At 42.3% G+C, this 129,944-nt stretch overlaps 2 protein-coding genes and 1 pseudogene across 5 annotated transcripts; all 3 read right to left on the reverse strand.

Annotated features, from left to right (window-relative positions):
• Nucleotides 1–10,560: 10,560 nt before the first annotated feature.
• LOC115177461 (mitotic checkpoint serine/threonine-protein kinase BUB1 pseudogene) lies at nucleotides 10,561–11,558 on the reverse strand (annotated as a pseudogene).
• A 26,693-nt stretch (nucleotides 11,559–38,251) lies between these two features.
• LOC115177462 (transcription elongation factor A protein 3) lies at nucleotides 38,252–63,988 on the reverse strand. 4 transcript variants are annotated; one of them, XM_029738260.1, is made up of 15 exons: nucleotides 63,768–63,988; nucleotides 55,419–55,481; nucleotides 55,058–55,163; nucleotides 54,844–54,952; nucleotides 53,995–54,126; nucleotides 50,571–50,657; nucleotides 46,882–46,938; nucleotides 46,435–46,545; nucleotides 40,990–41,064; nucleotides 40,751–40,878; nucleotides 40,465–40,521; nucleotides 40,120–40,274; nucleotides 39,810–39,956; nucleotides 39,377–39,448; nucleotides 38,252–39,226 (listed from the first exon to the last, which is right to left on the reverse strand). In XM_029738260.1, the coding sequence occupies exons 1-15, from the start codon at nucleotides 63,834–63,836 to the stop codon at nucleotides 39,218–39,220; spliced, it is 1,377 nt and encodes a 458-aa protein (XP_029594120.1). In that variant the 5' UTR covers nucleotides 63,837–63,988; the 3' UTR covers nucleotides 38,252–39,217. The 4 variants fall into 4 exon arrangements, with proteins under 4 accessions (XP_029594120.1, XP_029594121.1, XP_029594122.1 ...); XM_029738261.1 differs by lacking the exon at nucleotides 53,995–54,126; XM_029738262.1 differs by lacking the exons at nucleotides 50,571–50,657; nucleotides 53,995–54,126.
• Nucleotides 63,989–79,348: 15,360 nt separating this feature from the next.
• On the reverse strand, nucleotides 79,349–98,591 carry LOC115177463 (terminal nucleotidyltransferase 5A). Its single transcript, XM_029738264.1, has 2 exons — nucleotides 97,969–98,591; nucleotides 79,349–81,493 (listed from the first exon to the last, which is right to left on the reverse strand). The coding sequence occupies exons 1-2, from the start codon at nucleotides 98,119–98,121 to the stop codon at nucleotides 80,462–80,464; spliced, it is 1,185 nt and encodes a 394-aa protein (XP_029594124.1). The 5' UTR covers nucleotides 98,122–98,591; the 3' UTR covers nucleotides 79,349–80,461.
• Nucleotides 98,592–129,944: the final 31,353 nt, after the last annotated feature.

Consider the following 129,944-nt stretch of genomic DNA (forward strand, 5'->3'; position numbering starts at 1 on the left):
TTCGGCTGTTTACCTAATTGCAGATTCCCGGTCGGAATATTATCGCTTTTTTACGACAAAAATGGCATAAAAATTGATTTTAAACAGCGGTTGACATGCTTCGAAGTACGGTAATGAAATATTTAGAAATCTTTTGTCACGTTATGCGCCATGCGCGCGACCCTTATTTACCATTGGGATAGTGTCTAGAACGCACGAACAAAACGTCGCTGATGGAACATAACTATGGATTATTTTGGACCAAACCTACATTTGTTATTGAAGTAGAAGTCCTGGGAGTGCATTCTGATGAAGAACATCAAAGGTAATCAAACTTTTCTAATAGTAAATCTGATTTTGGTGAAGGCTAAACTGGGTGGGTGTCTAAATAGCTAGCCCTGTGATGCCGGGCTATCTACTGAGAATATTGTAAAATGTGCTTTCACCGAAAAGCTATTTTAAAATCGGACATATCGAGTGCATAGAGGAGTTCTGTATCTATAATTCTTAAAATAATTGTTATGTTTTTTGTGAACGTTTATCGTGAGTAATTTAGTAAATTCACCGGACGTTTGCGGGGGTATGCTAGTTCTGAACGTCACATGCTAATGTAAAAAAGCTGGTTTTTGATATAAATATGAACTTGATTGAACAAATCATGCATGCATTGTATAACATAATGTCCTAGTGTTGTCATCTGATGAAGATCATCAAAGGTTAGTGCTGCATTTAGCTGTCTTCTGGGTTTTTGTGACATTATATGCTTTATATGCTAGCTTGGGTGTCTGATTATTTCTGGCTGGGTACTCTGCTGACATAATCTAATGTTTTGCTTTCGCTGTAAAGCCTTTTTGAAATCGGACAGTGTGGTTAGATTAACGAGAGTCTTGTCTTTAAAATGCTGTAAAATAGTCATATGTTTGAAAAATTGAAGTTTTCGGATTTTAGAGGAATTTGTATTTCGCGCCACGCCCATCATTGGATATTGGAGCAGGTGTTCCGCTAGCGGAACATCTAGATGTAAGAGGTTTTAATCGCTACCATTGTGTCACTGAGTTGTCATAATGCTGCAGCAAATCTACATTATCCCAGGGGCGTTGGCAGACACAATGTAAGTAACATAATTAATGTCCCTCTAACTGCCCTGAATGCCTCTGTTGATCCTACAGCTATTGTATGCAGTAATCATGAACCTATGATCAGAGTTATTATAATGTTAGCACTAATGCAGTGTGCCCTAGTAAGAGGTCCACTGTGTGCAGCTCACCCTGCACTATCAGCTCAAACATAAGTAACATGAGCATGTCTACTTCTGCTAAGCTTCCCAGTAAAGCAATGAAAACAAGCAAGCAACCAAAAAAGTGCTAAAAATAGCCCCCATTTAACAAATATATAGCCTAAGAAACAAGGTTAATGAAATCAATAACATGCTATTAACAGACGACATTCATATTCTGACTCTACATTCATATTCTGCTACCCAAGATTAGTCAAGCCCCCTTTACTGGCTCAAATAGCTGACTAATCAGGCTGTTTGCAACCCTTAGTAAACTTTTGGAAAAAATGGTGTTTGACCAGTTACAATGCTATTTTACAGTAAACAAATCGATCCTGCTCCAGAGTACAGGCCTCGGTGTAACGCTCATTCCTTTGACGATAAATGTGAATCCGACCATCACCCCTGGTGAGACAAAACCGCGACTCGTCAGTGAAGAGCACTTTTTGCCAATCCTGCCCGGTACAGCGATGGTGGGTTTGTGTCCATAGTCGACATTGTTGCCGGTGATGTCTAGTGAGGACCTGCCTTACAACAGGCCTACAAGCTCTCAGTCCAGCCTCTCTCCGCCTATTGCGGACAGTCTGAGCACTGATGGAGGGATTGTGCGTTCCTGGTGTAACTCGGGCAGTTGTTGTTGCCATCCTGTACCTGTCCCGCAGGTGTGATGTTCGGATGTACCGATCCTGTGCAGGTGTTGTTACAGGTGGTCTGCCACTGCGATGGCGATCAGCTCTCCGTCGTGTCTCCCTGTAGCGCTGTCTTAGGCGTCTCACAGTACGGACATTGCAACTGGCCACATCTGCAGTCCTCATGCCTCCTTGCAGCATGCCGAAGGCACGTTCAAGGGACCCTGGGCATCTTTCTTTTGGTGTTTTTCAGAGTCAGTAAAAAGGCCTCTTTAGTGTCCTAAGTTTTCATAACTGTGACCTTAATTGCCTACCATCTGTAAGCTGTTAGTGTCTTAACGACCGTTCCACAGGTGCATGTATATTAATTGTTTATGGTTCATTGAACAAGCATGGGAAACAGTGTTTAAACCCTTTTACAATGAAGATCTATGAAGTTATTTGCATTTTTACGAATTATCTTTGAAAGACAGGATCCTGAAAAAGGGATGTTTCTTTTTTTGTTGAGTTTATATACTAGGCGGTGTCAGAAGAAGGCCCAACTTTTTTTCAAAGGCTCCAGTCACCCAAGTCATTGACTGTTCTCTCTGCTACCACACGGGAAGCGGTACCGGAGCGCCAAGTCTTGGACCAAAAGGCTCCTTAACAGCTTCTACCCCCAAGCCATAAGACTGCTGAACAATTAATCAAATGGCCACCCGGACTATTTACATTACATTAACAGTTTATTTAGTAAATATTTTCTTAACTCTTTCTTGAACTGCGTTGTTGGTTAAAGGCTTGTAAGTTAGCATTTCTCGGTAAGGCTGTTGTATTCAGTGCATGTGACAAATACATTTTAATTGGATTGTGTCATCGTCGCGTGTGTAGGTGACAAGGAAGTCAGGCACAGGAGAAACCAACTTGGTATAACTGGAGTTGTTTAATAAATAATAAACAAACACGAACTCCAAAACCAAAGTACATAAACAATAACATGGGTAAAAATACCCGTAGCTCACCAATACAAAAATACACGAAAATCAATAACAAACAAAACAATCTCGGACAAGGACATGAGGGAAAACAGAGGGTTAAATACACAACATGTAATGAATGGGATTGGAAACAGGTGTGTAGGAAAACAAGACAAAACCAATGGAAAATGAAAAATGGATCAGTGATGGCTAGAAGACCGGTGACGTCGATCACCGAGCACCACCTGAACAAGGAGGGGCATCAACTTCGGCAGAAGTCGTGACAGATTGGCTGTGGAAATTTTCCAAGTTGAGGTGACTAAACTGCTTGGAGTAACCCTGGATTGTAAACTGTCATGGTCAAAACATGTTGACACAACAGTAGCTAAAATGGGGAGAAGTCTGTCCATAATAAAGCACTGCTCTGCCTTCTTAACAACACTATCAACAAGGCAGGTCCTACAGGCTCTAGATTTGTCGCACCTGGACTACTGTTCATTTGTGTGGTCAGCTGCCACAAAGAGGGACTTAGGAACATTTTCATTGGCTCAGAACAGGGCAGCACGTCTGTCCCTTAAGTGTATACGGAGAGCTAACATTAATAATATGCATGTCAATCTTTCATGGCTCAAAGTGGAGAGATTGACTTCATCACTACTTGTTTTTGTAAAAAGTGTTGACAAGCTGAATGAACCGAGCTGTCTGTTTAAACTACTAGCACACAGCTTGGACACCCATGCATACCCCACAAGACAGGCCACCAGAGGTCTCTTCACAAGCCCCAATACCAGAACAGACCATAGGAGGCGCACAGTACTACATGGAGCCATGACTAGATGGAACTCTATTCCACATCTGGTAATTGTTGCAAGCAGTAGAATCAGATCTAAAAAACAGATTTAAAAAAATACACCTTATGGAACAGCGGGGACTGTGAAAAGACACATGAATACGCATACACACGCTAGTACATGCACTCTACACACACGTGCATTGTAATATTGTTGTATGGTGGTATTATAAATGTTTTATTGTAGATATGTAGTGGTGTCTAATGTTAAATGATGTACTGTTTTACGTGCTTTAATAAGTTTGGACCCCAGAAAGAGTAATGGGTATGTATCCCTAACAAATACAAATGCAAATAATCCAATGCTTCCCACAATTGTCAAGTTGGCTGGATGTCTTTGAGTGGTGGACCATTCTTGATACACACGGGAAACTGTTGAGCAGTTCTTTACCAACTCAAACCGGTGTGCCTGGCACCTACTACCATATCCATTCAAAGGCACTAACATTTTTTGTCTTGCCCATTCACCCTCTGAATGGCACACTTACACAATCCATGTCTTCAATGCTTAAAAATCCTTCTTTAACCTGTCTCCTCCCTACACAGATTGAAGTGGATTTAACAGGTGACATCAATAAGGGTTCATAGCTTTCACCTTGATTCACCTGGTCAGTCTATGTCATGAAAAGAGCAGGTGTTCTAATGTTTTGTACTCTGTGTATATTCTGGACTCAGACATCGCTCGTTCTGATATTTTTTAATATCTTTCTTTTTACTTTTTGGATTATGTGTGTATTGTTAGGCATTACTCCACTATTGGAACTAGAAACACAAGCATTTCACTGCACCTGCAATAAAATCTTCAAATCTATGTACGCGGCCAATAAACTTTGATTTGATTTTTGATTTGATTTGTTTGTGATTAAAACAATCTTTTGAACTCTTCACCATGTGACCTTTTTAAAGACCCCTGTCTTTAAGACAACAGTCATCAGTTAAGCCGAAAGCCGATAATAGGCCTGCATGATAAACAGAAGCTCCAAATGCTACTTCTTGGATTTGTTCCTTCAATACGTGAGCGGCCCCTAAAATCAATGGATATGTTTTTTCTAAATATATTTTTATTGTCCTGGAGCATACCCTTCAATCACTTTTTATTTTTGTCTGAGGATTAACATTAGAATTTCAGAAAAAAAAGTATTGTGGACAAGCTTTGTGCTAGAAAATTAAACACAATGCCCCTGGAGAAATTGGTTTCTGAAAAGCTCCAAAAATAAATGTGTTTTTAACCTTGACAGCAAAAGTGCCATTTAATCTTTGAAGGGGATGAAGCAGGAAAGCGAAGAGCAAAAGGCTAAGCTAGGGCAGAGTCAATAAAAAATAAAGGTCAGAGAATACTATTTTTGGAAGCTAAAACTGCAGGTAGAAGAAAGTAGCTCGAAAGCAGCTAAAGAGAGCTTGTGAAAAATGTAGCATGAGTGAAATAATTGTAACTGTGTGAGCAGAGTGCCGTCAGGAGAAAAATATGCTTTTCTCTAATCCGCTGTCATTTTATCCTTCTGCCACAAGTTTGGGCGGCTTTTTTCCCTTTTTCGTCATCTGAAAACTGTAATATGTCACACTTTTAGGAAAAGGGAATTTACCGTTGTCTGGTTGGTCTAAACAGTGAGCTGAGTAATGTTCGCTGTGCACACCCCAGAGGAGAATCCGTCATGATTAGTCGCCACAGCCAGTCTGATTGCAGTCATCACTCATCTACCCAATGGAAACCTTGGGATGCATTAATTAACCACCCCTAAACATATCATGCACATAGCAACAGACAGGGATGTTTTTGGTTTGTTTATCTGCTTTGTTTGAGGTGGAGGGGTCGGGTGGTGATGATGTTCATGTTGGTATGTCACAATTACCTTCATACAGTATAGCCATCTATCTGAGGCAATTGCGAGTTTAGGATGATGATATAAGAAATGAAGCACTACACTGACTAGATACAATGCTAGGAAAAGGAGGTGGATGCTGATACAATGTCTGCATTCCAATTGGTTTTAATGTCCACCTTACCTTGTCTTGATGTAGATGGCCATGGTTTATATAAGTTAGGTGGTATTGTGAACATCTGTTCTGTTAGGAACCGATAGCATTGTATATGAAATAACAGTACATTATGCACAGTACATTCAGCTTTCTTTGCCTACCTGTATATTGGTTTCTAAGAAGTGTTGCTATGTTTAATACCTTTCAAGGTCAAAGAAATACAGATTCTTTTGGGGAGATTTTCCATTACTTGCATTGGGCAAAGCCAGCATCTGTGTTTGCAGATTGTGCTGAATTTGAGGAGGACTGTGGTGGCTTAGTAAACAAATGCTGAGGTTCAAACAGCTAGGTGTTGGCTGCATGGCTGCCAGTTTGAGGTGTCTCTGGAGAATTAGCCTTCTGTTGGTTGTCACAACAGATCCCTGTCCAACAATCGCTGGACACGCAATGCCACATACAGTGAGGGAAAAAAGTATTTGATCCCCTGCTGATTTTGTACGTTTGCCCACTGACAAAGAAATGATCAGTCTATAATTTTAATGGTAGGTTTATTTGAACAGTGAGAGACAGAATAACACCAAAAAAATCCAGAAAAACGCATGTCAAAAATGTTATAAATTGATTTGCATTTTAATGAGGGAAATAAGTATTTGACCCCCTCTCAATCAGAAAGATTTCTTGCTCCCAGGTGTCTTCTATACAGGAAACGAGCTGAGATTAGGAGCACACTCTTAAAACCTGTTGGGGCTAGGGGGCAGTATTTACACGGCCGGATAAAAAACGTACCCGATTTAAACTGGTTACTACTCTTGCCCAGAAACGAGAATATGCGTATAATTAGTAGATTTGGATAGAAACCACTCTGAAGTTTCTAAAACTGTTTGAATGATGTCTGTGAGTATAACAGAACTCATATGGCAGGCAAAAGCCTGATACAAATGTAACCAGGAAGTGGGAAATCTGGTGCTTGTAGTCTTTTCAAGTCATTGCCTATCAAACACACAGTGACTTAGGGTTCATTTTGCACTTCCTAAGGCTTCCACTAATGTCAACAGTCTTTGGAAAGTTGTTTGAGGCGTCTATGATGAACAGAGAGCGAACAAAGGAAGTTGGAAGTTGTTGACTCAGGAAAGCACAAGAGTTCATTGGCGCGTGTTCACGTGAGGAGGTAGCTATGTTCCAAAACGTTTTTCAAGACATCGGAATCGTCTGGTTGGAATATTATTGAAGTTCTAAGTTAAAAAGGCCCTAAAGATTGATGCTATACAACGTTTGACATGTTTGAACGAACGTAAATATAACTTTTTTTGACTTTTCGTCGTGACATTTTGGCCGCGTTTCCTACACTTGGAGTAGCTTACTGAACGCGCTAACAACAAGGAGCAATTTGGACATAAATTATGGACTTTATCAAACAAAACAACATTTATTGTGGACCTGGGATTCCTGGAAGTGCCTTCTGATGAAGATCATCAAAGGTAAGTGAATATTTCTAATGCTATTTATGATTTTAGATTTTACTCCAAAATGGCGGGTATCTGTATTGCCTGCTGTTGTTTTCTGAGCGCAGTACTCAGATTATTGCAAAGTGTGCTTTCCCCGTGAAGCTTTTTTTAAATCTGTCACAGCGGTTGCATAAAGGAGATGTTCATCTATAATTCTTTGAATAACAGTTTAATATTTTATCAACGTTTATGATGAGTATTTTTGTAAATTGTTGTGCTGATCCACCGTTAGTATTGGAGGCAAAATATTTTCTGAACATCACGCGGCAATTTAAAATGCAGTTTTTGGATATAAATATAAACTTGATCGAACAAAAAAATGCATGTATTGTGTAACATGATGTCCTAGGAGTGTCATCTGATGAAGATCGTCAAAGGTTAGTGCATAATGTTAGCTGAATTTCTGGTATTTGTGACGCCTGTCCTTGCTAGGAAAATGGCTGTGTGGTTTTTCTTGTGTTGGAACTGTCCTAACATAATCTAACTTTATGTTTTCGCCGTAAAGCCATTTTGAAATCGGACAATGTGGTTACATTAAGGAGACATGTATCTTTAAAATGGTGTAAAATAGCCATGTGTTTGAAAACTTTGAATGATGACATTTTTGTGTTTTGAATTTGGCACTCTGATTTTTCACTGGCTGTTGCGTCCCACCTGCCCAAGAGAGGTTAAAGGGAGTGCTCCTAATCTCAGCTTGTTACCTGTATAAAAGACACCTGTCCACAGAAGCAATCAATCAATCAGATTCCAAACTCTCCACCATGGCCAAGACCAAAGAGCTCTCCAAGGATGTCAGGGACAAGATTGTAGACCTACACAAGGCTGGAATGGGCCATCGCCAAGCAGCCATCGCCAAGCAGCTTGGTGAGAAGGTGACACCAGTTGGTGCGATTATTCGCAAATGGAAGAAACACAAAGAACTGTCAATCTCCCTTGGCCTGGGGCTCCATGCAAGATCTCACCTCGTGGAGTTGCAATGATCATGAGAATGGTGAGGAATCAGCCCAGAACTACACGGGAGGATCTTGTCAATGATCTCAAGGCAGCTGGGACCATAGTCACCAAGAAAACAATTGGTAACACACTTCGCCGTGAAGGACTGAAATCCTGCAGCGCCCGCAAGGTCCCCCTGCTCAAGAAAGCACATATACATGCCCGTCTGAAGTTTGCCAATGAACATCTGAATGATTCAGAGGACAACTGGGTGACAGTGTTGTGGTCAGATGAGACCAAAATGGAGCTCTTTGGCATCAACTCAACTCGCCATGTTTGGAGAAGGAGGAATGCTGCCTATGACCCCAAGAACACCATCCACACCGTCAAACATGGAGGTGGAAACATTATGCTTTGGGGGTGTTTTTCTGCTAAGGGGACAGGACAACTTCACCACATCAAAGGGACGATGTACGGGGCCACGTACTGTCAAATCTTGGGTGAGAACCTCCTTCCCTCAGCCAGGGCATTGAAAATGGGTCGTGGATGGGTATTCCAGCATGACAATGACCCAAAACACACGGCCAAGGCAACAAAGGAGTGGCTCAAGAAGAAGCACATTAAGGTCCTGGAGTGGCCTAGCCAGTCTCCAGACCTTCATCCCATAGAAAATCTGTGGAGGGAGCTGAAGGTTCGAGTTGCCAAACGTCAGCCTCAAAACCTTAATGACTTGGAGAAGATCTGCAAAGAGGAGTGGGACAAAATCCCTCCTGAGATGTGTGCAAACTTTTCAACCCTACTGGCCATTCAGATAAACAAGAATAGTTGATTTCTCTCTATACAGTGACTGAAACCTTTACAAACTGTCCATTTAAGTTTGTCAAGCTTGTGGACACTAACATATGCACTATGCATTTCAATCCACCCCATAAATCATAGGCATTGATTGATGCTATACATTATGTTCATTCAAAAGAGTGGTATATTGAGCTGATGTTGACAGCTTGATGCAGGAGAATGAAGATCCGCAGAGAACAAGGTCTGAAGGGTTATAGGGTCATTACTAGAGACTTGTGATCACTCTGGTCATTACTCTAACCAATCTCACTCATCAGCATAAAACAGTTATATTTATTATCGTGGTATTAGAATGGCTTCAATATATTTTAGATAACTGCTTTATATCCTTTCCCATAAAGAACAATGTTAAATTTACACGTTGGGCTTCCAAGGGAGAATGAGGGTGTCAATTTATTAGAAAATAATTTTTATGTTGCTTGAAATGAACCAAATCTCGCTCATCACCTCATTGTTACATTGTTTTCATTGAGTTAATTGGATTTTGCATTTTAACGTCTTGTTTTTTTTTACATCTCAGTCACAGATAGACCATAGGGGACTAATTGTATACTGATGAAAAATGTAAATGCAACATGTAAAGTGTTGCTCCCATGTTTCATGAGCTGAAATAAAAGATCCCAGAAATGTTCCATACGCACAAAAAGCTTATTTCTCTAAAATGTTGTGCACAAATTTGTTTACATCCCTCTCAGTGAGCATTTCTTCTTTGCCAAGACAATCCATCCACCTGACAGGTGTGGCATATCAAGCACCTTGTGCTGGGGACAATAAAAGGCCACTCTAGAATGTGCAGTTTTGTCACACAACACAATGCCACAGATGTCTCAAGTTTTGAGAGAGTGTGCAATTGGCATGATGACTGCAAGAATGTCCACCAGAGCTGTAGCCAGACAATTTAATGCTAATTTCTTTACCATAAGCCACCTCCAATGTTGTTTTAGAGAATTTGACAGTAAGTCCAACCATCCTCACAACCGCAGACCACATGTAACCACGCCAGCCCAAGACTTCCACATCTGGCTTCTTCACCTGCGGGATCGTCTGAGACCAGTCACCCAGACATTTACATATTTACATTTTAGTCATTTAGCAGACACTCTTATCCAGAGCGACTTACAGTAGTGAATGCATACATTTCATACAATTTCATACATTATTTTTTTTTTCCTGTGCTGGCCCCCCATGGGAATCGAACCCACAACCCTGGTGTTGCAAACACCATGCTCTACCAACTGCTCTACCACCTCCCACTATCTCCGTGCCGTCCTGCTCTCTAACACCTGGATAACCAGGCGGGTCTTCAGCGATGGCAGCTTGTTGCTGTAGTTCTGTTGGAGCACAGTGCTCAGTCTACTGCGCAGGCTGCGCAGGCAGGGCAGGGAGCTACAGTCAGGTACATTCAGCAGAGTGTGGAAGAACTCTGTCCACAGATCACTGTGGGGATTTCTTCTAAATACTGCATTTGTCTTCCACACGCTACCCTCCTGTGTCACTTGCATGTATGTTCCAAAAATCATGCAGTACACCGTTCCAGCTATCCCAAAGTAGTCCGTCTGGTAGTTCCATGGTCTCCCACTCTGCATCTCTGTACACTTGGCAGTGAAAGCCGTGCCCTCTGGGAACAGAGTCATGTCAATGCTCTGACCCAGGTCAATTAGGGAGAGGCCATGATCCAGATTATCTTGGTCAAAAGACTTGTTCTCCAGGAACCTCTCTCCCAGCAGGAAGTTGTCTGGTTTGATGTCAGCGTGAACGATGTGGATATTGTGCAGCTGTTCCACCATGTGCAGGATGCAGACAGTGAAGTAGATCACCAGAGGCTGGGGAATCACCTTGTCACTAAGGTTCTTGTACAGGTTTACAGCATTCAATAGGGTGCCACAGTTGTAGAGCTCGCCCAATAGCACGCTACCGTTCTGGAAGAGGTGTGCAGAGTGGATGTTATTAAAGAGGTGGCGCACGCTGGGCTGCAGCCGGGCATTCAGCTGAGAGTTGATGTAAAACTCCCACGGATTGGCTGGTTTCTGCACCTTTAAAATCATCTTCTCTGAGGTGTTGAGGTCAGTTGCCTGGTAGACTGTGGCAAAGGCACCCTGTCCGAGTACACAGTCAACCCGCAAGGAGCCTTTACCCATCTTGATGGTCATCTTGGGTGCGATGCTGGGGACTTTGCACTGCCAGGTGATGAAGTTAGGCTGTGAGGTGAGTGGCGTGGACAGCTTGGAGAGCAGGGAGGAAATCAGCTCCTCATCCCAGGGGTCGGAGACCAGCTCTACAGCCGCTGCCCCTTGACCTGCTGGACTCATGGGCACATCCATGTTCACCTTTGAACCTTGGTCTGGGCTCATAAGAATATCCATGCCATTCCTCACCTCTGGAGCTGGGCTCATAGGAATATCCATTCTGAACTTTGATGACGACTGGAATGGACTCATGGTCACATCCGAGCCAAATTTAGGTGGTTCTGGACTTACGGGGATGTCCATGGTCTCCAGAGGGATGCCGACTGTTCTCTGACGGGCACTCATGAAGGCATCCAAGTCAGGTTCAACCACAACCTCTGGGCTTTTGACCACTAACCAGTCTGACTTGGGTGCAGACAGCCGATGAAACTGTGGGTTTGCACAAACTATCAGAAACCTTCCCAGAGAAGCTCATCTGCGCACTCGTTGTCCTCACCAGGGTCTTGACCTGACTGCAGTTTGGCGTTGTAATTGACTTCAGTGGGCAAATATTCACCTTCGATGGTCACAGGCATGCTGGAAAGTGTGCTATTCACAGATTAAGCCCGTTTTCAACTGTACCGGGCAGATGGCATCATGTGGGCTTGCGGTTTGCTGATGTCAACGTTGTGAACAGAGTGCCCCATGATGGGTGGTGGGGTTATAGTATGGGCAGGCATACGTTACGGGCAACGAATACAATTGCATTTTATTGATGGCAATTTCAATGCACAGAGATACTGTGACGAGATTCTGAGGCCCATTGTCGTGCCATTCATCTGCCGCTATCACCTCATGTTTCAGCATGGGCCCATGTCGCAACAATCTGTAAACAATTCCTAGAAGCTGAAAATGTCTCAGTTCTTCCATACCCTGCATACACACCAGACATGTCACCCATTGAGCATGCTGGGATGCTCTGGCTCCACGTGTACAACAGTGTGTTCCAGTTCCCGCCAATATCCAGAAACTTCGGACAGTCATTGAAGAGGAGTGGGACAACATTCCACAGGGTACAATCAACAGCCTGATCAACTCTATGCAAAGGAGATGTGTCGCGCTGCATGGGGCAAACGGTGGTCACACCAGATACTGACTGGTTTTCTCATCCACATGCCTACCTTTAAAAAAAGGTATCTGTGACCAACAGATGCATATCTGTATTCCCAGTCATGTGAAATCCATAGACCAATAGATTTGAATTTATATCAATTGACTGATTTCCTTGTATGAACTGTAACTGAGTAAAATCTTCGAAATTGTTGCATGTTGCGTTTATATATTTTTTCAGTGTATATGGGTATGGCTGTAGTATGGCTGGTCTGGAGGATGTTAGTATTTCATGTTTGTTATTGAATACGTGAGAGAGCGGCCATTTCCATCCACCCTATTTCCTGTGTGTCCTTTGTCAAATCATTGATTCTGCAGGACCTGTGAAAGTAAATGACTGAGTCACTCATTATGGATGGAGAGAATAAAGAGTGAGAGGAGTGAACAGATAATCTTCCATTCCCTGTTAAAGCCTGTTTTTATGCATCATGCAGCAAGCAGCCTGATTCATTTTGGACCTCCATGCAATAAATTGAAATCCTATTTAAGTGTAATACAGAATCTTGTCTGTTTGCTTCTCTCTTATTTCATAAAGACCAATCTCACTCTCTCCGCAAACAATTATTTATCTGCAGACTGTGGGTGGGGAACATTACCGACAAACAAGAGCTAGGAGTGCTTTTAAACACAAGGCTATAGTTTCTCTTTCCTCTGGATGTTTCTTACATACACAACTGCTAATAACTCATTCTTTTGATAACGTTACACTGTTATCTGCCTCCTCGCACAGTTTGTTACAAGAGACCATTTTATTTCCCCCTGTTTTGATTGGGGGGGGGGGGGATTGGGTGTAGACACAGGGACCTGTTTCCTACCTCAGAGAACACTTCTTCATCTGATGCACCGTGACTCTATGTTAAACAAGGCAGGCTAAAGATAGAGGGAAGCGTTCTCCCTTTTGGTCAGCTACTAAGTGTATGTTTCTTTATGCTCTTGTTTCAGCTTTGGACCCTACCTTGTACTGGATTTATTTTGTCGGGCGAAAGAAAACACGTTTAGGGACAATGCAAAAGAAAAGGAACCACAACCAATTTCATGCCTCCCGCCTGTGTTAGGGTGTTTTGGACCGGTCAAATAATGTTGATGCGGGGGGATTCACACAGCAGAGAGAGAACAGATCGGAATCCCTTCCGCTGTAATCTCCTCATTACAGCAGAAGAACCCATTTGGAGAAGATCTCAAAGGACATTTCAATTACATTCCAGCGTCTCAATGCTATTTGTTTTGGTTGCTCTCACACACTTCATTGTTTTTTGATTAGCCAACAGTTGCCAGTTGTTACAGTGGGGACTAGCAGGATTAGGGCTGTAAGTCGTTATTACTCAGTATATTACAGACGGGCCTGTCAAAACAGCCGAGTCACACAGAGGGAGCGGAGTGGGGACATTATTTGTGTGGAGTAAACTGACCGTGTCCCCAAAGAAGAATGCAGCCAGCAATAAGAAATGGAACTCTAATTTGTGTTCTGCTACAGTCTGCCCTTTACAACAATGACTGTAGGATGGGAGCTCTGACAACAGAATAATTAAGAAAATATTGCCATTCTGAAACAAGCACCTGTAACATGTCTAGCTTTTTCTTCATTTAATTAGCTCCAGTAGAATCAACTGGCATTAAACAATTGTATTTGGTTAATTGTCACTGCCTTTTGCTTGCAAGAAAATATCCCTCTCAGTATCCATCTTTGTTTCATTTCAGACATCTTAGGTTAATTAGAAGATTGTTTGTCAGTTCCATTGGAAGATGCTTGAAATCCAAGTAAATCTTGTAATACCTTAATTGTTTTACCATTAGTTCTAAATTCTTAGGCATTGTCTCATATTTTTATGTATCATTTATCCTGTTAATGAGTACTACACACAGGGCTTTATTTTAACAAACCTTAGCGTTGGCGGGAGCATTATAGGTTCTAGGTTGGGGGGGTGTCCGAAATATTTTAGCTATTTTCACAACCGGAATTATGGGCGCAGTAGCTGGCGGTGGCGCAAAATGGCTGGATTTTGATAAATAAGCAAGTTGTGTGTTTTGAGGGATCAGGAAAAGAGGGTAGGCTATCAGCTGATCATTGATGTTTATGACTGATGTAAATCTGGTAGTTAGATAGCTTGATCATTGTTTTACTGATTGTGATTTATAATGCTCTAAACTTCATATAATAATATTCATAATATCCTAACTCATGATATATTGGTGGCTGGCAGCGCAAGCGAGCTTATGTTAGACAGGTAAATTGCCGAACCTGGCGTTAAGGCCGGAAATTGCCTGGTTGGCAGGTTTAACCTGACAAAATTGCAAACTAACGTGTGTTTGATACTTGCGCCTCCTAGCGTCAGGCGAAAATAGAGCCCACAGTCTCCCACATCGCAATGGCAAAAGGTTTAGCTCCTTTAAATAGTGACATTTAGTTTTGCAACAGTGAGTTGTCTCAGTCTAGCACTTGATTAGTTTCTTGATTTCCATATGGCTGAGTTTTCTCCTTCTACACAGTTTTGTTCTAACAGGCAGAGTAGACTGCTAAGATTCAGTAATACGGGGACAGTGTAATGAAAGTTAATTACTCAAGGAGCCTAAGTCACAGAGAAAGTGATTACAACAGTTTTACTGACACAGCAAAGCAGAGTATTATTGAAATAGTGGTAAGACATAATAGAAAAGGACACTTCCACACACTCACCCGAGAGGATGAAAGCAGCACAGGGCAGGTTAGGGGTTAAGTGCCTTACTCAAGGGCACAACGGCAATATGTAGCTTTGGTTGCCTGCTCACTCCCGCCAGAGACAGGAGAGCTGTAAGATGTGAGCACTGTGTCATGTCCGGCTCTACGGGCGTAATGGAAGGCAGATCATGAAGAAGGACCAATAATGGAGAGATCATCAGTAATGCCATGGACCAGACAAAACAGCAAATGAAGTGAAAGCCTAGTTCCTTTCTGCTCTTTCCATAGACCACATTTGAAGAGTGGATGAGGAGGAGTGAGGGTGACCTTCAGAATGGATGCACAACAAGGCCCTGTCCAAACCTAACATTCAGGCTCTTCCTGTTTTGGTGACGAGGGGCTGTTAGTCATTGTTGTCATCCGCTGGTGGTTCTGTATGACGGCAGAGCCATAGACCTTGTCCTGCGCAGAGCGAGGTTTACGTAGCTTACCGTCAAGGACACTAACAGTGAATCATAACTAGCTGAAGTACAAAAGAACAGTGGTGGTGTGTGTGTTTCTGTTTGACAGACAAAGAGAGAGAGAGAGAGAATGGGAGAAAGAAGAACGATGGAATGCGAGAAGTGTACATTATTCATTTACCATGGAGATTTGTATTCTTACAAATACTGTTTCATCAATGTTTATGAGCACATATGAATATGCTGTGTTATGAATAAACTCTCATCTGGGTATCTTGTTAAACATGTTTGTCTCTGGACACACTCTTCCTACAATCTAAGTACACATAAATATTGAAGCCTATATTTTGCTGGAGGTATAGTGGGGCTGAAAGTCTTTTTTGACTGAGAAGCCCAGTAGTGCATCTGAAGTCCTTCTTCAAGTATCCAAGTTTGAAGATACTGAGAGGACGACTCTGTATCCAACCCATCCCTCTCCTGGCGGCCTGGAGGCAATGATTCATTACCTATGATAGTAAAGGATTAGGGTAACTTGATTAAACACATATTATCCTCAGCAAATGTTTACCTGAGATACCCCCCCCCTCTCTCTAACACACACACACACACAATGCAGACTAGCCAGTCTTTTCTTCATCATCCAAGGACTTCACGACCAATCATATTTGATCAGAGATTGGAATGGTACATGGCTTTTACACAGTTCTCTCTGCCACACTCCCCCACACTCTCTGGCTCACTAACTATCCAACTGACGTAACTCTCCTCATTGGTATTAATCATCATCCCAGATGAGGCTTCTGTGGGGTAGCTGGGTGTCTGTGGTAATGTGTGTTGACACCGCTGGATTTTGGTAGGTGTCACAAAGGTGTGAAAGGAGATGGAATGGAAACTGGACTAGATCGTACTAAAAAGGAGCAGCCTTGCCCACTGACTCATACAGTACACGTACACAAACACATACAAGCACACAAACAAGCACACACACACACAGACACACACACACATACAACTAAACAGACAGTTAGGCGCTGTTACACGCATGAGAGGACACAAAATATGTGCCTATTATAACACTGCAGAGATGCGCAAACCAGAGTTAAAGGCATACTTCGGGATTCTGGCCTTTATCTACTTCCCCAGAGTCAGATGAACTTGTGGATACCATGTTTATGTCTCTGTGTGCAGTTTGAAGGAAGTTGCTAACTAGCATTTGCGCAATGAGCAGATACTATAGACTTCCAGTCATTGTGCCAACGCTACAGTAGTTAGCATTAGCTCACAAAACTACCTCTAATTTCCTTCATATTGGACGTGGAGACATACAAATGGTATCGACGAGTTCATCTGACTCTGAGAAAGTAGAAAAGGGCCATGCTGTTTAGAGTGGCAGTGGATCGCCAACACACGCGTTACCCTGCTGTGAAAGAGAAACCTGCTGAAAAGTGTACAAATGGACTCTGCTCTGTCCACTGAAAAATCCCCAAGCGATTCGTTAACTATTTCCTCTCTCCAAGGATTGGAACATGTCCAGAGATTCTGTCCAAAGATCCTTTCCAAGAGTATGGTGTCTTTAGGTAGTCACAGTGCTGTAAGGGCTCTATTCAATCAATATGGCTGAAGTTCAGCATGTGTAGGTCTGTAAATGTAAGCTTCCGATGCCTATTACCACCCTCATCCAACCAGACTTGGGTCTCGATTAAACATTTCAGCGTTATAGCACGATTGAAATCTAAAGGCAATGTTTCCACATCCACGGAAAATGCATTCATGGTAAACGCTGCATATGTTGGCACAATTGGAAATTAACTTTAAATGTAAATCGCACTATAGAACAGAACTTACAGCCATACGGATTGAATGAAGCTTTAGATCTGGTTGGATAAGGTTGGTGAGAGACAACGGACATCGATACTGCTAAGCACTAGAGAAGGATGGAGGTGTGGTGTCAGTGTCTCCATGGCCTGGCAGGAGAGTGAGCAGAGCAGGTCTGTAATGAGGAGAGTCCACAAGGTGCCAACACCTCACTGAACACATCGACCCAGAGCTCTGCTGGAGAGGCAACTGGGAGAGGAAGAGTGCGAGATGGGGAGGATGGAAAAAGAAAGATGGCGAGGAGAAAGACCACACATTTTTTTATACCAGGTAAGTTGACTCAGAACACATTCTCATTTACAGCAACAACCTGGGGAATAGTTTCAGGGGATAGGAGGGGGATGAATGAGACAATTGTAAACTGGGGATGATTAGGTGGCCAGGTTGTGAATTTAGCCAGGACACCAGGGTTAACACCCCTACTCTTACAATAAGTGCAATGGGATCTTTAATGACCTCAGAGAGTCAGGACACCCATTTAACATCCCATCCAATAGACAGCACCCTACACAGGGCAGTGTCACCAATCACAGCCCTGGGGCATTGGGATATTTTTTTTTAGACCTACTGGCCCTCCAACACCACTTCCAGCAGCATCTGGTCTCCCATCCAGGGACTGACCAGGACCAACCCTGCTTAGCTTCAGAAGCAAGCCAGCAGTGGGATGCAGGGTGGTATGCTGCTGGCACCAGACATATGGTGGCTCATCAAACTGGAGGTGGTATGTTTGGGAGTAGGGGGGTAGTGGGGGTGATAGAGGAAATCAGTGCTTGAAATAGGTTATTAACCACTCCATGAGTTCTTAAGAAGTATAATGGACCTTATAGAAAAGTTTGCTTGGCCATTAAACGTATGAGGACAGACAGCAAAGAGCTTGGTAGAATTTGTTTTTTGAGTGCAAGACAATTTAGCCAACAACATTGTCATCATACATTATACTATAGACACAACCAAAATGCTTAATTAATTAGCTACATCTTGTGAGAGTGTGAGACCATTTGTGAGACAATGGTTCACATAGATCGTGAATAAAGAGGTACAGGTATGTTGCTATGAACTTTACTCTGTCACCAATCCAATTACTACAGGAACAAACACAGTTAAAGCTCCTCCAGTGTGTTCTCCTTAATTATCTTCATTGCGATGGGTCCTGCACTGTCAAACACACAGCATCACCCAAATGCATTACAGAGATACCAGCACAGTGTTGACATTTAATTAATTGTGTCCTCTATGTGTTTCTGTAAAAGTAAACCCATTCTAACTCCTCTCCTTTTCCTTTTCCTTAGCTCCGCAAAGAGCCAATGTGAATAAGTATAATATACTTAATCAAATCCTTAGTGCAGAAAATAATTTTTTCAATTATTTAAATATTCTGCACTAAAGATTTGAATAACTAAAACAACTATCTAGCCCTTCTTCAAAGTCTATTCCTGGGAATGCAGGTGCCCACACCCTGTGTGTGGCTGATTGAGCTGGCCCTAGGTGTGAATAAAGAGAAGGATTGGGCCCCCGGTGTGTGGGACAGAGTACCATGTCTCTCTTCTCACTCCTATCATTGAGTGAAACCAAAGTAATGAGAGAAGGAGTTGGAGCGAGGCACTGCCTGGGCTGACTGGGCACGAGAAACCAGGCAGACAGTGCTAGCAGCATGGAAGGACACCAAGAAGGTGGTGGAGTAGAAACACGTGGGAGAGAGCTAGACGGAGAGAAAGAGCTCTGTAGGAAGTGGTTGTAAGCCGTGGGGAGAGAATGAGAAAATCTATTTAATGACTTTTCATTGAGTGCAAAATCCCAGGAGGGTCTGATTCTGCTCATGTTTGGGGCCTCCGTCCCTGACTTTTTATTATGTCCTTTGATGACAGCGCCAGTGTTAGTTGTGGTGCTGAAAGCACCCATGCTGACATTTGAGCCCACCTACCCAAAGGCCACAGCGCCTTTCAAGTGGAACAATGGTTTCTCTATTACTGTAGCCCAGGCAATTAACTGCACAGCCATGGAGAAGGTACCCCACTATGTCCCACTCGGACCAAGTTGCACAAAGAGGAAAGCTCAGTTTTCTGAGTCTTCAGAGAGTATCGCCAGGCCTGCTAATGCCAATTTAGAAAGGTCAATCCCTTAGCTCAATGGCCACCCTCTGATCCCAAATGTAATTCTCTAGTACTGATACTCAGATCAAATTGTTCTCCCATGGAATAGCCTCTGTCTGCAGCTCGCTCTCTGTCTTCCAGTAGGCTAAGTTCTCAAACACTGCCTTTGTCCCTGATCAAGCATTAGCTGTCTTCAATACTTCAACCAGTTATTATGAAAACTTCTGAATTGAGAATATGGGATCTGGTCCAGACAAGATCAGTATGCCAATTAGAACGTCTCCAAAGCTGCCCTATACGCCTGTTAGGATGGAGTGAGTGTACAGGCCTAATGAATGCCATAACGGAGGAGCTACTGTGCCGAGGACCTTGGTGACAGGAAGCTATGGAGGAGCAAAGTGGCTTATAGGATGGGTATTAACACCTAATGGACAGCCCATACCAGGTTCCAAGAAGCCTCAATGTCAATATTAGAGCTTAATAGACGTCATTGGTGGCAATATGAGACATTCATAGCAAGATTAGCATGAAGAAAAGCATTGTACATTGGAGAAAATGACCAATTGCAGCCCAGGCTTCCTATTTTTCATTAAACACAAATAGAGTAGGAGGGTGGGCGGTCTATGGACCAGTAGCCTCAATAAGCCCTTATGGGGAGAAAGGGTACCATTAGCCACCGCTGGGATGACGTCAAAGCATTAATGCCCCTGGGGGAAGCAGCCCAACCCTGGGGGCACAGCAGCCTTCACTTAGTCAGACTCCTGTTTCTCCTGCCAAGGTTTATTCGCAATAGAGAAAGGGAAGAGGAAGCAGCCATGTTTCACTGATGTCACAGTACTGTAGCTGTAATCCCCCTTCAAACATATCTGCCTCCCTCTCTGTCTGGAAACAGCACCCCACTAACGTCATCTGATCTCTGATCTCTATTGTTGAGAGAGGATGTGGAGGAGGAAGTAGCAGCAGTAGCAGTATTGTCACCACACCATAGTCGCCACTGCAGCCCATCTCATATAGGGATGACTGTGACACCCCATACTGTGATGGCACTTAATTTTGAGTCATCACTTCCACATTAAAGAGAGAGTTAGCCTTCCTCTTGGCATACTGTGAATAGACACACCAGGAGACCAGGGCAGTGTGGGAACGCAGGAACCTCCCAGATGGATGATGTATTTTAATGGCGCTCACTAATGAGCGGTTGGTTATGATGTGACGGAGGATGGAGAGCAGACAGATGGAGAGCAGACAGCCTTTCATCGTGTATGACACCCTGTTTGTGTAATGGGAGAGGCGGAGACATTTCTACACGCATTGAGGCCAATTTGAAGTCATTGAAAGGGAAAGGGAAAGAAGCCCACTTGCTTATGATTAAACTAATTATTGGATAGTGTTAGGATCATGTTTCTTGCAGTATTCGTCTGGACATTTCTTTGAATCCTGATGCGGGAAGCAACAAAAAGCAAACTTGAATCTATCTGCTTGTGTCATGTGTCATCAAAGCGTGATCGCATTGAATTTTTATTTATTTAGTATTATTTAACCTTTATTTAACTAGCCGTGTCAGGTAAGAACACATTCTAATTTACAATTAAAAATATATATTATTTCACCTTTATTTAACCAGGTAGGCCAGTTGAGAACAAGTTCTCATTTACAACTGCGACCTGGCCAAGATAAAGCAAAGCAGTGCGACACAAACAACAACACAGAGTTACACATGGAATAAACAAACATTACACATGGAATAAAAAAAATAACACAATAGAAAAAATCTATATACAATGTGTGCAAATGAGGTAAGATTAGGGATGTAAGGCAATAAATAGGCAGTAGTAGCGAAGTAATTACAATTTAGCAATTAAACACTGGAGTGATAGAAGTGCAGAAATGAATGTGCAAGTAGAGATACTGGGAAGCAAAGGAGTAAAAAAATAAATAACAATATGGGGATGAGGTAGTTGGATGGGCTTTTTACAGATGGGCTATAAGGTGCAATGATCTGTGAGCTGCTCTGACAGCAGATGTTTAAAGTTAGTGAGGGAGATATGAGTCTCCAGCTTCACTGATTTTTGCAATTCGTTCCAGTCATTGGCAGCAGAGAACTGGAAGGAAAGGCGGCCAAAGGGCGTATAGGCTTTGGGGTGACCAGTGAAATATACCTGGTTTTGGTGACAAAACGGATGCACTGTGATAGACTGCATCCAATTTGCTGAGTAGAGTGTTGTAGGATATGTTGTAAAAAAAGGCAGGCAGGTGGGCAGGTGCGGGCAGCGATCGGTTGAAGAGCATGCATTTAGTTTTGGGCCTAGCACGAGGCTAGTTCCAGGCTCACTGGTGCTTGTGTCACGACTTCCGCCGAAGTCGGTCCCTGTCCTTGTTCGGGCGGTGTTCGGCGGTCAACGTCACCGGCCTTCTAGCCATCGCCGATCCACTTTTCATTTTCCATTTGTTTTGTCTTTGTTTTACACACCTGGTTTCAATTCCCCAATTACATGTTCATTATTTAACCCTCTGTTTTCCTCATGGTTTTTGTGCGTGATTGTTTTATGTATGTTCGGTCCGTTATTGTGGGCTCGGTATTACGACATGTTGGAATATTTGAGTAAAGTTACTTGTGTTACTCATCACTGCTGTCCTGCGCCTGACTCCTCTGCACCAGCTACACCCAGACCATTACAGAATCACGTACCAAAAAAAATGGAGTCAGCAGTAGCAGACAACCCCCTGTGGCGGTCAAGGAGCGCATCCAGCAGCATGCGACCATTTTGCAACGTCTCGGCACCACCATGGATCGCGTGCTGCAGACGATGTACCGATGGGAGACAGGAGGAGTTCTTCCAGTGCCTCCACCGGCACCACTACAACAGGCACCACTGTTCACCCCTCCTTCACCTGGTCCCAGTGGGATTCGGCTCGCGGTCCCGAGGGAGTATGATGGGACGGCTGCCGGATGCCAGGGGTTCCTACTCCAGCTGGAACTCTACCTGGAGACCGGCCACCCGGCTCCTTCGGGATGTGAGAGCATGTCCGCCCTCGTCTCCTGTCTCTCAGGGAAAGCCCTGGAGTGGGCCAACGCTGTATTGGGGGAAGAAGAAGCAGTGTTGGACCATTACGCGGAGTTCACCTGCCGCTTTTGGGCAGTTTTCGACCACCCGCCTGAGGGTAGAGCGGCGGGTGAACGTCTGTTCCACCTGAGGCAGGGGACGAGGAGCGCACAGGAGTTCGCCTTGGACTTCCGGACCCTGGCTCCCAGCGCTGGATGGAACGACAGGGCCCTGATCAATCACTACCGGTGCAGTCTGCGCGAGGACGTCCGTCGGGAGTTGGCCTGCAGGGACACCACTCTCACGTTTGACCAGCTGGTGGACCTGTCCATCCGGCTGGATAACCTGCTGGCTACCCGTGGACATCCAGATCGGGGCCTGTCAGTTCCATCCCCCAGCACCACCGCTCCGACGCCCATGGAGCTGGGAGGTGCTGCGCTTAGGGCAACCGGAGGAGGGGCCGTTCCCTGTACCATCTGTGGCCGCAGAGGACACACTGCTGGTCGGTGCTGGGGAGGTTCCTCTGGGAGTCGAGGCAGCAGGCAGGGCACTCTTGTGTCACCCCAGGTGAGTCGGCACCAGGCTCACTCAGAGCCCCCTGTTGCTCACATGTTTTTGTTTACACATTTTCCTGAGTTTTCCCCGCATTCCCAGCATAAGGCGCTCGTAGAATCAGGCGCACCTGGGAATTTTATTGACAGAGCATTTGCCCATAGTTCAGGGATCCCCATTGTTCCTGTGGATATGCCCTTTCCTGTGCTCGCCCTAGATAGTCTACCATTAGGGTCAGGGCTAATTAGGGAGACCACCGCTCCACTGGGCATGGTTACGCAGGAGGGTCACAAGGAGAGAATTAGTTTTTTCCTTATTGATTCTCCTGCGTTTCCCGTGGTGCTGGGCCTACCCTGTTTGGCCTGTCATGACCCCACTATTTCGTGGCAACAGAGGGCTCTCAAGGGGTGGTCACAAAAGTGCTCAGGGAGGTGTTTAGGGGTTTCCGTTGGTGCTACTACGGTGGAAAGTCCATACCAGGTCTCCACCGTGCGCATCTCCTCTGAATATGCCGATTTGGCTCTCGCCTTCTGTAAGAAGAGGGCGACTCAATTACCACCCCATCGACGGGGGGATTGTGCGATAAATCTCCTGGTAGATGCAGCACTTCCCAGGAGTCACGTGTATCCCCTGTCACAGGAGGAGACGGCACCTATGGAAACATATGTCTCCGAATCCCTGGGGCAGGGGTACATTCGGCCCTCCACTTCACCTGCCTCCTCGAGTTTCTTTTTTTGTGAAGAAGAAGGATGGAGGTCTGCGCCCGTGCATTGACTATCGAGGTATCAATCAAATCACTGTGAGGTACAGCTACCAGCTGCCTCTCATAGCCAGTGCGATAGAGTCAATTCACGGGGCGCGCTTCTTCACAAAATTGATTCTCAGGAGCGCTTACAACCTGGTGCGTATCCGGGAGGGGGACGAGTGGAAGACGGCATTTAGTACCACCTCAGGGCACTATGAGTACCTCGTCATGCCGTACGGGTTGATGAATGCTCCATCAGTCTTCCAGGCCTTTATAGATGAGATTTTCCGGGACCTGCACGGGCAGGGTGCAGTGGTGTATATCGACGACATTTTGATATACTCCGCTACATGAGCCGAGCATGTGTCCCTTGGTCGACTGTTAGAGCATGACCTGTACGTCAAGGCTGAGAAATGTCTGTTCTTCCAACAGTCCGTCTCTTGCCTAGGGTACCGTATTTACACTTCAGGTGTGGAGAGGGAGAGTGACTGCATTTCAGCCATGTGTAATTGGCCGAATCCCACCACGGTAAAGGAAGTGCAGCGGTTTCTAGGGTTTGCCAACTACTACTGGAGATTTATCCGGGGCTTTGGTCAGGTAGCGGCTCCCATTACCTCACTGCTGAAGGGGGGACCGGTGCGACTGCAGTGGTTGGTTGAGGCGGACAAGGCTTTTGGTCACCTGAGGGCTCTGTTTACCTTGGCTCCCGTGCTGGCTCATCCGGATCCCTCTTTGGTGTTCATAGTGGAGGTGGACGTGTCCGAGGCTGGGATAGGAGCGGTGCTCTCTCAGCGCTCTTGTACGCCACCAAAGCTCTGCCCCTGTGCTTTCTTTTCGAAGAAGCTCAGCCCGCGGAGCGAAACTAGGATGTTGGGGCCCAGGAGCTGTTGGCTGTTGTCAAGGCTCTGAAGGCGTGGAGACATTGGCTTGAGGGGGCTAAACACCCTTTTCTCATCTGGACTGACCACCGCAATCTGGAGTACATCCGGGCGGCGAGGAGACTGAACCCTCGCAAGGCAAGGTGGGCCATGTTCTTTACCCGTTTTGTTTCACCCCGTCCTACAGACCAGGTTCCCAGAACGCTAAAGCAGACGCACTGTCCCGGATGTATGACACAGAGGAGCAGTCCATAGATCACACTCCCATACTTCCGGCCTCTAGCCTGGTGGCACCAGTGGTGTGGGAGCTGGAACGCGGACATCGAGTGGGCGTTACGTACAGAGCCCACTCCCCTCCAGTGTCCAGCTGGGTGTCTGTACGTTCCGTCTGCTGTCCGCAACCGTTTGATCTATTGGGCCCACATGTCACCCTCCTCTGGTCATCCTGGCATCGGTCAGACAGTGCGCTGTCTTAGTGGGAAGTACTGGTGGTCCACCTTGGCCAAGGACGTGAGGGTTTATGTTTCCTCCTGCTCGGTGTGCGCCCAGTGCAAGGCCCCTAGGCACCTGCCCAGAGGGAAGTTACAGCCCTTACTCATTCCACAACGGCCATGGTCGCACCTATCGGTGGACTTCCTCACGGATCTTCCTCCCTCACAGGGTAACACCATGATCCTGGTCGTTGTGGATCGGTTCTCTAAGTCCTGCCATCTCCTTCCTTTGCCCAGTCTCCCTACGGCCCTACAGACTGCGGAGGACCTGTTTACACACGTCTTCCGGCACTACGGGGTGCCTGAGGATATAGTGTCTGATCGAGGTCCCCAGTTCACGTCAAGGGTCTGGAGGGCATTCATGGAATGTCTGGGGGTCTCGGTCAGCCTTACCTCGGGTTTTCACCCCGAGAGTAACAGGCAGGTGGAGAGAGTTAACCAGGATGTGGGTAGGTTTCTGCGGTCTTATTGCCAGGACCGGCCGAGGGACTGGGCCGGGGGAGTTCATCCCCTGGGCAGAGATGGCCCAAAACTCGCTCCGCCACTCCTCCACTAACCTCTCCCCCTTCCAGTGCGTACTGGGGTATCAGCCGGTTCTGGCACCTTGGCATCAGAGCCAGATCGAGGTTCCTGCGGTGGATGAATTGTGCGTGATTGTTTTATGTATGTTCGGTCCGTTATTGTGGGCTCGGTATTACGACATGTTATTGGAATATTTGAGTAAAGTTACTTGTGTTACTCATCTCTGCTGTCCTGTGCCTGACTCCTCTGCACCAGCTACACCCAGACCACTACAGCTTGCTTCGGGACAGAGAGGTTAGCCAGGGAGCAGCCACTAGCACTGAGATGCAGAGCCTTAGACCGCTGCGCCACTCGGGAGCCCAATATCCTGGATAACCACTGGTAGAGCAATTTTAAATCTAAATCAGGTTACATCAGTTATATATACTGAATAAAAATATAAAAGCAACATGCAACAATTTCAAAGATTTTACTGAGTTACAGATCAGATAAGGACATCTGTCAATTGAAATCCATTAGGCCCAAATCTATAGATTTCACATGACTGACAATACAGATATGCATCTGTTGGTCACAGATACCTTGCAAAATGTTAGGAGCGTGGAGTAACCAGTTAATATCTGGTGTGACCACCATTTGCCTCATACAGTGTGACACATCTTCACATAGAGTTGATCAGGCTGTTGATTGTGGCCTGTGGAATGTTGTCCTACTCCTCTTCAATGGCTTTGCGAAGCTACTGGATATTGGCGGGAACTGGAATACACTGTCGTACATGTCGATCCAGAGCATCCCAAACATGCTCAATGGGTGGGCATGTCTAGTGAGTATGCAGGCCATGGAAGAACTGGGACATTTTCAGCTTCCAGGAATTGTGTACAGATCCTTGCAACATGTGGCCGTGCATTATCATGCTAAAACATAAAGTCATGGCGGCGGATGAATGGCACAAAAATGGGCCTGACCATACCATAACCCCACCGCCACCATGGGGCACTCAGTTCACAATAATGACATCAGCAAAATTCTCGCCCACACGACAACATAGGTTTGTGAGGCCGGTTGGACTTACTGCCAAATTCTCTAAAACAACGTTGGAGGCGGCTTATGGTAGAGAAATGAACATTAAGTTCTCTGGCAACAGCTCTGGTGGACATTCCTGCAGTAAGCATTTCAATTGCATGCTCCATGAAAACTTGAGACATATGTAGCATTGTGTTGTGTTACAAAACTGCACATTTTAGGGGGGGGCTTTTATTGTCCTCAGCACAAGGTGCACCTGTGTAATGATCATGCTGTTTAATCAGCTTCTTGATATACCTCACCTTTCAGGTGGATGGATTATCTTGATCTTGGCAATGGAGAAATGCTCACTAACAGGGATGTAAACAAATTTGTGCACAACATTTGAGAGAAATAAGCTTTTTGTGTATGGACAATTTCTAGGATCTGATATTTCAGTTCATTAAACATGGGACCAACACTTTACATGCTGCGTAGAGCAGTAGAGCAGAGGACGTCTCATAGTAATGGCTGGAACTGAGTAAATGGAATGGCATCAACCACATGGAAACCACGTGTTTGATGTGTTTGATACCATTCCAGTGACTCCATTCCAGCCATTAGTACTATCTGAGAGCAGCCTCCACTGCTCTCAGATAGTACTTTATATTGCTAGCACAGAATATGAGATCTGGGTACAGACACATAGGACAGAATTTAATTTAACCAGTACCTGGGCTTGAGGAGACAATGAATATGATAAGATCTCCTCTGACGCCCAGGATCCTTCCATTCAAAGTCCCATTAACCAGCTCTGCAAACGTCATTACTGCCATTACGCACGGTATGTACTTCCAAAAAAGTTCTAAATAAAAATAAAATCAATGATATGTTGTGATACTGTACTGCTGCTGGATCAGCTGACCTGTGCCTAACAGTATAGAGTGATTTTATTGGAGGTGCCGAAGGTGGATTTGGAGCATGGGCACATGGTAAAAAACAATAGCTCATTTTTATTTAGACCTTTTTTGGAAGTAATACCATGCGTAACGGCAGTAATGACGATAGTTGCTCTGCAACTGGTGAGTACCAAAAGTATTTTGACATTATAATGTATGCAGAGCTGGTTAATGGGACTTTGAATTTAAGGATCCTGTGATTCAGATGAGATCTCATCATCTTCATCGTCTCTTCAAGCCCAGGTACTGGTTTAGGGCAGACTCAGAGTGGTTAGGGGACAGCGATTTAGACAGAGTGGTTGGAATATGGAGAGAGGGCACAGACAGTGTTTAGGGGTGTCACACCCTGATCTGTTTCACCTGTCTTTGTGCTTGTCTCCACACTCCTCCAGGTGTCACCCATCTTCCCCATTATCCCCAGTGTATTTATACCTGTGTTCACTGTTTGTCTGTTTCCAGTTCATTTTGTTCGTCAAGCCTACCAGCATTTTCCCCTTGCTCCTGTCTGTTTCTAGTTTTCCCGATTTTGACCATTCTGCCTTCCCTGAGCCTGCCTGCCATTCTGTACCTTGTCACACCACACTGGATTATTGACCTCGGTCTTCCCTGACCCTGAGACTGCCTGCCGTTCTGTTCCTTTTGGACTCTGATTTGGATTACTGACCTCTGCCTGCCCTTGACCTGTCCTTTTGCCTACCCCCTGTTCTAGTAATACACTTTTGTTACTTCTACACTGTCTGCATCTGGGTCTTCCCTAAAATGTGTTAAGGGGTTAAACAATTAGGTTGCAGACTTGCTTAGGGAATATATAAGGGATAGATAGTTATACTGTTTTTACACCAAACCAAACTGTTGGCTCGGCTCGGTTCAGCTCAATAGTGTGAAAAGCCCTTCAAGGAACAGGGATTAACAGTCCTTGTGTGTTTCTTGTCCTTGATGCATGTTTACTTTCATATGTGATATTGCTACATTTAAAGTCAACATCTGTTCAATTTATCTATGAGTAAAGCCCAAAGGAAATGATGTTGCCTGTCCTTCTTTCTTCTTCTTTTCCCCACGCCTGTCCCTTACCTGTTCTATTTATCTTATTATTAATCCTCTGTTGTCTTTCCTCCTGCTTGAGTTCTCCTCTCTTTCTCCCTCAACATAAATGAGAGATTAGCCCATCTGCAGGGTGGATATTGTAGTCTTCAGATGAATCAATCATCAGTCAAATGTATTTATAAAGCCAGACATCTGCCGATGTCACAAAGCACTATACAGAAACCCAGCCTAAAACCCCAAACAGCAAGCTGTGCTGATGTAGAAGCCTGGGATCCTGATTTACAATCTTAGTATTCTAAAAAAAATCGAATTATTTTTTAATTATTATACATTTACATAAGGATCTGAATCATAGTTCATCTGGGAGCTCACTACTTTTACTGCAGATAGGGATGTACAGTATTTCCCTATCTTACCTCCACAGTGTTTATATAGAAATGTTATTTTCAAGATCAAAATGTCTGTAATAGGAAATAACAAAGAACTTCCTGCGACAAATGTGTCATTTTGAGCCCTACTTAGCTTGCCCCTGCAAGCTCTGGATGCCTTATGTGATACTTCTATGTTGTTAAAGTAAACACCCTAACTTCTCTTAGTGAAATCTCTCCAACTTTACATGATGAGATTTACAAATTTTGTGCAAAGAGATTGTGTCTCAGATGCCGGAAATGGTGAACAGTTCAGAGAACGATATTCCTCCAGCATTTGACAGCACTTGACAGTAAATGCATTTCATGTCAACTCAAGCGCACTGGCAAAGACATTCACCAACTCAGTTCAGTAGCAGACAGTCTGCTCAATGGGATCACAAATTCAGACCAGGTATAGGCATCAGCCATTCTCTTTCTCTGCCATGCATCCTTTAAACATCTGTTTCTTAGCAGTGAAACTTTCCTAACCAGAGAGCTCTTTCATTAAACATGCCCATTAATAAACAATGATTTTACACTCACTCATAGGCTGATAAATGAAAGCTGAAAACTGATATTAAAATATTATTCTAAATAGTAAAAGTTTAAGGGTTGTGGAACGATAAAGTACATTTTCTAGTTCTCTTTTGGAAGGTCCTTGATAAAGTATTAGGCAGAACCAAGTAAGCCTATGAGAGATGCGGTACTCAAAGTTTCAAGAGCATGGTTCATGGTAATTTTTGGGTTTGATAAAGACATCTTAATAACAATTCAATAATGATGAGACGGGAGACAGGAATCAGTTCAACAATTTATCTACAACGTGCTCATCTCAACACACATAACCCGCATGATGCTCTGTGGCAGAGTCTGTCTACAAGTCCAAGTGTCTAGGTGCCCGTCTATCTCTCGTAGGGTAACGACGGTCGACCTAGCTCTCAACAACAATGTCTAGACTTTGGAGTTGACACAGGTGTAAGCATGTGAGTTACCTGTGTCACAGTCTCATAACACATTTGTGTGGGTGCGGCTGAGTCTGTGTCCTGAGAAGGTGAAGGTGACTGAGGCCCTAGGTGTTGACTGCTGGGTCAGTGTTTGACCTAGTAACAGTTCTGGACCACTCACGACTGGTGGTTCTTTCAGTGTGACTTTACTCAACAGTAACTGATTTATGTACCTTTTCCAGATGATGTCCTCTGCCGTGTGGACAGTGTAGGACAGGACCAGCCTGAGCAATGACTGTAGCAGCAACCCACTTTGGTCCTTTGAGGTACTTCCTAGCTAAGATCTTTTCTCCAGGATTGAAAGCTCTGTCCTTTGCTCTCAGTTCACAATATTTGACTTGATTCTCCTGTTGACGTCTCCTTTGCATTCTGCAGTTTGAGTAGGTCTAAACTTGTGTGTAGCTCTCTCTTCATGATTAGGGATACAGGCGAAGCCTTGGTGGTTTTGTGTGGTGTGTTCCTGTAGGATAGCAGGAAGCTGTTCAAGCATTGGTGCAGTGTCCCTTATTAACTCCGAGATGCTTTTAAGGCATGTTTCATGGTCTGTACAAACCTCTCCACTAGCCCGTTGGTAGATGGATGATATGGTGCAGACCTGTGTTTGTATGCCATTCACCTGTAGGAACGTGGCCATTTCTTGGGACACTAGCTGCAGTCTTCTCTGCAGTAATAGACCTCATAATGGCAACCTCAAGCCATTTGCTATGAGCATCCACAACCACGAGAAACATTCTGTCTTCAAATAGACCTGTGAAGTTGACTTGTATACGTTGCCACACCTCCTCCAGCCAATCTCACGGATGAAGAGGTGGAAGTTGACGTACGTTGTGAACCTTCAGACATGAGGAACGTGTTTTCTCCAATCCAGGCCACCAGAAGTAGGTTTGTACAATTTCCTTAACACAAACCCTCCCACAATGACCTGAGTGTAGCTATTGCAACACTTCTTTTCTCAGCGAAGGCGGAATGACAACTTTCTTCCCTCACAGCAGACAACCGGACTGTGCTGACAACTCAGTTGTCCAAAAGGTTTCAGTTCTGAAGGATCTCTAGAGGCTTTACCTTTGATGATAATGTCAATCACTTGATACCACCGGGTCATTTCCGGGTTGACTCTCACTTTTGTTGAAGTGACTGGTGTGTTTTCGTTTTCCACTTGTCTGAAGTAGATGTCAACTTGGCGTGAATCTGGCTTGACCACAGGTATTATTGTAGTGTTAACCAGGAAAGTCCAGCTGCATTGCAGTGCAAAATTCTTCAAACTCTGTGTTGGTTGTTGATCATTGCTAGACAACCATTTACAGGTCTTGTCATAGATTATGTAAAAACTGTAACTTGGCCACTCAGAAACATTCACTGGCATTCTTGGTAAGCAACTACAGTGCAGATTTGGCCATGTGTTTTAGGGTATTGTCCTGCTGAAAGGTGAATTAATCTCCTACTGTCTGGTGGAAAGCAGACTAAACCAGGTTTTCCTCTAGGATTTGCCTGTTCTTAGCTCTATTCCGTAAATGTTTTTATCCTGAAAAACTCCCCAGTCCTTAAAAATTACAAGCATACCCATAACATGATGCAGCCACCACTATGCTTGAAAATATGGAGATTGGTACTCAGTAACGTAATGTGTTGTATTGGATTTTCCCCAAACATAACACTTTGTATTCAGGACAAAAAGTGAATTGCTTTGCCACATCTTTTGCAGTATTACTTTAGTGCCTTGTTTGAAAGAGGATGCATGTTTTGTAATAGTTTTATTCTGTACAGGCTTCCTTCTTTTCACTCTGTCAATTAGGTTAGTATTGTGGAGTAACTACAATGTTGTTGATCCATCCTCAGCTTTCTCCTATCACAGCCATTAAACTCTGTAACTGTTTTAAAGTCACCATTGGCATCATGGTGAAATCCCTGAGAGGTTTCCTTCCTCTCCGGCAACTGAGTAAAGGAAGGATGCTTGTATCTTTGTAGTGACTGGGTATATTGATACACCATCCAAAAGTGTTAATAATAACTTCACCAGTGTCTGCTTTTTTACCCATCTACCAATAGGGAGCCCTTCTTTGCGAAGCATTGGAAAACCTCCCTGGTCTTTGTGGTTGAATCTGAAATTTCACTGCTTGACAGAGGGACATTATAGATAATTGTATGTGTGGGGTACATAGAGTGAGTCCATGCAACTTATTATGCAACTTGTTAAGCAAGTGTTTTACTCCTGCATTTATTTAGGCATGCCATAACAAGGGGTTGAATACTTACTGAATCAAGACATTTCAGCTTTTCATGTTCTATTAACTCGTAAAAATGTTGAACAACACTTTCACATTATGCGGTATTGTGTGTTGGCCAGTCATATATTTTTTTCAATTTAGTCAATTTTAAGTTCAGGATGTAACACAACAAAATGTGGAAAAGGTCAAGGGGTTTGAATACTTTCTGATATCCCCATAAACTAAAAATTACATAAAAATGTCCTGGACAATTTCCTTTCTAATAACAAGTGAGACATGCTTTGTTTCTGTAAAAGAAACCAACCTTAAACTTAAACTTTTTCACCAGCTCAGTGACATGTTTGTCATCAAGCCAGATACTAAGATGTTTGTAGGAAGGAACACACTCAATTTGTGTACCATTCAAACTAATCATTACAAATTCATTTAAATATGGGTTATGGGACCTACAAAAAATTAAGCATTTTGTTTTGTTTGCATTTACCACCAACTTTAGATCCAATAGTGACCTCTGCAGTGCTTGAAAATCAGACTTCAAATGTGAAAAGACTTGGCCAACTGATTGAACAATGGAATACGACACTGTATTTATATTTATTATGGATCCCCATTAGCTGCTGCCAAGGCAGCAGCTCCTCTTCCTGGAATCCAGCAAAATAAAGACAGTTATACAATTGTAATATCATTACAATACATTCAAAACATATTTCACAACACATTAAGTGTGTGCCCTCAGGCCCCTACTCTACTACCACATATCTACAACACAAAATCCATGTGTACATGTGTGTATACTGCGTATGTTATTGTGTGTTTGTATGCATGTGTCTGTGTTTCTGTTGCTTCACAGTCCCTGCTGTGTGTATAAGGTGTATTTTAACATTTTTTTTAAATCAAATTTTACTGCTTGCATGAGTTACTTGATGTTGAATAGAGTTCCATGTAGTCATGGCTCTATATACTACTGTGCACCTCCCATAGTCTGTTCTGGAGTTGGGGAATGTGAAGAGACCTCTGGTGGCATGTCTTGTGGGGTATGCATGGGTGTCCGAGCTGTGTGCCAGTAGTTCAAACAGACATTAAGTCAATCTCTCCTCTACTTTGAGCCAGGAGAGATTGACATGCATATTACTAATGCCAGTTTTCTGTGTACATCCAAGGGCCAGCTGTGCTGCACTGTTCTGAGCAAATTGCAATTTTCCTAAATCCCTCTGTGGCACCTGACCACACGACTGAACAGTAGTCCAGGTGTGACAAAACTAGGGCCTGTAGGACCTGCCTTGGAGATAGTGGTGTTAAGAAGGCAGAAAAATGCTTTATTATGGACACACTTTTCCCCATCTTAAACACTGTCAATATATCAATATGTTTTGACCATGACAGTTTACAATCCAGGGCTACTCCAAGCAGTTTAGCCACCTCATATTGCTCATTATTCATTAAAATATTTAGTTGAGGTTTAGGGTTTAGTGAATGATTTGTCCCATCTGTATCATACAAATGAAAATATACTGTATATATTCTACAGCATTTTGTGCACAAATTTGTTTACATCCCTGTTAGTGAGCATTTCTCCTTTGCCACAAAATCGATCCAGCTGACAGGTGTGGCATATGAAGAAGCTGATTAAACAGCATGATCATTACACTGGTGCACCCTGTGGTGGGAACAATAAAAGGCCACACTAAAATGTGCAGTTTTGTCACAGACCACATTGCCACATATTTGAGGGAGCATGCATGCTGACTGCAGGAATGTGCACCAGAGCTTTTGCCAGAGAACTGAATGTTAATTTCTCTGCCATAAGCTGCCTCCAATGTCATTTTAGAGCCTTTGGCAGTACGTCCAACCGGCCTCACAACCGCAGACAACGTGTAACCAAGCCAGCCCAAGACCTCCACATCCAACTTCTTTAGCAGCAGGATTGTCTGAGACCAGCCATCCGGACAGCTGATGAAACTGTGGGTCTGCACAACCAAAGAAGTTCTGCACAAACTGTCAGAAACGGTCTCAGGGAAGCTTATTTGCGTGCTCGTCGTCCTCACCAGGGTCTTGACCTGACTCCAGTTTGGCGTAGTAAACAACTTCAGTGGGCAAATGCTCACCTTCGATGGCACTGGCATGCTGGGAAAGTGTGCTATTCACAGATTAATCCCGGTTTCAACTGTACCGGGCAGATGGCAGACAGCGTGTATGGCTCGTGTAAGCGAGCTGTTTGCTGATGTCAACGTTGTGAACAGAGTGCTCCATGGTGGAAGTTTGGTTATGGTATGGGCAGGCATGAGCTACAGACAACGAAAACAATTGCATTTTATCGATGGCAATTTGATTGCACAGAGATACCATGACAAGATCCTGAATTCCATTGTCGTGCCGATGAATATATAACATTTTTGACATGCGTTTTTCTGGATTTCTTTGTTGTTATTCTGTCTCTCACTGTTGAAATAAACCTACCATTAAAATTATAGACTGATCATTTCTTTGTCAGTGGGCAAACATACAAAATCAGCAGGGGATCAAATACTTTTTTCCCTCACTGTAGATGTCCTAACCGACTTGCCAAAACTATAGTTTGTTAACAAGAAATTTGTGGAGTGGTTGAAAAACGAGTTTTAATGACTCCAACCTAAGTGTATGTAAACTTCCGGACTTCAACTGTATATACAGGGGGGGTGCCGGTACAGAGTCAATGTGCGGGGGCACCGGTTAGTTGAGGTAATACGAACATGTAGGTAGAGTTAATTAAAGTGACAATGCATAGATGACAACAGAGAGTGCCAGTGGTTTGGAAAGGGGGGGGGGGGGGGCAACGCAAATAGTTTGGGTAGCTATTTGACTTCCCTTGCTTTCAATGCTACTTGCGGCAATAATGTCATACTCTTTTGGACCAGACAGCATCAGATAGATGGCCTACACATACAGAGTCAGAGGGGGGCCGTTTAGCTCGAATGCTTTCTCCGGTGAGATACAGTACATTCAGCCTCTTGTGAATTGAAGGAAAATTATGAAACAGAGAGACGAAAGATAAAATCTATATTTTTTTCGTGGTAAATGTTTTGGGGAAGCCTGGCTTCCATGAATACATGCCACTGAGGCTATGTGAGAGGTTATAGACCTGCAGTCAGTGTCCAGATTTCAGTTTCCATTTAACATATCTGACCAGCAGGCTACAGTTCCCATGACGTGCCATAGGCCTATTTGAAGTCCCCATCTTGTGACTGTCAAATTTGTATAGCGCCTCACAATCATCACACATAACACTGCTATCACCTCTTTTACCACTTCACCAAATCTTTCCAAAACATTACTTTTCTAGCCCTCCCTTTGTTTTATTTTCCACTCTCTGTATACACCCTGTATTACATGCCTGTATTTCGTTTGCCCACTTTTCTTGTTTGTGATTAAGTGCAGTGTTTTGTGACATTCCTCTCTCTTCTCCTCAGATATTTGGTGCTCCCCAGACCTGTGTTTCGAGGTAAGGATGGAGTACACTGTTCATCTGAGCTTACCCCTCTACTCTGCACTCAGTGATGTCCAGTCCCTATACACACACATCGACTTGGTTAGTTCCCACACACAGACACTGTTAAACACAACTTTTGCGTAAATCATGCATTGATGTCATTTGCATAAATATTTGAGCTACAAGTATTTTAAATTGAGATTCAGCCCTTAGACTTCATACTACTAATACCATTGTCTGTATCTTCCTGTCCTCTATATAGATTGCGAGAGAGCAACTTGAGAAATTGAGAGTGAAAACTTGACAAAGACATGTAACTATTGTCGGTGGACAATTTGATGCTTTTAAATAAATGTTTTACCTGTTTGAACTGTTTCTTAGCTCATGGTTCTATATTTTTTGAATCAGAAATGTTTCTTCTTGATTTGTGGCAATGATATTCTGCTCAAACAAAGTCACACTTGCAAGTGGTCAAGTTTGGCCTGTCCGCTCGCGGAACACATCCTCTGCTCTCCACAAACTTTCTGTGCTCCTGACTGGTCTGTATTCTGGCAGCACTCATCCTCTGCTCGCTGGACCCATCCTCTGCTCTCTCGACTCAAGTGTTTGCTTGCTCAATGATGTTTCATCTTGCTCAACAGCACCAGGCTGATTTGAGGCGATACATGTAATAGGTTTATAACTACTGTACAAGGGGCTGTAGAATGAAGCTGTGAACAACATGATTTATTATATTTGGTCTGTTGATACTTCATGTCTGTCTCCTAATCCTGTCATGTCCTGTCAGGCTACCTTCCAATGTCCTACTTAGAATACATGCCCAACTACATGACTTAATTTCTAAGTACTGTAAATATTGAAACAGAGCCTCAGTGAATTTGTAACTATTGTTTTTCTTATCAATGATAAGAGATAATACAAAGAGTCAATGATTTAAAAAGCCTAATTTCACACAGCTGGAAACATGAAAAAGGCCAGATACTAAAGGATGGATCAAAATGTACATAATGGGTACCTGGAGGAAAATGGGGAGGGTTTAGTATTATTTTCAATTTCAGTCAAGGGGAGGGTTTAGTATTTTGTAAATTATAGTACAGGGGCGTGTCATGTAACTTGAAATAGATGAATTGTCAATATTTCTCAGTGTTTAAGAATTAGTTGCTTATCAGGCTTTACAAATTGAGCCCTGTGTGCGCTATCAAAATTCCTGCTTTGCCATGCTTAAAGCATGAAGAAAGGTTTCTAAAACTGCATATCTAAGGCTCTGGTCTGTCCAAGAAGTGAGGGTAAACGGTAGACATATTCTCTGCTATCCACTTTATGAATTGAATTATTATTTGGGGTATAGGGAAGGGTCACTTGGTTTTTTTCAGCGTTAGGTAAAATGCGTTAGGTAAAATATATTTTGCTGAAGAGCTATCCATTTTCATTTCAGAGGTACATTTTTCTCCATGTAACCCTCATTATACAGTACCAGTCAATAGTTTTGACACACCTACTCATTCAAGGGTTCTTCTTTATTTTTACAATTTCTACAATGTAGAATAATAGCGAAGACAACAAAACTATGAAATAACACAGCATTGCTCACTCTAGACATTCTCTCAACCAGCTTCACCCAGAATGCTTTTCCAACAGTCTTGAAGGAGTTCCTACATATGCTGAGCACTTTTTGAATGCTTTTCCTTCACTCTGCGGTCCAACTCATCCCAAACCATCTTGGGGCGGCAGCGTAGCCTAGTGGTTAGAGGACTAATAACTGAAAGGTTGCAAGTTCAAATCCCCGAGCTGACAAGGTACAAATCTCTCGTTCTGCCCCTGAACAAGGCAGTTAACCCACTGTTCCTAGGCTGTCATTGAACATAAGAATGTGTTCTTAACTGACTTGCCTAGTTAAATAAAGGTAAAATAAAAATTAAAATTGGGTTGAGGTCAGGTGATTGCCAGGTCATCATCTGATGCAGCAGGTCATCACTCTCCTTCTTTGTCAAATAGCCCTTACACACCCTGAATGTGTGTTGGGTCATTGTCCTTTTGAAAAACAAAAGAATGCTGGTTACTACAGCATTCTTTTTTAACAAATCAAAATATATTTTATATTTGAGGTTCTTCAAAGTAGCCAAAGCTGATGACAGCTTTGCACACTCTTGGCATTCTCTCAACCAGCTTCATGAGGTAGTCACCTGGAATGCATTTCAATTAACAGGTGTGCCTTGTTAAAAGTTAACTTGTGGAATTTCTTCCCTTCTTAATGCGTTTGAGCCAATCAGTTGTGTATGTTATTTCATAGTTTGATGTCTTCACTATATTTATACAATGTAGACAACAGTAAAAAATAAAGAAAAACCCTTGAATGAGTAGGTGTGTACAAACTTTTGACTGGTACTGTAAATGACATTCACTCCCTAAATGATATGTCATTTGCAAGTGGGAGCTCTTACAGTTTAAATTACTCTTCCTCGCCATCTTGTGGCTGCTCTTAGTGGTACAGTATATTGACTTTCCATTTCACCGGTAGTTCAAACACAATTTGACAATGACATTATTTTTTATTAATTAGCATAATTTCAATACTGTTTACTCATTCAATTATGCTGCAAAGCAATATGTAGGTGACTATGTTTTTACTATTCCATATATTATACAGTACATATGAAAATAATCAACTCCACATATTCATAAATATTTATATCCATTTTAGCTGCTCTTTAAAAATTTCACAGAGCGAAACCCACAAATGACATAAACACAGTTTTTTGGTCTTTACCTTATCTAGAAAAATGAATCATATTATTCGCTGAAGCCCAAACAGTGACAATAAAACCTCAAAAGTTTGGGCTTGAGATTTTAACAATAAAGATGTTTTAATTGAAACAGGTTGCATGATAAGCTTTCATACTTGATTTCTGATTTGATCTGTGGTCTTTGCGGATTTAAAGACTATCATTTTTTTTTTAAAGATGCATAAAACAATTTTGATGTCAGTGAAATTCACAAAAGGCTGCTGCATCTCCTCAGCACCATTGAATTACCTGTGTCCAACCAGGACAGAATAAATGACACTGCCATCAATCTGGAGACTGTCTCAACCCCTGCCTCTTACAAAAATGTTTTCAACCCCCATTAAAAGCACCATATTTTAAATGTAACATTTATTTAACTAGGCAAGTCAGTTAGGAAAAAAATTCTTATTTACAATGGACGGCCTACCCCGGCCAAACCTGGACGACGCTGGGCCAATTGTGCCCCGCTCTATGGGACTCCCAATCACGGCTGGATGTGATACAGCCTGAAATTGAACCAGAGACTGTAGTGACGCCTCTTGCACTGAGATGCAGTGCCTTAGACCGCTGCGCCACTCGGGAGCCCATCTTAAAAAGTCAATTATAAATTGTAAGTATTCATTTTTGTTTTTGTAAAATTACTCATTGCTAAACATTATAGCCCCTCATAGAAAAATGTGGTCTGCAACATCGTCATTGGAGCTGGGCCACATCAGCAGAACTGGAATAGAAAACAAATTAATATTAGTAAATGGATAGATTATTTATGTCTGTGGACCATTGTTATGCCTCAGAGACACCACTGTACGTGCTGGGCTCGTGTTATGTATTTTAATGGGCTTTATCTGAACTGGTGAGGGAAAAGTCTCACCTTCCAGCGGTTCCCGCACTCGTTACAGAGAACAAAAGTGGTCATAGGCTCGTCAGCGCTGCGGGTCTGCATCTACACACACACACACACACACACACACACACACACACACACACACACACACACACACACACACACACACACACACACACACACACACACACACACACACACACACACACACACACACACAGTTAATACGAAGGCAGCTTTCATTCAACAGCACAGGCTGTCTCCACTGTATCTCACTGTGTAAAATGTAACTGGAACTGGTAGAGCGTACAATATAAAACTGATATTGGGTCAGTGTGTAGAGCATATGTAGGTTTTCAGTGCAGTGAGCAGTGAGCCGTGTGTATCTGTTTAAGTAAAATATAGTATATACCTTGCAATAAGCAGAATATGGTGTGTATGCAGAGTATGGTATGTTTACCTGGTTGTAGGTGCAGTTCTTTTTGCTGCACTTGCTGCACTGAAACAGATCAGAAATGGTACCGCTGGTTTTGGACAGCTGGTGTTCCCTAATAGCCTCCTTAGTCAGATTGTTCCTCAGCTGCTTCAGCTCATCACTAGCCATCTCCTAGATAGATAGACGGATAGATAGACGAAATCTCTGAGGGAAATTTGTCTACTCAATGTTTTGGTAGGTGCTTGACTTCCTTGACTCTATTTAATACAACATTTTAGGAATATGTTAAAGGCAGGGGTGGGTCATGGGTTGATATGACAGAAGTTTACAGTACCTCAGCAGACATGATGGCGACACGTCTGAGCTCGATGCCTCCAGCCAGGACGTTCCTCCGCAGCCCAGGGTTTTTGGGGTCCTTCAGGTTGCTGATGCGGCTCCGCACCCTGTTTTTATACTTCATATCTGTGGCTCCCATCTCCTTGTAAATATGTGCAGCGGAGGATAGTTAAGGAAGCTTTCTTCACCACCTGGCTGAAATATCTAACGGTGACAATCAAAGATCAAACTTGTTATATTCAAAGCCAAGAGAGCAAATGGCAGCTCTGCAAACACACTGCAAACTGAAACCAACCCAAATTGGTAACATACTTCAGAACCACATGCAGATTTAAAAGGATATAATCTTCAATCTCTGCTGCCATTGAGTCACAGTTTGTCCCAAATTCTTTGAAGTTATCTGAGGAGAGAAAACTGAGGGTATTACGTTTACTCTTTTTCATCTACAAAATCTATCATTCTGTGTGTAACGTAACCACTATTAATTTAATGTTCATTTCCATACTGTACTGTGTGTGTGAATGAATGTGCGTTGAGTCACTTCATGTGGAGATTGATCTCTTGTTACTTGTATCTCTGTGAGTGTCTGTACTTGTACTCTGATCCATTCAGTTAGTCTTTTCCCCCACCATCTGTGCGTAGAGCAGCAGCCAGCATCTCGATGCACTTGTCCCTGATATTTTCTCCAGTGGCCAGGCAAGGGGACATGGGACTGGTGGGGGTGGTGGGGATCTTTGGCATATCTGGTTTCTTTCTCCTGGTCATCGTACACAAGCCAAACAGCATATACGTCAATCAAGAGTTTAAAATCTGATCCATATTGATTTCAGTTATACAGTAGATAGTATTTTCCAGTTAGAAAGGGTACCGTTCAATACTGTCCGTTGAGGACTTTCTCTGCAGAGGGCCAGGGTGAGAAGACTTGGAGCCATGAGATTCTTTCCTGAAACAAACACAGAGACAGAAAAAGCAATGGAATGAAGTAACATCCGTATCTTAATGCACTCCATTATGCAAAGTAACCAAAAAGGCCTTAACGCAGTAAAACAAATAAGAAGAGGAAATTAGCTTTTCTATCGGCATAAGAAAGGGGCCCTCTTACGTCTCACTAGAGAGCTTCTTAGCTGAGGGTGAGCTGCTAGTCTTGGAACCCATAGAGTCCCTCCTAAAGAGAGGTAGTAAATTATTGACAATTTGAAAGAGAGAAGGGGTTACTACCCACTGATTGATTCAATGTCATTTCAACAAATAAAATAAAAAAATCAAACTTTGTCAAAATGTGGAAAACGTACACGGAAATTGTCTTTTTTTAATCAACATTTTAACTAAAATGCAATGACATGGCTCGCTTGCAGTGGTGTAAAGTACTTAAAGGAAAACTACACCCCAAAATGTGTCTTTTGGTATTTGTTTCATTAGTCCATTGTTGATATAGTCCCAAAATATGTTGCATGTCAACAATCAAGTTTTCAAGATTACGTAACTTCCAAAATACAAAAATCTGGCCCATATGATCCATTTTGCATCATATGATGCTGTGTTTCGCATCATATGACACAAAATGCATCATAAAGGCCAGATTGCTCTATTCTGAAAGCAATCAAGTTACCTAACTTTCAAAATACAGAAATGCATACAGGACAAGATTACTGTATTTTGAAAGTTGCAAAACGGAGCATCATATGATTCAAAATCATCATATGGGCTAGATTTCTTAGTCCATTGTTGATATAGACCAACAATATTTTGTATGTCAGCAATCAAGTTCTCAGGATACATAACTTGAAAAATACAAAAATCTGGCCCGTTATGATGCAATATTTTTTGTATTTTGAGTTTTCCTTTAAGTAAATATACATAAGTCGTTTTTTGGGCGTATCTATACTTCACTATTTATACACTGAACAAAAATATAAATGCAACAACTTAAAATATTTTACTGAGTTACAGTTCATCTAAAGAAATCTGTCAATTGAAATTAATAAATTAGGCCCTAATCTATGGATTTCACATGACTGGAAATACAGATATGCATCTGTTGGTCACATAACTTGTAGGGGAGTGGATCATAAAACCATTCAGTATCTGGTGTGACAATAATTTGCTTCATGCAGCGGGACACATCTCCTTCGCATAGAGTTGATTGTGGGCTGTGGAATGTTGTCCCACTCCTCTTCAATGGCTGTGCGAAGTTGCTGGATATTAGCGGGAAATGGAACACGCTGTCATACATGTGGATACAGAGCATCCAAAACATGCTCAATGGGTGACATGTCTAGTGAGTATGAAGGCCAAGGAAGAACTGGGACATTTTCAGCTTGCAGGAATTGTGTAGAGATCCTTGCGACATGTGGTCGTGCATTATCATGCTGAAACATGAGGTGATGGCGGCAGATGAATGGCACGACAATGGGCCTCAGGATCTCATCACGGTATCTCTGTGCATTCAAATTGCCATCGATAAAATGCAATTGTGTTAGTTGTCCGTAGCTTATGCCTGCCCATACCATAACCCCACAGCCACCATGGGGCACTCTGTTCACAACGTTGACATCAGCAAACTGCTCGCCCACACAATGCCATCAGCCTGGTAACGTTGAAACCGGGATTCAGCTGTGAAGAGCAGACTTCTCAATGTGCCAGTGACCATCGAAGGTGAGCATTTGCCACTGAAGTCGGTTACGATGCCGAACTGCAGTCAGGTGAAGACCCTGGTGAGGACGACGAGCACGCAGATGAACTTCCCTGAGACGGTTTCTGACAGTTTGTGCAGTAATTCTTCAGTCGTGCAAACCCACAGTTTCATCAGCTGTCCGGGTGGCTGGTCTTAGACGATCCTGCAGGTGAAGAAGCCGGATGTAGAGGTCCTGGGCTCACATGGTGAGACTTGGTCTGCGGTTGTGAGGCCAGTTGGTTGTACTGCCAAATTATCTAAAACAACATTGGAGGTGGCTTATGGTAGAGAAATGAACATTCAATTATCTGGCAACAGCTCTGGTGGACATTCCTGCAGTCAGCATGCCAATTGCACGCTCCCTGAAAACTTTAGACATCTGTGGTATTGTGTTGTGTGACAAAACTGCACATTTTAGAGTGGCCTTCTATGTCCCCAGCACAAGGTGCACCTGTGTAATGCTGTTGAATCAGCTACTTGATATGCCACACGTCAGGAGGAAGGATTATCTTGGCAAAGGAGAAATGCTCACTAACAGGGATGTAAACAAATTTGTGCACACAATTTAAGGGAAATAAGCATTTTGTGTGTTCGGAAAAATTCTGGGATCTATTATTTCAGCTCATGAAACATGGGACCAACACTTTACATGTTGCGTTTATATTTTTGTTTGGTATATTTTTGGCAACTTTTAATCCACTACATCCCTAAAGAAACTAAGTACTTTTAACTCCCATACATTTTCCCTGGTAGCAAAAAAGCACTCGTTATATTTCGAATGCTCAGGCAGGACAGAATGATGGTCCAATTCCCGCGCATAGAATGCGTTGTCATCCCTACTGCCTCTGATCTGGCGGACTAACTAAACACAAATACTGTGTTTGTAAATTGTCTGAGTGTTTTGAAGTGTGCCCCCTGCTGTCCGTAAAAAAATAAATAATCTACTAGCATTTAGTTTTACTTAAGTATGACAATTGAGTACTTTTTCCACTCCTTTTCGCTTGTTATGCTGATTTCATATTGATGTCATGTTATTTGAAATTCAATCGAATATCAATTAAAACTAGATGCTGACGGATATACTTCGCCCACTGGATAGCTCATGGCAACATATTAATGTTAATGTTTTCTTGCAGTTAAATTGCAAAAAGACAGAGGTCTTCCTGATTGGCACTCGCATCATCAACTAAATCAGCAGCTACAGCCTCAATATTGATGGTGCCAAGGTCCTCCCCTCCAGTGAGGTCCGCAATCTGGGTGTGATATTTGACAGTCAGCTCTTGTTTGAGGCCCACATCAGAAAAATTTAACTTTGGTAACACTTATTTCTATGGAGCATTGCCAGGTTACGACCTATGTAACCTACGCTTTTACAGCCTCCAGCTGAGCAACTCATCCACACGTTTATCTTATCCCATCTGGACTATTGTTATACCGTGTTGGTTGACAAATCTGACAAGTGCCTAAGAAGGCTACAATATGTCCATAACTGTGCTGCATGTGTCCTCAACCACATTTCCCCCATGAGCACATCACTCCAGCTCTGTTCAACCTCCACTGGCTCCCCAAATGCTCACACATTGACTTTAAAATCATGGTTCACACCTACCAAGCTATCCACAACTCTGGACCCAAGTATCTGTCTGACTTCATCGTACACTCCCTTCGCTCCTACAGGTCCATCTCCCTTCAGCAGTCCCACAGCAGACAAAAAACTATGGGTGACAGGGCTTTCAGTTGTGCGGCTCCTAGGCTGTGGAACGCACTTAAAGTCACTGTCAGGGCTGAAGAGTCTCTGGCCTTGCTTAAGGCACAGCTAAATGACTGAGCTGTTCAGAAAAGCTTTCAATGACCGATGTTAATTCTGGACAACACCTGTAAATAGCATTGATTGTTGTCTGCTTTTATTATTATTATAAAAACAAAAAACAGTGCCTTGGGTGTGAGAAAAGAGCTTTACAAATTACAATATTTCTTGATTTAATTATTTTCCTTCAAAGGTCACTTCATACAGGTTTAAAAGTGAGGTCAATAAGTGTTTTTAGAGTGAAGTTTAGTACAGTCATGGCCAAAAGTTTTCAGAATGACAGAAATATTAATTTTCACAAAGTCTGCTGCCTCAGTTTGTATGATGGCAATTTGCATACACTCCAGAATGTTATGAAGAGTGATCAGATGAATTGGAATTAATTGCAAAGTCCCTCTTTGCCATGCAAACGAATTAAATCCCCCAAAAACATTTCCACTGCATTTTGGCCCTGCCACAAAAGGACCAGCTGACATCATGTCAGTGATTGTCTCGTTAACACAGGTGTGAGTGTTGACGAGGACAAGGCTGGAGATCACTCTGTCATGCTGATTGAGTTCGAATAACAGACTGGAAGCTTCAAAGGAGGGTGGTGCTTGGAGTCATTGTTCTTCCTCTGTCAAGCATGGTTACCTGCAAGGAAACACGTGCCGTCATCATTGCTATGCACAAAAAGGGCTTCACAGGCAAGGATATTGCTGCCAGTAAGATTGCACCTAAATCAACCACTTATCGGATCATCACGAACTTCAAGGAGAGCGGTTCAATTGTTGTGAAGAAGGCTTCGGCGAGCCCAAGAAAGTCCAGCAAGCGCCAGGACCATTTCCTAAAGTTGATTCAGCTGCGGGATCGGGGCACCATAAGTACAGAGCTTGCTCAGGAATGGCAGCAGGCAGGTGTGAGTGCATCTGCACGCACAGTGAGGCAAAGACTTTTGGAGGATGGTCTGGTGTCAAGAAGGGCTGCAAAGAAGCCACTTCTCTCCAGGAAAAACATCAGGGACAGACTTACCCTAAAAGGTACAGGGATTGGACTGCTGAGGACTGGGGTCAAGGCATTTTCTCTGATGAAGCCCCTTTCTGTTTGTTTGGGGCATCTGGAAAAAAGCTTGTCCGGAGAAGACAAGGTGAGCGCTACCATCAGTCCTGTGTCATGCCAACAGTAAAGCATTCTGAGACCATTCATGTTTGGGGTTGCTTCTCAGCCAAGGGAGTGGGCTCACTCACAATTTTGCCTAAGAACACAGCCATGAATAAAGAATGGTACCAACATATCCTCCGAGAGCAACTTCTCCCAACCATCCAAGAACAGTTTGGTGACGAACAAAAGTGATAACTAAGTGGCTCGGGGAACAAAACATCAATATTTTGGGTCCATGGCCAGGAAACTCCCCAGACCTTAATCCCATTGAGAACTTGTGGTCAATACTCAAGAGGCGGGTGGACAAACAAAAACCCACAAATTCTGACAAACTCCAAGCATTGATTATGCAAGAATGGGCTGCCATCAGTCAGGATGTGGCCCAGAAGTTAATTGACAGCATACCAGGGCGGATTGCAGAGGTCTTGAAAAAGAAGGGTCAACACTGCAAATATTGACTCTTTGCATCAACTTCATGTAATTGTAAATAATTGTCAATAAATGCCTTTGACACTTATGAAATGCTTATAATTATATTCCAGTATTCCATAGTAACAACTGACAAAAATATCTAAAGACACTGAAGCAGCAAACTTTGTGGAAATTAATATTTGTGTCATTCTCAAAACTTTTGGCCACGACTGTACATCCACCAATTATTGGGTACATAATATGATCCTGATTATGCAAACCTGTCTTTCTTGCCATCCAGACTTGGCCTTTTAGAACGTTTTGGTTTGAAATCTGACGAGTCCAGACTCTGCCTTTTAGCAGGTTTTGGTTTGGAATCTGACAAATCCTTTCTGAAACAGGAAACATTTGTATGTAAGATTTGCATGTATTGCAGCCATTGCTCATTGGCAAAAAGCACACAGCATTCAGGGAGCAGGCATGCTTGATCAAACAGCTTCACCAGCAGAGGGCAGACAACATGACAAGGTGGCAAAGCACAGATAAATATTCACATACAGTATTTCCCTATGAAGACCTCTGCTCCAATGAAAGGGTTAACACACAATTCTCTAATATCACCAAATATACAACCACAACTCATGTCAATGGGATTCAACTTAAACAAGCACATATGCCCACATGCAGTGTATAATTATGCATGCACCTGTGCACTATGGCTTGCCAACCTTTCTTCCTTGGCATCAATAGATGGTCTTTTGGGCACTTTGCTATCGGAGTATTTCCTGCAAAAGGAGAACGGTTAGCAGTGCTTTGCAACTGTTGTCATAATAATCTTCATCGAATTTAACAAAACTATATCATCATCATCCACATTTAGAGAATGTCTAGAAGTATTCAGACCCTTCAACTTTTTCCAAATGTTGTTTTGTTATGGATAAAATAAAACAATTTCCTCTGCCATCTACACAGAACACCCCATAATGGCAAAGTGAAAACAGGTTTTTAGAACTGTTTGCAAAACAAAAATTCCTTATTTACATAAGTATTCAGACCCTTTGCTATGAGACTCGAAATTGAGCTCAGGTGCATCCTGTTTCTATTGATCATCCTTGAGATGTTTCTACAACTTGGAGTCCACCTGTGGTAAATTCAAATGATTGGACATGATTTGGAAAGGCACACACCTGTCTATATAAGGTCCCACAGTGGACAGTGCATGTCAGAGCGAAAACCAAGCCATGAGGTCGAAGGAATTGTCCGTACAGCTCCGAGACAGGATTGTGTCGAGGCACAGATCTAGGGAAGGATACCAAAACATTCTGCAGCATTGAAGGTCCCCAAGAACACAGTGGCCTCCATCATTGCTAAATGGAAGAAGTTTGGAACCACCAAGACTACTCCTAGAGCTAGCCACCCGGCCAAACTGAGCAATCGGGAGAGAAGGGCCTTGGTCAAGGGAGGTGACCAAGAACCCAATGTTCACTCTGACAGAGCTCTAGAGTTCCTCTGTGGAGATGGGAGAACCTTCCAGAAAGACAACCATCTCTGCAGCAATCCACCATTAGGCTTTTATGGTAGAGTGGCGAGACGGAAGCCACTCCTCAGTAAAAAAAAGGCACATGACAGCCCGCTTGGAGTTTGCCAAAAGGCACCTAAAGATTCTCAGACCATAGGAAAACAAGATTCTCTGGTCTGATGAAACCAAAATTGAACTCTTTGGCCTGAATGCCAAGCGTCACGTCTGGAGGAAATATGGCACCATCCCTACGGTGAAGTATGGTAGTGGCAGCATCATTCTGTGGGGATGTTTTCAGCAGCAGGGACTGGGAGACTAGTCAAGACCTCAGACTGGGGTGAAGGTTCACCTTCCAACAGGACAACGACCCAAAGCACACAGCCAAGACAACACAGTAGTGGCTTCGAGACAAGTCTCTGAATGTCCTTGAGTGGCCCAACCAGAGCCCGGACTTGAACCCGATCAAACATCTCTGGAGACATGAAAATAGTTGTGCAGCGACGCTCCCCATCGAACCTGACAGAGTTTGAAAGGCTCTGCAGAGAAGACTTGGAGAAACTCCCCAAATACAGGTGTGCCAAGCTTGTAGCGTCATACCCAGGAAGACTCGAGGCTGTAATCACTGCCAAAGGTGCTTCAACAAAGTACTGAGTAAAGGTTCTGAACACTAATATTTTTTTGTTTTTATTCTTAATAAATTAGCAAGAATTTCTAAACTCGTTTTTGCTTAGTCATTATGGGGTAATGTGCTACCCAGAGATGAGAGAAATTAGAAAAAAAATCTATTGAATCAATTTTAAAATAAGGTTGTAACCTAACAAAATGTGGAAAAAGCCAAGGGGTCTGGATACTTTCCGAAGGCACTATATAACAGGAACTATTAAATGACTGTTGGATACTATATTTATCATGACATTAGGAACATGTACTGAAAAGACTAAACACAATTGAGCACACTCAACATGAATGAGGTAGTATGATTTACAGATCCCAGACCCATCCTTTTTCACATGGTCAGATGACATCACCTTCAGAGAAATGGGTTTGTAATCTGACAACTCCTCTCTGGGTAGCAAACAGCAAAGAATGTGATGTTTGAAACTTCACAAGGAAAAGCAACAAAAATGCGTTGTGTCGGAATGAATATAATCCATTTAGCATATCTGTCAATAGGAGCAGTTCAATAATGTCACAGAGAACAGACATTGCTGACACTCAAAAGTAACCACACGAAAATACAACCATGCAACATCACAGCAACCTTGACCTCTCCTCTTTGACTTCCACTGACAGGCGCTTCACAGGAGGGGGAGGGTGGAGATGGAGAGGAAGAGTTGCAATAGGAGCATTGGGGTCTGGAGTCTCTTTTCTAACCACAGAAATCCGCAGAGGCTCTTTTCTAAATGTAAAATATTATTATTTTCAATCATCACTACTATTCATCATTACTATCGATAGTATAGTAGCACACTCATGTTTCAAGTTTTATTAGTCGTATCAAGGGGATACACATGCACATCCACCATGCAACGAAACGCTTACTTGCAGGCAGTGGTGTAAAGTACTTAAGTAAAAATACTTTCAAGTACTACTTAAGTAGTTTTTTGCAGTATCTGTACTTTACTATTTACATTTTTGACAACTTTTTCCAAAAGAAAATTGCATTTTCTTTGACACCCAAAAGTACTCGTTACATTTCGAATGCTTATCAGGACAGGAAAATGGTCCAATTCACACACTTATCAAGAGAACATCCTTGGTCATCTCTACTGCCTTTGATCTGGCGGATTCACTAAATACAATAGCTTCACATGTCTGAGTGTTGGAGTGTGCCACTGGGTATCTGTACATTTTTTTTAAAGAAGAAAATGTGCCGTCTGGTTTGCTTAATACAAGAGAATTTGAAATAATGTATCATTCAACTTTTTGATTTTAAAACCTATTTTTACATTTAACCTAGGCAAACCAGTTAAGAACAAATTTGTATTTACCATGACGGCCTTCCGGGGAACAGCAGGTTAACTGCCTTGTTCAGGGAAAGAACGACAGATTTTTACCTTGTCAGCTCAGGGATTTGATCCAGCAACCTTTCGGTTACTGGCCCAATGCTCGAACCACTAGGCTACCTGCCAAGTAAATAAAATTAAGTATATTTTAGCAATTACATTTACTTTTGATACTTAAGTATATTTAAAACCAAATACTTCTAGACATTAACTCAAGTAGTATTTTACTGGATGACTTTCACTTGAGTCATTTTCTATTACGGTATCTTTACTTTTACACAAGTATGACAATTGCGTACTTTTGCCATCACTACTTGCAGGTTGTTCCTCGACAATGCAACAACTATAAGAAGTAATAAAAGATAAGAATACAAACAAACATAAAGTAAATGGCTCAGTAGAATAGAATACAAATGTTAGCATAAGTATAATACAGGAAGGACAATTTATACTGTAGTCCAATGTGTCTTGTGAAATAAATACAGTTTGACAGGAGAGAAGCTGACTCTGACTGCTCCTTGACCTCTGCTGCAGTGGGCATAGAAGGATGAGGATGAAGAGGAGGAAGTGGGGCATTAGGGTCAGGAGGAGCTTTTATCCTAAATGAAAAACCAACAGACTAAATCTATTGCAATTCTGAAAACTCTTTGCTATTTTCTGTGTATCGCTGACAGTTTATCATCAAAAAAGGAGGAACATGCTCATAGTTGCAATGATTTTGACTTTGCTGTGCTGTATGAAGTACAACCTATGGTAACAAAACAAACAGTAAAACAGTGATTTCAGGGCATATTTCACTGTGTCTGATAAAACAAAGGTAGGTGATGATCTTTCACAAACTATGGACCATAATAGACAACTCAGTCTATTCACAAACAGCATGCCCTCTGACCTCTCTTTCTTCGCCTTCACTGAGGGACATCTGGACGGAGGAGTGGGACGAGGATGAGAAGGAGACAGAGTGTCTGAAGAATTTCTCCTTAATGGAAATTGAAATATTCCAAATGAAATCTGAGTAAAACCATGCTTTCCAGAACTAATACAACTAGCACAAATCGAATGATTAAGGAAAGCATGCATTGACCATGATCACACCGTGCAGAAGTAGGGTGCTGGGTAAGTTACTCTTCAAGGTCACTACCCACTGGGCACAAACTGATTTAGTCGTAATCTTAAACTTTGATTCTTGGTTGAAATGGAGAAATTAATCCAACATATACATTATTCATTTGTAAACAAACTAGAATTAAAGCCAGACTAATAAGTCAGTGGCACAAAAGACACATGTTGATGTTCAAATGTTGATATTTGGCTGAGTTGACAATCAAAACACAATTCAGTATCACTTTTGCAATACAATAAATTGCATAATAACTTGTCGTCAAGTTAAGAAATTATGTTCGATTCACATCTCCAACTAAATAAAAAATAAAAAGTTAAAGAATAGGATTAGGCTAGTGGCTCAGCTGATGGCTCACACAGGTCCCGTGTGGCTCAGTTGGTAGAGCATGGTGTTTGCAACGCCAGGGTTGTGGGTTCGATTCCCACGGGGGACCAGTACGGAGAATTTTATTTTTAATGAAATGTATGCATTCATAAGAGGATAAGATAATAAGAGCATCTGCTAAATGTGAAAATGAAAAATGAAACTATCCAAGCATTATATATCTTTTAAATGTTGATATTTGATTGTGTTGACAAACAAACACAATTCAATATGACTTTTGTAATACAGTAAATGGCATAAAGTTAAGGCTATTTTACAAACTAAAGTAACAGTATTTATTCAACCTTTACTTTTTACTGCAGTGGGCTAAACAGGGTCACACACAGTGTTTCAAATCTACATTGAAACAAAAGTATACACCTCACACACATGGTTAAGGGCTTTAAAAAAAGAAGACATGTACCAGATCAGATATAGAGATGTATAAAATGTTTAGTTTGCATCCCAATATTACACTTTATATACATCACAGAATACTGAACTATAACAAACCTGTTTGACATAGAAACACCGGATACATTATGTTATTTGTTTATTAATTATGAAATTATGAATAATATTCCACCCATGTGGCCACTAGGTCATTTGACTGCAGGAAAGGGCTACAATGAGTAACACATCTACGGCCACATTGAGGTTAGCCTACTGTAACTATAAATGTCTTCTTATGTAATCATAGAAAGTGTGCATGTTCAAGATAGCGTGCAAAGGTTGCCGTTCTGTGGAGATCTTCACAATTGCTATAATAATCTGTGCAGAATATCTACTGCATTGAACACTTGCACAATGTACTTTTAATGTAATCTTAACTGCAATCCAGGTAACTTGGTAGTGCAATTAGATGAAGCACAGTGATAAAACATTACGTTTAGGTATAAATACTAAATATCTGACATTGTATTCCCCTTTTCAATTTTGTTGTTCTTTTAAAATGGTTGAAAGTACACTGATAACACATTTAGATGAGAACTAAACCAATAATCTGACATTGTTTTCCCATTGGAATTTAGATATCTTCTCTAGGGTAGGTGGGACGAAATCGTCCCACCTACGTAACAGCCAGTGGAATCCTGTAGCGCGTTATTCAAATACCTTAGAAATGCTATTACTTCAATTTCTCAAACATATGACTATTTTACACCATTTTAAAGACAAGACTCTCGTTAATCTAACCACACTGTCCGATTTCAAAAAGGCTTTACAACGAAAGCAAAACATTAGATTATGTCAGCAGAGTACCCAGCCAGAAATAATCAGACACCCATTTTTCAAACTAGCATATAATGTCACATAAACCCAAACCACAGCTAAATGCAGCACTAACCTTTGATGATCTTCATCAGATGACAATCCTAGGACATTATGTTATACAATACATGCATGTTTTGTTCAATCAAGTTCATATTTATATCAAAAAACAGCTTTTTACATTAGCATGTGACGTTCAGAACTAGCATATCCCCCGCAAACTTCTGGTGAATTTACTAAATTACTCATGATAAACGTTCACAAAAAACATAACAATTATTTTAAGAATTATAGATACAGAACTCCTCTATGCACTTGCTATGTCCGATTTTAAAATAGCTTTTCGGTGAAAGCACATTTTGCAATATTCTGAGTAGATAGCCCGGCATCACAGGGCTAGCTATTTTGACACCCAGCAAGTTTAGCCCTCACCAAAGTCAGATTTACTATAAGAAAAATGTTATTACCTTTGCTGTTCTTCGTCAGAATGCACTCCCAGGACTTCTACTTCAATAACAAATGTTGGTTTGGTTCAAAATAATCCATAGTTATGTTCAAATATACTCTGTTTTGTTCGTGCGTTCAAGACACTATCCGAAGTGTAAAGAAGGGTGACGCGCCCGACACGTTTCGTGACAAAAAAATTCTAAATATTCCATTACCGTACTTCGAAGCATGTCAACCGCTGTTTAAAATCAATTTTTATGCCATTTTTCTCGTAAAAAAGCGATAATATTCCGACCGGGAAACCGTGTTTTAGTTCAAAGAGAGAGAAAATAAAAACATAGGGTCGCCTCGTGCACGCGCCTCAGTCTCATTGTCCTCTGATAGACCACTTACCAAAGGCGCTAATGTTTTTCCGCCAGGGGCTGCAAAGACATCATTCAGCTTTTTCCCGGGTTCTGAGAGCCTATGGGAGCCGTAGGAAGTGTCACGTTACAGCAAAGATCCTACATTTTCAATAAAGAGAGTCAAGAAGCCCAAGGAATGGTCAGAGAGGGCACTTCCTGTACAGAATCTTCTCAGGTTTTTGCCTGCCATATGAGTTCTGTTATACTCACAGACACCATTCAAACAGTTTTAGAAACTTTAGGGTGTTTTCTACCCAAAGCCAATAATTATATGCATATTCTAGTTTCTGGGCAGTAGTAATAACGAGAATAAATCGGGTACATTTTTTATCCGTCCGTGAAAATACTGCCCCCTAGCCCTAACAGGATATGCTTTTAGATAATGCATTTGTAATTCAACAAACTTCTGGCTGACTTTTTGAGTGGGTGAATAAAGGTTGAAATCTCATTGATCAACGTCTCAACGAAATATTACCCACATTTCTACATTGAAATGACATGTTGTGCCCAGTGGTATGCTGTATGAACAAGTCAGTGAAATAACAAGGTTAGTGTGCAATCCATCTCAAGGGCTTCCAATATAAACATCTCAAACTGTAGCATTTTATCTGCACAAACCACTCATTCAGTAATGTACCATAGCATCTGAAAGTAATAGTGTTCTCAGAAAAGTTCCATGCGTTGACACTAGAGTATCTATCCATCCTGACCTCTCTCTCTCTTTCTTCACCTCTTTCTTCACCCCCTCAGACATACGTCTGACAGGGGGAGGAAGACGGGGTGGTCGGGAGGGCCGTGGAGGAGAGTAACAAGAGGGGTAAAGATCATCCAAGACGCTTCTCCTGAAAACACAACACATCCCTGAGGCCCAGCACTTGTCCTCTCTAGACTGTATGGAATCAACTTTACAGAGGCACCTCTCACTTCTCAAACTCTTGTCTGTGGTTTTCAACAGGTCTCTCTTGTAAGGGTTCGTACAATGGTATCTCCTTTCTGCGTTCCTCTATGTGTCTTTCATTTCTCGTTTCATCTGCAAAACTCGCCCTTCTGGGTTTGTCTGTGTGTCTCTCATTTTTGGGTTCTTCTAAATGACTTTCTTTCTTGGGTTCTTCAAAATGTCTTTCTTTCTTGGGTCTTTCATTTTTTGTGTCATGTACATGTCTTTCTTTTCTGGATTCTTCGAAGTGTCTCTCCTTTTTGGGTTCTTCTAAGTGTTGTTCTTTTTTGGAGTGTTCTACAGGTCTTTCTTTTCTGGCATCTTCTATATGTTTTCCATTTTTGGATTGTTCTGCATGCCGTTTGTTTTTGAATGCCTCTTTATATCGCACTTTTTTAAGGTCAACAGCTCTCTCGTCTTTTTTGTGTTCAACATTGTGCTTCTCTTTTCGCTGTTTGTCAGAGAATTCTTCCTTTTCAGATTCAAAATCAGTATCTGATTCAGATTCAGTATCTGAATCAGAAATATCCAGCCTCTTGTGACTATAGCAAAAAACACAACCACACCAGTATCTTCCCCTTTTCTATGTTTACATGGTTTGAGTGTGTGAGTATGCACCTACCTGGTGTCTTTCTCTAAAGGGGACCTGACTGGGGACCCTGTGGATTTGTTGGAGTCAACCCCATTCTTCATCTCATTGGGCCTCTCAGTACTCTGAGTACGTGCAGCATCTAGGGGGCAAAGAGGGTAAAATGTTGTCTCTACGTACTGTGTAAACTGTAAAACGCAACTCCAGACAGCTCCACATTCTAAAAGACAGTCTCCTACAATCCTACCCAGCAGTCTCTTCCAGTCCTTGATGAGGATCTTGGCCAGGGAAACGACCACGTCATCTGTGCAGTGCTTCCTGATTCCATTCACAGACATGCCAATCCTCGTTTCCTATTCAGCGGAGAGAATGTTTTGTTGCATGTGATCCTTGAAATAATGAGTTTACACTTTTATAATGACTTCACACTTGGAGTAGGCATAACTATATAATCCATTTCCTGTTTGTGGGGAAATTGACTGCACTGTATTCCCCATGCATTTGCTAATATTTAATGTTGAATGTAAAGTAGCCTAAAATATGAAACTTCTGTACACCTAAATAATACATAACAGGTGAGTGGGATTTTCCTGTTGAAGGTTCTCTACCTGCAAAAGTTTCAGCGTCATGTTGAAGCTCTTCAGTTCATTCAGCAGGTCCAGGGCACCCTCCTATGTACACAAACATGGAGATGATGGTATTGGAAGTTGTAGCCAACAGGGAGAGCAGCAGAATTATTTATTTTCATTACATATGTAGTACCAGGGGTGCAACTATCACTGGGGACGGGCGGCTACACTACACCTCATGACCCCCCCCCCCCTCCATTCTGAAAATGCATTTTTGTCACCCCCCCAGTTTTATCATTGCATTGTGATAAAAAAGAAAAAAAGAGGCATCGGTGTGCTTTAGGACCATGCGGACGACTCAGAGTGGTTGGATTGGCTGTTTGGTGGTTTCAACCGGCTGGATTTAGGACCGTCCGGAGACGACAGAACATGCGAACAGAGGCAGCTGTTATATGTGTGTGTTGTGCTTTTTTCTAAGTTGTAAAAGCAAGTAGGGCAGAAACTGGTTACTCTTTATTTGACTGGTGTAGCTGGCAAGGTAACTGCTGTTTGACTTAACAGAGAGAAAAAAATTATATTCCCAGAGCTGAGCTAGTAGTGTAACTGACATGTAACGTTAGCTAATGTTTCATCCCCTCTCAACTGAAGTTCTGTCCGAAGTGAATGAACTAACTTAGATAGCTATCTAGCTAGCTAGTAGCTACCACAGCCAGTTCCGCCTAGCTATCTGTCAGGTAGCAGTATCTAAAAGCTGTTGTGTGTATGGAAATGTTTTGTAGCGTTTGTTTTGTCTCGTTTCAACAGAAGTAAATTAACTTGGCTCGTTTTCGCCAGTTGATGTAACCATTAGATCTAGCCAAAAGTTGGCTAACGTTAGATATTATTTTTTCCCCAACAGTCAGTATACAGTAGCAATGAAACGTTATTGATCTGTCAGTTTCCCTAGGTAATTCCCTACTTTTCCCACTGACAGTAATAAACAGCTCTAGAGGCTTCACTGTCATGGTGCACAGTCAATAGACAACACTATTCTCATCATGTCTTAGCAGGATCAGATGGTGACAGGGGTCCCAGCAGGGTCAGACATCCAGGGAAGACCAGTCTACAGAGCTCAGGTGAATTTTGCAGTATATTATAACAATCAGATACAAAGTTCCATCTTGAGTTCATGGGTAGTCTACAGTCTGGGATCTGGGAATAATTGTAATTTAAATTATTGAATCTATTCTTGGATAATATAATGTATAAATGTACACCAAGGTAATCAAATGGTGACAGGGGTCTCAGCACAGTCAGACAACCAGGGAAGACCAGCCTGTGATGGCGCTGAAGTGAACTTTTGCAGATGAAAAAAATATATAATAATTACAAAAGGTATAAGAACAAATTAACATACTTCGGACATCCCCAAAATATATATTTTACTAAGAAATTCCAAGAATCCTTAAATAATATAAAGTCAACTTGGAAAATCATCAATCAACTGTTGAATAAGAAAAAGTAATCTACAACTATCCCATCTCAATTTATTGTTGGAGGTAAGACCTATAGTGATCCTGATTTAATGTGAATTGAAAAACCTTTTTGTGCATGTTTGTTCCTTTCTGTCAAAGAAAATAGAGAAAACTGATGGAAATCCCTTGGATTACATGAAGGGACATTTCCCTTCTCTGTTTTAGTTTGATCCTAGAGAAATTGGTGTATAAGAGAATGTTGTAACATTTAAATCAAAACTGTATTCTATATGAGCACCAATATGGTTTTCGTAAAAAAAAAATTCTCCACAGATATGGCTCTTTTGAAACTTGTGGACAAAATCTTTACCACCCTGAACAATAACGAATACACTCTTGGCATCTTTTTTGATTTTTTCCAAAGCGTTTGACATGGTTGATCATGAAATATTACCTTCTAAATTGCAATATTATGGTTTTCATGATTATGCATATAATTGGTTATACAGTTATGTTTATGATAGAGAACAATTTGATTATGCTAGCTGCTGTGAATCAACCAGGGTCAAGACATCCTGCCATAGGGTTCGATAAATGGACCTTTGTTATTGCTAATCTATATCAAATCAAATTTTCTTGGTCACATACATGTGTTTAGCAGATGTTATTGCAGGTGTATTGAAATGCTTGTGATTCTAGCTCCGACAGTGCAGTAATATCTAACAAGTGATATTTAACAAATTACACAATATATACCCAAAACACAAATCTAAGTAGGAATGAATTAAGACTATATACATATGGACGAGCGACTAAGATAACGTAGAATAGTATAGAATACAGTATATACATATGTGATGAGTAATGCAAAATATGTAAACATTATTAAGTGACTAAGATACCGTAGATTAGTATAGAATACATTGTGTACATATGAGATGAGTAATGCCAGATATGTAAACATTATTAAAGTGACTAGTGTTCCATTCCTTAAAGTGGCCAGTGATTTCTAGTCTATGACTATAGGCAGCAGCCTCCAACGTGCTAGTGATGGCTGTTTAACAGTCTGATGGCCTTGAGATAGAAGCTGTTTTTCAGTCTCTCGGTCTCAGCTTTGATGCACCTGTACTGACCTCACCTTCTGGATGATAGCAGGGTGAACAGGCAGTGGCTCGGGTGGTTGATGTACTTGATGATCTTTTTGGCGTACCTATGGCATCGGGTGTTGTAGGTGTCCAGGAGGGCAGGAAGTTTGCCCCCGGTGATGCGTTGAGCAGACCGCACCACCCTCTGTAGAGCCTTGCGGTTGCGGGCGGTGCAGTTGCCATACCAGGCGGTGATACAGCCCGACAGGATGCTTTCAATTGTGCAGCTGTAGAAGTTTGTGAGGGTTTTAGGTGACAAGCCAAATTTCTTTAGCCTCCTGAGGTTGAAGAGGCTCTGTTGCGCCTTCATCGCCACACGGTCTATGTGGGTGGTCCATTTCAGTATGTCAGTGATGTGTATGCCAAGGAACTTGAAGCTTTCCACCTTCTCCACTGCGGTACTGTCGATGTAGATGGGGGTGTGCACCCTCTGCTATCTCCACGATCATCTCCTTTGTTTTGTTGACATTGAGTGAGAGGTTGTTTTCCAGGCACCACACTCCCAGAGCCCACCCCTCCTCCCTGTAGTCTGTCTCATCATCGTTGGTAATCAAGCCTACTACTGTTGTGTCGTCTACAAACTTGATGTTTGAGTTGGAGGCGTGCTTGGCCACACAGTCATGGGCGAACAGGGAGTACAGGAGAGGGTGAGAACGCACCCATGTGGGGCCCCAGTGTTGAGGATCAGCGGAGTGAAGGTGATGTTTACTACCTTCCCCACCTGGGGGCGACCCGTCAGGAAGTCCAGGACCCAGTTGCACAGGGCGGGGTTCACACCCAGGGTCTCGAGCTTAATGATGAGCTTGGAGGGTACTATGGTGTTGAATGCTGAGCTAGTGTCAATAAACAGCATTCTTACATAGGTATTCCTCTTGTCCAGATGGGGTAGGGCAGTGTGCAGTGATGGCGATTGCATCGTCTGTGGATCTATTAGGGCGGTAAGCAAATTGAAGTGGGTCTAGGTTGGCAGGTAAGGTAGAGATGACATGATCCTTGACTAGTCTCTCAAAGCACTTCATGATGACAGAGGTGAGTGCTATGGGGCAATAGTCATTAAATTCAGTTACCTTTGCATTCTTGTGTACAGGAACAATGGTGGCCATCCTGAAGCATGTGGGGACAGTAGACTGGGATAGGGAGAGATTGAATATGCCCGTAAACACACCAGCCAGCTGGTCTGCGCATGCTCTGAGGACCTGGCTAGGGATGCCGCCCTTGCGAGGGTTAACAAGTTTAAATGTTTTACTCACATTGGCCACGGAGAAGGAGAACCCACAGTCCTTGGTAGCAGGCCGCATCGGTGGCACTGTGTTATCCTCAAAGCGTGCAAAGAACGTGTTTAGCCTGTCCAGAAACAAGACGTTGGTCTCGGCAACGTGGCTGGTTTTCCTTTTGTAGTCCGTAATTGTCTGAATTGTTGAATTGCAACTCTCCTTTATCTCTATACTGACGTTTAGCTTGCTTGATTGCCTTGCGGAGTGAATAACTACACTGTTTATATTCTGCCATATTCCCAGTCACTTTTCCATGGTTAAATAGGTGGTTTGCACTTTCAGTTTTGCGTGAATGCTACCATCTATACACGGTTTCTGGTTAGGGTAGGTTTTAATAATCATAGTGGGTACTACAGTGGTTCCTCCTTTAAAAGTTGCGTCATACTGCGGCACACCTTGCGGCCCTTAAAGGACCACTTTGAGCCATGAGAGATTGACATGCATATTATTAATGTTCTCCGTGTACCTTTAAGGACCAACCGCGCTGCCCTGTTCTGAGCCAACAGTAATTTTCCTAAATCCCTCTTTGTGGCACCTAACCACATGACTGAACAATAATCCAGATGCGACAAAACTAAGGCCTGTAGGACCTGCCTTGTTGATAGTGTTGTTAAGAAGGCAGAGCAGTGCATTATTATGGACAGACTTCTACCCATCTTAGCTAATGTTGTATCAACATGTTTTGACCATGACAGTCACCTTAATTTGCTCAATTTCCACATTATTTATTACAAGATTTAGTTGAGGTTTAGGGTTTAGTGAATGATTTGTCCCAAATACAATGCTTTTAGTTTTAGAAATATTTAGGACTAACTTATTCCTTGCCACCCAACTAACTGCAGCTCTTTATTAAGTGTTGCAGTCATTTCACTCGCTATAGTAGCTGACATGTATAGTTGTTGAGTCATCCGCATACATAGACACACTGGCTTTACTCAAAGCCAGTGGCATGTCATTAGTAAAGATTGAAAAAAGAAAGGGGCCTAGACAGCTGCCCTGGGGAATTCCTGATTCTACCAGGATTATGTTGCAGGCTTTCATTAAAGAACACCCTCTGTGTTCTGTTAGACAGGTTACCATAACATATACGTTTTTCCAGCAGCAGACTATGATCGATAATGTCAAAAGCCGCACTGAAGTCTAACAAAATAGCCCCCACAATATTTGCATTATAATTCCTCTCATCATCAGTAATTTGTGTAAGTGCTGTGCTTGTTGAATTTCCTTCCCTCTAAGCGTGCTGAAAGTCTGTTGTCAATTTGTTTACTGTAAAATAGCATTGTATCTGGCAAACACAATTTTTTCCAAAAGTTTACTATGGGTTGGTGAAAGGCTGATTGGTTGGCTACTTCTGACAGTAAAAGGTGGCTTTTCTATTCTTGGGCATAATGACTTTTGCTTCCCTCCAGACCTGTGGGTACACACTTTCCAATAGGCTTAGATTGAAGATAGGGCAAATAGGAGTAGCAATATCGTCCACTATTATCCTCAGTAATTTTCCATCCAAGTTGATAGAAAACAATAATTCTTCTACCTCTTCCACACTCACTTTACAGAATTCAAAATTACAATGCTTGTCTTTTATAATTTGGTCAGATATACTTGGATGTGTAGTGTCTGCGTTTGTTCCTGGCATGTCATGCCTAAATTTGCTAATCTTGCCAATGTATTTTGCAATATCAGTTGGTTTTGTGATTAATGAGCCATCTGATTCAATTAATGACGGAGCGGAGTTTACCTTTTTCCCAAAATGTTATTTAAGGTACTCCAAAGATTTTTACTATCATTCTTATATAATTTCTCTTTGTTTCATAGTATAGTTTCTTCTTTCTTTTCAGTTTAATCACATGATTTCTCAATTTGCAGTACGTTTGCCAATCGTTGGTGCAGCCAAATTTATTTGCCATACCTTTTCCCTCATCCCTCTCAACCATACAATTTTTTAATTCCTCATTAATCCAAGGGGATTTAACAGTTTTTACAGTCATTTTTTTTAATTAATGGTTGTTCCTCATTACACACCACAGACCAGCAAATATTTTTTACATCATCAACATATGAATCACTACTAAACTTATTGTATGACCTCTTATACACTATATTAGGCCCAGCCTTTGGAATTTTGTTTTTCCTAGATATGGCTATTATATTGTGATCACTACATCCTATGGATTTGGATACTGCTTTAAAGCAAATATCTGCAGCGTTAGTAAAAATCTGATCAATACATGTTGATGATTTAATTCCTGTGCTGTTTGTAACTACCCTAAGTAGGTTGACTGACAACCTGATCCAGGTTGCAGGCACTGGTTACAGTTTGATGTTTTTCCTGAGTGGGCAGCTAGATGATAGCCAGGCAATATTTAAATCACCCAGAAAATATACTTCTCTGTTGATATCACATACATTATCAAGCATTTCACACATATTATCCAGATACTGACTGTTTGCACTTGGTGGTCTATAGCAGCTTCCCACAAAAATGGGCTTTAGGTGAAGCAGATGAACTGGTAGCCATATTACTTCAACAGTATTTAACATTAGATCATCTCTAAGCTTTACAGGAATGTGGTTCTGAATATAGACCGCAACCCATTTAGGCAATCCCTAGCTGCTGGGCTGCTCAGTCCTGGTCCTGGAGTCTGCCGTACTGTTGGTTGTCACAATGGCCTTGGCCTAACACACCTGAAACCAATAATGAATGTTTCACTAAGATCCTAAAGCGGAGTGGGGTGTGTCGGGATGGGGCGCTGCTGGGCCGTGAACCCCTAGGGGCAGGAGCGGGCGATCCAGCTATATTGTGTGCAAGTAAAAAGAGCTCTACAGTACTATTAGGCCTATGATATGAATTATAGTGCCCTCTGTAATTATTGGGACAGTGAACAATTTTTTATTCTTTTGGCTCTATACTCCAAAAGTTTAGATTTGAAATCAAACAATGACTATGACGTTAAAGTGCAGACTGACAACTTCCATTTGAGGGTATTTTCATCCATATCGGGGGACCGTTTAGAAATTACAGCACTTTTTGTACATAGTCCCACCCATTTTGGGGGAGAAAAAGTATTGGGACAAATCCACTTATATGTGTATTAAAGTAGTAAAAAGTGAAGTATTTGGTCCCACATTCATAGCACGCAATGACTACATCAAGCTTGTGACTCCACACATTTGTTGGATGCATTTGCTGTTTGTTTTGGTTGTGTTTCAGATCATTTTGTTCCCAACAGAAATGAATGGTAAATAATATATTGTGTCATTTGAGTCATTTTTATTGCAAATAAGAATATAATATGTTTCTAAACACTTGAATGTGGATTCTACCATGAATGTGGATGCTACCATGATTATGGATAATCCTGAATGAATCGTTAATAATGATGCGTGACAAAGTTATAGATGCACAAATATCATACCCCCAAGACATCCTAACCTCACCATTTTGGGGAGGTATGATATTTGTGCATCTATAACTTTCTCACTCATCATTATTCACTATTCATTCAGGATTATCCATAATCATGGTAGCATCCACATTCATGTAGAAGTGTTTAAAAATATATTATATTCTTACAATCAAAGTGACCGCAAAATGGTAATATTATATTGTGTAGAAATGCAGAAAATGAGCTCTAGATGCCCCCAAAAAATCAGAGGAAGGACCCGCAGACAGGTTAGGTCCCCCAACTTCTAAAACCAAAGTTGCACCCCTGTGTAGTACCCTGTGTTGACTTGGAAGAGCAGGGTGACATGGGAGCATAGTATTATTGAATTAATGCTGCAGGCAGGGTTTGTACTGTAATTAGTAGGCCTACTGTAGCAGCTGCACATGTTTCAACAGTCTGTTTTTAAGTGATCACACTTAACATTACAATTGACGTGTAATCAATGGTATTAATCAAAATTACAATCAATAACAAACTGTAATATTATAATAAATATCTACAAATCTTGTAATAGTAATGTAGCCTAATAGTCAAAATAGTTGTGTTTATGTAGTCTACAGCATAAGGAAATTCATTAACTGTATCAGTGAACGACTTGCATTTTACAATCCACCAAAACGGCACTGAACAATTGGCCCATACTAACAAAAAACAGCCCCATAGCACGCCACTGTTACGACCTTGCGTTGTTTACTTTCGGTTCCATTCACGGAGTTGTTGTAGAATACCAGCATGCTTTAAGTCTCTCACTTTTGCATTAGTAGTTTCATTCAGTGCGTGTGTGTATATCGCACGGTCTTGCTTAATAGGCAAAAGCTGGACAATTCTGTGCCAAACACCTGTTCAGCATTTGCCACTTGAACAACTGTTCCTCTCGGGACAGTGCACAACTTTTTAAAGCACAACCTTGAAATGTAAAACTTTGTATTAATGTAGATAACTATACAATGGAATACGTCATTGCAAATTCTAAATAAAGCATGTATCTACACATGATTTCATACATTTGACTGCACGAGGTGACAGAAAAACATGCGACATAAAGCAAGGTGTCAAAATACACTCTCACCGTGTTATTTCTAGACACCATCTTGTCCAGCTTTTTTGCAATCCGAATTAACTCCTCTTCTCGCTTCATAGTTTATGACATGGGTTAAACGTACAATAATATATGTTATAATATATGTTATGTAAAATGCTATTTAATAAAAAAATGTAAATGTTTATCCTACGTAGACTTTACGTTATGGCGCGGTCCATTCCATTCGGCGAAGGGGCGTGTCTTTAAGTTACAGGCAGAAGGACGGATCGTCTGACCATCAGGTCAAAATGCCCATGACACATGGCAACAACTAAATCTAGACGTTGCTATGGGTCTGACACAAATATCGTCTTTATATGAAAAATATTGAATAACTTCAAAACTTACTTTAATACAGTGGGGCTATGCAAAACATTTCAGAGGACTTTGGAGAGAACCCCAATGCCAATGAGCCTTGCCTCAATAGAGCTTGCCAGTTTGTAGTCCTAAAAACCGGAAATTAGTTACTCTGGTTCGTTCAGCAATTCTTATAGGGGAAATTAATGGAGTTTTGGGAAAAGAATGGAGTTTTGGGATAAACGACATAAATAATGTTTGAGGTTAACACATCTTATATGTTTTGTTCTATGGGATAAAGCACAAAAAGGCTTCATAATTCATAAAGGTCATGATATTATGTCCTTGTTTTTATTACATACATGCTTCAAAATTCACAAGTGACGTTCGCTGATGACATTATCTCAGAACAAAACCTATATGACATATGACAAACACATATCTCTTAAGCCTGTGTTAATCGCAGACCTTTTTTTGGCATTTATCCCAAAACAAACATTCATTTTCCCATTACTTTTGCTCTCTATAGTTGTGTATCCAACCACACACTTTAGTTTCAAGATATAATGAGTGATTGTTATATGATATACCTTAGTAGTAAACCATGTAGCCTAAAACAAGGTCAGAAGTTAATGTTTGATTAATACAGTGAAATATGGCCAATCATTTATATATGCACTAGATGACAAAACAGGGGGCGCTCCATCTTGGCAATATTTTGGAAGCTTTATAAATGCATTTATTAATGTCTACATTTGTCTTCACCACATTTATTCTATTAAACACCTTAATGCATTATTTTTAATTATATTATGTGAGCTAAACATACAAATACAAAATATATAATAAAACATTTTCCTTAAAGTATAATTTTTAGATAGAAAGTTTGACTGTTACTGTCCCCACTACAACAAGAAAAATACTTAAATACAAGTTAATTTTGTCCTTAAAGCATTTAATTCAAATACTGTAAAATTACATTCATTCCTATAGAGGACTGCTTCTGGGGAGTGTCAATATGGCCAACTAGTGGCTTCAAAACCTCTTATTGGCCAATAGCAATCCAGTGTTTATATACATCATTGAACACGGCATGTAGGGCGCTATTCATGTGGTGACACACCTCCACTTTAACAATCTACACAGCTCTGACAGCTGAAAAAAAACTAGTAGGTAGTACACAGGACTATTTTGACAAAGTTGTGTGAGATGGGGTTGTGTCTTTACAGTGGTCTTTACAACTACTTCTTTACAACTTTAGTGTTCTTTACAAACCTTTTCTGTCATCCAAATGATTTGTTTTAGAGGATTTTAACTTAGATTGGCTTACCCTGGCTTCAGACCATTTTAAAAATATTTGTCTTCACTTTAACCTGACTCCAGTTGCTTTGTTAAAGAGATGCCACTCTCTAAACCGCTTCACACAAAGTGTTGATCACTGTCATTAAGGGTGAAATTGTCTGTGGTAAAGCCAATTCTAGTCTATTGTATTGAGGGCATTAATACATAGCAAGTTGCAATGTAAATTTAATTTCATGACCTGTTTATTGCTTCAAACTATGTTCAAATCGAAGCCACAGACATCATTGCAACTTGCAATGTACATTTCAATGAATAGCCAGCACCGCTAAACGTTAGGAACCCATAGCCATTTAATTGGGGGGCCCTAGCCCTCACCCGCCGATCCAACAGGTCCCAGACGTGCTCAATGGGATTGAGATCCGGGCTCTTTGCTGACCATGGCAGAACACAATAATGTCAGTCTTGCAGGAAATCACACACAGAACGAGCAGCTTGGCTGGTGGCATTGTCATGCTGGAGGGTCATGTCAGGATGAGCCTGCAGGAAGGGTACCACATGAGGGAGGAGGATGTCTTCCCTGTAACACACAGCGTTGAGATTGCCTGCAATGACAACAAGCTCAGTCTGATGATGCTGTGACACACCGCCCCAGACCATGACGGACCCTCCACCTCCAAATCAATCCCGCTCCAGAGTACAGGCCTTGGTGTAACGCTCATTCCTTCGACAATTTATGTGAATCCATCCATCATCCCTGGTGAGAAAAAACAACAACTCGTCAGTGTAGAGCACTTTTTGCCAGTGCTGTCTGGTCCAGCAACGGTGGATTTGTGCCCATAGGCGACGTTGTTGCCGGTGATGTCTGGTGAGGACCTGCCTTACAACAGGACTACACGCCCTCAGTCCAGCCTCTCTCAGCCTATTGCGGACATTCTGAGCACTGATGGAGGGATTGTGCGTTCCTGGTGTAACTCGGGCAGTTGCTGTTGCCATCCTGTACCTGTCCCGCTGGTGGGATTTTTGGATCTACTGATCGTGTGCAGGTGTTGTTACACGTGGTCTGCCACTGTGAGGACGATGAGCTGTCCATCCTGTCTCCCTGTAGTGCTGTCTTAGGCGTCTCACAGTACGGACATTGCAATTTATTGCCCTGGCCACATCTGCAGTCCTCATGCCTCCTTGTAGCATGCCTAAGGTACTTTCACGCAGATGAGCAGGGACCCTGGGCATCTTTTGGTGTTTTTCAGAGTCAGTAGAAAGGCCTCTTTAGTGTCCTATGTTTTCATAACTGTGACCTTAATTGCCTACCGTCTGTAAGCTGTTGGTGTCTTAATGACCGTTCCACAGGTATATGTTCATTAACTGTTTATGATTAATTGAATAAGCATGGGAAACAGTGTTTAAACCCTTTTACAATGACGATATGTGAAGTTATTTGGATTTTTACGAATTATCTTTGTAAGACAGGGTCCTGAAAAAGGGACGTTGCTTTTTTTGCTGAGTTTACATAGGCTGCTACAGTCTATGATATATACTGTCCTACAACTTTGCCAAAAAAGAAATGCACACTGCTTACAGGAGGTGGTGGCACCTCTTAAACCCTCACAGAAGACGCCGGAAAGCCCAATGTCATCAACAGGATGTTAGTAACCATCCTCCCTCAGATGCTGTAGTAGCTATAGAAAAATGGTGTTGGTAGGCTTTTGGAACTAAAGAACAGTTTAATTGTTTGTATTTATCACCACCGAATGTTTTGAAATACTGAATATACACTAGTGGCATACTTTTAGTCAAAAGATAAATGGAGCACCAATTCACTGGCTTGTTACCATTGATCATCCTTGACATGTTTCTACAACTTGATTGAAGTCCACCTGTGGTAAATTCAATTGATTGGACATGATTTGAAAAGGCACACACCTGTCTATATAAGGTCCCACAGTTGACAGTGCATGTCAGAGCAAAACCAAGCCATGAGGTCGAAGGAATTGTCCATAGAAATCAAGACATGATTATGTTGAGGCACAGATCTGGGGAAGGGTACCAAAAAATGTCTGCAGCATTGAAGGTCCCCAAGAACACAGTGGCCTCCATCATTCTTAAATGGAAGACGTTTGGAACCACCAAGACTATTTCTAGACCTAGCCACCCGGCCGAACTGAGCAATCGGAGGACAAGGGCCTTGGTCAGGGAGGTGACCAAGAACCCGATGGTCACTCTGACAGAGCTCCAGAGTTCCTCTGTGGAGATGCGAGAACCTTCCAGAAGGACAACCATCTCTGCAGCACTCCACCAATCAGGCCTTTATGGTGGTGTGGCCAGACAGAAGCCACTCCTCAGTAAAAGGCACATGACAGCCCGCTTGGAGTTTGCCAAAAGGCACCTAAAGGACACTCATATCACAAGAAACAAGATTCTCTGGTCTGATTAAACCAAGGCCCTTCTCCTCCGATTGATCAGCTCTAGGAAGAATCTTGGTGGTTCCAGACTTCTTCCATTTACTGTAATAATGATGGAGGCCACTGTGTTCTTGGGGACCTTCAATGCTGCAGACATTTTTTGGTACCCTTCCCTAGATCTGTGCTTCAACACAATCCTGTCTCGGAACTCTACAGACAATTCCTTCGACCTCATAGCTTGGTTTTGCTTTGACATGCACTGTCAACTGTGGGACCTTAAATAGACAGGTGTGTGCATTTCCAAATCATGCCCAATCAATTGAATTTACCACAGGTGGACTCCAATCAGGTTGTAGAAACATCTCAAGGATGATCAATAGTAACAGGATATACCTGAGCTCAATTTTGAGTGTCATAGGGTCTGAATACTTATGTAAATTAGGTCTGTTTTATATTTTATAAATGTGCAAAAATCTAAAAAACTGTTTTCGCTTTGTCATTATGGGGTATTGTGTGTAGATTGATGATAATCATAATTTTATCAATTTTAGAATAAAGCTGTAGCGTAACAAAATGTGGAAAAGTGAATGGGTCTGAATACTTTCCGAATGCACTCTATGTCACCTAACTGCACTATGTAGATTTACAGTACTTGCATTATAGTTATATGCTGCTAATGCACTTTAGTTATACTGCACATGAGCAAACAATGTCCATATTACATGCCCATAGACTATTTTTGTTTAATCTTATTTTCTTTGATCTGCTTGTTTCTCTTGTACTTGATTTCGTTTAGTACAATTTTTAGTATACAACGTCACTTATTTGATTCCTTTACTATGTCACTTTGATTACTATGCCACTTTTGTTGCAATTTCACTGTGTATGAAGCTTTTTGATTTTGATTTGACTGGATTTATTTTTTGTCGCCTGTTGATCCAGTGAACCAGGACTGGCCCTCAATATCTGATATATTTTGCACACATAATCATTTACAGTGTTGGAAATACTTATTGGAAATCACAAACCGCTTTTCAAATGGACATGGCATCCAATGTATCTTAAATATTATTTTTTTAATGTGGCGAAAGGGATTAGGCAAGACTCTGAACTGGTAGCTGTAGAGTCACCAGTCTGGAGAGGCGCGGGTGGCCTGTGTGAGGAAAACTGCATGTGAAATGCAGGAGCATGGCTGCCAATATCGCGAATGAGGCGATGGGCAAAAAAGCTGCCGCAAGGCGTGCGATCAATATCATGCCAAATGTATTGTTAACACACAGCATGCATGTTATACTCGTGTATCATGATAAATACAAATAAATACCAATCCACAATTGTGAATACCTTTCCACAAATGTAAATACCTTTCCACAAATGCAATACAATATCAACAAACAAACACTTTTTGATTTGTATTTGTAAATTGATATATTGCATTGGAATTGTTTTATAACTGTAAATATGCTGGTCATTTCTGAGGGCCTTAAGTAAAATGACTGCCATAAAGATTTGCACATAGTGTCACAACTGTTGTGGAAGAGAGAATGGGACCAAGGTGCAGCGGAGTTAGTGTTCATCATATTGATTATAACAATGAGAACAGCACGGAAAAACAATAAACAAACTAACGACAGGAACAGAGAAGCAGGCTCAACAAAAGCAGTGCTCTCAAACAACTACCCACAAGTGACAAACAAAACACACACCTAATTATAGGACTCCCAATCAGAGGCAACTAGAAACACCTGCCTCCAATTGAGAGTCCAGCACCCAACCTACACATAGAAAAACTAACCTAGAACATACCCATAGAAATACAAACATAAACCAGTGACCAAAAAAACCCGTAATACATAAATCAACTACCCTCTGCCACGTCCTGACCAAACCACAATAACAAAATATCCTCTATACTGGTCAGGACGTGACAGTACCCCCCCCCCCAAAGGTGCAGACTCCGGATGCACCTACACAGAACACAGAAAACCCCAAAACAAACCGAAAAATCCTCCTAAACTAAAGGGAGGGAAGGGAGGGTGACTGCCGTCAACGACGGCACTGTGCTACACCCCCCCTCCGCAACCCACCTATATCGGAGGTGGCTCAGGTGCGGGACGTGGACCCCGCTCCACCCTCGGCGTCGCCCACTTAGGTGGCGCCCCTGGCCGCGTCGGAGGACTGGTGGGCGACCCTGACTGCGCCCGGCTAGCGGGCGATCCTGGCTGCGCCCGGCTGGCAGGCGACTCTTGCTGCGCTCGCCTGGCTGATGACCATGGCGGCTCCGGCCTGGCTGGCGGCTCTGGCAGCTCCAGACTGGCTGGCGGCTCTGGCGGCTCCAGACTGGCTGGCGGCTCTGGCGGCTCCAGACTGGCTGGCGGCTCTGGCGGCTCCAGACTGGCTGGCGGCTCCAGACTGGCTGGCGGCTCCAGACTGGCTGGCGGCTCCAGACTGGCTGGCGGCTCCAGACTGGCTGGCGGCTCTGGCGGCTCCAGACTGGCTGGCGGCTCCAGACTGGCTGGCGGCTCTGGCGGCTCCAGACTGGCTGGCGGCTCTGGCGGCTCCAGACTGGCTGGCGGCTCTGGTGGCTCCAGACTGGCGAGGCTGGTCTGATGCACTAGAAGCCTGATGCGTGGGGCTGGTACTGGACGTGCCAGCCTGGAGACACGCACCTCAAGGCTAGTGCGTGTAGCGGGAAACACTGGACCGTAGAGGCGCACTGGCGGTGTCGAGCGCAGGGCTGGCATCACCCCTACTGGCTGGATGCCCACTTTCCCTTGGCACATGCGGGGCGCTGGTACTGCGCGTACCAGCCTGAAAATACCCGGCCTCGCCACAGCACCCATCACCCCAAAGCACGGGACCTGTCCAGTATGTCTCTGCCCAAAAAGGGTACGGTGAGCTGGCCTAGGGCTCCATCCTCGCCCCGCCAAACTGCCCTTGTGCCCCCACCAAAAATAATTATTGGGGCTGCCTCTCGGGCTCCCTTACCAGCCGTGTTCCCCGGTCCTCGGCAGATTTCCTCCGCTGCTTGGTCCTGTTGTGGTGGGTAGATCTGTCACAACTGTCGTGGAAGAGAGAATGGGACCAAGGTGCAGCGGAGTTAGTGTTCATCATATTTATTATAACAATGAGAACACCACGGAAAAACAATAAACAAACTAACGACAGGAACAGAGACGCAGGCTCAACAAAAGCAGTGCTCTCAAACAACTACCCACAAGTGACAAACAAAACACACACCTACTTATAGGACTCCCAATCAGAGGCAACTAGAAACACCTGCCTCCAATTGAGAGTCCAGCACCCAACCTACACATAGAAAAACTAACCTAGAACATACCCATAGAAATACAAACATAAACCAGTGACCAAAAAACCCCGTAATACATAAATCAACTACCCTCTGCCACGTCCTGACCAAACCACAATAACAAAATATCCTCTATACTGGTCAGGATGTGACACATAGGAGAGATATGCGCAAACATGACAAATTAGAGCTGCGGTTCAAACTCATCAAAGACACACCCTCTTCCATTTACCCTCTCTTTATGCCCTATGGGGAATCCCCGTCACCATCTTGGTGGCCGGTCCAAATTATTAGCCATGCATGGGAAGTTTGCAACGTTAAGCCCCTCAGCCCTCATTTTTAGTCGAGTTTGTGAGTGTACAATTATGTTCACTTTCGGGCCTGATACTCCCCATAATTCGATTCGCAACGACTGTACATCCACTAAGAAAAGTCAGCCAAAAATTAAAACCTCATGGTCAATATGGAGTCAACATACAAGTGTAAGTAAAAACAAATGTAAATAAGTTAGAAATAGTGCTACTAATGCACATGACAGCGCAAACATGTCTCATAAAAGTAATGACGTTTTTGTTTGGTTAGCTTTTGGAAATTGTAGAAAAAGAACATTTTCAAGTTCCAGCTAGGCAGGCTAACGTTATTTAGCTAAATAATTTGCTAGCTATCATACAGTAGGTGTATATTAATAATTATATATGTAATGTAAGATGACATGCAATCCTAATTGACTGTAGCGCATATAAAGCACCCACAAGCTACCGAACACAGTGACGAGTTTCCGGGAAAGGGCGGTCCATTTGAAAATCATTCCTTCCTCGCCCCTTGCCCTGCAAGTGTATACTCGTCAGACGTCATGATACGTCATCAGAAATGTCCACTTAATTTGAGGGCTGAGGGGATAGGGTGTGTCTTTTAAGTGTTTGGACTGTAGCCATGGCAAATCTGCAACTCCATATTTGGAAGCGCTTAGGTCACCTGACTTTTGGCAGGGATTTGACAAAAAGAAAGCGATTTGTAGCAGTAGAAAAAAAGTTCTCACACTGGCCAGCGAATTCAACTATTTGAGCGATGAACAGTATACACCGCAATGGTTTTGCAAATATAGAGTAATCCAGGGCTAGGGTTTCGATTATTTACGTTGGACATACTATGGTTAAACATATGGTTAACATATTATGGTTACCATACTGCCTGTACCCCTGCACACTGACTCGGTACCGGTGCCCCCTGTATATAGCCTTGTTATTTTATTGTGTTCATTTTTATTATTACTTTTTATTTTCTTCTTCTTGAACTGCACTGTTGGTTAAGGGCTTGTAAGTAAGCATTTCACGGTAAAGTCTACACTTGTATTCGGCGCATGTGGCAAATAAAGTTTGATTTGATTTGATACTATGGTTACCATACTATAATTTCTGCAGCCTTGAAAGGCAGGCATCAACATGGCCGAAGGAGAGGCTGCCAGCGATTTATAGAAATTGCTTTCTACGAGTACAAACTTTTTTCTACAACTACAAATCGCTTTCTACGCCTGAGAACGTTTTGTCTTTTTCTTGTGGTGAAATCCCTGCCAAAAGTCAGGTGACCTAAGCGCTTCAAAATATGGAGTTGCATGTTTACGCGTATCTCTCCTATGTGCAAATCTTTATGGCAGTCATTTTATGATTTACATTTGTGGATTGGTGATTTACATTTGTGGATTAGTACTTATTTGTACAGATCATGATACACAAATACAAAATGCATGCTGTGTGTTCACAATACATTTGGCATGATATTAATCTCCCTCCCTGCCTAAGCACGTTATGTCAGAGTCTAGCATATTTACTGAGAAAAATGAGATAAGTGATGCTTTTAATCAACATTTTATCTCTGCAGGACCTTTTATTTGAAGTAAATTGTGGTTTAATTAACCCTGGTCAGTCAATCGACTGTTCTTCCCTCTCCAAGCCTCTAGTTGGCATGATGGAAGATCAGTCAACTACTAGTGAATCTGTCACAGCTGTCTTCAAGAATGGACCAAGGCGCAGCGGGAATGTGGATACTCATAGTTTAATTCAAAAAAGAATAAAGCATCCACGGTGAAAAAACAATAAACAAGACAGCAACATTTTTGCAGGCTAACTAAACGCAGTGCAAAAACAACTACCCACAACCCCAAAGAAAAACACACACTCCTATATAGGACTCCCAATCAAAGGCAACTCAACACACCTGCCTTCAATTGGGAGTCCTAATCACCAACACAACCATTCACGCACACAAAAACCCTGCCACATCCTGACCAAAACTAATCCAATTGCTCCCTCTGCTGGTCAGGATGTGACAGAATCTTTGTTTTCATTTCAACAACTCTCAACTTGTGATGTGCTCGAAGCCCTGCTTAAAATGGATGAAAAAAATCCGCTGGGGCTGATTTGCTTGATCCTTTCTTGCTGCAGCCTTCTACTCCCCTAATTGTGGAAGCATTGACGCATACTGTATTTTAACCAGACGGTAAAAACTGGTTAGAGTTGTGGTTGAATAAAGGACTGTATCTGAGAGAAGGGGATTGGACAGGGATGGTGGTTGGTGATAGGACGAGGGCGACTGTCAGGCAGGCCAGGGGCAATTCGACAGCCTCCCCAAATGGAACCATATTTTATTTCTATCCTCTAAGAAGGCCATGACGTCAGACCGAGGCTCTGCATCTGTCCTCGTGCTCCTAGATCTTAGTGCCGCTTTTGATACCATCGATCACCACATTCTTTTGGAGAGATTGGAAACCCAAATTGGTCTACATGGACAAGTTCTGGCCTGGTTTAGATCTTATCTGTCGGAAAGATATCAGTTTGTCTCTGTGAATGGTTTGTCCTCTGACAAATCAATTGTAAATTTCGGTGTTCCTCAAGGATCCGTTTTAGGACCACTATTGTTTTCACTATATATTTTACCTCTTGGGGATGTCATTCGAAAACATAATGTTAAATTTCACTGCTATGCGGACGACACACAGCTGTACATTTCAATGAAACATGGTGAAGCTCCAAAATTGCCCTCGCTAGAAGCCTGTGTTTCAGACATAAGGAAGTGGATGGCTGCAAACTTTCTACTTTTAAACTCGGACAAAACAGAGATGCTTGTTCTAGGTCCCAAGAAACAAAGAGATCTTCTGTTCAATCTGACAATTAATCTGGATGGTTGTACAGTCGTCTCAAATAAAACTGTGAAGGACCTCGGTGTTACTCTGGACCCTGATCTCTCTTTTGAAGAACATATCAAGACTGTTTCAAGGACAGCTTTTTTCCATCTACGTAACATTGCAAAAATCAGAAACTTTCTGTCCAAAAATGACGCAGAAAAATGTATCCATGCTTTTGTTACTTCTAGGCTGGACTACTGCAATGCTCTACTTTCCGGCTACCCGGATAAAGCACTAAACAAACTTCAGTTAGTGCTAAATACGGCTGCTAGAATCCTGACTAGAACCAAAAAATGTGATCATATTACTCCAGTGCTAGCCTCCCTACACTGGCTTCCTGTTAAGGCAAGGGCTGATTTCAAGGTTTTACTGCTAACCTACAAAGCATTACATGGGCTTGCTCCTACCTATCTTTCCGATTTGGTCCTGCCGTACATACCTACACGTACGCTACGGTCACAAGACGCAGGCCTCCTAATTGTCCCTAGAATTTCTAAGCAAACGGCTGGAGGTAGGGCTTTCTCCTATAGAGCTCCATTTTTATGGAATGGTCTGCCTACCCATGTGAGAGACGCAGACTCAGTCTCAACCTTTAAGTCTTTCCTGAAGACTTATCTCTTCAGTAGGTCCTATGATTAAGTGTAGTCTGGCCCAGGGGTGTGAAGGTGAACGGAAAGGCTGGAGCAACGAACCGCCCTTGCTGTCTCTGCCTTGCCGGTTCCCCTCTTTCCACTGGGATTCTCTGCCTCTAACCCTATTACAGGGGCTGAGTCACTGACTTACTGGTGTTCTTCCATGCCGTCCATGGGAGGGGTGCGTCACTTGAGTGGGTTGAGTCACTGTCGTGGTCTTCCTGTCTGGGTTGGCGCCCCCCCTTGGGTTGTGCCATGGTGGAGATTTTGTGGGCTATACTCGGCCTTGTCTTCGGACGGTAAGTTGGTGGTTGTAGACATCCCTCTAGTGGTGTGGGGGCTGTGCTTTGGCAAAGTGGGTGGGGTTATATCCTGCCTGTTTGGCCCTGTCCGGGGGTATCATCGGATGGGGCCACAGTGTCTTCTGATCCCTCCTGTCTCAGCCTCCAGTATTTATGCTGCAGTAGTTTATGTGCCGGGGGGCTAGGGTCAGTCTGTTTCATCTGGAGTATTCTCTTGTCTTATCCGGTGTCCTGTGTGAATTGAAATATGCTCTCTCTAATTCTCTCTTTCTCTCTTTCTTTCTTTCTCTCGGAGGACCTGAGCCCTAGGACCATGCCTCGGGACTACCTGGCATGATGACTCCTTGCTGTCCCCAGTCCACCTGGCCATGCTGCTGCTCCAGTTTCAACTGTTCTGCCTGCGGCCACGGAACCCTGACCTGTTCACTGGACGTGCTTGTTGCACCCTCGACAACTACAATGATTATTATTATTTGACCATGCTGGTCATTTATGAACATTTTAACATCTTGACCATGCTCTGTTATAATATCCACCCGGCACAGCCAGAAGAGGACTGGCCACCCCTCATAGCCTGGTTCCTCTCTAGGTTTCTTCCTAGGTTTTTGGCCTTTCTAGGGAGTTTTTCCTAGGGAGTTTTTCCTAGCCACCGTGCCTCTTTCACATGCATTGCTTGCTGTTTGGGGTTTTAGGCTGGGTTTCTGTACAGCACTTTGAGATTTCAGCTGATATACGAAGGGCTATATAAATAAATTTGATTTGATTTGATTTATGAGGGGCAGATTGGGAATGTAGCCAGGACACCGGGGTTAATAGCCCCACTCGCAATGAGTGCCATGGGATCTTTAGTGCCCACAGAGAGTCAGGGCACCCATTTAACAACGTCCCATCTGAAAGACGGCACCCTACACAGGGCAATGTCCCCAATCAATGCCCTGGGGCAATGGGAAAAACTTTGCGATCAGGGGAAAGAGTGCCTCCTACTGGCCCTCCAAAACCACTTCCAGCAGCATCTGGTCTCCCATCCAGGGACCGACCAGGAACAACCCTTCTTAGCTACAGACCATAATAAATTGTGGAAGTGTGTTGCGGAGGCCATTAAAAAGCAAGTCTGTCATTAGCATGTCTCTGCCTTGTTATCTCTTCTCCACACAGCACACACATACAGGGCATTCGAAAGGATTCAGACCCCTTGACTTTCTCCACATTTTGTTACGTTACAGTCTTATTCTAAAATGTATTGAACTGTTTTTTTCCCTCATCAATCTACACAAAACAACATAATGATATAGCAAAAGCAAGTTTTTAGAAATGTTTGCAAATGTATATACATTTTGTTTTTAACTGAATATCACATTTATCACAAGTATTCAGACCCTTTGCGATGAGACTTGGAATTGAGCTCAGGTGCATCCTGTTTCCATTGATCATCCTCGTTTCCACAACTTGATTGGAGCGCACCTGTGGTAAATTCAGTTGATTGGACATGATTAGGTAAGGCACACACCTGTCTATATAAGGTCCCACAGTTGACAAGTGTCATGGAATATTCTTTTTTTCTCTCAATTATATATATATATTTTTTAAATATACCCCTTTTTCTCCCCAATTTCGTGTTATCCAATTGGTAGTTAGTCTTGTCTCATCGCTGCAACTCCTGTACGGACTCGTGAGAGGCGAAGGTCGAGAGCCGTATGTCCTCCGAAACACAACCCAACCAAGCCACACTGCTTCTTGACACTTAACCCGGAAGCCAGCCGCACTAATGTGTTGGAGGAAACACAGTACACCTGGCGACCTTGTCAGTGTGTACTGCGCCCGGCCCGCCACAGGAGTGGCAGATAAACAGATAAAGAAAAACACCTTATGGAACAGCGGGGACTGTGAAGCAACACAAACATTGGCACAGACACATGCATACACACACACAATAACATACGTACTATACATACACATTAATTTAATACTGTAGATATGTGGTAGTGGTGGGAGTAGGGGCCTGAGGGCACACAGTGTGTTGTGACATCTGTGAATGTATTGTAATGTTTTAAAATTGTATAAACTGCCTTAATTTTGCTGGACCCCAGGAAGAGTAGCTGCTGCTTTGGCAGCAGCTAATAGGGATCCATAATAAATACAAATAGAGACATATCCCAAGAGAGTTGCAGCTGTAATTGCTGCAAAAGGTGGCTCTACAAAGTATTGACTTTGGGGGGGTGAATAGTTCAGTTTTTTTGTCTTATTTCTTGTTTGTTTCACAAGAAAAAATATTTTGAATCTTCAAAGTGGTAGGCATGTTTTGTAAATCAAATTATACAAACCCCCCAAAAATCTATTTTAATTCCAGGTTGTAAGGCAACAAAATAGGAAAAATGCCAATGGGGGTGAATACTTTCGCAAGCCACTGTAGTGTTGTGTGTTCCTTCCAAACAACTCAACTTTAGTTTCATCTGTCCACAGAATATTTTGCCAGTAGCGCTGTGGAACATCCAGATCCTCCCATGAACACCATTCTTGTTTAGTGTTTTATGTATTGTAGACTCGTCAGAGATGCTAGCATGTTACAGAGATTTCTGTAAGTCTTTAGCTGACAATTTAGGATTCTTCTTGACCTCACTGAGCATTCTGCGCTGTGCTCTTGCAGTCATCTTTGCAGGACGGCTACTTCTAAGGAGAGTAGCAACAGTGCTGAACTTTCTCCATTTATAGACAATTTGTCTTACCGTGAACTGATGAGCATCATGGATTTTAGAGATACTTTTGTAACCCTTTCCAGCTTTATGCAAGTCAACAATTCTTCATCTTGGGTCTTCTGAGATCTCTTTTGTTCAAGGCATGGTTCACATCAGGCAATGCTTCTTGTGAATAGAAAACTCAAATTTTGTGAGTGTTTTTTATAGGGCAGGGCAGCTCTAACCAACATCTCCAATCTCGTCTCAATGATTGTACTCCAGGTTAGCGGACTCCTGACTCCAATTAGCTTTTGGAGAAGTCAATAGCCTAGGGGTTCACATACATTTTCCAACCTACACAGTGAATGTTTAAATTATGTATTCAATAAAGACAAGAAAAATGCAATAATTTGGGTGTTTTTAGTTTAAGCAGACTGTCTGTTGTTGAAGATCAGATCTAATTGTATGACCAATTTATGCAGAAATCCAGATAATTCCAAAGGGTTCACATACTTTTTCTTGCCACTTTATAAGCAGACTAGTTCACATTAAGACCAATATAAACCATGTATACTGTAGCTCAATGTGTTGTTTTTGGATTTGTTGGAGAGAAAATAAAATAGCAGCTACATAGCAAGCTACATCACATTCCATACACTGACATTTTCAGTACCATTATGTGTGTATGCATGCTAAACTGAATACATCTTCTCAGGAACGTCTGGATTTGGATAACTTAAGCTAAATGATTGCACTTTGTAGTGTTCGGTAAATGTTTAATGTTACCATTAATGTATGCTCCCTAGTATCAATCAAGCAAGTGAAAGGAAATGGCAATTCCAGATGGGCATCCACTCCCTCCGCCACATTTTACCATGTATTAATCCACGCTGGCCACTCAACCAGAGTGACGCAACCATATGCTGATATATACACAAGCAAAATTACATGGATATGGCATTATTCAAGCAAATAGGATTCAGTTTCCACTGGCAACATGGGTGGGAGAACAAACCAGCCTTTGTCAAAGCTTTAGTGTCACACCAGTGAGAGGCCATTGTGCTTTAGAAAGGCCTCCTTATGGTTCATGTCCTCAGATTGTAATGCATCTTACAAGCCCAGTCTAAGAAGTGGCACTCACTCAACAGACACTATGTTTTTCCACGGGCTAATTCCTGGAACTGGTCTGGGTTGTCTTAGTTGTCAGTATGTCATCAAGATAATCAAAGCTACATTACCCTCTAAAAAGGGTGGACATGTATATGTAAGCTGAATTTTTGTTGTTATCTAGAGCAACTTACAGTCCCCACAGTTTCTATGGTGTAGAAATCCTATCACTTTATGGGTAGTTAAAGATGCATGTACAACAGGATCCATAAACTAGGAGGTTGATCTAATTCATTTCAAGGCCATTGAGCTATTTTGGTATTGTTAGGTTCTAATTCTCAGAGTTAAAAACTCAACAGACACTATGAAAGCTTTACCAAGTTTATTCTTCCCAGAGGATCAATACAGCTGCATTAGACAAAAACATTTTTCACACAAGCACTGATATTTCACCGTTCCTCATAGGCTGAGTCTCCTCTTACACATCTGTACAAGCATCGTTCTTTATTGCTAGGCAGGACACTAGTGATACGGGCCATAAACTTGTATTTCTCCCTTAATGTGACCTGACCTGACCTCAACCCCCCTCCATCACTAATCCATGGCTCTCTTCCCTTATCAATGCCTGCCACATGTAAATCGCATCCCTGAACTCAATACATTCCAAGCTTAATTGCACACACTATATACCTTCCTCCTATAACCATTCACTTCTGGTGTAGACTCTCTAAACCTCAGCACTCCCTCAATGAATAAGTATATTTCATATTCTCAGAATCCAACAGTATCAAGGCCTTTCTTTCTCATTTACACAGGCTATGCTTATAATACACATATTTCAGAATTTAAAAAACATGAGGATAGGGATTTTTTAAATTGTATTTATTTAAATCGCATGAAGATGAATGTCTCTGTCCCTGAAAAGAGATTTGGAGTAATCTAGGCAACACAAACCTAAACAAAAAAAAACCCACAGCTCTCACTTTACAGAGGCGTTTTTGTAAATTGCTCAGATCATTTTAGGCACTTGGAATCACAATAATCCCTTCTGTTCTGAACAAAATACATCTTTGGTCCTGTAACTGTTGTTTAAAAAATAAGTCAACTGAAGCAGCAGTCTGAAAATAAAGCTTCATAGTTTGTTTCCTCCAAAATAAATGTTTTTTCTTATTAAAAAAATCTAAGATTTCTTTCTCACTTAAGGAACTACTCCAACATTCTTGCTACATGTGAAAAGGACCATCAGCTTAACAAACGTTGTGAGAGGAGAAAAAAAATAGTTGAGAGAAGATTGGCTAAACTCATACAGCAGTAAAGGATTGTTTCAGTCAAGTCACATTTCCATTTGCTTAGTTTATTTATTTATTTTGAAAGACAAAGAGCAATGCTGCCATTCCGCCGAGCCCTCCTCCTCACTCCAATCCAATGGAGAGAAACATTGGATGCCAAATCCACCTCTGCCCTGCACATGCTTGTTAGCTCAGTTACAGTGCAGCCAAGTATGGTGAGAGTTACTGTAGTGAACTAGCGGTGGCTGTGGCTGCACATGTGCTATGTAGTAATTGCTGAAGTTGATGTCACGTACGTAGGGTGCAGGCTGGTAGAAGCAGGTGACGTTGGTCACCGTGGGGATGGCGTTCTGCTCAGCCAGCACCTGCAGCGCCAACATGGAGATGAGGCTGAGCGTCTGGCGCCGCTCATGGCCCATCAGACACACAGTGCTTTCATTCACCACCTGGTGCAGAGTCATCAGGCACTCGTAGCGCTTGTGCTCCATGCCGGCAAAGTGGTTCTGCAGGTAGGCCTCCAGCTTACGCTGCTGCTCGCAGATGTCAGAGAAGTCGATGAAGAAGCGCGAGCACATGTAGCGCTGCAGAGCCTTCATCTCTGTTTTGCAGATGGGCCTGAACCCCTGCGCCAGCAAGTGGCAGTACTTAAGTAGCCCCCCGCCTCGGATCTCCTCGGGGCTGTGTGTGGCAATAATCCGCTGACACAGATGGCCCATGGCCCCCTCAAAGTCCCCATACACACTCTCCCCAATCACGGTGGGGTGGAAGCTCTCGGACATGGCCGTCTCTGAGCAGTGGTCAAACAGCAGCAGCGAGTCCAAGCCAATCTGGAAGGAGTCCACGCTGAATTCAAACTGCCGCCTGAGAGAGTCCACGAACTTGAGCTCCACATTCTTGCCCGTGTTGTTGGACAGCGAGATGAGGCTCCAGCGGTCTGTGTCGTTGCATACTTTCACCAGCTTCTGCACGTAGGCCTCTTTGAGGGTCAACGGCGAGATGCGCTCCTTACTGACCCCCGCTGGTAGGAAGTCCAATAGGCAGTCCATTACCACGTCCTTGACCAGCCGGAAAGCCTGGTCGTCCTTCAGAGACACACCGAAGATCAGGTCCAGGTCCTTGTAGCCCATGCCAGTGTCCTGGTAGAGCACGTGGCTGGCTGCAGAGCCGTTCAGCCGCACGTCTCGTACTGACACGCCCCTCTCCTCCAGCCGCGCCCGCACCACCTGGGTAAAGAAGAGAGACAGAATATGCATTAGACATACGCTCAAACACTTTTCATTGTTATGTTTAATTAAGAAAAATACATTTCTGAAGTAATATAAATGTAATTGGTTATGTCCAAAGGCACTCCTTGCCCATACAGGACAGACATGCCTTTCCCTTGTGGAACATGTGCTGACTTTGGTGCCAGACAACCTGCCTCCTCTTTGCCAACATTATTCAACCAAAGAACACACACACACACGAACCTGCAAAGACTCAAGTAAACAGCTTGAGACATTTCTCAATAAGTTCCAACATGGGCCTCTGGAAAAGTCAATAGGCTGTGTAAGCACTAGGCAGAGATCAATACACTGCTCACGAAAGTACATTTCATAATCACCGCCATCAGTTTGAATGGAACCTAACAGGCCCAGAAGGATAGCAGAAGAGTTAGAACTACTCACTGAGGATCTGACTCATGCCTGTTTCACCAAGGCCATGTTCAGTAGGCACAAAATTAAATAAGAAAAACTCATTTTCGGTTTCCATTGCAAAACATTTTAAAACGCTTTCTGTTGCATGCTTTAATGAACACAACCCAGGCAGCAGCAGTTAGTGCTATAGGATTTATACCCCTGCACTGCGATTCACACCAGTAGTAAGCGCTTGCCTTAGCATAGGCCCTAGTGGAGCAGACAATGAGAAAATCTTGCTCCAATCCCTACAACCGTTGGGTCAAAGGTTTCACTTTCAGAGACCCGGTGATCTGCAGGACCAGTTCAGCAAAGAGGCCGCCACAATCATCTGTGAAGAGGATGTCCCATGTCTGACATTTCTGGGTCTGTGCTCCATAGTTAGGTAGTGCTAGGAATGGCACGCTAACAGACACTGGCAGTGACACTGAGAAAGTGTGTCTAGAAGCCCTCAGGAAAGACAAAGATGGGGCACTAACAGCACACTCTAAAGCTGAGGGGTTAGTAGTAAAGTTGTTAAAACTCTATCCACTTGGTGGGTTGGCACCATTAAAATGCACAGTTCGTGCATATAAAGGAAACATGTCATTTACTCTTAAAATCCAAAAGAGCTCTTTCGGTTAAGAATCGGTTTAATTTGCATTTGAAAGTGATCACAGCTTTCAGTCAGAAACCTCAACACACTCAATAAGGCTTTAGCACAGCTTTAGTACAGGCAGATATGTAAGATAGATGCTAGGAAATGTGTAGTCTACATTTCACTAACTACAGCCTACCATGTTCTACCATCAATTGTTTTGACTTATTTTGCATGTAACAATATGCAGTATATTTGTGCAATGAAATGCAGAGAAACTTTTAATTTAAGAATTAATCATTTTAGCTAATGTTTATAACATAGCCCACAAACCGATATGTACACAGCCCATCTGTAAATAGCCCATCCAATCTACCTACCTCATCCCCAATTTTCTTCTTTACTTTTTTGCTCTTTTGCACACCAGTATATCTAATTGCACATCATCATCTGCACATCTATCACTCCAGTGTTAATTTGGTAAATTGTAATTACTTCGCTACTATGGCCTATTTATTGCCTTACCTCCTCACGCCATTTACACACACACACTGTATATAGACTTTTCTTTCTATTGTGTTTTTGACTGTATGTTTGTTTATTCCATGTGTAACTCTGTGTTGTTGTTTGTGTCGCACTGCTTTGCTTTATCTTGGCCAGGTCGCAGTTGTAAATGAGAAATTGTTCTCAACTGGCCTACCCGGTTAAATATAGGTGAAATAAAACATTTAAAACATTTAAAATATCAAAGAGCAAACAATCTTAAATACAACTGGAAACTGGGCTAACCTATTGTACAGATCCTACGCATATTACATCTCAAGTACTTGCATCACATTTTAGCAAAACACCTCTCCAGCTCTTACCCCCCTACCTCCTCCCAAAGCAGCCTTCAAATCTCCCCGTCCTGACAGATTAGTGTCAGTCTGACAGTAATTAACACTCTCATCATGCCCATCAGATCATAAGCTGCCTCTATTTATACATAATGGGTTAGGCTGCAGACAGACAATGGCCTGCAGTTTCATTCAACAGTACACCTCTAAGCGCATATACATACATAATGGGCTCTACAGCAAAGACAGACATGGGCTTCATGATTGGTATGTATATAATTAAAGCTAATTGAATGGTGTGGGTAGCCTTGATGCCAAATGATACTAAATTCTTAGTAACTTTTTGATCAGTAGCCTTATATTGCTTTCTGTGCCAATTCAGCAACAAAGTAGCAGTGTGTCCAGTCAGATTACAGTTATCAATTGGACAGGGACTACAGATGCTGTGAAACTAGACTAAGCTAGACTCAACACTTAGTAGCTTCAGAAAGTTTTCATACCCCTTGACTTCATACCCCTAGATTTTGTTGGGTTACAGCTTGAATTCAAATGGATTAATATAATATTTTGCTCACCCATTTATTGAAAATGTAATACAGAAAGCAAATTTACATACAGTACCAATCAAAAGTTTGGACACCTACTCATTCCAGGGTTTTTGTTAATTTTTTACTATTTTCTACATTGTAAAATAATAGTGAAGACATCAAATCTATGAAATAACACATATAATCATGTAATAACCAAAAATTATAGTAACCACAAATTGTTGGCATTTACATATAACTTTTTTGGTCAGAGTGTGTGTGTGTGTCTGTCTCAACTATTTAACTGTACTAGAATGCTTAAAAGGCCGCTAAAATGTAAAAATATCGGTATTGGGTTTTTTGGCAAGGAGGATATCGGTATCAGCCAAAAATGTCATATCGGTGCATCCCTAGTCACAAACTTCAAACATGACATTTGAATACATTCAATAAGATTTGCAGAATTATTACAAGTCCATTTACGACTACTAATATTCTGCTGTGAATCAAAAACACACTTGCAGATTTATCTGCACACACTTGTCACGTTACCAAGAGATTCATAAGCTATAGAAAGTTTTGTACGTTTGTCTAAAAATATTTGCAGTATTGCTGCAACCATTGGCTGGATTGTTCCATCAATCAAATCTAAGGAAGTAGCTTGAAAAGGAGAAGTCATGTCTACAAAGTAAAGTACCATTGTTAAACAAATTACCATTCAAGACGAAATTGACAGCAGCTAATTTTTATTTAAAAAAAATAATATTTCACCTTTATTACATCTTAGGGATAGGCGTTCCGTAAGCGGTACAAATGTAAATCATGTAGCGTACCATTGTTAAAATGGTACGCTACATTTCCTTTTAGACAAAAATTGCAAGAATGTGGAGTGTTATGAAGTTTTGAAAACTGGGTGTTTTGCTAATGTTAAACTTACAATATGGCTACTAATACTGGAAAAGCTAAATCAAAGTCCAAGTATACAGATTTGACGATATTCTTGCAGAAAAATGTAATGTAAATGTGTCCTTCACGATTAGCCCAAATGTAGCTGGGTGACTTCACACTAAATGTCAAGTAGCTTGCTCATACTTCAGGTTATCAGTCTGAAACTTTGCACATACACTGCTGCCCACTTGTGGACACCATCGGAATTACAACCAGAGTGATGGCTAGATTTGCGACCTTTCTGTTGCGTTTCAAAGATGGTGGTAGGGAAAAAAACGGTTGTTTTTTATTTTTATTTTCTTCTACCAGATCTATTGTGTTATATTCTCCTACATTCAATTCACATTTCCACAAACTTCAAAGTGTTTCCTTTCAAATGGTACCAAGAATATGCATATCCTTGCTTCAGGGCCTGAGCTACAGGCAGTTAGATTTGGGTAAGTAATTTTAGGCGAAAATTTTAAAAAAAGGGGGCTATCCCGATTAACCAGATAGGCCAGTTGAGAACAAGTTCTCATTTACAACTGCGACCTGGCCAAGATAAAGCAAAGCAGTGCAACAAAAACAACAACACAGAGTTACACATGGGATAAACAAATGTACAGTCAAGAACACAATAGAAAAATCTGTATACGGTGTGTGCAAATGAAGTAAGGAGGTAAGGCAATAAATAGGCCATAGTGGCGAAGTAATTACAATTTAGCAATTAACATTGGAGTGATAGATGTGCAGATGAGGATGTGCAAGTAGAAATACTGGTGTGCAAAAGAGCAGAAAAACAAAAACAAATATGGGACGAGATAGGTAGTTGGTTGGATGGGCTATTTACAGATTGGCTGTGTACAGCTGCAGCGATCGGTAAGCTGCTCTGACAGCTGATGCTTAAAGTTAGTGAGGGAGATATAAGTCTCCAGCTTTAGTGATTCTTGCAATTCATTCCAGTCATTGGTAGCAGAGAACTGGAAGGAAAGGCAGCAAAAGGAGGTGTTGGCTTTGGAGATGACCAGTGAAATATACCTGTTGGAGTGCGTGCTACGGGTGGGTGTTGCTATGGTGACCAGTGAGCTGAGATAAGGCGGAGCTTTACCTAGCAAAGACTTATAGATGACCTGGAGCCAGTGGGTTTGGCGACGAATATGTAGCGAGGACCAGCCAACGAGAGCATACAGGTCACAGTGGTGGGTAGTATATGGGGTTTGGTGACAAATGGATGTCACTGTGATAGACTGCATCCAATTTTCTGAGTAGAGTGTTGGAGGCTATTTTGTAAATAACATCGCCGAAGTCAAGAATCAGTAGGATAGTCAGTTTTACGAGGGTATGTTTGGCAGCATAAGTGAAGGAGGTTTTGTTGCGAAATAGGAAGCCAATTCTAGATTTAATTTTGGATTGGAGATGCTTAATAGGAGTCTGGAAGGAGAGTTTACAGTCTAGCCAGACACCTATAGTTGAAGTCGGAAGTTTACATACACTTAGGATGGAGTCATTAAAACTCGTTTTTCAACCACTCCACAAATTTCTTGTTAACAAACTATAGTTTTGGCAAGTCGGTTAGTACATCTACTTTGTGCATGACAAGTCATTTTTCCAACAATTGTTTACAGACAGATTATTTAATTTATAATTCACTGTATCACAATTCCAGTGGGTCAGAAGTTTACAAACACTAAGTTGACTGTGCGTTTAAACAGCTTGGAAAGTTCCAGAAAATGATGTCATGGCATTAGAAGCTTCTGATAGGCTAATTACATCATTTGAGTCAATTGGAGGTGTACCTGTGGATGTATTTCAAGGCCTACCTTCAAACTCAGTGCCTCTTTGCTTCACATCATGGGAAAATCAACAGACATCAGCCAAAACCTCAGAAAAATAATTGTAGACTTCCACAAGTCTGGTTCATCCTTGGGAGCAGTTTGTTAGCCACCCTGCCAGCTTAGTGGAGTCTGCCACTAGCATAGTCAGTGTAGTCAGCTCAGCTATCCCCATTGAGACCATGTCTGTGCCTCGATTTAGGATAGGCAAAACTAAACATGGCGGTGTTCGCCTTAGCAATCTCACTGGAATAAAGACCTCCTCCATTTCTGTCATTATTGAAAGAGATTGTGAAATCTCACATCTCAAAATAGGGCTACTTAATGTTAGATCCCTCACTTCCAAGGCAGTTATAGTCAATTAACTAATCACTGACCATAATATTGATGTGATTGGCCTGACTGAAACATGGATTAAGCCTGATGAATTTATTGTGTTAAATGAGGCCTCTCCTCCTGGTTACACTAGTGACCATATCCCCCGCGCATCCCGCAAAGGCGGAGGTGTTGCTAACATTTACGATAGCAAATTTCAATTAACAAATACAAATTTTTACTGCGTTTTCATCTTTTGAGCTTCTAGTCATGAAATCTATGCAGCCCTACTCAATCACTTTTTATAGCTACTGTTTACAGGCCTACTGGGCCGTATACAGCGTTCCTCACTGAGTTCCCTAATTTCCTATCGGACCTTGTAGTCATGGCATATTCACATTTTTGGTGACTTTAATATCACATGGAAAAGTCCACAGACCCACTCCAAAAGGCTTTCGGAGCCATCATCGACTCAGTGGGCTTTGTCCAACATGTCTCCGGACCTACTCACTGCCACAGTCATACTCTGGACCTAGTTTTGTCCCGTTGAATAAATATTGTGGATCTTAATGTTTTTCCCTCATAATCCTGGACTATCGGACCACCATTTTATTACATTTGCAATCACAACAAATAATCTGCTCAGACCGCAACCAAGGATCATCAAAATCTGTGCTATAAATTCTCAGACAACCCAAAGATTCTTAGATGCCCTTCCAGACTCCCTCCACCTACCCAAGGACATCGGAGTACAAAAATATGTTAACCACCTAACTGAGGAACTAAATTTAACCTTGAGTAATACCCTAGATGCAGTCGCACCCCTTAAAACAAAAAACATTTGTCATAAGAAACTAGCTCCCTGGTATACAGAGAATACCCAAGCCCTGAAGCAAGCTTCCAGAAAAATGGAACGGAAATGGCGCTACACCAAACTGGAAGTCTTCTGACTAGCTTGGAAAGACCGATACTGCACGGTACTAAGAGCCCTCACTGCTGCTTGATCATTCTACTTTTCCAACTTAACTGAGGAGAATAAGAAGAATCCAAAATGTATTTTTGATACTGTTGCAAAGCTAACTAAAAAGCAGCATTCCCCAAGCTTTCACTTCAGCAGTGATAAATTCATGAAATTCTTTGACGAAAAGATCATGATCATTAGAAATCAAATTACGGACTCCTCTTTAAATCTGCGTATTTCTCCAGAGCTCAGTTGTCCTGAATCTGCACAACACAGCCAGGACCTAGGATGAAGGGAGACACTCAAGTTTTTTAATACTACAGTGGGGGGGAAAAGTATTTGATCCCCTGCTGATTTTGTACGTTTGCCCACTGACAAAGAAATGATCAGTCTAGAATTTTAATGGTAGGTTTATTTGAACAGTGAGAGACAGAATAACAACACAAATATCCAGATAAACGCATGTCAGAAATGTTATAAATTGATATGCATTTTAATGAGGGAAATAAGTATTTGACCCCCTCTCAATCAGAAAGATTTCTGGCTCCCAGGTGTCTTTTATACAGGTAACGACCTGAGATTAGGAGCACACTCTTAAAGGGAGTGCTCCTAACCGCAGCTTGTTACCTGTAAAAAAGACACCTGTCCACAGAAGCAATCAATCAATCAGATTCCAAACTCTCCACCATGGCCAAGACCAAAGAGCTCTCCAAGGATGTCAGGGACAAGATTGTAGACCTACGCAAGGCTGGAATGGGCTACAAGACCATCGCCAAGCAGCTTGGTGAGAAGGTGACAACATTTGGTGCGATTATTCGCAAATGGAAGAAACACAAAAAAAAACTGTCAATATCCCTCGGCCTGGGGCTCCATGCAAGATCTCACCTCGTGGAGTTGCAATGATCATGAGAACGGTGAGGAATTAGCACAGAACTACACGGGAGGATCTTGTCAATGATCTCAAGGCAGCTGGGACCATAGTCACCAAGAAAACAACTGGTAACACGTGAAGGACTGAAATCCTGCAGTGCCCGCAAGGTCCCCCTGCTCAAGAATACATATACATGCCCATCTGAAGTTTGCCAATGAACATCTGAATGACTCAGAGGGCAACTGGTGAAAGTGTTGTGGTCAGATGAGACCAAAATGGAGCTCTTTGACATCAACTCAACTCGCCATGTTTGGAGGAGGAGGAATGCTGCCTATGACCCCAAGAACACCATCTCCACCGTCAAACATGGAGGTGGAAACATTATGCTCTGGGGGTGTTTTTCTGCTAAGGGGACAGGACAACTTCACCGCATCAAAGGGACGATGTACGGGGCCATGTACTATCAAATCTTGGGTGAGAACCTCCTTCCCTCAGCCAGGGCATTGCAAATGGGTCGTGGATGGGTATTCCAGCATGACAATGACCCAAAACACATGGCCAAGGCAACAAAGGAGTGTCTCAAGAAGAAGCACATTAAGGTCCTGGAGTGGCCTAGCCAGTCTCCAGACCTTAATCCCATAGAAAATCTGTGGAGGGAGCTGAAGGTTTGAGTTGCCAAACGTCAGCCTCGAAACCTTAATGACTTGGAGAAGATCTGCAAAGAGGAGTGGGACAAAATCCCTCCTGAGATGTGTGCAAACCTGGTGGCCAACTAGAAGAAACATCTGACCTCTGTGATTGCCAACAAGGGTTTTGCCACCAAGTACTAAGTCATGTTTTGCAGAGGGGTCAAATACTTATTTCCCTCATTAAAATGCAAATCAGTTTATAACATTTTTGACATGCATTTTTCTGGATTTTTTTGTTGTTATTCTGTCTCTCACTGTTCAAATAAACCTACTATTAAAATTATAGACTGATCATTTCTTTGTCAGTGGGCAAACGTACAAAATCAGCAGGGGATCAAATACTTTTTTCCCCCCACTGTATATCTCGACACATTCATGAAAATAGTCTTGGCCTCTAAACCTTCAAGCTGCATACTAGACACTATTCCAACTAAACTACTGAAAGAGCTGCTTCCTGTGCTTGGCCCTCCTATGTTGAATATAATAAATGGCTCCCTATCCACCGGATGTGTCCCAAAGTGGCAGTAATAAAGCCTCTTGAAAAAGCCAAACCTTGACCCAGAAAATATTTAAAAAATAATCTGCCTATATCGAATCTCCCATTCCTCTCAATTTTTTTTTAAAAAGCTGTTGCGCAGCAACTCACTGCCTTCCTGAAGACAAACAATGTATACGAAATGCTTCAGTCTGGTTTTAGACGCCATCATAGCACCGAGACTGCACTCATGAAGGTGGTAAATGACCTTTTAATCGCGTCAGACCAAGGCTCTGCATCTGTTCACGTGCTCCTAGACCTTAGTGCTGCTTTTGATACCATCATTCACCACATTCTTTTGGATTGATTGGAAACCCAAATTGGTCTACACGGACAAGTTCTGGCTTGGTTTAGATCTTATCTGTCGGAAAGATATCAGTTTTTGTCTCTGTGGATGATTTGTCTTCTGACAATCAACTGTAAATTTTGGTGTTCCTCAAGGTTCTGTTTTAGGACCACTACTGTTTTCACATACACATATATATATATATATATATATATATATACATATATACATACACACACACACACACACACACACACACACACACACATATAAATAAATATTTAAAACCTCTTGGTGATGTCATTCGGAAACATAATGTTAACTTTCACTGCTATGCGGACGATACACAGCTGTACATTTTGATGAAACATGGTGAAGCCCCAAAATTGCCCTCCCTGGAAGCCTGTGTTTCAGACATAAGGAAGTGGATGGCAGCAAATGTTTTACTTTTAAACTCGGACAAAACAGAGTTGCTTGTTCTAGGTCTCAAAAAACAAAGAGATCTTCTGTTGGATCTGACAATTAATCTTGATGGTTGTACAGTCATCTCAAATAAAACTGAAGGACCTCAGCATTACTCTGGACCCCGATCTCTCTTTTGACGAACATATCAAGAATATTTCAAGGACAGCTTTTTTCCATCTTCGTAACATTGCAAAAATCTGAAACTTTCTGTCCAAAAAGGATGCAGAAAAATGAATGCTTTTGTCACTTCCATATTAGACTACTGCAATGCTCTACTTTCCGGCTACCCGCCACCCTGATAAAGCACAAAATAAACTTCAGTTAGTGCTAAACATGGCTGCTAGAATCTTGACTAGACCTAAGATTTACTCCAGTGCTAGCCTCTCTACACTGACTTCCTGTTAAGGCTAGGGCAAATTTCAAGGTTTTACTGCTAACCTACAAAGCATTACATGGGCTTGCACCTACCCATCTTTCCAATTTGGTCCTGCCGTACATACCTACACATACGCTACAGTCACAAGACGCAGGCCTCCTTACTGTCCCTAGAATTTCTAAGCAAACAGCTGGAGGCAGGGCTTTCTCCTATAGAGCTACATTTTTATGGAATGGTCTGCCTATCCATGTGAGACGCAGACTCAGTCTCAACCTTTAAGTCTTTATTGATGATTGAGTGTAGTCTGGCCCAGGGGTGTGAAGGTGAACGGAAAGGCACTGGAGCGACGAACCGGCCGGTTCTCATCTCTCCACTGGGATTCTCTGCCTCTAACCCTATTACGGGGGCTGAGTCACTGGTGCTCTTGCATGCCTTCCCTAGGAGTGGTGTGTCACTTGAGTGGGTTGAGTCACTGACGTGATCTTCCTGTCCGGGTTGGTGCCCCCTTTGGGTTCGTGCCGTGGGGGAGATCTTCGGGGGCTATACTCAGCCTTGTCTCAGGGTAGTAGGTTGGTGGTTGAAGATATCCCTATAGTGGTGTGGGGGCTGCGCTTTGGCAAAGTAGGTGGGGTTATATCTAGCCTGTTTGGCCCTGTCCAGGAATATTGTCGGACAGGGCCACAGTGTCTCCCGACCCCTCCTGTCTCAGCCTCCAGTATTTATGAAGCAATAGTTTATGTGTTGGGGGTCTGTTATATCTGGAGTATTTCAGTAGCCAACTGACATTTACTCCTGAAGTACTGACCCATTGCACCCTCTACAACAGCTGTGATTTATTATTATCATCATCATCATCAGACCCTTTTGGTCATCTATGAACATTTGAACATCTTGGCCATGTTCTGTTATAATCAACACCCGACACAGCCAGAAGAGGACTGGCCACCCCTCAGAGCCTGGTTCCTCTCTAGGTTTCTTCCTAGGTTCCGGCCTTTCTAGGGAGTTGTCCCTAGCCACCGTGCTTCTACATCTGCATTGCTTGCTGTTTGAGGTTTTAGGCTGGGTTTCTGTAGAGCACCTGTGGACGTCGGGCCCTCATGGAGTCTGTTTCTGACCGTTTGAGCAGACACATGCACATTTGTGGCCTGCTGGAGGTCATTTTGCAGGGCTCTGGCAGTGCTTCTCCTGCCCCTCCTTGCACAAAGGCGGAGGTAGCGGTCCTGCTGCTGGGTTGTTGCCCTCCTACGGCCTCCTCCACGTCTCCTGATGTACTGGCCTGTCTCCTGGTAGCGCCTCCATGCTCTGGACACTACACTGACAGACACAGCAAACCTTCTTGCCACAGCTCGCATTGATGTGCCATCCTGGATGAGCTGCACTACCTGAGCCACTTGTGTGGGTTGTAGACTCCGTCTCATGCTACCACTAGAGTGAAAGCACCGCCAGCATTCAAAAGTGACCAAAACATCAGCCAGGAAGCATAGGAACTGAGAAGTGGTCTGTGGTCCCCACCTGCAGAACCACTCCTTTATTGGGGGTGTCTTGCTAATTGCCTATAATTTCCACCTGTTGTCTATTCCATTTGCACAACAGCATGTGAAATTTATTGTCAATCAGTGTTGCTTCCTAAGTGGACAGTTTGATTTCACAGAAGTGTGATTGACTTGGAGTTACATTGTGTTGTTTAAGTGTTCCCTTTATTTTTTTGAGCAGTGTATATCCACACGTTATTCTCTATCATGCAATTGTACGCTTGTAACTTCGGAAGCTCATTCAATAATACAGATGTGGGTGATTTCTGCACCCAGGGGACTGAACTGTGTGCAGGTTTTTGTTAAATTTAGACCACAGTTAGTTGAATGAGGTGTAAGTGAAGTGCTGGAACAAAAACCTGTACATTCCTGTGTAAAAAAAAACAACAACAAAAAACAGTGGCTGTCATGACTTCAATTGAGTAAACACAGGTACCATTTTATTCTGTTACTCTATGCAGGTTTGTAATCTGATTTATAGGAGCCTGGTGGACATACTGTAGATACAACCATTAGCCAATGCATGATTCCTACAGGACATTTCCCTTCATCTAGATTGAAGCTTGCTACCAGTACTCCATGTCAGTAAGTCTCACACTCACAAAATATAAAGTGTTGGTCCCATGTTCCATGAGCTGAAATAAAATATCCCAGACATTTTCCATAAAAGTATTTCTCTCAAATTTGGTGCACAAATTTGTTTACATCCCTGTTAGTGAGCATTTTTCATTTGCCAAGATAATCCATCCACCTGACAGGTGTGGCATATCAAGAAAGTGATTACAGCATGATCATTACACAGCTGTCACACAACACAAATGCCACAGATATCTCAAGTTGAGGGAGTGTGCAATTGGCATGCTGACTGCAGGAATGTCCATCAGAGCTGTTGCCAGACAATTGAATGTTAATTTCTCTAACATAATCCGCCTCCAACGTCCTTTAGAGAATTTAGCATTATGTGCAACCGGCCTCACAACCGCAGACCACTTGTAACCACGCCAGCCCAGGATCTCCACATCCGGCTTCTTCATCTGCGGGATCATCAGTACGGGAAAAAAATGTATGAAATGTATGCATTCACTACTGTAAGTCGCTCTGGATAAGAGCGTCTGCTAAATGACTCAAAATGTAAAAAAAATCTGAGACCAGCCACCCGGACAACTGTTGAAACTGTGGGTTTGCACCACCAAAGGATTTCTGCACAAACCGCCAGAAACAGTCTCAGGGAAGCTCATCTGCGTGCTCGTTGTCCTCACCAGGGTCATGACCTGACTGCAGTTCGGCGTCGTAACTGACTTCAGTAGGAAACTGTTAACCTTCGAACGCCACTGGATAAGTGGATGAATCCCGGTTTCAACTGTATCAGGAAGATGGCAGAAGATGGCAGACCGCGTGTATGGCATTGTGTGAGCGAGTGGTTTGCTGATGTCAATGTTGTGAACAGAGTGCCCCATGGTGGTGGTGGGGTTATGGTATGGGGAGGCATAAGCTACGGACAACAAACAATTGCATTTATCGATAGAGGGGTTCGCCCAGGGAGCCATACAAGCTAGAACCGCCACTGATCACAAGAGAACGCTCCTGACATTAGGATGCTATAGTGGCTGGCAAGTGACAACTGCAGATGACAATATGGCGTAAACACTACTGTTAACACATTCTTTGAATAGTATGTTGACACTCACAGCAGAAATGTTGTCCAACGTATGTTGCCAAAACACTGTTGGGTAACAATGAATCTATTCCTATGAGTGGTGCCATAATAAAGTCCAAAAAATCCTAACACTAAAACTATTTAAAAAACATAATCAAGCTGATCTTCAGAGCCTCATTCATGTTTGTCATTACATTTACTTTTCTTTCAGCAAGCAAATGGGGTTGTTATGAAAGTCAGGATGGGAAGATGACATATGGTTCCCACTAATCCTGGGGAACGTGCTGTTCCAAACTATGGAACAGCACCTGCATAGTCAATCTAGCATTTATCATAAAGGTTGAACATATCCACTACAACATCCAGAAATACTGGATGAATTAAATCATGACTAAATACATAACTGTCAGTCAAATCAATATGTTAATTGTTAAACCAGCTGGCATGATCTTTCAATTACATAATCACCATCCATCCCATGCATAAGAACATGTCTGATGTAGAGGGGGACATTAATGAAAACCAGCAGACGGGGGCTGGAGATAGAGTTACAGCATGGAGATACTGGTACTGGCCATTCCAGATTATTTAACATGGTTAGTCTCATTGAGATAAAATCTATTTTTCAAGAGAGACCTGGACAGATAGCAGCACCACCTTGGTAGACACAGCACAAGGCACTGTCTTGTCCCCCCCAAATATCAGGGAGCATCAACTGTCTGTAGTTGCTTGGAATCTGGATGGTATATCCATATAAATAGAATCTCATTATAGTTCTGTGGGTATACCATTCATTTAAGTAAATTAGTTTAACCTTTTGTGGTATAAGCTAGGTGTAGGACCTAAGGAATATTTCAAGGACTCTTGCCAATAAGGGAACCTTTGAAATCAGAGGTCCGACTACCACTCTGGGGTCCTAAAACTATCAATTGCACAAGATCTCTAAACAGTGGAGGCTCCTCAGAGGAGGAAGGGGAGGACCATCCTCCTCAGTAAATTTCAAAAAAATGTAAATGGTAAAACATTCAAAAAGTGATCCTTTTTAGATAAAATTCTACTAAATATAATCACGTCACCAAATAATTAATTAAAACACACTATTTTGCAAAGACGGTCTACAGTAGCCTCAACAGCACTCTGTAGGGTAGCACCATGATATAGCCAGAGTACAGCCATCTTCTGTCCTCCTCTGGGTTCATTGACTTCAATACTAAACCTAGGAGGCTCATGGTTCTCACCCCCTTCCATAGACTTACACAGTTATTATGACAACTTCCGGATGACGTCCTCCAGCATGAACTACATGTTGTCCACCCAATCAAGTATCAGAGAATGAATCTAGTACTGAAAGCATAAACTACAGCTAGCTAGCCCTGCAGTGTATAGAATGTGGTGAGTTGTTGACTCAAAGAGAGAGAAAGACAATAGTTGAACAAATTAATTTCTTCCAAAATGAACGAGAAGCAAGAGAGAAATAGAGAAAGATTTTTTTTCTTCACTTTCAGTTTCACTTACTTAGCAAATGCAGCTAGCTAGTTAAGGCTACTGAAACACCCTGCTCAAACAGAGTGATACTATGTTAGTTAGCTGGCTATGACTTTCCAACACAACAGTGGAACTCTTCCAAGTCAAGGTAAGCTTTTGGTATTACTAACTTATTGCCACTGGGGTCTGTCAGTGTAACTGCTTTCTGACTGTACACTGTAGTTGGTTTAATAACGCGTTAGTTCTATTAGCTATGCTGACTATGATGTCACTTTAGCTAATATGGTGACAACGATGTAGGCTGTGTGTAGCGCATTGGCTTGGAAAGGTTTTCACCTGATCCCATACAGCTGATGTGTTGCGCATTGAAGTCCACAAGCGAAGGGAAGAGGTGAGAGGAGTAGAGCGCATAGATGCGACAAGGAATACAAAGTGGCTGATATGAAAGTGAACTGTATTCATTCCGCTGATTCTGTTGAAAAAGTTTCTTAAAAAGGAAGCAAACGGAACAAAACGGGGATAAACATACCTGAATTTTTCCAACAGAAACTCTCGTTTGCAACTGTTGGACTAATGATTACACACTATATAAGCTAGATGCAGGCAAGAGTGTGCACAACGGTATTTAATTTCATTGTCTGTCCATGTGTCTGTGACCTCAAATTTGTCTCTCGACCTGTGTGCACCTACGTTGTAAACTTTCATTTATAGGCTAGGTTGTAGCAACCTCATGATGGGTATAGAGAAAATTTGAGTATCAAGTAGTAGCCTAAACGTATCGCTGTTACATTGAACTGGGTGAATGGAGTATGAATGAGAGTCATCCAATATGCTGCAATATGCTCATGAAAACAAAAATCGTCCTCCCTTATCTTAATTGGCACTGACCACCACTGTTCTCTAATGATACAAAATTACGGAGCCTTCTGCCACCGTCAATTGGAAAGGTATTGTGAATATGCATAACAGAAAAGTTGAGTATATCAAAACTCCCATCTGGACGAATATTAGAAACAGACCCATAATGATGCAAGACACTTCCATTTAAATGTGACTCATCAGTGGTAATTAATATATGGTGACTGATGACAAAGGGATTTGATGAGAGAGATTTGAGATTTGATGACACAACATAAACTGTAGCAGCAAGGTAAATTAATTGACCTGTTTTGTTAACTGACTGTATGAATCAGCACATTGCTGTAGGCTACTTTTCTCTAAATACAGTTACAGTAATCTAAATAGTTGGAAAGAGTTAATGCAATAGCTATTGCTAAGTACTGGGTTAACACCTATGGGTCATCTATTACTGAGGCTCACTACTGAACAGAGTGGACGTCAACAGTAAAGGTCCTATATGGGGCAGGGTTGGAGTCCAGCTCACACTTTGAACTGAACAAGAGAATGACTATTGCTACAGTGAAGAGATATGTATGATAGGCATCAGTTTGGTCTCAGACTAGACGTAACATAGTACATTTAAATCCGAGGTACTCAACTTGGTATAATAAGTAACCAAACGTAACATAAGGCAAAAACTAATGTTGGGTGGTCGGTCAGGGTGGATAGTGGGCGTATAAACGCAAACGTCGAGCAACCCATAGGTTGCGAGTGCAGATCTTAACACGGACTTCAGCATTTTAGCAACTTTAGCAACTTTAGCTACTTACTACTTTTTAGCTACTTTGCATGTTAGCTAACCATTCCCCTTACCATTTTTGCTAACCCTAACCTTAACCCTTTAACCTAAACTGAACCCTAACCCAACTGATGTTAGCCATCTAGCTAGAATTCGTAATATCATAAGCTTCTTAAATTCGTAACATATTGTACTTTTTGCAAATTCGTATCATACAAAATGATTGATGGACATCCACACATTAATACATACCATACGAAAGGTAACACATCATACTAAATTAGTATCTCGGATTGACATACAGAATAATACGACATCCTTTGAGACCAGGTCGGTCAGAGACATAGCTCCATCACTCAATAGAATATAGGCGAATAGACTATTTTAATACGCCATAGGGACATTTTATTTGCAACAAAGCACATGCATACTAACAGTATATCACAAAACATTAAGCGATTCAGAGTAGACAGCATATACTCAGTATGGAAGTTGTGGCGCACGCGCTTTACCTGAACGATCTGCCGGGGTTGTACAGAGAGTGTAGGGAAATTTCCCCGGCCGTGAATCGGGATTGCTTCTCTGAGGATTGAGTTCAAACGATGCACCTGATCCCAAGACAGCATACAGAACCGCCTACTCTGATCAGACGTATCGCTTGACATGGCGATGTTACACCGAACAGAAAGTGTAAAAATATATTGGAATGAATGCGGTAGTCTAATCTTGCTGTATCACTCCCGGATCAATCGGTTGAGGTATGCGTCTTAAAAATGCAGGGGGGAATAATGAATGGATGAGTTTGGTCAATCGTGGTAAATTCCAATAGCCTACAAATGTTCAGTATCCGTTTCCTCATTCAGCAAGGTAATAAAGCTGTGATTGCTGTCAGATACTTGAAGTTTGAAATGCAAGACAAGCTTAACTCTTTATCCACAGATGTTAAACTGATCAGTCACAAGTTTGCAGCGAATCGTTATCCCAAAAGCTCACCCAAGGTCTATAAAGGCTCCTCATTTGCATAGAGGCTCTGATTTTTTTTTGTTCACTCATTAATTATCAAGACCTTGCCTTGTTGCGAGTGCCACCAGTCAGTGCAGAGAAAATAGTTTGGCACAACCTGTGTACTAGTGACGCATTTCCAGAGCCTCCACCCCTTTCCATACTCACTGATATCCTCCAAGAAATTGGGCGCGTTCGACATTGAGAGCAATAGAGTATTTTTGAAGGCACTAATTCCGCCATGGTTCGTTGGACAAATGCATTTTTGTAGGGTTTTTGGATAAACGCAGAAAATAAGGTATGTTATAAACACAGGCTGAGGAGATCGTATACATTGAGTCCTATGCAATAATCTTCATCAGCTAATGTCAGTTTCTGAATTTTTAAGTATTAATGTAATAAAAAAAAACACATAAAGCACGTAAAAGGCTTCATAATTCATAAAGGTCATGTTAACGGACTGATATTATCTCATAGAACAAAACGTATAAGATCTCCTGAGCCTGTGTTAACCTCAGACCTTATTTTGGGCATTTAACACAAAACCCTATTCTTTCCCCATTCATTTCCACCAAATGAATTGCTGAACAAACCAGAGTTAACTCATTTCCGTTTTTTAGGACTAAAAGCTGGCAAGCTCTATTGCAGCTGACATTAAACTCGAGTCAAGACCAACTAATCTACAAATCAACTTGCATCATAAATAACTAGTCAGTTACAATTTACAATAAAATAAGTTGTTCACTTACCATCAATAAGCTACCATCCTTCTAAACATATTCACCTGTCAAATATACAAATGTCAAATTGTTTAGTTGGCAATGCCTCAGAGTTCTACGTAGATTATGGTTATCATACAGGGCATTTGGAAAGTATTGAGACCCCTTGACTTTTCCCACATTTTATTACAGCCTTATTCTAAAATTGATGAAAATTATTATTATTATTTATTTATTCAATCTACACACAATATCCCATAATGACAAAGCAAACACAGGTTTTTTTTTTTTTTCAAATGTATTAAAAACTGAAATATCACATTTACATTTACACTTTACTTAGTACTTTGTTGAAGCACCTTTGGCAGTGATTACAGCCTCGAGTCTTCTAAAAGGCATCATGCTACAAGCTTGGCACACCTGTATTTGGGAGTTTCTCCCATTATTCTCTGCAGATCCTCTTAAGCTCTGTCAGGTTGGATGGGGAGCGTCGCTGCACTGCTATTTTCAGGTCTCTCCAGAGATGTTCGATCGGGTTCAAGTCCAGGCTCTGGCTGGGCCACTCAAGGACATTCAAAAACTTGTCCCAAAGCCACTCCTGTGTTGTATTGGCTGTGTGCTTAAGGTCGTTGTCCTGTTGGAAGGTGAACCTTTTCTCTGTACTTTGCTCCGGTGGTTTCTAAACTTCTTCCATTTAAGAATAATGAAGGTCCCCAATAACTGTGTTCTTGGGGACCTTCAATGGTGCAGAAATGTTTTGGTACTCTTCCCCAGGTCTGTGCCTCAACACAATCCTGTCTCGGAGTTCTACAAACGATTCCTTCGACCTCATGGCTTGGTTTTTGCTCTGACATGCATTGTCAACTCTGGGACCTTATATATACAGCACCAGTCAAAAGTAGTCCCACTAAGCGCAATTGAGATGGTTTGGGATGAGTTGGACTGCAGAGTGAAGGAAAAGCAGCCAACAAGTGCTCAGCATATGTGGGAACTCATTCAAGACTGTTGGAAAAGCATTCTAGGTGAAGCTGGTTGAGAGAATGCCAAGAAGGTGAAAAGCTGTCATCAAGGCAAAGGGTGGCTACTTAAATGAATCAACATATATTTTAGATTTTTCTAACACTTTTTTGGTTACTACATGATTCCATATGTGTTTTTTCATAGTTGTGATGTCTTCACTATTATTCTACAATTTAGAAAATAGTACAAACAAAGAAAAACCCTGGAATGAGTAGGTGTGTCCAAACTATTTACTGGTACTGTATATCTTTTTTTATTTGCAAAATAAATTATTGGGTATTGTGAGGAAAAACATGTATTTAATCAATTTGAGAATAAGGCTGTAATGTAACAAAATGTGGAAAAAGTCAAGGGGTTTGAATACTTTCCGAATGCACTGTAGGCCTACTCACAATATTTTTCATCCTCCTTTACGTTCACATAATCTCTAAACTAGCCGAATGTTGACTATTTGTCAAAGCATACCATAACAATAATATCACAAGCATATAGTTACTGTGCAACATGTATTGCCTTTTGTTTATGTTGTTTACCTTGAGGTGCAATGGCTAAGACTTGCAAAGCAAAAAGCATGGGCTAAGCCTACTGATGCTTAAACTACATAAACAATACATAATAGGAAACTGTTGAATATGAAACAAATGTTCTGTTTTCCAAGCGCACACAGCTTTCAAGTTTCCATTATCAATAATGAGTGACATTATGTGATATGGGGAGAAATGTAATCATTTTGCTGTTGTCTGAGTCAACTAATGGAAAATATCCACAAGCGTATCAGAAGAAGTTTATTTGCTGTACGTGGCACTTGTGAGTGTGTTTTGTATAGTCGTGTTTTGATTTCATTAATGTTGGAAGTCAATGATAACCATTATGTGGAAAGCCATCATTCACATACAGCTTTCTGCTGCACTTTTCCATATCCTTTCTGATACAGTATCACCACCTGTTTCCACTCCCCTTCCTCATCTAAAGCACATGTTGTTCCCTTAATTCGTAATATAACATAGAATACAAAGTATACTTTTATCCTTTGGAATGTCATTAATCCTCTAAAAGTCAAAGCCAGGGGACGGGGGGACCCCTTTAAGTATAACAAAAACGAATATTAAAAGATTATTTAATAAAATATTGAATATGGCCTTTACTGCTATAGCCCATAGAAATGCATTCAATAACACAATCATGAATGGCAAAAAAAGACTGCATAAAAAATAATAAGGAATAAGGTTTTGAAGTGTTTTTTAATTTGTTTTTACACATATTTAACCCCTTATTTTTGTTGCCACAAAACTACCTCCATATACTTCCATTCATTTGTATGGGTTACCTTCAGACGAGTCCCATGACACTTGTGGGGGTCGTAGAGCAAAACGGAGAACAACAGTTTGTAGCTGAAACAGTTCGGAAGCTACAAAGTGTCAGCGTTACAGGCTGCTGACGAGTTCCATGACACTTGTGGGGGTCGTCGAGCAAAACGGAAAACACCATCATAGTATGTAGGCCAAACCGTTCGGACGCTACAGACGTTTTCGTGGTCTGACGAACACTGCTTTAGCTTGGCCACTGTCGTGTCTTTGGCATCATTAAAGTGAAGACAGTTATTTTATCAAATAAATTCTCTGTAATTATTATTACATGATTAAACTAATCATGTCAATGTAATTAACTAAGAAGTCGGGGCACCAAGGAAAATCTTCAGATTACAAAGTTATAATTTTCCTAATATTACTCTTTAAATATCTGATTAATTAGTCTTCTAATTAATCAGATAGTTTAATATTTGATCAATTAGTCTTCTAAATAATGAATTATTCTTTACCTCACGTTAGTCTCATTCCAAACGTTGTAAATTGTTGGTTATCCACACGAACCCAGCATTTACTATGAATCATCCATACATCAATTGTCTTAATCATTTATTTACTAACTAACTAAATAATCACAGAAATGCATAAACAAACAACACAGTAGATATGGTTACAAGGAAATGATAGGGGGAGGTTCCCTAGTGGGCTAAGCTGACATGACGGCTTGGTGGACAAAGGGAAGTGGGTGTGGACTGAAAAGGCGGGAAAGAACAAAAGGAGTCACTATACAGTTGATAATTATATAAATTGAAATGATAATCCTTTGCACATCAACGCTCACTCATTCGGGAATAATTTCAATCAATATATATTTACGCCCAGTGTGTCATTGTGATCTCTTTTGGAATCGTCAGTCCTTCTGTTGGAGAGTCAGTTCATCATCGTCTCTCTCTCTGCTTCCCTGAAGATCAGTCTTTTGTGGTTAGAATGGATACTTCAGAGTACCATTCAGAAATATTCTCATAGAATAGATGTTTCGGCAGTTGTCGGTCTTCGCATCCCAGGTGGACATAATTTCTAGCTGCAGACGAGTAATTAGTATCTAAAATTTGCTCTTATTCTGTCGGGATCGATAGTCTCAGAGTTTAACCATTTCCACCCGTGTAGCCAATGCTCCACGTGGTATGGTTAGGAATTCAACAACCATTGCAACCTTAGCGGACACTGAGGTTTTTGTGGTCTCTACTCAAACCTTTGCCCACTCAGCTGACCGAGGTACACATGGTCTGAAGAAGATTTCCTCAGGAGGGGTTTTTATTCGTAACAGTAGAAAAGGGCTGTTCTATGACGCCAGATCATGTCTGTGCTCACGGGGACGGGCCAATGACTTAGTTAAACTTTAAAGGGAATACAATTGTCTTTCATTAAAGGTTTAACATCACCTTACATCATTTCACAAATAGTTTCATCTTTGCTCATTCATTTTATACAAGAATTAGATACAAACCCCATAATTGAGAAATGTACATATTCAGAGATATAGGTATGTGTGCTTTCTGTCCTCTCTGAGGTCACCAAATGAAACACACTCGTCACGGACCATTCCCACCTTCTCACAAGTGGACATTTTGTATGAAATCCTCATTTTGGGGATTTAGGAGTTCGCCATGTGAAATCCTTTGTTCTCTCTATGTGTCTCTTTCTGCATGGCCAGGGGGAGAGTGTCTCATCCAGGAATTGACGACCTGAGATAACAGAACCTAGGTGTCGGAAAGAGAGGGAGAAGCCACTATCTATACCCAAAAAGGGCCACGTCATGACACCACCTTCCACCGCAGATGTGGAAGGCTGACATAGGTGGATGCGGTGAATTGAGACGCAGCCCATGATATCTCTACCTTAAACTGATGGATTTTGATAGGGATTTTTTTATTATGTTACTTAGATTGACGCACGGGTGTGTCAGTAGAGTCTTCAGGTTTAAAATAGCATGCAAATCTTGCAGACAAAACCAGAAATTATGTCACATTATGCAAAACAAAGGGTTTCTGTCAGGAATAATGCTGTTGAAAACTCATCTCAATAGGTTATGTATAGGCACATCTGTATTTCAAAATGTGAGAAACAAAATGACGGCAGTATCTTGAATATACATTGAGTGTACAAAACATTAGGAACACCTTCCTAATATTTAGTTGCACCCCCTTTTGTCCTCAGAACAGCCTCAATTCGTTGGGGCATGGACTCTACAAGGATAATGTCCCATGTTGACTCCGATGCTTCCCACAATTGTGTCAAGTTTGCTGGATGTCCTTTGGGTGGTGGACCATTCTAGATACTCACGGGAAACTGTTGAGCGTGAAAAACCCAACAGCGTTACAGTACTTGACACATTCAAACCGGTGCACCTGGCACCTACTACCATACCCTGTTCAAAGGCACATAGATATTTTATCTTTCCCATTCACGCTCTGAGTGGCACACATACACAATCCATCTCTCAATTGTCTCAAAGCTTAAAAATCCTTATTTAACCTGTCTCCTTCCCTTCCTTTACAGTGATTGAAGTGGATTATCAATAAGGGATCCTAGCATTCACCTGGTCAGTCTATGTCATAGAAAGATCAGATGTTCCTAATGTTTTGTACACTCAGTATATATGCTGTGTAGACTTTGTGTGTCTTTGATGTTTTCACATACTGTATGTACTGTCTGTATTACGTTTCGGTTTTAGAATGGAGTGTGGTAATGAATCATGAACTCATAACTGAATTAGACTGTAATTTTCCTCATATTATGCCTTACACGGCAATATACTACATATGAAACAGAATCAAACATGAGTCTCTACTGAAACTCATGTTTGGTTAATGCACATAACTTTTTGCAATGCAGCTGACTATTTGCAATGTCTTGTGCTGATGACAAATGAATAACATAAGAGCATGGTCTCTTACCCAATGGTAAAACCGATTATGTCTCTCGTGTTCTCAGACAGTAGTTTTACACAAGCCACATACCCAATCTCCTTCGACTCTGCCAGGTTTGATGGTAATTATAGCATCTGAGCAATTTTAATGACATTGTAAAGTTTGTTTGCTGATTGAGATTTGTTTATTGTCATGTGTTCGTTAAGTCATGCATTGAAGAAACACGCACACTTAATTTCCCCTTAGAATCTCATATGTGCTTGTGCTTGTGTGTGTGTGTGTTTGTGTGTGCTCGTTCATGTGTGGTGATGACACACATGACAGGCGGCTAGACTTTTTTCCAGCTACAAAATGGCCCTCACCTGGGCTGGCTGCTGCGTAGTGACTCATAGAAGCTATGGGAGGCTGATAACCACGTCCTGCATGTTGAGGGACCATGGAGTTTGTCTCCATGGACAACAATTTCAAAGGCCTTGATGTCAACATAATCCAGTTTCCATGGCAACAACATCCTCAGTCGTTTGGCAGCTGTGCAGAGGCAGCTCCAGCGAAGGGTCCAACAGGTGGTGATGTGAGACACCTGCGTCATCAAACTATAAATAACCTGCCATGTGGCAGCCAGACATCGTGGGAGGCAACCCTGGACCGTGTAGAATGTCAAAGCACTTGCCGTTCCCAGCTCCCTAGTGATGATGGGTAAGACGGATCAGATGCGTCAGTTTTTGACATCACGAGAGGTGTCATAACAAAGTGCATTACAAATGAGGTAAAGGGTTCACTATTCGTGGGGAAAAAGGGCAAATACAGGACAGAGGAAGCAGTGAATGAAATAGTGTGCACTGTGAGCTGAATGATAATACTTTTCTCTATTATAATCAGTTGCTATCCCTCCTGTATCTAATGGTCAAGAGCCAATAAACTCTCTATTGCCACCCAACTCTATGTCAGACCCAGAGCCATAGGCCACATCCTGGTGGAGTCCTGCACACTGGAAGTGTGGGTCTTGTAGGCGGGGTGAGATTTGCAGTATTTGATCACACCTTGAATAAATGGTGCGTAAAACAAACCACTAATCCTGCACTATTCATGCTCAAACAAGGCAAAAAAGGAGCCACTTCGAATTTCATCAATCTAATCCTGAACAGAAGACATATTTGACACTTGAGTTGTCTCCATGGAGAAATTAATTTAAGGACACAGTCTTAGACATCAATGAGAAAAGTGTAGTCTGATTATAAGGGAGGCTAATCAATGGCTGTATGTTGCAACATTGACTACATTGATGATTAATAGTCTACCTTTGGCCCTGGAGCAGCAGAAAGACAACAGAGAATCCAGTGAAATAAATGTCACTCAACCGACTGAATGACGCAAGACGTCAGAGCATGTTGTAAGTCAGAGCTGTAAATAGATGTTACCAAACAATGTTTGGGTCCCAAATGGCACTATATTCCCTATATAGGCCTAGTGCACTAAATCATTTGACCAAAGCCCTATGGTCCCTGCTCAAAAGTAGTACACTAAAGGGAAAAGGTTCCATTCGGGACACAAACAATATGGTTGACAATGACTAACTGGACACAAACAGTCATACTGGCAGGTGGGGGAAGGATAAAACCATCACCCTCAAAAGGCTATAAAACCTTTTCAGAATTCATCAATATGTAAGAGTGGACTCACTTTTTTTCACTCATGGGACTTCCTTGTTGGCCAGTGAGCACATGCATATGCCACAGAGCTGTAATTAGTAGATAGTGTTGAATTGCAGACAGAACAAGTTAGGTACAGTGCTGTAGGTAGAGCAAAGGTATTTTCTGTCATTTTGAAGTCAACCTTTCATATAGAGTTACATCACATGTTTCTAACATCTGAAGGTAGTGGAATTCTGCTTCAAAGGCACTTTCTGATCAGTCTTAAACCATTTCAGATTAGGCTACTTCAAGTTGTTGATTCAAATGGAGGAAAGTAAGCAGCAAATTGGAAATATTCCCAGAACATTATCTAAGATTCCCATTAAGTTCTACCTATTAGGATGATAACATCCCCCAAAACATTCAAAGAATGATTTTTTTCTCCAGAATTTTTTTTAAATGATATATCCTTGGAACGTGGTGCACAACATCTGTAACAACCACCACAGAACATTCCCCAAATGTTCTCATTAGATTTCCAGGTAATGTAATAACACAATGTACCAGTAATGTTTTTAAAACATACTGCCACAACAAAATGTAAGAGCAATAGAAATGGTTCTGAGAAAACATTACAGGAACATTCTGCGAATAGTGATGTAGATGTAATTAAAAACACCCATAACAACAAGCAGGGATAATTCCCACAATGCTCTCACAAAGTTATAGTGTGACGTTATGACATGATTGTTCCAATAACGTTCCCTAAACATTCTTCAGCAATTATGTCTGGATTCAATTAAATTGGCTCTGAGAAAACATTACTGGAACGTTCGGCTAACATTAATGGAGATGTTGTCCGAGACACCTACCCAGGTATAGGATCTTAATTTGACCAGTTTCTCACTGGTGAAAAATAACCCTGCAGCAACAGGAAGTGTGAATTACTATGTGGATTATAATTAATGGACATTTTTGTATGGGTTGATACATTTTTCGTTAGGGCAAATCAAGTCTGACATTTTTAAGTGGAATTGACAAACTTTAGAAGCATTTTTAAATCTGGAATACACTACAAGTGTTCATTTCCTGCAGCGCAGGAACATTTATTTTGCAACAGGGTGGTCAAATTAGGATCCTGTATAGGCATAACAAACAATGATGTGTATTGATAAAAACAAACAGCCCAGCGAAAAGGGAACACTCCCAGAACATTAGCTAAGTTCTAGTTAGGGTGTGAACTAACATTAGGATGATAACGTCCCACAAACATTCAAAGAATGTTTTTGATCACCAAATATATTTTTCTAAAAAATAACAAAAATATCTATAAAAAAACATTCACTAAGATGTTGTTCACAATATCTGTAAAAAACTACCACAAAACATTTCCCTAAGGTTGCCAGGGAATATAATAGCACATCTTCCCAGGTGTCAGTGTTGCTGGCGAAGGACTTGAGGTCTTGCTTGCAGACATCTTAGTAGCGTATCTGTGGGCGGCCAATTGGTCTCTTTCCAGATGACAATTGTGACACCACCTGGATTCGGTCTTATGTAGCAAAATTTGAAATTGTGTTTTTTACATTAGATAAAAGTAGAGACTCTGAGCTACAAAATGGTATATCATACACTGCATTTGAGGAACAATGGGAAAGTAATTCTGCCTTGAAAGTTGATCTACTTGTAAACTCACTTTTGAGAAAATGGCCTTCAGCATCGTTCACACCCTCTCACACCCATCTCGTTTCTGTCACGTCCTGACCAGTAAAAGAGGTTGTTTGTTATTGTAGTTTGGTCAGGGCGTGGCAGGGGGTGTTTGTTTAGAGTGTTTCGGGGATTGTTGGGCTATGTTCTTGTTAGTCTATTTCTATGTTAGTTCTAGTATGTCTATTTCTATGTGGTGTTTATTGGGTTGACCTTCAATTGGAAGCAGCTGCTCCTCGTTGCTTCTAATTGAAGGTCCTATTTAACAGGGGTGTTTTTTCTATGGGTTTTGTGGGTAGTTATTTCCTGTTTTGTGTTCGTGCACCTGACGGGACTGTTTAGTGTTGTTTTTGTATACGTGTTTCTTTTGTTTCCCTTCTTTAATAAAATAAGAAGATGAGTTTACACGTTCCCGCTGCGTTTTGGTCCAATCCCTACGACACCCGTGACAGTTTCGCTCTCGGAGCGTTCAGAGCGCACACTTGGCGCTCTGGCCAATGATTTGTTTACCTATGGATAACATGAAAACAGCCTAGCCAGCTCTGCTGGCACCAATTTAATTACGCTTTTTTGTCAGACATTTACTGACTCCGGCCATATTCAACGGGTGTTGTACACACGTCAAGTAACGTTAGCTAATGAGCCAGCCAGCTAACGTTAGCTAGTTAAACAGCAATGAACACAGTGCCAACAATGCCACAATGCTGGGAGCTAACCAACAAGGTTGAATGTTAGCTAGTTAACATTAGGCTCTAACTAGAAAAGCAAACAGCTCTGGGATACGAAAAATAATGTCAGCTAGGTAGCTCAATTATTCTGCATAGAGAATGTCCTTCGGGATTCGTCTGTCCTCCATCCAACTGATGGGGACGTGGGGACGTCACTGCCTCAGAAGAGTGTACATACTGGGTAGCTCTGCTCTCACCAGGATGCATGTGTGATCCTGTCTTTCCAGGTGATGCCCAGTATTCACCTCAGGCAGCGCAGGTGTAAGTTGTTTAAACTCTGCTCTTGGTGTACTTATGGTGTTCTGGTTTCGCTGCCATATACAGGAACGTGCTGGTGATGCAGGCTCTGTACACCCGTACCTTTGTGTGGACTGTGAGTTTGTGGTTTTTCAATACCCTAGATCCCTCAAATTCAAATATGGACCACGAAGCCAGTTCCACTGCTTTTTTTCATTCTTCCACTCTAATAAGGAAGAGATTTAGACCTGGGACACCAGGTGACTGCAATTACTTATCAGGTAGAACAAAAAAACAGCAGTACTCCGGACCTTGTAGAGTAAGATTTGAATACCCCTGCCCTACTGTAATTTACCAAAATTGGTGGCTGCTTTTCCAGTGAGGCTGCTGAGCTCGGCGTCAAATGACAGGTTGTTGGTGATGATGGACCCAAGGTAAGTGAAAGTGCTGACAGCAGTGGGCAATCAGTAAAATGCAAAACTCCTGCAGGCCTGAGTGTGAATCATTCTCAGTCATGCATGGGCTGGGTAATAAAATAATGTCAGAGGCTGCGCGACTGAATCGAAAGCCCCGCTCCGACCCCTAGGACGCCTCCTCCCCAGAGCTAAACAACCTATCACATTCTGCACATGTTACTTTACGCACAAATCAGTCCACCGGTAGCCTATGTGGAATGTGCCAGTATCCTATGTGGAATATATTTTAAGACATGATTTGTGTAAATCTTTGTTGGTTTTATGCTGTCTGTAACTCCCCATCAATTGATGTAACCAACAGGTAACTGCCAAAATAAAGGAAACACCAACATAAAGTGTTTTAATAGGGTGTTGGGCCACCACGAACCAAATCAGATTCAAGTGTCAGGAACCCTATTGGAGGGATGGGACACTATTCTTCCATGAAACATTCCATCATTTGGTGCTTTGTTGATGGTGGTGGAAAACTATGTCTTTGATACTCATCAAACCATTCAGTGACCACTCGTTCCCTGTGGATGGGGGCATTGTCATCCTATGGGAGCATAGCCAAGGTAGCCAAAATAATAGCCTCCCCAGCATTTGTATACATGACCCTAAGCATGATGGGATGTTAATTGCTTAATTAACTCAGCCATGGAACCACACCTGTGTGGAAGCACCTGCTTTCAATATTCTTTGTATCCTTCATTTACTAATCTGTTTCCATTATTTTGGAATGTTGTAAGTTGTAGCTAGATACTGCCTTAGACTGCCTATCTGTGTCCTGCCTACGGTGCCTTTGGAAAGTATTCAGACCTCTTGAGTTTTTCCACATTTTGTTACGTTACAGCCTTATTCTAAAATGGATTAAATAAAAAATATTCCTTAGCAATCCACACACAATACCACATGACAAAGCGAAAACAGTTTTTTGAAATTTTAGCAAATGTATTAAATATAAAAAACAGAAATACCTTATTTACATAAGTATTCAGACCCTTTGTTATAAGACTCGAAATTGAGCTCAGGTGCATCCTGTTTCCATTGATTATTCTTAAGATGTTTCTACAACTAGGGTTTCTGGGATAATGGTGTTGATGTGAGCCATGACCAGCCTTTCAAAGCACTTCATGGCTACAGACGTGAGTGCTACGAGTCAGTAGTTATTTAGGCCTTAGTGTTCTTGGGCACAGGGATTATGGTGATCTGCCTGAAGAATGTTGGTATTACAGACTCAGACAGGGAGAGGTTGAAAATGTCAGTGAAGACATTTGTCAGTTGGTCAGCACATGCTCGGAATACACGTCCTGGTAATCCGTCTGGCCCTGCGGCCTTGTGAATGTTGACCTGTTTAAAGGTCTTACTCACATTGGCTGCGGAGAGCGTGATCACACAGTCATCCAGAACAGCTGATGAGCTCATGCATGTTTCAGTGTTACTTGCCTCAAAGCGAGCAATCAATCAATCAAATGTATTTATAAAGCCCTTCTTACATCAGCTGATGTCACAAAGTGCTGTACAGAAACCCAGCCTAAAACCCCAAACAGCAAGCAATGCAGGTGTAGAAGCACGGTGGCTAAAAAACTCCCTAGAAAGGCCAGAACCTAGAAAGAAACCTAGAGAGGAACCAGGCTGTGGGGGTGGCCAGTCCTCTTCTGGCTGTGCCGGGTGGAGATTATAACAGAACATGGCCAATATGTTCAAATGTTCATAGATGACCAGCAGGGTCAAATAATAATAATCACAGTGGTTGTCGAGGGTGCAACAAGTCAGCACCTAATAAGTAAATGTCAGTTGGCTTTTCATAGCCGATCATTCAGAGTATCTCTACCGCTCCTGCTGTCTCTAAAGAGTTGAAAACATCAGGCCTGTGACAGGTAGCACATCCGGTGAACAGGTCAGGGTTCCATAGCCGCAGGCAGAATAGTTGAAACTGGAGCAGCAGCACGGCCAGGTGGACTGGGGACAGCAAGGAGTCATCAGGCCAGGTAGTCCTGAGGCAAGGTCCTAGGGCTCAGGTTCTCTGAAAGAAAGAAAGAAAGAAAGAAAGAAAGAAAGAAAGAAAGAAAGAAAGAAAGAAAGAAAGAAAAAAGAGAGAGAGAATTAGAGAGAGCATACTTAAATTCACACAGGACAAGACCGGAGAAATACTCCAGATATAACAGACTGACCCTAGCCCCCCGACACATAAACTACTGCAGCATAAATACTGGAGGCTGAGACAGGAGGGGTCAGGAGACACTGTGGCCCCGTCCGACGATACCCCCGGACAGGGCCAAACAGGCAGGATATAACCCCACCCACTTTGCCAAAGCACAGCCCCCACACCACTAGAGGGATAACTTCAATCACCAACTTACCATCCTGAGACAAGTCCAAGTATAGCCCACGAAGATCTCCGCCACGCACAACTCAAGCACAGAAGTAATTTAGCTTGTCTGGTACGCTCGTGTCACTGGGCAGCTCTCGGCTGTGCTTCCGTTTGTAGTCTGTAATAGTTTGCAAGCCCTGCCACATCTGACGAGCATCAGAGCCGGTGTAGTACGATTTGATCTTAGTCCTGCTTTGCCTGTTTGATGGTTCGTCGGAGTGCATAGCGGGATTTCTTATATCCTTGAAAGCGGCATCTCTACCCTTTAGCTTAGTGCGGATGTTGCCTGTAATCCATGGATTCTGGTTGGGGTATGCACGTACAGGCACTGTGGGGATGACTTATTGATGAAGCCAGTGACTGATGTGGTGTACTCCTCAATGCCATATACAACTTTGTACAACATGTTGTTTGTTATAGTTGCAATCAAAGTTTGTAGGCTACTTGTCTATTATGTTGTTTATAGTTACAACACTTCAGAGAAAGATGTTTGTACAACATGTCTATTATGTAATTTATAGTTACAGCAAATAAGTTTGCACAACATGCCTTTCAAGGTAAAGTAGCACATGTGCAGAAGGCATGCGGTTGTTTAGCTATCGGGAAGAGGCGTCCAGAGAATCCAGTCATCTTACCCCCTCTGTCTGGGACATCCCGACACCAACTGCTTCCTCTGCTACAGTCTCACTGTGAATTCGGCACGTTTTGGACTTCTAACCCATTTTAAACATTGTGTGTTTGAGCTACAGACATCTGGTTTGTACCATTGTATTTGTCTATTTCTGTGTGATTAACAAAGGCTGAGCTAAAGCGGTGTTTGTGAGACAAGGGCGGGTCCTGAAGGGGCCTGGGGCTAATGACTGAGCAAACAATTTCTGTACTTACAGCATTCATATACATTCATTTTTATCAATTGTTTACTTTTATTGACATTTGTCACTTAAACTCATGAATGTAACTATTTATCTCAAATTGTTTTGCGTTTTACTTATAGCCCTGGTTGTCCTGAAAAGAAAATGGTAAAACACTTCATTGTGAGCCTGAATATAAGGGCTGGACATGCAGATAAATTAAAGTCAGATAAATGAAGAAAATAATAGCTGGGGTCTTGGAACTGATAGGGTTGGTGACTTTACATTGTTACGAATCAGCCAACCCAACCCCCAAAAGGCAGAAAAGGCAGGGGCTGGGACCCTTCGCCCAACAGCACCTTCCTGTCAGGACTGGAGCAAAGCAGCCCCTGGCTGCTACCCAGAGGGAACCCATTAAGACTTTTCTTGAGCTCTGCTAAACAAAATCCTATACTGTAAAGTTAGCTGCAGGCAAGCTTTGATTTTCACAACACTATGCAAACTAGTATCCCTGTTATCAACAATATTATCTCTGATCAGAGTGGGATAATCATGATGCAAGCCAGTTCAGTTATGATTCCTCCCTGTGTATTAGGTTACTCAACATAAAGGAGCTAAAATCTATCGAATCAGCAGAGCTGGGGAATGCGCATCGATAAACAAATACGACACCCCATTGCTTTCTCCCATCACCCAGTAGCATGTAAATGACATTTTTGCAAGCAAAAAAACACACTGGAGGAAGTGACCCCCTCCTCTCTCTGTTCCATTTAACAGAAATGGGGGGTGAACCCTCTTGAAAGGGAATTTCTGATTTAATTCCCAGAAAACACCCCATTCCCATCCAGGAGCTGCCAGGGAAAGTAGAGATCTGTCTGGGATATAACAGGGGAAAACACATTGGAAAGCCATTGTATAAATCTACAGAAAGTCCTGCAGGCCCAGCAAAGTATCAGAGACACAGAGCTACTCCTCTTGCTAATCGCTTCTAGCACGCACAACACTTGCAGTGGCAGTGTCAGCTAAGGTCATGATCACACACACATCTAGCACAGTTCAGCACTTCTAAAAGATAGCCTATTCAAATATTGGTGCAGGATTAACAGCTTTAACAGCTTTCAAACTGATGCCAGAAGTTGAAAAGAGGCATTTTAAGTTTTATGATTTAAAAGTGTAAATGAAAGCAGGCCCAGGACAGGCGTTATTGGTCAAACAGGCCAAAGTCTGTTTGGAGTTACAGACCCAACAGCAGCTGCCCACAATGACTTTACGCATCAACATACAGTACATCTCACAGTTTCTGCCTCACAGTCTATATTTCTGGAGCTTTCTTTGCCTATTTGTCTTATTGTTTTCTGCCTATTTCTTTGTCTCTGTGTCCCTGCCCTGCTAGTATGGGTATATGTATTTGCATATCCCACCATGACAGGGCGTAGTTGTAGTTGAGCATAAATACATTTTTATTACCAGGGCCTTGTCAACCTTTCTTTATTGTTATTGCTCCTAAAGAAGTCATGTCCGAGTGACTGAAGTTCAGTCAAACTACTGTCCTAGCAAGTTTTAATTTGTCAATGGTTCTTATAGATAATACAAGGGATAGCATTTATGGTTAATTATTGAGTAGTGTTCTTGAGATATTCAATGTCTATGCTCTCAGTCCTTCAAGGTCCAAATGATCGATGGCAAGCATTTTTTTTTTTTTATTATTTGACCTTTATTTAACTAGGCAAGTCAGTTAAGAACAAATTCTTCTTTACAATGACGGCCTACCGGGGAACAGTGGGTTAACTGCCTTGTTCAGGGGCAGAACGACAGATTTTTACCTTGTCAGCCAGGGGATTTGATCCAGCAACTTTTCGGTTACTGGCCCAATGCTCTAACGACTAGGCTACCAGCCACCCTAAAGAAAAAGCAACATGATATAAATGAACAAAATAAAAGGAAAAAGGAAAAAATAAGACATCGAAATTAATGGGAGCGCAGCAGGCCTAAGTAACAGATGAGAAAGTATGGCTATGAGGACAGAGCTGGTTAGTGTGGCCGAGTGGTCTAAGGCGCTGGATTTAGGCTCTAGTCTCTCTGGAAGTTCCACAGCCTTTGTTTCCCTTCAGTCTTTAGATAAACATTACTCTGTAAGCAGACAAGTAGCCAAAGTGCTGACAAGTCAGGATTGCTGTTTAATGTGTTGTCTGCAACCAGGGAATTTTATGGTGATTAAATCCATATCACAGAGCCACTATGATTATCACTGCTCTGATAAGCCCTGAACCATAGATAACCTGGTACACCGAGACTTTTCCATGGCACACATTCAGGTTTCCAAACATTTTCCACAACTGTATACTTTTTCCACAATAGAAGCTTAATATATCTATGTATAGTATTACCACTTTGTATTACCAACATATTTCAACACTATTTATATGACTGATAGCAGCTTGCAAAATAAGCTTTTTTTCTGCTATCAAATGTGTACAGTGAGTTCCTGATGTAGATGGGAAATCGATACAGGCTACATAAAGACTTGTAGTACATACATGTAGCCTATATGCACCGCACATCATCAGAGAGATAGAAAGGCAACCAAGTCCAAAGCGCTGTTCAATCATTTACCTCAAAATCAGGTCATGACCTCATGCATGGTAAACTATTGAAATGGGCATGCAAGCCCAAACACTAAAATGCTGAGGCGGTGGTCTCACTGATCTTTGGACTAGCTGACCACTCGTGCAGCTCTTTCCCTGGACCCACCAACGTACAACGTCAATAAGAACAGAACAGGATGCACAGAGAGCCATATTAGGGAGATTGCTGAAACAACCTGAATCAATATCGGACCCAGTCAAGATGAAAAATGCTCCTTCAAGATTAAGAAATGGCCACACATTGGGGCCGAATGTCTCACAGGGTGCAAAGAGCTTATGCATTTATTATATGTCATAATAAACAACTGGCAGGTAGGTGTGACCCACATAGAAGATGGTCTTACACATGTGGAAAGGAGACATGCAGACATAGCAGTGAGAAGTAGGGGTGCTGAGGGTGCTGCAGCACCCCCTGAAAAATCTGAATACGTATTTTATTTTATTTCTGGAAAAGAAATCTCACAAAAGCAGTGCACTGTGCCTTTACTAGTCCTTTATTAGGGGACAGATATAGCCGTCTGTAGCGCCGTTGTCGTCAACCAAAAATTATCAGCTCCCCCACCCCCAAACGACTTCCCGCGGCTATGCATGCAAATAGGTTCACCCTCAATGTCCAGCTATTTAATAAATAATTTCGATCCATCAGGTGTCAGTAGAAAGCAAGCAGAGCGAGCATACCTTCAGGTACCCAAGGCTCAGTCTAATCCAATTACTTTTAGCTGGATCTCTGCATACACACACACCCAGCCCACCAACCACCATGCACACACATCCAACTCACACAGAGATAATAAAACCCAGGTTACACCCATTAGAAAGACATGGTACACATATATATGGAAATGCACGCAGTAAGATCAGCTAACATGCACTAGCCCAGAATTTCACTTCAACAGAGCTTCCTGTTTTATTTAATGTTCTTGTACACTCCACAGGCCTAGTTGGCTTTGATTCATGTACTGTATGTGGGTGTCCTCACCTTCCATTCTGACACATGGAACTGCCCCACCTACTGCACTTTCACACATAACCCAGCTAGCACATTTGGTTCCTTGGAAGTTGTGAGAATGTACATTTTTGGTTTCCCATTGGTTCTGGGAACGAAGCCATAAGTTTCCTGACCAGTAAAATATAACATTTTTTAAACGTTCAGAAAACGGAAGTGAAAATGTTGCCTGTTCTGGGATCCTTCATTTTTAGGTTGCAGGGAGGTTATTTGAAGGTAATTAAATTAACGTTCTCAGAACATGTTTCAATAAGACTTTTAATAACACTGCTAGCTTAGATTAACTATTTTGAACTCCAAGCACAGATAGGACACTTGGAAATTAATTTGCTTAGGCATTAATCATGCAAACATTTATTTTTTATTGTGACACGGCATCAATGAGTTCAAACCTATGATCTTCGATTCTCTATCCATGGAATAAGTCCACTGCCCCACCAAGATGGAGCTAGCATGCCATGTTTTTTAACTCATACAAAGCTGTTCATTTTTGTCTATTCAAACAGACCCCATTTCAAAGGAAAAAAGCACTCATTAAGCTCAAGGTTGACCAATTAGTCGGCGCGACCAACACACCTGAACACACTTAACAAGATAGAGAGTTTTGTTAAGGTTGAGAACGTTGAAAACATGTTTTTTAATAACATTCTTAGAACGTTCTATGAATGTTACTAATGTTTTCTTGTGGTTTTTATGGAAAGTTTTCTTAATGTTCTGAGAACATAACATTAAATATACTGTAGTTTCCGGACTATTAAGCGCACCTGAATATAAGTCGCACCCACTGAATTAAAAAAAAAATATTATATTGAACTTAAATAAGCCGCACATGTCTATAAGCCGCAGGTGCCTACCGATACATTGAAACAAATTAACTTTACACAGGCTTTAACGAAACACGGCTTGTAACAAAAATAAATAGGCTTTAACGAAACACGGCTTGTAACAAAAAATAAAAAATTAGCAGTAAGCTTTAGTTGTCTTTTTGCACTGAGTCAATTCTTCACGCTGCTGTTCCCAAAATCTTATTATCGACTCATTAAGACCAAGCTCCCGTGCAGCAGCTCTATTTCCTTTTCCAACAGCCAGATAAATCGCCTTCAACTTGAAAGCTGCATCATATGCATTTCCCCGTGTCTTTGCCATGATGAGGGTGACAAAATGACTACCGTAATCAGAATGATGGGAAGTTTGAGAGCGCTCGATTTAATCTAAACAGTAAACAAAAAGTTGTTTGACCTTAACCTGTTCGGCAATTTCATTGGTCTAATGAATGCTTCATGCCGCCAAAAAACTGAGCACGTCACAGAAGTGGGGATTTTTTTGAGAAAAAAACATTTAAAGCGGGAAAAATCCATATATTAGCTGCGTCATTGTTTAAGCCGCGAGGTTCAAAGCCTGGGAAAAAAGTTGCGGCTTATAGTCCGGAATTTACGGTAACCATGAGGAATACTGTAGAAAATGTTATGCTGAAGAACTGAAATCCCACAGAAGAACGTTATTTCTTAACGTTCTCGGAACGTTCCCCAGAACATGACTTTAAATACACCCATGAAGAAACTTTAAAAAAAATTATTTTGTATTTAACCTTTATTTAACTAGGCAAGTCAGTTAAGAACAAATTCTTATTTACAATGACGGCCTAGGAACAGTGGGTTATGCCTTGTTCAGGAGCCGAACGACAGATGTTTACCTTGTCAGCTCGGGGATTCGATCTAGCAACCCAATGCTCTAACCACTAGGTTACGTGCCGCCCCATTATGCTGAAGTACTGAAATTCCCACCTAAGAAACATATGGTTCTCAAAACGTTAGGCGCTAGCTGGGTATCCGCCACCATTCCCAAAACATTGTGGGAAGGTTGTATGCAACATAACCATAGGACAACCATGCTCTCATCAAGCTTTAAGAAAAATATGTGCTAAAAATATGTTATGTGCTAGCTGGGAACCTAAAGACATGGCTAAAGAATAATCAGGTGTGTGAACAATCTCTAGCTGTGTATAGCCACTTTCCATGTCGTACATTGTTAGACATGGACACATTTATTTATTTATTTTTGCTTGCTTTTTGTATTTTTACTTTGTCTGTCTGCATTGCATTGTTTTGCTAGTTATATGTTGCTCGGTATGTGCTTATTGTCAGGCTGTATTGTCGGTGTTTTTAATAACCTGCCTAGGGACCGCGTTGGCAAATTAGCCAACTGGTTAAAACTGGCACTTTTACAGAAATGTTGATTAATGTCCATGTAAAAAATTTACATAAATATAACTGCGAGCAGCAATGAACAGGGTTCACGTGATGACAGAAAGGACACATGATCCATTGGATAACAAAGCAGGCACTCTATCATGTAGGAACTACAGGTAACTGACAAAATAATGGAAACACTTGATTGAGTAAATGAGGGATACAAAGTATATTGAAAACAGGTGCTTCCACACAGGTGTGGTTCCTGAGTTAATAAAGACATTAACATCCCATCATGCTTAGGGTCATGTATAAAAACTCTAGGCAAGACATTATTTTTGGCTACCATGGTTATGCCCCCATAGGATGACAATTACGCCATACACAGGGCACAAGTGGTCACTGAATGGTTTGATGAGCATTAAAATGCTGTAAATCATATATGCCTTGGCCATCTGAGTCACCACATCTCAACCCAACTGAACACTTATTGGAGATTTTGGAACGGCACCTACGAGAGCATTTTCCACCACCATCAACAAAACACCAAATTATGGAATTTCTTGTGGAAGAATGGTGTCACATTCCTCCAATAGAGCTCCATACACTTGTAGAATCTATGCCAAGGTGCATTGAAGCTATTCTGGCTTGTGGTGTCCCAATGCCCTATTAAGACACTTTATATTGGTGTTTCCTTTATTTTGGCAGTTAGCTGTATCTTCCTTTATGTCCAATCAATGTAAATACAAAATCTGGAGTGAATCTGACGTATGGTCCATGAGGAGAAGATGATTTTGAGCATTAGCATTATATAGTTGAATGAGTTGTTAATAGTTTCTTTGTCTTTTGAGATATCGATACCAAATTCAGTGTGGTTCATCTTAGGGACGTCCGTGATAGCAATGACAAGTTTACAGTGGTTCAACTGGACACGTAAAATTTGATATTTTAATTGTGAATAACTCAGCCATCATTTCACCAATCCCTCATCTTTTCTCAAACTAAGTTAAGACGTACCATGGGCCTACATTTCATGGTGTCATTTGGTCCTGTAGTTCATGAGAGGAAGATTTTAATCTTTGAATGCATCAACATTATTTTCTCAAACTCTTCAGGGACTATTGTGATGAGATCAAAGACCACATTTTGAGTTAATCTGACTTTGTCCATGAGAATATTTTTTTTAATGATTATTTCAAACATTAGTGTTACATAGTAATAAAAGTGAATTGTTAATAGATATCAATGCCAAACTCAACATGGTTCATCAAGTATTTGATGACGCTAAAATGTTTCAAGTTGATAGCCCATTGTGAAGTGGATTTACAAATGATTTAAATGGACATGTAAAATCTGATGTATCAGTAACTAAGCTATATCTTAACCAATTACTTCGCTTTTCTCAAACTACATCACGAGATGTACGTACCATGGGCCTACATACCAAATGGTGTTATTTGGACTTATGGTTCATGAGAATACGTTTTTCGATGATTGAGGAAAATCTATCCTGACGGACCTTTTGGGTTTCAATTCTCTAGGTCAAACGGGGCGGTGGATACAAAGGTTTAAGTGAGACTGCTTATAACAGTGCCACTTATCAGCCAATCGGTGTCATTCTTTTTGACCAAACTCTTGGCCTCTAGTTTACAGTAAGTGTGCCTGTCACGTCCTGACCAGTATAAGGGTTAATTGTTATGGTAGTTTGGTCAGGACGTGGCAGAGGGTATTTGTTTTATGTGGTTCGGGGTGGTGTGTTTGTTGAAGGGCGTTTGATTTATTATTTCCGGGTTTTGGTTTATGTTCTATGTTCTATGTTTAGGTATTTCTATGTTTAGTCGAGTGAGTGTATTTCTATGTTAGGTTAATGGGGGGGTTGGGACTCTCAATTGGAGGCAGGTGCTTCCTCGTTGCCTCTGATTGAGAGTCCTATATATGGGTAATTGTTTGGTGTAGGTTTTGTGGGAGATTGTTTCTTGTCTAGCGTGTGTGAGCCTGAGAAGACTGTTTCGTTGATCGTGAGTTCGTTTTGTTATTTTGGTGTTCATTTCGAGTTAATAAAAGTTCAAGATGAGGAACCACATACCTGCTGCATTTTGGTCCTCCTTTCCCAACGACAACCGTGACAGAATCTCCCACCACAAAAGGACCAAGCAGCAGAGGAAGGAGCAACAGGTGGATTGTAAGGAGCAGTGGGAAATTGAGTTGGACCAACGAGAAAGATGGACATGGGAACAGATTATGGCCGGAGAGGGCCCATGGAGAAAATGGGGTAAGGACCGGGAACGTTACCGAGGAACACGACAGGCGTTGAAGCACGAGAGGCACCCCCAATAAAAACATTTTTTGGGGGGGGGCACACGGGTAGTTTGGCTAGGCCAGGGAAGAGCCAGAAGCCAGCTACCCGTGATTATATGAAGGAGCGTATGGAGTGGAGTGCGCCGTGTTTTGCGGAAGAGCGCACAATCTCGCCCATACGCACGCACAGTCCGGTGCGAGTTATTCCAGCCCCTCGCAGGTGCCGTGCTAGAGTGGGCATCCAGCCTGGTAGGAGGATGCCTGCGCAGCGCATCTGGTCGCCGGTACGCCTCCTAGGACCAGGCTACCCAACTCCCGCTCTACAAACGGCAATCATCAGGCCCCTGCACAGCCCAGTCTGCCCTGTACGAGCACCCCGCTCGTACAGGGCTACTAGTTCCATCCAGCCAGGACGGGTTGTGCAGGAGGTAAGATCAAGACCGCCTGTGCGCCTCCATAGCCCGGTGTTTCCAGTTCCTGTCTCTCGTGCGGACCCGGAAGTGCGTCAGCCCAGTCCGACTCATCCTGTTCCCGCTCCCCGCACTAGCCTGGAGGTGCGTGTTCCCAGGCTGATAACCCCAGTACCAGCACCACGCACCAGGCTTCCAGTGCGTCGGCTCAGTCAGGAGTCGCCAGAGCTGCCCGTCAGTCAGGAGTCGCCAGAGCTGCCCGTCAGTCAGGAGTCGCCAGAGCTGCCCGTCAGTCAGGAGATGCCAGAGCGGCCCGACTACCCGGAGATGCCAGAGCGGCCCGACTGCCCGGAGATGCCAGAGCGGCCCGACTGCCCGGAGATGCCAGAGCGGCCCGACTGCCCGGAGATGCCAGAGCGGCCCGACTGCCCAGATCAGCCAGAGCGGCCCATCGGCCAGGATCAGCCAGAGCGGCCCATGAAAAGCTGTCATCAAGGCAAAGGGTGGCTACTTTGAAAAATATCAAATATATGCTGATTTGTTTAAAAAAAAAATGTGGCTACTACATGATTCCATGTGTGTTATTTCATAGCTTTGATGCCGTTACTATTATTCTACAATGCAGAAAATAGTAAAAAAAATAAAAATAAAACTTGAATGAGTACAAAGGTCATTATGGCCAAACAGTTCTATTTTTGTACCATTATTTCTCCAAAAAGTGCGGTCTTTGTCCCCATGTGCAGTTGCAAACTGTAGTCTGGCTTTTGTATGGCTGTTTTGGAGCAGTGGCTTCTTCCTTGCTGAGCAGCCTTTCAGGTTATGTCAATATAGGACTAGTTTTACTGTGGATATATATGCTTTTTTACCTGTTTCTCCTCCAACAGCTCCTTTGCTGTTGTTCTGGGATTGTTCTGGGATTGATTTGCATTTTTCTCACCAAAGTACGTTCATCTCTAGGAGACAGAACACGTCTCCTTCCTGAGTGGTATGACGGCTGCGTGGTCCCATGGTGTTTATACTTGCGTACGATTGTTTGTACAGATGAATGTGGTACCTTCAGGCATTTGGAAATTGCTCCCAGGGATGAACCAGATTTGTGGAGGTCTACAATTTTTTTCCGAGGTTTTGGCAGATTTATTTAGATTTTCCCATGATGTCAAGCAAAGAGGCACTGAGTTTGAAGGTAGGCCTTGAAATACATCCACAGGTACACCTCCAATTGACTCAAATTATGTCAATTAGCCTAACAGAACCTTCTAAAGCCATGACATAATTTTCTGAAATTTTCCAAGTTGTTTAAAGGCACAGTCAACTTAGTGTATGTAAACTTCTGACCCACTGGAATTGTAATAGAGTGAATTATAAGTGAAATCATTTGTCTGTAAACAATTGTTGGAAAAATGACTGTCATGCACAACGTAGATGTCCTAACCGACTTGCCAAAACTATAGTTTGTTAACAAGAAATGTGTGGAGTGTTTGAAAAACGAGCTTTAATGACTCCAACCTAAGTGTATGTAAACTTCCGACTTCAACTGTATAGTATATACTTACATACACACACACAGTGGCAAGAAAAAGTATGTGAACCCTTTGGAAATACCTGGATTTCTGCATAAATTGGTCATAAAATTTGATCTGATCTTCATCTAGGTGACAATAGACAAACACAATCTGCTTAAACTAATAACACACAAACAATTATAAGTTTTCATGTCTTTATTGAACACACTGTGTAAACATTCACAGTGCAGGGTGGAAAAAGTATGTGAAACCATGGATTTAATAACTGGTTGACCCTCCTTTGGCAGCAATAACCTCAAACAAATGTTTTCTGTAGTTGCGGATCAGACCTGCACAGCGGTCAGGAGGAATTTTGGACCATTCCTCTTTACAAAACTGTTTCAGTTCAGCAATATTCTTGGGATGTCTGGTGTGAACCGCTCTCGAGGTCATGCCACATCATCTCAATCGGGTTGAGGTCAAGACTCTGCCTGGGCCACTCCAGAAGGCGTATTTTCTGTTCTTGATTTACTTCTGTGTTTTGGGTCGTTGTCCTGTTGAATCACCCAACTTCTGTTGAGCTTCAATTGGCGGACAGATAGCCTAACATTCTCCTGCAAATTCTCCTGCAAAAATGTTAGCAAGCTGTCCAAGCCATGAGGCAGCAAAGCAGCCCCAAACCATGATGCTCCCTCCACAATACATTACAGTTGGCATGAGGTTTTGATGTTGGTGTGCTGTGCCTTTTTTTCTCCACACATAGTATTGTGTTCCCCAGGTGTGCAGCAATGGCTCCTTCTGTGGTGTCCTCCCACGAACACCATTCTTGTTTAGTGTGTTACGTATCGTAGACTCGTCAGAGATGTTAGCATGTTCCAGAGATTTCTGTAAGCCTTTAGCTGACACTCTAGGTTTATTCTTAACCTCATTGAGCATTCTGCGCTGTGCTCTTGCAGTCATCTTTGCAGGACGGCCACTCCTAGGGAGAGTAGCAACAGTGCTAAACTTTCTCCATTTATAGACAATTTGTCTTACCGTGGACTGATGATCAAGGCTTTTAGAGATCATTTTGTAACCCTTTCCAGCTTTATGCAAGTCAACAATTCTTAATCTTAGGTCTTCTGAGATCTTTTTTGTTCGAGGCGTGGTTCACATCAGGCAATGATTCTTGTGAATTGCAAACTCACATTTTGTGTGTTTTTTTATAGGACAAGACAGCACTAACCAACGTCTCCAATCTCGTCTCATTGATTGGACTCCAGGTTAGTTGACTCCTGATTCCAATGAGCTTTTGGAGAATCATTCGCCTAGGGGTTCACATACTTTTTCCAACTTACACTGTGAATGTTTAAATTATGTATTTAATATAGACAACAAAAATACAATAATTTGTGTGTTATTAGTTTAATAATTACTGTCTATTGTTGTGACTTAGATGAAGATCAGATCAAATTTAATGTAAAGTTTATGCAAAAATCCAGGTAATTCCAAAGGGTTCACATACTTTTTCTTGCCACTGTATATGAACTATGTTGTGTAGATTCTTCAAGTACATATGATGCAAAATCAATAAAACATATTCCATCAATCCACTCCAGTTAAATTACCCTCCACTGTGGAATTTCTCTATGTTCAAAGCCATAAGAAGAATTGAAGAATACTGTACCAAGTTATCTAGCGGAATTAACTAAGTTTGAGCCTATTCCTGAAACATTGAACCACTGTAGTTTACATGCATGTTAATTTCTAGTGGTAGCTAGAAAAGTTATATTTTAGCGTTTCAGTGAATTGTTAGTGAGGGAGGCCCTGCTCTCTCGCTTCCCCAGTTGTTTAGTTAATTTTCATGCCAATCTCCCTTGCATTAGCGTAGCCTCTCCTGTAGCCTATCAACTATGTGTCGGTCTATCCCTGTTCTCTCCTCTCTGCACAGGCCATACAAACGCTTCACATCGCGTGGCCGCTGCCACTCTAACCTGGTGGTCCCAGCGCGCACGACCCACGTGGAGTTCCAGGTCTCAGGCAGCCTCTGGAACTGCCGGTCTGCGGCCAACAAGGCAGAGTTCATCTCAGCCTATGCTACTCTCCAGTCCCTCGACTTCTTGGCGCTGACGGAAAAATGGATTACCACAGAAAACACTGCTACTCCTACTGCTCTCTCCTCGTCTGACCACGTGTTCTCGCACACCCCGAGAGCATCTGGTCAGCGGGGTGGTGGCACTGGAATCCTCATCTCTCCCAAGTGGACATTCTCTCTTTCTCCCCTAACCCATCTGTCTATCTCCTCCTTTGAATTTCATGCTGTCACAATCACTAGCCCATTCAAGCTTAACATCCTTACCATTTATCGCCCTCCGGTTCCCTTGGAGAGTTCATCAATGAGCTTGACGCCTTGATAAGTTCCTTCCCTGAGGATGGCTCACCCCTCACAGTTCTGGGTGACTTTAACCTCCCTACGTTTACCTTTGACTCATTTCTCTCTGCCTCCTTCTTTCCACTCCTCTCCTCTTTTGACCTCACCCTCTCACCGTCCCCCCCTACTCACAAGGCAGGCAATACGCTTGACCTCATCTTCACTAGATGCTGTTCTTCTACTAATCTCACTGCAACTCCCCTCCAAGTCTCCGATCACTACCTTGTATCCTTTTCCCTCTCGCTCTCCTCCAACACTACTCACTCTGCCCCTACTCAGATGGTATTGCGCCGTCGCAACCTTCGCTCTCTCTCTCCTGCTACTCTCTCCTCTTCCATCCTATCATCTCTTCCCTCTGCTCAATCCTTCTCCAACCAATCTCCTGATTCTGCCTCCTCAACCCTCCTCTCCTCCCTTTCTGCATCCTTTGACTCTCTATGTCCCCTATCCTCCCGACCGGCTCGGTTCTCCCCTCCTGCTCCGTGGCTTGACAACTCATTGCGAGCTCACAGAACAGGGCTCCGGGCAGCCAAGCGGAAATGGAGGAAAACTAGCCTCCCTGCGGACCTGGCATCTTTTCACTCCCTCCTCTCTACATTTTCCTCCTCTGTTTCTGCTACTAAAGCCACTTTCTACCACTCTAACTTCCAAGCATCTGCCTCTAACCCTAGGAAGCTCTTTGCCACCTTCTCCTCCCTCCTGAATCCTCCCCCCCCTCCCTCTCTGCGGATGACTTCGTCAACCATTTTGAAAAGAAGGTCGACGACATCCGATCCTCGTTTGTTAAGTCAAACGACACCGCTGGTCCTGCTCACATTGCCCTACCCTATGCTTTGACCTCTTTCTCCCCTCTCTCTCCAGATGAAATCTTGTGTCTTGTGACGGCCGGCCGCCCAACAACCTGCCCGCTTGACCCTATCCCCTCCTCTCTTCTCCAGACCATTTCCGGAGACCTTCTCCCTTACCTCACCTCGCTCATCAACTCATCCTTGACCGCTGGCTACGTCCCTTCCGTCTTCAAGAGAGCGAGAGTTGCACCCCTTCTCAAAAAACCTACACTCGATCCCTCCGATGTCAACAACTACAGACCAGTATCCCTTCTTTCTTTTCTCTCCAAAACTCTTGAACGTGCCGTCCTTGGCCAGCTCTCCTGCTATCTCTCTCAGAATGACCTTCTTGATCCAAATCAGTCAGGTTTCAAGGCTGGTCATTCAACTGAGACTGCTCTTCTCTGTGTCACGGAGGCTCTCCGCACTGCTAAAGCTAACTCTCTCTCCTCTGTTCTCATCCTTCTAGACCTATCTGCTGCCTTTGATACTGTGAACCACCAGATCCTCCTCTCCACCCTCTCCGAGTTGGGTATCTCCGGCGCGGCTCACTCTTGGATTGCGTCCTACCTGACAGGTCGCTCCTACCAGGTGGCGTGGCGAGAATCCGTCTCCGCACCACGTGCTCTCACCACTGGTGTCCCCCAGGGCTCAGTTCTAGGCCCTCTCCTATTCTCGCTATACACCAAGTCACTTGGCTCTGTCATATCCTCACATGGTCTCTCCTATCATTGCTACGCAGACGACACACAATTAATCTTCTCCTTTCCCCCTTCTGATAACCAGGTGGCGAATCGCATCTCTGCATGTCTGGCAGACATATCAGTGTGGATGACGGATCACCACCTCAAGCTGAACCTTCCTCCCGGGGAAGGACTGCCCTTTCCATGATCTCGCCATCACGGTGGACAACTCCATTGTGTCCTCCTCCCAGAGTGCTAAGAGCCTCGGCGTGACCCTGGACAACACCCTGTCGTTCTCCGCTAACATCAAGGCGGTGACCCGATCCTGTAGGTTCATGCTATACAACATTCGCAGAGTACGACCCTGCCTTACACAGGAAGCGGCGCAGGTCCTAATCCAGGTACTTGTCATCTCCCGTCTGGATTACTGCAACTCCCTGTTGGCGGGGCTCCCTGCCTGTGCCATTAAACCCCTACAACTCATCCAGAACGCCGCAGCCCATCTGGTGTTCAACCTTCCCAAGTTCTCTCACGTCACCCCGCTCCTCCGCACACTCCACTGGCTTCCAGTTGAAGCTCGCATCTGCTACAAGACCATGGTGCTTGCCTACGGAGCTGTGAGGGGAACGGCACCTCCATACCTTCAGGCTCTGATCAGGCCCTACACCCAAACAAGGGCACTGCGTTCATCCACCTCTGGCCTGCTGGCCCCCCTACCTCTGCGGAAGCACAGTTCCCGCTCAGCCCAGTCAAAACTGTTCGCTGCTCTGGCACCCCAATGGTGGAACAAGCTCCCTCACGATGCCAGGACAGCGGAGTCAATCACCACCTTCCGTAGACACCTGAAACCCCACCTCTTTAAGGAATACCTGGGATAGGATAAAGCAATCCTTCTAACCCCCCCCCCCCCAAAAAAAAAAAAAAGATATAGATGCACTATTGTAAGTGGTTGTTCCACTGGATATCATAAGGTGAATCCACCAATTTGTAAGTCGCTCTGGATAACAGCGTCTGCTAAATGACGTAAATGTAAATGTAAATGGCTGGCTTCAATTTGACCAAACACATATGTATTTATCCAAGGGAGGCACAGCTTTTTAAAATGAAAGACGTTTCTGCTTTAACCTACATTTTCCTTTGGCTCATTTCTCATTCTCAAGGCAGGCCATGCACCCCCAATACTCTGGTTGGACTGAGCTGGCCTCTGTCCCATAAAAGATTTGGGGTTAACATGTATGATAGTACACCTCAGCCTCGCCATCCAAACCGAGTCAGCTATAAATCCAGGCTGCATCACATCCGGCCGTGATTGGGAGTCCCATAGGGCGGTGCACAATTGGCCCAGCGTCGTCTGGGTTTGGCCGGGGTAGGCCGTCATTGTAAATAAGAATTTGTTCTTAACTATCTTGCCTAGTTAAATAAAGGTTACACATAAACAGCAATGAAACAAGTCATCTACTGGTTAACTGTTTGTGGTCTGGTCCAGATGTCAGCTACAGTATGACTTGGCATATCCAAATGGCACAACTAGGTGTTACTCTGATTCTGTTTAATAGTAAGGGTGGTAAATATTTGCAAAATAGAACAACGAAATGACAATATCTGTTTTAAAGTAGATTGCTGTCAAAATGTAACATGCTGAAACGCTGATGCCATGGCTTCCTCATTTTGTGAGGCGCATCTACCTGATTTCTGACCCCCCGTTTGAAGTTAGGATAGGCTATGTATTTATAACATTGACATGCTGCAGTGAGAAGGCCTTTGATGTGGGATGAGATACAACATACAGTTTCAGAGGGAGTTATGTAATAGTAACTAGTCTAAGATTTGTTTGTTCATGCTCCAGTTTCTCTTTTGTGTGTATATGCAGAATCACTCGGGAAAAGGACACACACAGAACCTACAATATAGGCTCTTAAATAATATAATTACAGCCTCTTAAATAATATAATACAGGAAATACAGTATTAAAAGTTTCCATACCCCTTGACTTATTCCATCTACATCTACACACAATACCCCATAATGACAAATAATTTTAGAAATGTTTGCAAATGTATTGAAATACAGAACAATCTCATTTACATAATATTCACACCCCTGAGTCGATACTTTGTAGACAAAATGTGAGTCTTTCTGTTTGAGTCTTTTAAGAGCTTTCCACATCTGGCCTTGTGTTTTAGGTTACTATCCTGCTGAACGGCGAATTCATCTCCCAGTGTCTGGTGGAAAGCAGTCTGAACCAGGTTTTCCCCTAGGATTTTGCCTGTGCTTAGCTCCATTCCATTCCATTTATTTTTTATCCTGAAAAAATCCTTGAAAATATGGAGAGTGGTACTCAGTAATGTGTTGTATTGGATTTGCCCCTTTGTATTCAGGACAAAAAGTGAATTTCTTTGCCACATTACTTTAGTGCCTTGTTGCAAACAGGATGCATGTTTTGGAATATTTTTCATCTGTACAGGCTTCCTTCTTTTTACTCTGTCAATTAAGTTAGTATTGTGGAGTAACAACCACTCTGTTTTCTATCACAGCCATTAAACTCTGTTTTAAAGTCAGTATTGGCCTCATGGTGAAATCCCTGAACGGTTTCCTTCCTCTCCAGAGTTAGGAAGGACACCTGTATCTTTGTAGCGACTGACTGTATTGATTCACCATCCACAGTGTAATTAATAACTTCACAATGGTCTAAAGGGATATTCAAGGTCTTTAAAAAAAAAATCTATCTAGCAATAGGTGGCCTTCTTTGCGAGGCATTGGAAAACATCCATGGTCGAATCTGTTTGAAATTCACTGCTCCACTGAGGGACCTTACAGATAATTGTATGTGTGGGGTACAGAGATGAGGTAGTCATTCAAAAATCATGTTAAACACTATTATTGCACACGGAGTCTAAGCAACTTATTTAGGCTTGCCATAAAGGGGTTGGAATACTTATTGACTCAAGACATTTCAGCTTTCATTTTTAATTCATTTGTGAACATTTCGAAAAAATTAATTCCACTTTTACATAATGTGTGTAGGCCAGTGACAAAAAATCTCAACACCAAAAGGTGGAAAAAGTCAAGGGCTATGAATTCTTTCTGAAGGCACTGTATAATGGCATGGCAAAAATGTATGGGAAGATAAGAGATTCGTTTCAGAAATGTTTAAAAAAATGTTTATACAAACAGCACAAAACTGCTCAGAGAGCGTCGCTCAGTAGCAGAGTGACAAAACATTGTTGTGCAACCTCTTATTCATGCACACAGTTGAAGTAGGAAGTTTACATACACGTAGGTTGGATTCATTAAAACCTGTTTTTCAACCACTCCACAATGTCTTGTGAACAAACTATAGTTTTGGCAAGTCGGTTAGGACATCTACTTTGTGCATGACACGTCATTTTTTCCAACAATTGTTTACAAACAGATTTCACTTATAATTCACTGTATCACAATTCCAGTGGGTCAGAAGTTTACATATACTAAGTTGACTGTGCTTTTAAACAACTTGGAAAATTTCAGAAAATGTCATGGCTTTAGAAGCTTCTGATATGCATCTTTTGACACAAATGTCA

This window comes from Salmo trutta, chromosome 37, assembly GCF_901001165.1.
Source record: "Salmo trutta chromosome 37, fSalTru1.1, whole genome shotgun sequence".
NCBI lineage: Eukaryota > Metazoa > Chordata > Actinopteri > Salmoniformes > Salmonidae > Salmo > Salmo trutta.

Excerpts from the sequence above, each read along its gene's own strand:
- LOC115177462 (XM_029738260.1), bottom strand. The coding sequence starts at position 63,836 with ATGAAGCGAGAAGAGGAGTTAATTCGGATTGCAAAAAAGCTGGACAAG. Across the intron at positions 46,939-50,570 it reads GTGAAGGCGAAGAAAGAGAG|GAAATACTCCGATAGCAAAG; the intron begins GTCAGAGGGCAT and ends CTCCTTTTGCAG. Across the intron at positions 46,546-46,881 it reads ATTGATGCCAAGGAAGAAAG|AAAGGATTTGTCAGATTCCA; the intron begins GTTGGCAAGCCA and ends TTCCTGTTTCAG.
- LOC115177463 (XM_029738264.1), bottom strand. The coding sequence starts at position 98,121 with ATGTCAAGCGATACGTCTGATCAGAGTAGGCGGTTCTGTATGCTGTCT. Across the intron at positions 81,494-97,968 it reads AACCCCGGCAGATCGTTCAG|GTGGTGCGGGCGCGGCTGGA; the intron begins GTAAAGCGCGTG and ends TTCTTTACCCAG.